General features: G+C 39.8%; 5 protein-coding genes across 8 annotated transcripts; 3 read left to right on the top strand and 2 right to left on the bottom strand.

Annotated features, from left to right (window-relative positions):
• Positions 1-398: 398 nt before the first annotated feature.
• Positions 399-39,541, top strand: LOC121950014 (serine/threonine-protein kinase WNK1-like). Of its 3 annotated transcripts, none has more exons than XM_042495912.1 (28): positions 399-601; positions 3,553-4,800; positions 16,787-16,959; positions 17,243-17,463; positions 19,078-19,235; positions 21,581-21,669; positions 21,762-21,981; positions 22,143-22,244; positions 22,348-22,708; positions 22,798-22,961; positions 23,441-23,524; positions 23,918-23,953; positions 24,469-24,603; positions 27,476-27,552; positions 27,646-27,808; positions 27,901-28,017; positions 28,629-28,742; positions 28,854-28,902; positions 28,995-29,132; positions 29,583-30,586; positions 30,683-30,757; positions 31,343-31,462; positions 32,091-32,430; positions 33,719-33,893; positions 34,022-34,215; positions 34,944-35,120; positions 35,212-35,441; positions 36,512-39,541. In XM_042495912.1, exons 2-28 carry the CDS (start codon positions 4,015-4,017, stop codon positions 36,890-36,892), a joined length of 5,883 nt encoding a protein of 1,960 aa, XP_042351846.1. In that variant the 5' UTR covers positions 399-601; positions 3,553-4,014; the 3' UTR covers positions 36,893-39,541. The 3 variants fall into 3 exon arrangements, with proteins under 3 accessions (XP_042351846.1, XP_042351845.1, XP_042351848.1); XM_042495911.1 differs by having other exon boundaries at positions 34,022-34,224; XM_042495914.1 differs by lacking the exon at positions 23,918-23,953 and having other exon boundaries at positions 34,022-34,224.
• A 1,423-nt stretch (positions 39,542-40,964) lies between these two features.
• Positions 40,965-46,763, bottom strand: rad52 (RAD52 homolog, DNA repair protein). The gene is given in 13 exon segments (XM_042495926.1): positions 40,965-41,199; positions 41,278-41,511; positions 41,607-41,687; positions 42,242-42,438; positions 42,536-42,762; positions 42,840-42,915; positions 43,761-43,879; positions 44,036-44,103; positions 45,258-45,351; positions 45,613-45,642; positions 45,644-45,715; positions 46,326-46,403; positions 46,667-46,763. Coding segments are annotated over 12 exon segments (1,314 nt in total). The 5' UTR covers positions 46,380-46,403; positions 46,667-46,763; the 3' UTR covers positions 40,965-41,137.
• Positions 46,764-58,303: 11,540 nt separating this feature from the next.
• Positions 58,304-73,000, top strand: LOC121950018 (proline-rich protein 5-like). Its single transcript, XM_042495918.1, is given in 12 exon segments — positions 58,304-58,465; positions 58,467-58,514; positions 60,939-61,069; positions 64,909-65,034; positions 65,121-65,201; positions 66,285-66,333; positions 67,152-67,209; positions 67,313-67,404; positions 67,538-67,678; positions 68,452-68,587; positions 69,400-69,678; positions 69,759-73,000. Coding segments are annotated over 12 exon segments (1,461 nt in total). The 5' UTR covers positions 58,304-58,435; the 3' UTR covers positions 70,049-73,000.
• Positions 73,001-74,401: 1,401 nt separating this feature from the next.
• tmem60 (transmembrane protein 60) lies at positions 74,402-75,508 on the top strand. Of its 2 annotated transcripts, none has more exons than XM_042495924.1 (2): positions 74,402-74,552; positions 74,782-75,508. In XM_042495924.1, exon 2 carries the CDS (start codon positions 74,828-74,830, stop codon positions 75,230-75,232), a length of 405 nt encoding a protein of 134 aa, XP_042351858.1. In that variant the 5' UTR covers positions 74,402-74,552; positions 74,782-74,827; the 3' UTR covers positions 75,233-75,508. The 2 variants fall into 2 exon arrangements, with proteins under 2 accessions (XP_042351858.1, XP_042351857.1); XM_042495923.1 differs by having other exon boundaries at positions 74,752-75,508.
• A 5,614-nt stretch (positions 75,509-81,122) lies between these two features.
• Positions 81,123-95,860, bottom strand: LOC121950175 (lysine-specific demethylase RSBN1L-like). Its single transcript, XM_042496096.1, is given in 9 exon segments — positions 81,123-81,496; positions 81,499-81,613; positions 82,743-82,854; positions 82,935-83,102; positions 83,308-83,450; positions 83,588-83,725; positions 93,081-93,751; positions 94,992-95,111; positions 95,371-95,860. Coding segments are annotated over 9 exon segments (2,331 nt in total).
• Between the last annotated feature and the right edge of the window lie 20,536 nt (positions 95,861-116,396).

The raw sequence follows: 116,396 nt of genomic DNA, 5'->3' as shown, positions 1-116,396 counted from the left end.
AATAATAATAATAATAATAATAAGTAATATCCTAGTCCCACAATGGGGAAAACTGCATGCAATAATAATAATAATAATAATAATAATAATAATAATAATAATAAAAAATGGCCAAGATTTACCCAAAAAAAATCTTACATGAACATACCCCAAAAGGATTATTGTGCTTATCATATGATCTAGAATCTATTAATTCTATTAATGGTTAATGATTTGATTCACATGACTTCTGATTGTAAGGATAAGCTGCATGAACCCATTGTCATAAGGAAATCATGCAAAATTGATAGCCTGAAGCTGCTTCAAAGTGATTTATGTACGTATGTATGTGTGTGTGTGTTGTGGTTATGAGGTCATTCTTCACTGGCGCAGGCGCTTTCGGAAAAACCCGTTTCTTCGTCAATATGTAGCAACTGCGCCGCTTGTTTGTAAGCGAGCCCTCAAATCGCAACATTGATATTCACTTACTGGGTAGCTTATCTGCCTGGCATTTAAGGGTAGTGTACATGTATTCCCGTTTACATATGCGAAGACGGATTAACGCTGTGAGGACAATTTCAACGCCGATGACCGTCAGTTGTGTTGTGGATACGATATTGAGGTAGGTCGCTCTCTGCCACCCGGCACCGCTCTGTGCTAGCTAGCGCATGAAGGGCTATGTTGCTACCTGTTAGCAAAGACGACGCTGAAGTCAGCTTCCGATTCATCACTACCGAGTCAGCAGTTAAGTGGAGAGTTAAGGGCGAAGAAACTAATTTTGCTTCAGCGACATATTCTGGGTTTTTTTTAACCTTTTTGTTTTGTGAAAGCAAGTTAGAGAAAGCCCCGATGATATCCGAAACACACTTTAACAATGTAAAGTAAGATTTCCCTGTTCTTCACTTGTAGATCACACATTAAACCAAATCAAGACTTTACACTTAAGATAAGTCAAATCTGAACCTAGAAATGCCTAAAACTATTTAAAACACAGTTTCAGACTTGTGAAACCTTTTTTTATGTGTGAAAACGAAATTAATGGATGATTTTGTTCAGTTTTTATATATTGACTACAAACCAGGTCCAGATCAAATAGTAGAAAGTTTTCACTAATCTGAAACTGTGTTTTAAATAATGTTTAGCCTCTTTGGAATAATCTAGTCCAGATTCGACCCTTCTAAGTAGGGGTTGATTGATGTTTTTTTTAGGGCCAATACTGATATTAGATGAGTGATTAGTAATTAATGAGACTGATAACTAATATTTGGAACCAATGTGCGTTTACAACGAAAATTAAGTTTTTTGTCAATATTTAGTATTTGAAATATAACAAACCCCAACACAAAATGTTAAAGTTCCCAGCAACTTTTTTGTAAAGTGAAAACTTAAATTAAAAAATAATAAATAAAAATTTCTCTCTGAGGTTTTACAAAATAAAAGTTCCTCCCATGCTGACACTTCATTCGCACTTTTTAACTAATTTGATCAACTTTAAAGTAAAGTGCAGATGCAGATAATCAGCAAAATGCCAAATATCAGCCCCGACAACTGACCAGGCCAATAATCTGTCCACACCTACTTCTACGTATAGTGGATTTCAAGAGACCAGTGGTCTAGATGTGAAAAAAGCATCTTTTTTTGCATTATAATAAATAGAATATAGATTTCACAAATCTCGAGTTTGTGTTTCAAATAATCTTAGGCCTTTCTTGGTCTAGGTTTGACCTGTCTAAGTATAGTGGTAATGGTTTTCACAAATTTAAGAGGTGCAAAAGCCTAGAGAGTCTGTCTCTAAACACCCTTAGCTCTCCCCTTAAATGCTGAATGGACGCTACGAATCGGAAACTAACTTCGGTGTCGTTGAGCAATGCTAGCCTCACCAAATTGCGGCTAGAAATTATAACAAATGTTATATAGATGCTGTATCACCCAGTCACAAATATTCGCCGTTAACAAACAATGTAAAATATAAATTCAAAGTGCGTAGAAACCGCAAACGAAAGCGCTAGCGTTGTGAGCGCGTAAGATAATACGAAATTGAATGGTGACAGCCGGGAGGTGGGTCTAGCTTCTTAGGCCGTGAAAATGACCAGCCTAGCTTAAATTAGCTAGCTAGGTAGCAGTGGCGCTATTTCTCGGTGCCTTGTAGGTTTCCAGCTGGCGTCATACCGGACCAACGTATCCGGTGTGTTAGCACAGCTCGTAGTGTTAATCATTCAAGAATGGAAACTGGCACTTGATGCGGTGAAGTTGTCAATAAAGAGTAACATAAACGCTAGTGTTAGTTGCTAACGGTTACAGATGCGTAAAAAATGGCGACAGCGGCTCTGTGAAATGACTGACGTTAAGCTGAAATGCTAAAACGCGGCGGAATATGATTTTAAAAGACGTGACGTGGAAATCATTCATCGCTGGTTAACGTCTCAGTGGTTAAACATTAGCTAACGCCGGCTAACTAGCTCCGAGCTAGCGATGCTCGTTAGCAAGCTAACAAAGAGCCGTTGCTCCTCCTTGCTTTGTATGCTCGATGTTGCCTTTTCAAATGGCTGTGTTTATCTCTTATGAGGCGGCGAAGACATAGGTACGTAAAACGATGCTTGCTTTAATAAATATGTTAATTAATTTATGTCCCGCAGTCGTTTCTCTCTGTTATCGGGATGTTATTGCTGCTAACATGACCAGGTTTAGTTCTGATATTGTGGTTTCCTACGCTGGTAATGGCTGCAACCATGGCAGGTTATAGATGATATGATACCATTTTAATGTCAAACTTGCACATTTAAAGGGCCATTATTGACACGTTGCAAAAATAGTCATGCTGCATGACATTGCTCTTTTGCATCTACAGTTTAGATGTTGGTGTATTTACATTTCTGCAGATTTAACGTTGCACTGAAGCGATTATAATAATGTACCATTACATTTATTACCATTATAGTTTATAGGCAACATTCACTGACCATATTAGTAGCGTTGTATGTGGTTTCCTGTTAATACTGGGGACTGAGGAAAATTCAGCATTCAACTGTGCTCAATTAGTTACTTGTGGTCCTTAATAAATGTGAGGCATTGAGAGGTTAGTGTGTCATTCTGAAAGGCTGCAGAACACATTTTGGATTTGTGCCACATTTTATACTTATCTATGCTTATCTGAATGATACATGTAATAAAAATAAGTGCTTAATGCTTACTTACATATAAGCAGAATGACATAACAATCTGGTGCAGCTGTAAAATACAGTAAAATTGTGTTTTAGGACCTTCACTGAAGCATGTGCCTTGCATGATATGTCCTTGGGACAGCAAATCTTATCGAGGGCGTGCATAAAGACCAATTTTTCACTTTTTTCACAATTGGGTGCAGAACTGTAGGCAGTACACTGCACTAGATAAGTATCCTTGTGTCTGTCAGCTGTGTTTCTGATAAAAGCAGTGTTATTAAACTTTATGTGTACTGTCAATTCTACTTGTGAACAATTTGGCTTGCCTCTTGCAGATCTTGTTGACATTTGACATAATGTTGGTTACTTTCAAAAACGTGAGACAGCTTTTTTTCTTTTTTTCCCCTTGCAGATAAACTGGACTGGACCACATTCCAAGTTTCTGGCCTTCCTGCCTTTGCCTACAGTAGGAAGTTTATTGCCTGTTGTGGGCTGTGCAAGTTTGTTCCTCACCAGTGATTCCTTATGCTTGATAGAAGCTGCACCCTGTGTCTGACAGGATGGATGGTGTGGACTTAAAGAGACTTGTGTGTCAACATCAGCACTCTGTGTTCTGCTGTGGTGTTCAATCTTATACCATTTACAAGAGAACACCTCCCATCCTACACCTTCAAACTCTGCACGATATATATAAAGACCGTCTTTGAGCAATAAAAAAGACAGCTGGAGATAGAAGTTGTAAGATTTTCTATCTTTTTTCTTTTTAAGGCACAGATCGATACTGCTTATATAAGCCTATATGGCAGACATGGGAGTATCCTTATTTTAATTTTTTCAGTTAGCGTACCCCCTTACTCCTTGTGTGGGTGGTGGGATGTCGGAAAAGCCAGACGACAAAATGGTGAAGTTCCTGGCTCCCCCTCAGAAGAGTGGAAATGGCCCCAGTTCTGGTTCAGATTCGATGGTAAGCGAGTGCAGGCCAACGGAAGTGAGACGCCGCCATCACACCATGGAGCGTGATCGATGTAACCCTGAACACCGTTTCCTGCGCCGCAGTGTCATCAGTGATTCCAATGCTACAGCATTGGCCCTCCCTTTGCCCAGCAAGATCCCCGTCCCTGCACCTCAACGGGTTCAACCACGAGAAGCCGTCCCCCAGCGGCAACAGACTACCGCTGCTCATTTGCCGCGGGCTGAACCGAGTTTAGCTCGTAAAAAGTCTGCTGAAAGTGGAAGAGGAGGACAAGAGAGACAAGAAGTAGCTAAGGTGGATGTTGTGCCTTCAGAGCAGGAACCTGCCAATGTACAAGATACCTGCGATGGCGAGGTGGTGGTAGCAGCTCGCGCCGCACCAGGCTTAGGAGCAGAATTGCCAAGTCAAACAGAACCTGAAGGCACTGCTGAGGTGAAGGCACATCATGAAGAAGAGGGGGAGGAAGAGGATAAGGATTCTGCCAAGGCACGAGCGGAGGCAGAGCAGAGAGAAGCGGAGAAAAAAGTGCAAGATGACATCGAGGAGGCAGAGACCAAAGCAGTGGGAACATCACCTGATGGGCGTTTCCTGAAGTTTGATATAGAAATTGGACGTGGCTCCTTCAAGACTGTCTACAAGGGCTTGGACACTGAGACCACAGTGGAGGTGGCTTGGTGTGAGCTGCAGGTATGAAATTGGGATAATCTTTGCTTTTATTAGTTTGATTCATTGCTGATTGCTATCAGTTTCTATCAGTTATGACTGCTCCTTAATTGAGTCACCCTGAGTGTTGCATTCCTGCTGCAGGTGTCATCAGGCTGCTTGCCTTTATTTGGCCTAAGCATGACGGAGTAGAGCCAAAGCAGTTTCCTTTCTCACTGTTACCTGACTACTGCCTATGTCATTTCCTTTTTTGAGAGACACGGCTAGTATTTCCTTTTTGATTGTTTCGTTTTGCATTCGTCAGCAAAGCATACCAAAAAAAAAACTTCCCATTTTTTGTTTTATTTAGGTCAGTTCAGTCCATACTGGTTGACATGACTGCCCTTAATACTGAATGTTGTCAATAAAGAGTGTCTATTTCACCATAAGAAATTGGCAAATTACCAGAACTTGTCAAGGCTTGTACAATTCATGTTAGGAAAACCATGACTAAGAGATACCAACACACAGGAAATTACCTTAGACTAAATTCAGGGAGGGTTCCCACAAATCCTTATAAAGTCTTAAAATGCATTAAATTCATGAATCCAAAATTAAGGCTTTAATTTGTATTTAAATGTCTTAAATCAATCTTTCAAAAGTCTTAAAAATGCTAATATAATGAGAGGAGGATAATATGAATACATTATTCTGAGTTTGCATTGTGAAATCTGAAAAAATATTCAGTAATGTCGTGCAAATCCAGAAAGAGGACAGACGACACTCATATACGTTAACCACATCCAATCAAATGAAAAATTAACACATTTTTTTCAAGACAAACCAGAAAGATACTTTAATAACAATTTTTTTCACCGTTTTCCACTTGTTCCATGCCAGAAAGTTTTTTTGTGTGTGTTTTTTTTTTAACAGCATTTGAAGTAGATAATCTAACTTCTTAACGTCACCAAAAAAATAATGTTTTATGTTGAAGTAGATATTTGGGAAAAATTGTCCCTAATAAGTAATTGATGTCAGTTTGTGGTTTTTATATTCTCAGCTTTGGTTATTGTAAAATTGATCTGAAATGTGACTTTGAGTGGTAATACAAAAACTTAAATCTAACCATCCCGAAGCTGTAGGAACCCTGTTCAGGTTAGACTTTGTTTCATGGCACTGGTAGTATATAGAGTTGATGTAGTCATGATAATGATTTTCCTTATTCTGTTTTCAGACTCAGGGAGGGCATGATATACCACTTAAAAAATCTAATAAATGTCCCCTAGATGTGTAGAATTAACTAAATAATTCTTTAGAAGTTATAATTGAACAAATTCTTATTGGAAAGAGGTGAGATTAAGTATTTAGATTATTTTAACAACTTTTGAAGATATGGCATTTCTAACACTCCATTAGAGCAAAAATGCCATTAGTGATTATTATTCCAAGGGCTAAATATGGCACCAGTTTAAATTAAAGTATTTATTTTGTCTTAAAATATACCAGTGAGCCTTATTATACATGAGTTAATTAATGAGCCTGTTTCATATATTTAAATGCAGTTTCCCTGTATTTAAGAATCCAGTTGCTTTTAATCTGCTCCTACCCAGTAGTTTGGGGATTTCTTTAAAAATACTGTTAAAATTTTTTTAGCTGCGCTGTCTGTCCAGTTCAAGCAGCAACACGGCCCAACGCAAAGTTGACCTCATTCACCACATGAATGTTTGCTTTTACCGTCACGCTTTCGCCCAGTCACGAGAGGCAGAGGCCTCACACGGCAGCACATACAGCCGTGGCTACACATGCACGCTGGTTTCAGAACAATGTGAAGATTACAGACACGTGCCCCTCCCCCCTCACACAGACCGAATCACGCGCATGCTCACTGCATTCCTGCTCTGAATGCTTGTGTGAATGTAAAGTGGGTCACATTCCTGACAGAGGAATCTCCTGTGTGAAGTGCAGCAGCCTGCCAAGGCCTGCTGGTAAACTATCAGTCCACCCTCCGCTCTTTAAACTTTCTCACATTTTCTCATATTTCTGCATATTTTAACCACATTTAAGCTAAAGTCACAAAATTTAGATAACCCTTCCGACCTCCTACCTTGGTGAAACTGTAAGTTAGCCTACTAAAACTTATTTTTGTTTGATCTTTATCGTACAGGATTTTTTCTGCTGAGCTTAAAGCATTTGCCAACTTTTGTACAAAAAGCTATGTGAGCTTCTATATTTTTTTTACCTTGCCACTGTGATTACTCTTAATTATTTAATAGTATACATTTGACTTCATCATTGGCAAGATGCTTTGTTGTGGTCATATACAAAGTAGATGTTAGATCAGTGCTGAACCTCTTTGCTAATGATTGTTAAGTATTAGGTCCGTAACTAATGATTAATGAACATCACAAGTTAACATAAAAAATACCCCAAAGAGATTTGTGATTTTCTGTTGATAGAGTGATTTATTGGACATTGGGTGACTAATCAGTATGTTATGGGACAGGGAAAGTTTCTTGCAGTCTTTTGTGAAACCAAAATTTAGCCATGTCTGATTTGAAGGATACCATTTCCACTTTAAGGACTTCCTAAACTTGGTATAGGATCAAATTGAACCTCTGTTCGATTCATTGCAAAGTGGTGAAAGTCTTACAGTTGAACGAGAAAACTTAAATTCGCAGCGTTCGGAAATATGACCATGTAACCTGATACTCTCATTCCCCTTTGTTCCTCTCTCAACTCCAGAGTTTCAGTGCTAGAAACTGTTGACACGAGAAGCTAAAATCCCCTCTCACATGGCTGTTAAAGCTGTGTCATGATCCCTCAAGAGCTAGTCTTGCAATCCCCATATGTCTCGAGGACATATTTAGAGGAATGCAATCTTAAAATACATTATTTTCTGTATTTAGTTTTAAAAGCTGTATGCTGTTTTTCAAAAAGTGACATAATTACAGCCAGTTTTTCTAAAATCTTTTGACAATAATTGAAGTATAATGACCATTTTTTAAAAGTTTTTTTTCTTTTGATTGTATGAAAAATGCAATTACTCTCCAAAAAGCAAATTGTCTCAAACAAATTTTAATATTGCACTGTTTAAGAAAGAAATAAGGGCTCATCTGGTTCATTTGCGTTTTGTTTCATTTCCTGTTGATGCAAGAATCTGTGATGCAGAAAGTAATTAGCTTTACCACTTGTTTGTTGACTGGGAATTTGGTGTTAAGTGAAAGCAACAGAACGTTTGCCTGTATGCTAATGAAACAAGTCCGACAGGTTTTTCCTCCATAAGATCCTTTAAATCTTCCTTAAACATGCAAATAATTCCAGAGCTGCACGCTGTCCTGGGAGTCTGTAATGATCATTACTATAATACATACGAGAAAACCACGGAAAATGGTTTGCTGTTCTAGGATCCCTACCAGTAGTGGGAATTTAAATGTAAAGTTTGACTCAAAGTGTGGCACAAACACATTTTAACATTGTTCTTTTATGCATTACATTTATTTGTCAGGGAACCTGTACAAAACTATCTATCTATCTTTGAATTTTTCATCTACGTACAGAGTAGGTCCTTTTCCATGAAGTCCACCATGTTGCTCTTAGGGTTGGGCGGTATGGATTTAAAATAATATTGCAATATTTTAAGGCTATATTGCAATACACAATGAATATCTTGATTCTTTTAAATGTACTTTAAACTAATGTGAACTACTAAAATACAAAATTATTGAATGAACTGCAATTACAAGAAAGTTAAATAAAGTAGCTGTTGTTTAATACACTGCTGTTATAATACCATTTAAAAAATATGATTATAAGGAAGTAAAAGTACTTTAATAATGAAATTTTAAAAAGTATTGTTATAATTAAATGACTCAGAGTAGGACTCATGATGTTTTTATTTTTAAAGGACTTGGCTCGTCTCAGAACGAGTGAACCAAAACGCTCGTTGCTTATAAAAACAACTTGACAATCTATACTTGATGTACGTGAGATAGTCTTTTTATTGCACGTGGAATAAGCTGCGATATGTCGAGTATATTCGATACATTTTGCCCGCCCCTAGTTGCTCTATAGTAGCCCAGAATGGACAAACCACACACTGGCTTCAGACAGAGCTATGTGTTTTGGGTTTTCATATCAGATACCATAGTTTTTTTTACGCTTGGCACACAGGAAAAGTGCTAGATGCCACTAAATTCAACACACTGGACCTGAAAGACCCTGGTTTATGAAGATGAAATGACTCTTTATCTCAAATTAATAGAAATTTGTTTCAGAGGAATGCTGTCATGACCTGAAGTCTTAACACTTGTGGAAATTTATGACCAAAAGTCATGACAAGTTCTTCAGTAGGTGGAGACCTTTCCCTCTGGTTCACAGTGATCCAGACAAACCAACGAGTCCACTTTGCCCTTCTTCAACCTATTCCCCAATCAAGGCTTGAAGCCTTAGTGTGTAAAGTTTGGATAAAATGTCCTGGGGTTATTCAGTCTGAGCGGCCATCTGTCCACAATCGTCTAAGAATTTCAGGCGTCCACCCTTCTCACCCACCCATGAACCCACACATTTGTTTCAGATCTCACATTGCAGGCATGTCTGAACGATAAGTAGGTCACCACATAGAGGAAGTCAAGGGAAAGAAAAGAAATAAATTTAAGAGCCTCCCCTTTCTTTCTCACTCGTCTATCCTCAACATGTCATCTTCCGCTCGCTTCCTCCCCACCTCCTTCCTCTCCAGCACTGACTGTAGCCAAACACTGATAGATGGGGAAGAAACTCCACACATCCTTTAGAAACTGTCCAAGCTGCCTGTCCAGCTGGCTCATGGCATCTGCTGGAAGTGACGCACCATGCACAAGTAGTTAAACACAGTCTGTAATTATTCTCCATGGTAGGTGGTCTTTAGGTTTAACGTAAGATTTTACTATTAATTATTTAAATTTGTAAGATACAACAAATCAGCGAAGAAACCTCAGATTTTGTAAAATTAAATTCCTATTGTGTTGTCAGCACATCCCTCTGAAACTAGTAAAGAGTTTAGCAAAAGCTAACCAGTTACTGTCCAGCAGCAATATTTAAACCATTTACTTGCAGTAATTTATTGAAAGACATTATTACGCTAGCTATGAGAGTGCTTAATATCTATTGCTTTTGTCCCACAACAGCTGTATTGCTGTATGTTTAAATGCATTAAAGGCTGTGCACTTTGTTACAAATAGTTTTATGTTTGTTTATTACGCTGACAGAACATAAATGCAATGAAATGCATTAGTAAGAATGGGTGCGTCAATTAAAAAAAAACAAAAACAGCAGGGTTGAATACCGGCTTTGTGCATCACAGCACTCAAAATAAATCAAAAAGCATGCGTGACATGGTGTCCTGGTTCCCTACTGACTAATTGTGGAGTGTTATGACCTTTCATGATGATGTTTGAAATTACTGACCCAGATTTTGAGAATGACTGTCAATTCTGACCTATATTTCATCACCTACAATTATTGGTTAAATGTGGGGTTTTTTTTGTAGGAGTGTGGATATGACCACTTTGCCCACATATTATCAGGCATGTTTTCATGGTTTTCTATACCAGATAAAGCTGTTTGTACTCGACATAGATCACCAGTACTTATCTGGTGTATAATTTACAAAAAGGAAATTAACAATTTTAAAAACTATTGGTCAGAATTATTGTGGTTATTTTCTCAAATTACGCAGCCCTATTTTTTTTATGCACGGGCTTTATTTATTTGAGCCAAAATATGCTTTGCCTGTAACTACCAAAGATCTTTCATGCTTGACCAAAGCATTCATTGGTCATTTGATGTTTTTTAATAGCTTTTATAAGTGGCACAAAATTACATGGACTACAGAAGGAATGAACTTAATGTGTTTTAAATTCTATGCGTGTAATCTGTGTATTAATGTGTGAATAGGCTTTTTCTAGATAAAGCCAGTTTCAGGTCATTTTATTTCATTTATAAGGACAACATATATTAATCAACATGTCTGTAAATGTGACAGTGTTAGCCATTAGGCTGATTTTCTACTGTAGTCCTTTGGCAAGATGTTTTGAAACGTGTAAAATGATCAAATTCACATAACAGTGGCAGCAGGACACCATATAGACAGCGACAGCAAACAGGAACTCACAAGACAACACACGCCATGCAAAGCACCCTGCTGCAAAAAGAAAAGTATACATGTTATTGGATACACAGACTATAAGACGAACATGTCGTGGTTGTCTTCCAAAAAAGCAGATTTTTAAGCAATGTGATTTTAATCATTCATTGTGGTTGTCTTAATGCCTTTTTTATCCCCTCTTTGCTCTATATGAAGGGGGAGCCTTGTTGTCTTTTCTAACACCATCAGATTAGATGACTAGTCACACTGACAGATGTGAAATGGCCTGGATGCATCATGCATTCTTATGCTGTGTGTTTGACTGACAGTCACATGGTGATCCTTGGCCTCACTGCCACGTCTCAAAGTGTCAGGGTAGCACATAAAAACGCTTGTCCACAGAGAAATACTGCACTTAATGCAATACCTAAGTAGCATTTAGGGTGTAACTGTTTAACGTGGCATCTTAGCTTGCTTTCAGGTCCATCAGTTACCGAGATCTCAGCCAACCGTAGGGGATCTTCTAGCAACTCAGTGTCAACCACAGAGCAGAGCTCAGAGCAGGGACCTGACAGAGCCAGCCCTAGGCATGATCACAGGCTTTTTTCACTGTCTATTTTTAGGATTGTTGAGTTATTTATGATGGCCTTTGCCTAGGAGCAGTATTTTCTGTTCTGCTCTGGTGATACTGTAGTTAACTTGCATTAGATGTGATTCACATTCGCTGAAAAACGGCTCAGCTCATGAAGTTGTTTAGACAGTGTTAGGGCTTGGCAATTATGGTTAAATAATAATCACCACAATTCTGTTAGCAGCATTTTTGAAAGTGTTATATAACATGGCATGGTCAAAATCACATAAAAAATGAAATAGATTTTCAGTGCAACGAACCATGTTCCACTGTGACGCACATTGAAAAAAAAGAAAAACTTCAGTAATTAATTGTTTGTTGTAATATATATAGTCACAGTTGTTCATTTGGATGATGTTAGTATCATCACAGCACAATTTGGATGAAAGATAACATATTACAGCAAACTATCACCCTGTCCTATGTAATTTCGTGTCCTATATTGTTGGACTATGACTAGGCCTGGGTAATAAATCAAAGTTGATTTATTGCTTTGCTGAAGCAATGGGATCATGGTTTCAGATAAGTTTTGTGCTGACTCTGCAAAGATGATTAAAAAAGTGCTGATAAGTCTGATTTGGAAGATATTAATAATAAGATTTTAAGTGTTAGTTAAAGTGTTGAAGTAATTCAGCGTTCCTCATGCACCCTTATGTAAATTAAATGTATGTATATATATATAATTTTACACACACATTGCACTACTGTATCTTCCCATGCACTCTTATCTCACTTTTATCGCTCTCAGAGGCTCCATAAGGGCAGTTTTCCACAGCTGAGAGTTATGATATCGCAGGCAGTGGTGGCAACACAGCTATTTAGTGAGCTGACTCATGCCCACTCTGTCAGATGCTGCTGTGATTCAGCTGCAGCTGCTGTTGCGTGCTTGCCAGGTTAGGTTTTTAATTTACAGACATTTAAAGCCTCTCCCTCAAAATAGTTTGAAGAATATGATGATACTGTCGACTGTAGGAAAATATGGACACATGATCTGTGAAAGCATTTAAACGGTTTTGATGGAACGTTTTGAAGTAATGCTTTAAGGCCTGATGTTGGGTTTTAACATGCTGCACATCAATAAATTATTTAAGCCAGATAATTAAATTCAAAGATGGGGTTATCCTGAGTGGAGTTGGGGTGAGATAAGCAAGCCACATCCACCTCACCTTAGGGCTGCTCGATTGTGGCAAAAATACTAATCATGATTGTTTTGATTGATATTGAAATCAGTTATTTAAAGATTATTTAATATATAAATATCAATATATGGTTTCTACATGTGAAAGGAGAGAAGGAATAATGGTGTGGCAAAGTTTTCTTAATTATACTCCTGACAGAAACAGAAGCTCTTTATAATTCTGGTGGATTAAATTCAACAGAAATATTCTCCAAAAACATTGGAGAGCGGTGAGGTAAAACTAGTGTTTCTGGCGACTGTGGATGGGAGAAGCAGCAAAATATATTTTAGCCACACAAAAACAGGACAACCTAAACTTCTTTACGCTAAATGTAGACTATTTTCACCGTGTTACCTTGCTGTCAGGCCCTTTACAACAGGAAACTGAAGCCATCACATTATGCTCTTAATAAATAAATAAATAAATCTGGTCTTCTGTTGCTGGATAGTTTGTGTTATTGTATAACTTTCACAAGCGAGTTGCATTGGTTTTCTTGTCTGCCTATCTAAACTGGGAGTGTCGATAACACAACTCTCAATGAAGGCTTAGTCATGACGTAATTAAATACAACATAATACTCTTGAATGAATTTCTTGCTTAACCTGATGGTCGTCAAGTATAACGGGAGGGGCCAAGCACATCCTTGATTTACAAAATACAAGACAAGCAGCATCGTTAGTCGTCATGTGGCACAAAATTGTTTTATCTCAATAATCAATAAAATGCGAATAATTGCCCAGCCCTACCTCACATCAGTCAAGCAAACATGTCAGAAACGTTATTATTTATTTTATTATTACTTACAAGGCAAACCACAGTAAACAAAGTGATGAAGCTAAACCATAGCAACCTAGGCTACAATCTAAATGAAAAACTGTTGACAAATATACTTTTCTTAAAATCTCAGTATCTTGGGATCCTTCAGGTGTAACAATAATTGTCAAATTTGCTCCCAAATGCACAGGAATGTGCATTAGATATTGTAGCACTTGCCGAAAATGACCGTCCTGCTTTTCTTGATCTCTTAAGCCATTACACTAATCTAAATCTAAATCTAAGTACAAGAAAGAGAAACATTTTATATGGCAATAGTCTGCCTTTGATTGGTAGTAATGAGATGAAGTAAGATTTCCTTCTATTGTTCAGTGAGTGGTGAATATTTGGCTTCTCTGATTGAGATTTGTGGATGTACCAGAGACTACCAGGCTGTGGTCCAAGTGACATTAACAGCAGGACATGAGACCGGGCAAATAACTCTTTCTAGTGACAGTCAAAAGAAGTGGGATGTGTATCTTAATTGCAGGATTGTAAATTCCTGGAGGGTTTTTACAGGCCGTGGGTCATGCATGCTTTTAAGCGGTAAGGAAGCTAAGTAATTAGTTTGTCCTGGCTTATGCTGAGTAAGTCATAGAAAAATGTTTGACGGGTAGGGTGTTTGAGTGTGAGTCAGATACTTTTCTGTATTTTCTTTGTAGAAGTTGAAGTGGACATCATTTAAGCAGCTGGATGTCTTATCTCTTACAGTGAATGTAGTTTTTCATCTGGTTTGTCTCATTGGGCCTCATGCAGCAACGTACTCTTAAATTTGTCTTAAATTTTCACTTAATTTTCTGGTAAGAGAATATATAGGAAAAGTCAGCCTAGATGCACCAAATGTTCTTAACCATCCAAATCTGCTCTTACCCAGATGTGCTTAATGCTGAATCTCCTTTCATATAATATATGGGAGAAGCTGGATTCATGAAATGTTTTTTGCATGAAAAATGTCTTACACTTCAAAATAACTGCCAGTTGATTTTCAAATTAATCAAGTAATTGTTTATTTCCCTCTAAATTGTAGGGGGATAGAAGTGTAAAGTGGGATTAGAGTACTGAATAAGTTCCTTAGATTTGTACTTTATTACAATACTTGAGTAAATATACTTAGTTATACACCAGCACTGGTCAGCAGAGGGATGCACAGTGACTGAAGTATAAGTATAGAAGTATTTCCTTTGCCCTAAAAAAAAAAAATAATCCATTCATTATAATAACTCTAAAACATAATCTAAATTTGATTAAATTCATGCATTTTAAAAAAAATGCTCCTCAAATATAAAATGCATTTTTCCTTGTGCTGGGCAACAATTTGCAGTCTGTAAAACTAAGATGTTTTCTCATATCTTGGTAAGAGTGCTCTCAACCACTCTATTATATACCCGTACTAAAAATAACAACAAATGGTAGATTCGAGCAAAGACAAGAAAATCTGTTTGTATATTGTTTCTTGCATGAGGCCCATTGTAAATTAATACAGATGGGTTTTTGTGGGGCTGGGGCTCTGCAGATTCTTGGCTTTGAGCTCTGAGGTTGTGAATGCCGCCATGGGTGTTTTGCATGACGCAGTTAGAGAGGGGAACCACTGCCCCAATAGATAATACTCTGAAAAGTAGGTCAGTCGTTCCAAGTGCATGGTTTGGCCTCCATTTATCGCCCATCTTTCCTTATCCTCTGTTTCCTGACATTGCTCCCTGATTCAGTGTCCTCCCCTGAGCCTAATTGTTTACATATGTTTCTCTTTAACAAGCTCATTTTCAGATGCTCTGTGTTACCCCCAGACATTGAAAACAATCAACCGCAAAACCACCAAAATACCCTCCACAAAGTCTGAGTTATGTTTTTCTTCTCGTGGTCTCAGTCAGTGGAAGGTTTTCTATCTCTGGATGACAAACAAAGTTAAACCCTCACTCTACACACTCACAAATGGGCTGAATTTCCTGGACAGCCTGGCCTATGGCCAGGTCCCTGGGGGTTTCAAGGGAGGTCTTTGGCTGCATGGTTTCACTGGGCTTGTCTAACTGGTATGGGCCTGCTGCTCTATAGTTATGCATACTGCAAATGTAGGTCATGCCAGAAATTACTTTTGAAACTTGAGAGGGGTGGTTTTACACATTCCAGATATTTTGTTAATATGCAAACCCTACCATAAGAGTTCATGCCAATCCATATTTATGCTTCAGTCACTTTATGCTATGTTAAATAGCATATACCGGTATCAGCTTTTCAAGCGTTGTGCTATGATTCATTAACAAACCCAGCAGCTGCCAGACATATGTTCACTCTTATCATCTATAGCTTTGTTCACCATGCAGTCCATGGTGAGCATCATTGCCCTCATACTAGATACACTTGGTATCCAAAGGGCAGGGCAGTATATCATTGATTATGTTATAGCTTATCATTATTGCTATAATAAATAAAGATAAAACGTTTTGTCTAATTAAAAGTACAAAACAATCCATAATTACTCTCATTATTAAAAAAAAAAAAAACATTTACATACATTATACTGTTCTGATTACCATTTTCTAAAAAACTAAAATAGTAGGATCTTAACACATAAAGTGATATGGTGTATGTAGATATTGTCTTCAGACTATGGTGATTATTTGTTATTTATTTTTGCCACAAATGTACTAAAACCTACTTCAGAGAGGCGTTTGCCTGTTGATATTAGCGTATCTTGTGTTTTAAAAAGGTTTGGAAAGAGGACAGAATTGTCTCGGTGTAACAAGCCTGATGTATCATGTTTTTGCTTGAGATTATAGTCTGCACTGTCCCGTTCTTCTCTAATTCTCAGCAATGCTGTGGCTCTTGTCTCATTTTGGTTTTCTTGGTATTTAGGACAAAGCTAGAAACATTTCATTTGGTTCACACTAGTCCACCAGAGAAAACTAGAGAAGAGCCACTCTCCTATTGCCTCAACTGTATATTTGTACTTTTATCAGAGTGTATGTGCAATTTTGTGCGTGAAGAAGGAAATGTAAACTGTACCACCTAAGGCATTTTCTTCAGTTTAAATCCCTTAGATTTGTTGTTTCTCCACTGTTTAAACCTGGAACATCAAGCTGATTGTAAAACTTTTTCTAGATATTAGATATAAATCTTCACTTGCCATTTGTATTGATCGTGTCCATCGTGTCATATATTTGCACATTACTGTTTTGTCATTAATGCATTGTTAAAAAGTCATCATTCCAAAATAATCTGTGTAGATCTAGAAATAGTGCTGCCCTTTGTGGTGTGTGAAATCTTAAAATATTTCTCTTTTGTCTCCCGCAGGATCGTAAGCTGTCAAAGACAGAGAGGCAACGCTTTAAGGAGGAAGCTGGGATGTTAAAGGGACTACAGCATCCCAACATTGTCCGCTTTTACGACTCCTGGGAGGGACCCTCCAAAGGCAGGAAGTGCATTGTACTGGTCACTGAACTCATGACCTCTGGCACACTCAAAACGTGAGTCTCAAACTTGCCAGAGCCAGCACACACATTAATACATAACTCATATATACCTTATACTGTACACTAGGGCTGTGCTTTTTGGATAAAAAAGGATCATGCTGACTATTGAGTATAAATATTCTGTCTGTTTGTCGTTAGAAAATTAAGTATTTGTTGAACTTTGCATGTAATTTATTAAAATTAAATAAAAGAATACAAGAAAATACGTCATTTTCTAGCATTATTAGTTCTGTGCTCCTCAGAGAATATGTGAAAATGATGATTTGTTCTCTTGTAGATATCTGAAGCGGTTCAAGGTGATGAAAATTAAAGTGCTGCGCAGCTGGTGTAGACAAATCCTCAAGGGGCTCCACTTCCTTCATACTCGGGCTCCCCCCATCATCCACAGGGACCTTAAGTGCGACAATATTTTCATCACAGGCCCAACAGGATCCGTCAAGATTGGAGACCTGGGACTGGCCACACTCAAGCGCGCATCATTCGCGAAGAGTGTTATAGGTACGACTCCAAAATCATTTCTACCTTCGGGTCCCTGTCCCGCTGTGGGGCAGTGCCTTTTCTGAGGTTATATTATGTTTGTATGGAAAATGATGGTGTTTAAAGAGGGTATTTTCCTTTGTCTTGTTTTTCTGACGATGTGGTTCAAAAACAGACCACAGCGTTTCAGCTGTCTCTCAAACCACAGCTCAAATGGAGGCCAAAAACTGTGGTAATCTCACAGATAACCACAAGGCTTTCTCTCTTTGCACTCGCACAGCGACTCTATCAAGTTTGGTCATTGCACAGAATATTTCTGTTCTATGTTTCTCCAAAAAAAAGAGAGGTTTTTTTTCCAGGCTCCTACTGAATGTAAGTAGCGCCTAACGTTTCTCATACTGTTAAATATTAATACCAGTATTATAATAGATGTCATGCCTTCTTGCAGGCTAACCTGGCCATGGCTTAAGGTATGGCCTTTGCTTCTGTCTTAGACTGGTCTTTGTTCTGTGGTTTGGAAATATGTGGTCTGTTTGCCCGTTATACCTATAATGTTTAACATCTCTTTCTATGGGTTTGCCTCAACAGGTTTTTTTTTTCTAGTGTTTGTCTCTTACTGTCTTTTAAAATATTACAGGGCCGCAGAATCTTTTTGATCCATCTTTGTGTCCAGGGAGCTCTCCCCACTTTCTCTCTGTCAGCCTTTTGCCTTTGTTTTTTCTTTGTTTTATTTTTATTTATTTATTTATTTTTTTACTTTCACATTCTTGGGTATGTTTTTAAAATGTAGGCTCTAGCCTCAGCTGTGCCCCATTCTGCTGTTTGGAATGAATAGGGTACTGCTGGTCATTAAGTAAGTATGAACTTTTATGGGCCTGGTAAGTGTGACAGTGTGCTGTAACACACATCAATATCAAAAACAATTACATTCAAATAACCAGTTTTTCTGTGTAAGACCCGAGATTGAATATAAAATGATTAATTAATCGAACAAGGCCGATGTGCAAAGACACACTGCTGAGTGCAGTAACTAGCTATGGGATCTGCTTCTCTGAGGCTTGACCATAACAGTTTCTCCCGGCAGGTGAAGAAGAGATGGTAAGTCAGACTCCAAAAGGTGAGTGTACTATAAAAGACAATGTGGTTTTAAGGTAATGTCTTGACAAAAGTTCCATAGCTAGTCAAATTTCTCTTGCAGGGATCACTGGCATCCCTTTAAACAAATTACACTGTATTTCGGCCTGCTCATTTATTCTTTTGAACTTTGCAAATAACATTTTGGCAACAAGTGTGTTCTGCACATTGACTACCTCAGTCACAGTCTTGAATCCCAACATGTTAAGGTCTTACACAGACAAACGCTTGCTTTCTTCTCTGCAGTCTAACTGAGCCCAGCTTCTCCTTCCTTTTTTGTTTTCTGTCTCTTTTTTGCTTTCCTCCCCCTTTTTCTTTTTTTCTCTCTCTATTCCAACTTTCACCTCACAGGTTCTACTCCAGGAGACGTCTTCAGGCTCCACTCATCCTCCTCTTCCTCAACCCCTCACGGGTTAGAGGAGCAGAGGGGCAGTGGGTTGTGAGAAGCCCACTCAATCAGTAAGGGAGTTCGAGAGTTCTGAATAGTTGTTTTGATTTAAGGTACCCCTGAGTTCATGGCGCCTGAGATGTATGAGGAGAAGTACGACGAGTCAGTGGATGTGTATGCCTTTGGAATGTGCATGCTGGAGATGGCCACCTCAGAGTACCCGTACTCAGAGTGCCAGAATGCTGCACAGATCTACCGCAGAGTTACCAGCGTAAGTTGTCTTTTCAGCCCTCCATGTCACCCCTCTGCCCTGCCTTCACTTCTTCCTATGTGCCAAGAAGGCTAGTGTCCCATTCTGGAATGATTCTATATTCCCGCTGACACCTCTTTATCAAGCTTACTTTGCATTTCTATCTTTTTTTCCACCTCCTAAGTTCAGTGTAACCCTGTATTAATCAGGTTATGTCCCATTGCGCTGTTGGTTGGTGAATGTTAGTTAAATCAGAGAAGATCAGGATTCCCACAAATCCTTAAAAAGTCTTAAAAGGCATTGATTTAATAAATCTGAAAATATGGCATATTTGGTATTGAAATTACTTAAACTAATCTTTCAAGTGTCTTAAAAATGCTCAGACATAGGAAAAAGGATTTTATGAATTATTTTTTTCTGAAGTTGCATAGTAAAATCTCAAAATCACTGGTAACATCTATTTTTTAGTTAAATAATTAAATATGTTTTGCTTCTTAAACTCATCATGATGGGAATCCAAGTAGTGGGATCTCAAATGCAGAGGGGCAAACACAAGATTGCCAAGAAAACTGGCTAGAAATGCCATATATTTCCTACTTCTGTTGGTAAACCAAATAGAAGTTTATAATAGTATGATATAGTCATTGTCCTCCAAAAAGAGGGGGTGTTTGTTTGTTTGTTTGTTTGTTTTTTTCCATCATTTGACGTAGATAAACTTAAGTTTCACCGGACAAACAATGTCATGTTTTATGTTCCAAAAAATAATTATTAATAAAATAAATATGACTTGCTTTAAGCGACAGGAACCATGGTAGATGTGAGGCGTGGATGATTGATAAGACGCTAAACAAGTGCAGTCCTGCTGTTTTCGTAACGGCTAATGGTTTAGTCTTGTGATGATGTCAGAAGGGCAGTAACTGTCATAGGAAAAAAAAACTTGGCCTTATTAGTGACTTAGTCACTGATATGATTCATACTTTTGCAATAACAACAGTCTCATTGATAAAGAGGTTGCTCCTAGAGTGTCTTTACCAATACCCTCCTTTTATCTTTAACTGATAAGCACAACTACTGACGTTATTACCACATGACTCAACAAAGGATTTTTCTATGTACACCGCTGCTAAGTATTGAGACCAATCCTTAATTTGCAACAAAGAGGTCACACTTGAGCACCAAGCACAGTTAATGCAATTGAGAAAGTGTTATTGTGGTGTTGAGTCCATGTTTGGGTAGTGTCACATGCTATGGTTTTACAGTACTACTCCTTAGGGAAATGGGCGGTTGTACTTCCTGTTCTGTTGTTCAGCTCAGCTGTTCAGCCAGTCCTCCATTTTCCTGTAGCACCATACAGTTTCCTGTTGCTTTTGGCTCAATTCATGTCCTTTCATCTCCTGTACTTTATCGCCTCTCATCTGCTCCACTGACATATGCCCCCCTTTATCATCACTTAACATTCAGCAGTTTTTATTTGCTACCTGGCAGAAAGCATGCCATCCTTTAGGCATGATTTAAAGGTGCTGTATGTTACCCTGGAAAAAGATTTGCCGACAAAGTGGCCGACAAATACTGGTTTTTCAGGTCGGATTCCGATGCCGATTAGTAGTAGTTAATGAGACCGATAACCGATATTTGGAACCAATATGCATTTACAATAAAAACGAAAATCATTCCGTCAGTATTTAGAGTTTGGAATATAACAAACTCCAACACAAAACTTTGTTTAAATGCCTTTAGTAAATGTTTAATCAAAATTGAAACTTTCAACATCATATACAGCAATTTTCTAGCAACTTTTTTTTTTAAGTCAAGTGAAAATTTAAATAAAAATAATAAATAAAATTAAAAAATAAAATGTATCTCCCAGAGGTTTTGCGAAGTAAAAGTTACTCTCATGCTGACACTTTCTTTACACTTTTAATTTATTATTTTATCAGTTATCATTAAAATAAAACGTTGAAAAGATAACTGGCAAAATGCCAAATATCAGCCCTAATAATCAGCCAGGCAGACAATCTGTTGACCCCTAATTTTGACAAATACAGACATTTTGGTTTGGTATTTGGACTGAACACCAACCTTAAGTGTGGAAACAGACTCACCAATCAGCCGTCTTTTCCAGAGTTTCATACAGAACTTTTACCATAGTTCCTTCAAAGCCACCTCTTCCACTTCACACCGTGGATTTTGAGATTCATTCTAAAACAAAATTGAAAGAGGAAGTTAGTGAGTTCCCTTTCATCTATGTGAAATGTTTCTGTGGTGCTAATTAAGGGCCTCTGAGCTGAAAAAAGACATCAAGGAACTGAGAAAATGTCAGATGATAAGAAGAAATATTCTCATTCAGGGTTCTGTGTTTCCTGTAGGGGGTGAAGCCGGGCAGCTTCGACAAGGTGGCCATTCCTGAAGTGAAGGAGATCATCGAGGGATGTATTCGCCAGAACAAGGACGAGAGGTCTCGAGCTTTGGAGCCCACGTTAACAGGTTTAGGGTAGTCGAGCTCTTAAGGAAAACATATTGGCTCACGGCTTGTCTCCCTCTGTTTAGGTACTCGATCAAGGACCTTTTGAACCATGCCTTCTTCCAGGAGGACACAGGGGTGCGAGTGGAGTTGGCAGAAGAAGACGATGGAGAGATGGAGGCTATTAAGCTGTGGCTGAGAATTGAGGATGTAAAGAAACTCAAGGGGAAGTACAAAGACAACGAAGCTATTGAGTTCTCTTTTGACCTCAACAAAGACGTCCCAGAGGATGTGGCTCAGGAAATGGTGACTTGAACTTTTAAAAGTCTAATCACTCTTTTTTTTCAAATGCAACACTTATTTAAGACTGCATGTGACGTGGAAAAAGAAAAAATAGTTTAAAGGGTTTTCATTGCAATCTCTCAAATGTTCATTGCTGAATTATACGTCATGTCTTTGTCCTGTAGGTTGAGTCTGGTTACGTGTATGAAGGTGACCACAAGACCATTGCGAAGGCCATAAAGGACAGGGTGTCTCTAATCAGTCGCAAGAGAGCACAGCGGCAGCAGGTGAGCAGGTTTTCGACATAGTGCATCTGACGTGATGTTTACTTGTTGTCAATCAGTGCTCTCTTGAGGGATTTTAATACATTTTCCGCTGACTGACTTAAAGGTCAGAGAAGATCAAGAGAAGAGAAGGATTGAAGAAGAACAGCAGAGTCAGTTACTGCCAGCTCAGCAACCAGGCCAACAGTCAAGCACGGAGGTGTCTCAGTCCCAGCCGGTGCCACAGCCTGCCCCTTATGTCCCTCCACAACCAAACCAACACAGCACACAGATGTCTGCCCAGCCTGCATCTCAGCAGAGCCTTCAGAGCTCTAACTACAGCACTCCTCAATCAACCCAGCTGACCGGCATGGCACAGGGGGTCCCTTATGTCCCCCAGTCAACTGGGCAAGTCCCAGTTCCAGTTCAGCCAGAGTCAGAGGCGCCTGAGACTGACCAACACCAACAACTCCAGCACACCGGAGGAGGTGTGCATCAAAGAGTATTTATGGTTCGTTAGAGTGAGTGCATTCTGGAGTATTTTCATTAATAAACCCTTTTTATCCCCCTCTTACAGTCAGTCACATGGGTGACCGAATACCTGGTTCCACCATCCCTCCTGAGGTCCAGCCTCCTCAGCCCGGAGTGTCCTACAGCTCTCCTCCCAGTCAGCACCTTCAGCCCCAGGTGTCGTGCCCACAGACACAAAATGACCAAACGCAACAGCAGCAGTTGTCAGTGGTGAGTTTTGTTGAAAATACGACATAATTGACATTGCCTTCCATCGTGCCGATGCCTAGAACCGGCCTCGTCGTCCGCTAATCAGAAGATCGGTGGTTCGATCCCCTCCTCCTCTACTTTGCATGTTGAAGTCCGTGGGTAAAACTCTGAACTCAAATTACTCCTGATGCCTGCGTCTTTGGTGTGTGAGTGCGTTTGATTCTTTAAACTGAGTAGCAGGTGGCGCCTTGTATTGAAGCTACAGCCACCGATGCACAAATGTGTCTGTGCATCATTGAATGTGACATGTAGTTAAAAAAGCACTTTAAGGGGTCGAAAGAAGACTAAAAATGCACTATACAAGTTGATTTACATTACTGATGATTTATCATACCTCTGCACTAAACACATGCCCCTTGAGCTGTATGTCTTTACTCTTGGGATTTTGTCTCTGTCTAATTTTCACCTCATGTTGTTGTTTTCTCTCTGTGGTGACTTAGGTTCAACCCCAGCTGCCCGGTGTCCAGCCTGAAGTTGTTCCTGTTGCACCGAGCAGCCAGACTGTTCCAGTAGCTCCTCCACAGGTAAATGTGTACTGCATGTCCTTAAATAGTAACTTCACGCCAATTGAAAACTTTTGTTTTACTGACGCCTGGTTAAACGTTTGAAATCTGTTGCACCTAACAACAAACCTAACAGTAATGTGAGATTGTATTGAACACACCCTGAGTACGCTTTTATATCACTGCAGCAAATGTGAACTTCAGCTGCTCAAGGTCAGCAAAAACACAATTTTCAGAGTGTGTCAAGTTGACCTTATGAAGCTTACAGGCTGTGCTTCAGGTGGCTGCACTGAAAGCAGCAACTCAGTTTTCCGAATCCCGAGTTTTCAAGCCTCCTCTGTTATATTTTCCTTAGTTTTATTTTCATTCTCAAGTTTCCTACTCTTACCCTGTGTTATGTTTTGTTTCTTATAGTACGGAGTTTACTACCAACCATCGCTTCCCCCTCAGGTAGATAAAATGTCCCATTTTCCTGTTAACGCTTGTAAATACACCCACAGCCTTTCTGGGAATCAAAATAAACATATTGTTTATATTTTCACAGATGTTTGGTAAGTTTTTACCTGGTTGTAGGAAACGCAGAAAAATGGAAATGATGTTATCCAGAAAAAAATATTCCATTCAGTAGTTTTTAAAATCTTGTACATGCAGTGTGGATTGACGTGCAATGTACATATCTATAAAATACAATGCAGAGTTGATAATAAAAGTTCACAGACGAATAGTTTAACATCCCACAATGTCAAATAGGTACATGATCTCAGTTGTGCAGCTATGTTGTCCAACAGGTAAGTGTGTGAGGGTTTGGAATAGAGCCAAAGTAAATCTTTGAAAGATTTAGATTAGAAAGATTTTCAGGTTTTTAAGAAGTCGGCAAGATGTTTCTAGGTGTTTGCTTGTATCCCAACTTCAGATCTTTGTGATTTTATTCTTGTTCCTCCCTCTTTATCCCTTCAATTCCACAGATTTCCTCTCAGCAAGTGATGATTCCCCCGTCCTCTCAGTCATCTCCGCCCCAACAGCAGCAGCAGCCAGAGAGCAGCATCTGTCTCCCAAGCTCGACTCTACCGCAGGCACAGACCGGAGTTCAGCAGCTACAGGTGACACGCACACGCACACGCACACGCACACACACACACACACACACCTGTCCTGCTCAGACTTAACATGCACATTTATTCGATCTTGCTTTGAGATTAGGGATGGGGATCATCAATTTTTTTTGATTATTGAGGCTCCTTGATGATCCGAGTGCTTATCAAATCCACAATCGATTCTTTTCTATTATTTGGTGGAAAGACGAGGCAAAAGTATGTTTCTAACAGAACTGGTTTTACAGTCATTTTTTAGTCGTGTGTTTAATGATTAGGAAATAAATGATTGTATTTTAATTTGCATAGTTACCCTGAAAAATCTTGGCATAAGCAGTTTTAGTTACGTGTTATAAGAAGGATAGGATGTTAAACTGGGTGTAATTCCATCTCTGCTATCTATTTTATATTGCTGGGAAAACTAATTCTCATCCAAACAACTGAATTATTCAAGTTTCTTGTCAAAAACTAAATGTTCTTTTATGTTAAATTTGAACACATTATAATGAAATTTTATTTATGTTTTCTTAATAGTCATTTTACTGAGCCAACCTTGAACACATCACATGAAACCTTATGGAACTTTGTTTATTTAGCTAACTAGCTCTTATCCTGACAATTTTAATATTGGATTACTATTTTTTGTTTTATTTTTTATTTTTTTACTATTTTACTTTTTTAAACTTTGCTGCAAAGTTTGGGTGTGTGGATGATGACGAACATTATGCCAGATGTGCTGCAACAGCTGATGGAGCTGAAGGAGTGTTTTTTTACCTTGAAGACAGTCGAAGTTTCTCCATTTAGGTTTAATTTGATGTACAATAGATGTATGCAGACCAGTGATCGGATTTAAATGACGTGACTCGACTCAAGATATAATGTTTAGTTATAGGACCCATGGGACTCGATAGCAGTATCGATAACCTTTAAATGGTATTGATTTTTAGGTTTTGAAAAAGCAGAACCTGGTCCTCAGTAGAACCAGGTTTTGATCCCCATCCCTATTTGAGACATACACTGACATATCACTTCACCATACCATAGTATGGATTTCATGCTGTCCATTTTCATGTTTGCATTTTTCTAAATATTTTTTTCTTTCTCTTGGCGCACCTTTCTCATTACCACGGCTGTCCCTTTTTTTTTCTTCCACTCTTCCCCCTTGCATGCTGCTCATTCCTGCATGACTCTAAGTCTTGGACCAGTGATCCAAGTCCTCCTATCCTGTCACCTCCACTCAACGCAGAGCACCTATTCTTCCTCTATCAGGCCTCGTGCCTCTCTGTACTGCAGGTACTCGACAGAGCACAAAACAAAGTTGTGTGGGTGGGTGTATGTGGGTCAGGTGTGAAGCATTTGGTCCACACCTCCTTACATGCTGCCTGTTCCTTGAAACGTGTAAATTCATTCCTCAAAAACATGTTTTTGGAGCACCAATTAACATATGATTAACATACGAAGGGCATTTCTTATCGAGTTTATCGGTTTTTTCACCCACATTTCTGCGACCGCAGACGAAAATATCCTCTGAAATGTGAAACCATAAAACAGTGCATTGAGTTGTAACCAAAAGGAAATGCAAACTAGTTACAAAAATCAAAGTACTGCAACTGCCTACAGGGCTGGAACTGGAAACTGATACTCTGAAAAACGTAACTAATATCCATATTAGCAGGGCAGAGAAAAATGCCCACATTCTGATGGAAATTAACATGAAAACTTGCACTCTGCGTGAGAGCTGAATAATGGCGTCTCTTGTACCCAGATACAAGTTTAACCAAGTTCAAGAGCTCCATCTGGTGGATGATCATGTGCAAATCATTCCTTTCTTGTAATTATTGGTCAACATAAAAGATCAAAATAAAATTGAATGAATGATTAGAGTACCCCTGGAATGAGTCCTAAAACCTGGAAATGAGTAAGCATTTCAGCGCTCTCAGTTACCCCGTCTTGAAGTCAATTGTTTTTTTTTAAATATTTTTTGTTTAGATGTCAGAAAGCTGTGTTTGAAACCATTCCCTATTACGGAAATACTGCACCATGTTCGAATTCTCAGTGGTTAATTTCATCCGTTATACACTGCAATAGAAAATATTCACAATGCACAGCAAATCTGAGTGTACATATGATGTACCCTACATTTAACTTGGGTGTACCACAATGCAATGCGGTCCTGTATTTCAGGAGGAAGAAAAATCAAGCATAGTGTCTGAACTCTTACTTGGTTATTCCCTATATAGTTCAGTATATATTTCACAATACAGAGAGAATAGTGAGTGAGTGAGTTAATGGCTGATCGGGTTTGAACACAGCTAAGGTCTGTGGTTAACACTAGCTTGAAAGACTTTAATGTTTAGTTTTATGACATTAAATACACCATTTAATACCCCACACATGATGGTTGAAGCTTTTATTTGTCCTGTTAAATCAGTTGCTAACAAGTGGCTAAATGAAATTACAGAGCGTCATCACACCAAACACGGCTCTACAGTCTCACTGTGGAGGCGATGTAGTGTAGTCTGTTTATTGCCTAATATTATCTTTTTAATTCTGGCAATTGCATCTAGGCTTCAAGAATCCTAAAAGTGGCGTGTAAGCATCATAAATATTTGTTTGCGACAGAGATTATTTTCTGCTATAATTTAAATTTAAATGAAGAAATCCCATAGACGTTTTGACGGGGGAATCAGGGTGACGCTAACTTCTATGCCCGCCCACAGAAAGGAATTAATCCGGAGGCACTCTGTGGAAAAGACTTCGATAAATATCAGTTTACTGTGTAAATCCCTAAACCATGATTCAAATGAGTAAAGCACAAACAATAGGACTCTCCATTTTGAGGTTTGGTTTTGACATCAGGTGCTTGATTTCTGTGTTTTAGGCCCCTGTGAGTGTTCCTCAGTCAACACCAGTGGAGCAGCAAGGATCCTCCGCTCTGGTTCCACCAACTGTAGAAAGGTAAGAAGAAAGTTATTTTAAAAAAAGAATCAGGTTTCACCAGCACTGCACTATATGTCCAATCTGTCTCTCATGGGTCCTTGTCTCTTTCAGCTGCCTGTCAGATGCAGCCTCAGGTCTTAGTGACGGTAATGATGGAAGTTCTACATCAGGAGGTCGCCATGAGGGGCGCTCACTGAAACGTCACCAGCGGCGATCTGTGCGCAGCCGCTCCCGCCACGAGAAAATCGGAAAGGCCAAGCTAAATGTTCTGAGTGTACGTTTTTTGAGCTGATGAGTTCATTCATGTTCGTCCTGTCTTACACCCTCTAACTTGAAACTGTTTTAACCTGAATGAATGTTTTGCAGATCTCTAATGTGGGCGACAGAGTAGCAGAGTGCCAGCTGGAAACACACAACAGGAAGATGGTGACCTTCAGATTTGACCTTGATGGTGATAATCCGGAGGAGATTGCACAGATCATGGTAGTGGTGGTGTAATTGCTTTTTCCTCTTAACATATAGGAAGTATCGACTGTCTGATGGTTATTTCTTATGCAATTTTTTATTGTCTATATATGTACAATGTTTACTATTTATTTATTTATAGAGTCTATACTTCTGTGTAGTTATCATCCCCAAAATCTCATTGAATTGTAAGCTGACAATGATAAGCCACTGTAATTGAAGAGAAAACAAGAAGTACAAACAAACTACTTTGGCTTTTTTTTATGTCTTAAAGTTTATTGAATTTCAAGTTTTCAACAACACAAGCCGCTTTACAGATAACACAATGCCCAAAGAACACCAGACAAAATATTGAGAAAAAATTAATACCTTTTTTTTTTTAAAAAAAGAAAAAGAAATAAGGATTGAAAAACAACAAAAGACAACAAAAACAAACAGACAACAGCACTAGTGAACGATAAACTAAGTTAAATCAGGAGTGAAGTATTGACATGATCTGAAAAAAAAAGAAATTATCAGATTGCACCGCTGCCAAATGCCTTAAGTGACTTTTTTATATCTGCTGCACTTACCAACAACAATATGCCGTCTCTGTTACCATCGTGAACTTCTTTTGCCTTCTGTTTCAGGTTGAGAGTGAGTTCATCTTGGAGAGTGAGCGGGAGTCCTTCATCGAGCAAATCCGTGAAGTCATTGAAATGGCTGATGAGAAGGGAGAGGGCATGAAGGAAGGCTTTCCTCAGGTATTTCTGTGCCACACATCACCTTATTAGCCTTATTAACAATGTCAAACGGTTCAAATCTTCACCTACTGAACCTGAGGACGTAACCGCGGGTGTTTTATGTCTTTGCAGATGAGTGATCACCAGCAACAGCCGGAGCTGTCTGTTCCCATGCTGCCAGGTTAACAAAAACACGTTGCTCCATTCCACTTTGTTTTTATGAGGTCCAACTCCTGCCTCGCATCTTATCTTTCTTTTTGCCTTTTCTCCCAGGCATTTCCCCGAGCACTACGGCACAGGTTGTGCATTCGGCAGGACGAAGGTTCATAGTCAGCCCCGTGCCAGAGTCTCGTCTGAAGGAACAGTTCTTTGGCGCTTCTTCTGCTAATACCTCCTTTGGAGATGAACCAGGTGAGAAAATAGTTTGTTTTATTCTCTGTTGAATTGAACTGTTCCCGCTGTTTGTTTTCTTAAAGTAGTACAGTTGACACTGCATGAAAATAACCACAATATTTTATTTAAAACAAATTCAAAAGGGGCGCCCAGTAGTTCAGTTTGTATGTACAGATGCTTTGTCCTCACTGCAGTGGTCGCGGGTTTGAATTAATCTAAAATTAGTCATAACAGAAAAATGATAAACCTGACTGAAAAGCTGAAAACAAAATTAGGTTTAACCTTGGCAGATAATATTTTCTAAAACAAGTCACAAAGTAATGTGTAATGAAAAATGAAAACTCAAGTTGTTTCCTTTTTATGTTGTGTCACACAACTTTTTACATAAGCTGTTACTGATGCTCAAAATAACCATATTAACATTTTTATTCATTTTAGAATTCATTTTTCGTTCTCTCCTTTTTCTAGCTCCCTCCACACCTTTGGGTCTTTCTTTGTCTGCTCCATCTGGGACTCTCCAGCAGGCGTTCAGTAAAATGAAGCAGGCTCGCATGGAGAGAGGCAGCACTCTGGATCCCTCTACTGCTGAGCAAGAGCCGCGCCCTGTCCCGGCAGCTGAGGCTGGACTTGGACAGAGCTCCAACAATGTCCTGGCTCCTCCAGAAACTTCCACTGCTAGCACGACTTTCCCTGGTGTGCCTCTCACATCTACTGCAACATCCTCACCTCCTCCCTCAACTGGAAGGGTTTCCCCTCAACCTGTATCCACTCAGTCCCAAACTCCAGCTCCTGTCACCACTGATCCCAGTCCACCTTCTCAGTCGACACATGAAACAGCCCCCTCGCAGCTCCCACCTGCTGCCAACATCCCACCCACATCTTCCAACATTTCTCCCCCATCAGTGCAGACCTCCGTCCCTGCAGCACCCGGGCCTCAGCTGAGCAGCAGCTCCGTCTCTTCTGTCGCTGCTGTTACACCCAGTAGTACTGGCACTGTCCCTGCTCCAGAGCAGCAGCCCTTTACTGGTGCTGTTACGTCCTCTCAGCCTGTGAATTCGTCCATCCATGCACCACAGCACACACCCTCCCAGTCTCAGCCTGTCCCCATTTCTGCTCAGCCTCCTCCTCCCGCCTCGTTACCCAGTCAGAGCCAGGTCCAACCTCAGCCGGTGGAGTCAGAGGGAGCTGAGCCCCAGAACAAGACGGCTGGCAGAGATGATATCCAGGCTCTAGATAAGAAGCTACGGTCCCTCTTTAAAGATCAGAGCTCCTCCTCTGCATCAGTGGATCAGAGCACAGGCACCTCCTCTCCTCCCACTGGGACTTCTTCTCCTCCACCTGGAGCTGCCATGGTGCCTCCATCCAACCTCCCCCTCACCTCTGGGGTGCAGGGTGTCCTGGGCCCCACAACTACCCCAGGACAGGGAATTACCCCGGCAGGACAGACGCCTCCCACTAAGCCCAGGGCACAGGTTAGTGAAAACTGCAGCATCCAAGAATAGCAACAAGCTGTTTGTTGTTGTAATGATATTTTTAATTGGACTTCCCGCTCTGTTACGTTTTTTTAGACTTTGCCTACTGGTTTTGATCAAGCTGCTACACCTCCCTCTGAACTTGTACCCCCATTTCCAGGACCAAATCAGGTGAGATCTGCTATGTTTCTGTAGTATTACCTAGGACGCAGGGTTTGAAATTAGCACCGGCCACCAGCCAAATGCTGGTAAAATATCCAAATGGCTGCTAGATTTGCTTCACTGACCAGCCAAAATAACAATGGTAATCTATTGAGTGGCTGATGGTCCCCAGATTTTGCTGCAGAGTGAGTGCTCTTGGCTTTCAAACTCTTTGGAGCTGTGACATGCAGGCAGCACATAGACAGCAGCTCAGAGGAGGAGAGACCTTCTGCTTGAAAGTGTTGAGTTTACAGCTCACAACAACTTGAAAAGAGACAGTCTGTTTTTTGTTTGATACCTAGTATTGGCAAAAAATGTTAGTGAACAAGCTAATGATGGGTCGTAAATGTGTAATTTCTGATGTGAAGGCTGCTCGCTGTCACACTGAACACGAAAATCGTAAAATATTTGTATTGAACAGCCAGATCTAATTTTACTGGCATAATTCAGGTTTGTGTACAGCCCTGGTATGTCCTACTCGACTATTTTTGTTGGTTTGTAACAAATATTTACCATATAAACTGTTTCTTATATCCTGTTTGTGTGACTCCTCAGTCACAGCAACCGCTGGGTAATTTGGACGCCCAGTTGAGGAGGGCTCTGAGCCCAGAGACCGTTCAGGGAGGAAACAGAGTCCAGCCTCCAGCAGCAGGTTTCACTCTGGGACGATTCCAAGTGAGTTTAAGTCACAGTTTAAAATGTACAGCACTATGCAAAAGTCCATCGTCAGTATAGATCTGTTGTGACACCAAAGTAAGAAGGATTTATTTGTTTGTTTATTTATTAATTTATTTATTAGTCTCCTTATTAATACAAACAAAGAGTACAGAGAACATGTGGAATGCATTAAAACCCAAAAAAAGTCGAAGCAAAATGGCTTCATCAGACTGAAGTCAATATTCAATGTGAAACATGGAATTGTAAAACTATAACAAAAGGTGGCTAATACAATCAATATTGAGCTTTTCTTGAATGTAACCTGGTGTAAATACACACACAGAGATTTCAAGACTGAAGTGGAAAGGGAGGTCTCACTAAATACTTGCAATGTTAGCCTGTTGAAGTCGTTTTTTTCTCAAATATTTGCTTTTTTAATATTGTATACATATTTTTTGTATGTTTTGGCTGTATTTTCATAGAAAGACTACTCAGAAATAAATACATAATCATTATAACCGTGCTAAAATAACAAAGATAAAGTGGCCTGAGACTTTTGCACAGAACCATATCTGATTTTTTCAGTCTAGAACACCTAAACCTCGTGCTAAGTTCACTAACATTTTCTCCCTCCTCTCTTTCCCAGGTGTCTGTTGCCACTGATGGCACGTCCAGCAGCGTCCCAGATCCCTCAAGTATTGTTTCCTCATCTTCCCTTACGCCATCCTCTACCTCCTCCTCCTCTTCTTCTTCCTCCTCCTCCTCCTCCTCCTCCTCCTCCCCCTCAAGTCCAGAAAATACCCTCCACCGGTCATCCGCTCTGTCCAAAGGAGTCTGTGAAACTGACGCTGTGAATGGAGCCTCCTCTCTCTCTGCTGCTCCTGCCAGTCAGCCCACCACCATTGGGCGCTTCCAAGTGTCCACGAGCACTAATGCCACGTCTGAGCCAACAACTGGCTCTAAAGTGGGACGTTTCTCCGTCACAGGTACTTAAACTACCTCCCAAAATCTAGTGTAAAGCCTGCCTTGCAGGGGACTAATATTACACAGCGTCCTTCCATAGCATACTACACTGAGTACCGTACAAAACTGATGCCATTGACAAGACTGTAACTGAGCAGACTAAGTGAACCAGTGTTTGAATGGATCATCACATTATCACAGCTATCCTTGTTTTTGCCTTTGATAAATGGTCATGATGTAAGCAGTGTAACGCTCTCTGGAGATGCTTATATAGAAAGCCGTGGACTCTGGAGGCATTTCCACCTCTGCGCCAACCAGTCCTTTTATGTGTTTATCGAATTAATAGAGGCTGAAATGGGAATAACTACACAGAGCAGTGATACTCAACTAATGCAGAGACCCACGGATCCTTAAAAAGTCTTAAAAGGCATTGAATTCATTAATGTAACAATAAGGCCTCAAATGGCATTAAAATGGCTTAAGTCAACCCTTCATAAGTCTTAAAAATGCTAAGAAGTTGGAGGTAAGATTTTTATGACTCATTTGTTTTTGACATTGCGCTGGAAAAACTCAAAATAATGGGGTAACTTAAAATGACAATAATTTATCAAATGTCTCTTGCATTAACATCACCAAAGAATCACGTTTTGTGTGTATGGCCTGCGGGCCAAATCTGGCACATAATAGGGTGCTTAGTAGTCCCCCAAACATTTTCTAATTCACACAAAAAATAGTACCATGCTGGAAATTATTTTTGTACTTTTAGTATACATAAGGTGTCAGAGTGCATTAAACGGCATAAAAATAGAGCTTGTTTATCTAAAAAAGTGACAGTGGATGATCTCCCACACCCCTGAGAGATCTTAGCTAAGCCCCTAATGTTCTGAAAAACTAGAAATGTCCTAAAAATCCTAGAAATATGCTGAAATCCAAGAAATGCTCAGAAAATCTAGAAATGTCCTAAAATCCAAGAAATGTCCCAATACCCCAGAAAGGAGCTAAAATTATAGAAATGTCCTAAAATCAGAATAATGTCCTAAAATCAGAAAAATGTGTTAAAATCCTAGAAACCTGTATGGGGCTGCTGTGACTGGCCCCTGGCCTCCTGTCATTTGAGTATCTATGATTTAGAGCTTTGCAAAATCTGCAGACTTACGTAGCTACTAAGCTTGAAACTCCATTATGTTTTTATTATATCAGGATCATTCTTGAATGTTTTCAGTAAATTTAAATGGATTTTCTTCTTCTTGTGACAGATTACAGGTCCTCAGGTAAACTTACTTTATCTCTCAACACCTTCATTTCCCTCAGTGACCCCGGCTCCAGCAGCAGGCTCCAGTCCAACACATGGTTCCAGTATGCAGAACGGGCCCTCGTCCTCATCTGAGCCTCATAAAGCTCACACCCACTACAGCAGTGACAACGATGACGACTCTGAGACTGAGGACGAAGCTTTGCAGAAAGAAATTAGCCGCCTCAGAGAGAAGTACGTCCAGTCTTCACAGCGCTTCTTCACACTACATTCAATTCCTCTTTTGAGTGTTACTTCACAGCTCAGCAGGAGTATTTTTTACATGAATTAATGTTTTTCTGCCCGTCTTCTTCCGCTCACAGACACATGATGGAGATCCAGCTTCTGCAGAGTCGTCAGAAAGAGGAGATAGAGGCCCTGTTCATGAAGATGGGAAAACCTCCTCCTCCCTCTGTCTTGTCCCCTGCTGTGGCGATGGCCGGAGGTCGACGAAGGCTCAAAAGCAAAAACCACAAATCTGCTCGCAGTAGTGGACAGCCCAGCCCCGTACACTCGGGTAAGGAGGGTGAGCTGACTTGTTTTGGGACAAATTTAATACACACATGTCGACACAGTGTGTCCCTTTGGATTTTTTTTCCAGCAGCAGTGCTGAGGCGTGTGACTTTTATTTAGCACTGCCAGACGATATTAAGCACATCCGCTGATATAAGAGCGGTTTTAGAGACACAACTGTACAGTTGCAGATGTTGAATTAGTTTGAATAAAATGCTTCCTATGTTCTGTATGCTGTTAGAATCGCTCCTGCACGTGGCAGCAGATGTAACATTTGACATCTAGTGTTTCGGTCAGTGCGTTTACAAGGACGTGATTGGGTTGTTGGATTAACCTTTTTTATATGTTTGAGCACGTAAACGCTATATTCCGGCTATGAGAAACCCGTATTTGCTAACAGGAGTACTCTGAAAGAAACTGGGATGTATACGTGGAAGGTGAATAACGTGATTTCTTTGTGCTCATGTAAACACAGAGTCCCAAATATTATCATAACAGGGATGAGCCTCATAAACAGGTTATTCCTGTACAACAAACAAGTGATTGACTGTAACCAAGTAGAACACGGATGCCAACAAAAAATTGCATCCAAATAGAGGAATTCTTTTTTGTAATTCTCTTTTTATTGACGTTTGTAATCATACAAAAACAAAATACACAACCAAATCAACATGAAGATCCAAACATTGGCATGACGTGTTGACGTGGTTTGTCTTGTGCTTGTCTGTTCAGGATCTCCAGCCTCAGCTCTGGGTCTTCACAGCTCACAGTCCCCTCCAAAGCAAAGTTCACCCTCCGCAACAGAGGCCTCAGAAACGGCAACAAAAGCATCACACGCAGCTGACATGTTGTCCATAAAGCAGCTTAGATCCTCTCCATCCATGCCCAGCCTCGGCAGCTGCTCCGCGGGTGTGTGGAACCACCTCATTTCATCACAGTCACCTACTTTCATTGATTCCCTGAGTTTAATTTTTAGTTTACGTCTGTTCTTGTTCACCAGGATCAAGTGGGACCGGCTCCACAAATGGTTCCGGCCTCTGCCAGAACCACTCTGCGTCCCTGATGCAGGCGACTGGACCCTCTCCTCCTTCCTCTCACACGCAGAAGGGCAAGGGCACCTTCACTGATGACCTGCACCAACTGGTGGATAACTGGGCCAGGGACGCCATCAACCTCTCCCAGTGCAAGAGAGGTCCTAAAACTGGAGCGCCAGCACCACTGGGACATGATGTAGGCATTCAGTACCTTCTTTGAATTTCTTTGGGGCATTTTATGGCCTCGTATGTTTAGGGATCGGCACCGAAACCATACGATTGGTACCTACTGGACCAAATCACAACACAGATTTCGGTGCTTCATTTCAGTGCCAGATTGTGTGAATAGCGAGACAGGAATGAGAAAGATAGAGCGGCGAGCAAGCGTGTGTGTGCCAGTGACAGTGAGGCTGCAGAGAGTCTGAAGTTACGTGGCAGTGCAGTGTGTGCACAGTTTAGGCTGTTGACCAGTAAATAAATGCTACAACTCGTCAAGACCCGAGCCAAGATCTTTTGTCAAACAAGAGGAGCACGTGGCTCGAAACATCACCTCGGTGGTAATTATATTAAATATTGGCGGAATAATTTAGTGTGCAGACTTTGTTTTTTCTTCCTTTGTAAGTAAAAAAAGGCTGTTCTTTAGTGTCATTAACGATTTTGTGCTTCTTTTTTTTTAAGTATTAATTCAGGAACAATTTAGGCGCTGCTACTGTTTCATAAGGATTGATTGATTGATTGAAATTTTCATTTTGAACATGTACTTTTTTTTTTTTTTTTAAAGATCATAAACACAGAAACCAACCAATGAACAGTGCGTAAGAAAGCAGTCAATTGTAATTACATTTTTGAAAAGAAGTGGGAAGAAGTGTGAATTTATCTATTTATCTGATCCCACCCCTCTTCATTATTCATTAGCTAATAATTCTGCATGTGCTTCCTTATTTAAACGTTACCTACGAATACATAAATATACTGATTTGAAATATATATACATACAAAAACATACAAATATATATATCATTTGTAAGCAAATATGTCCTGCAAAATAGAAGGTAATTTATAAATTATTTATCTTATGTATTATAAGTTATATATTGATTTCTTTTGTCTTCTATAAACATGTACTACGCCCGTACTGTAGTATTTTTTAGCACTGGTATAAAAACAACACAACAGACACACAACCCTACATATGATGCTTGTTTTTGCTGCTGTCATGTGATAATCCTGCATATTCAGTAATTATTATTTTCTTCACGTTAACAGATTGCCCCTCCAGCCAACATGGGCCGTAAATTCTCAGCTCCAGCCTACCTCTGCCCAACACTTCCCACACCATCCACCACCACGTCCACCACGTCCACTCACCTCCCCAACCCAGCCAATCCCTCCGTCCCTTTGGGGCCTCGGAAAGGCTCTCTGGGACCAGTTGCGCCAGGGTTTGGATACGCCTCAGCCCCGTACAGTGCTCCTCAGTGGGCAGGACCCACAGGCGCATGCCAGGTCAGCATGCTTAACCCCACACAGCCACTAACACAGTACCAGACCCCCACGACAGCCTCAGTGTCCCTGCACCAAGGCTACCACATGGGAACCACATCAGCCCCCCAGAACAGTGCCGGAGGGTCCAACCTGAGGCCTACGTAGCCCCGCGGAGCCCTGGTCCCGTCTGAGACAGAGGGCCACAACAGGCAGTCGGTCGTTGAACGAAAACCACTAGCTCTCTTTGCTGGTTAGCTGGCTGGGTATTGTGCTTTTTATTTCAACTTTTATTATTACATTTTTCTTTTCTTGTGATAAAGTTGACCTGTGTGGTTCAAGTCCAGCTGGGCAGAACGAAATCTGCCCAGCATTATGGAGGGAGAGTGCAATACATATCCACAGCACAAAAGTCTCACACTTAGCCGCCCATCTGCTGTGGAACCGAGCTGTGACGGTCGGTCGGTTGGTCGCGTCTGGTGACGTAACGATCCAGAGGCGAAACCAACAGCAGCCAAAGATGTCTATTGAGAGCAGACGTAATGTTGTCATTCCTTTGAGGAGGAGGAGGTCGGAGGGAGTCTGGTTCACATCCTTACTGGTCATGACTTTAAACTGGGATTGAAGACATAAAACACCATAAACACACATTAATCTGGTTGGGATGTTTGGTTAAGTTGTCTCAGAGAGCGAGGGGGGAGTGTACAGAAAGTTGGAGACAGGATTTGGACAGTTTGTCGCAGATGGAATAGCAAAGTGGTTGTGTTGGGAGAAGAAAGACATAGTAAGTTAGGCAGGAGTGTGACGGATACCATATTAAAACATCCCAGTGGCTACCTATTGAGTAAATGCAATAACGGCAAAGAATAGAAAAACTGTCCCTTGTAACTGTGGCCTTAATCCCCGAACACGTTTAAACATCGACATTGTACATAGATATTTCTCCACTGGGTTACGATTCCATGTCTATCATATTTATGTCCCTGTAGGAGTCTGGTGACGTCGTGTTTTGAGTTTTCCATCCACACAGATTTATTATACTGATTTATTCTTCACGTCTGATTTGTAAGTCAGTGGATCTGCCACGATAAAAAGCATTGTCCTGGTGTTGACCACCATTCGCAGTGTGAAACTTATGAGGTGATGCTGCTGTAAATCACAGTCTGTTTGAGGGTGTTAGCAGGGTTGTTGGGTTTTTTTCTATTATTTTTTTAACGTAAGGATGAAAAAAGTACTTCACTTGCTATGATGTGAGCAGTTCAGAACGCACTTATCATATGGAAGAAATAATTTGGTTTAGTATTCGTGGAAGGTTTTCTCTAAATTGTCAACACACAGATGAACAGGCTGTCGGTGATTAAAATCTCTCTGCTCGTAACATTTAGCCGTCACCTCTCAAAAAAAATCACAAGTGTCTGGGGTTCTCTCTTCCTGTGGTCTGTTTTTGTATGCGTATATTTAATAAAAACAAATGTTCTTTATGGACCTGTATTCAGCCATCAGATTTTGATGTTGTTTCACTGTAATTATTATTAAAAGGTTGTTAAACAACATGTAGTTAAAGGAATATAAAAAAGTGCAATTGCAGGGTTGTTGTTGTTGGTATCACCACGCTGGAGTGATCCTGTGGTTTATTAAGCTCTTCTCTCTATGACTGCCCTGCCCACCCCCCTTTTTTCTATTTTATTGTACATATGTTAATGTGAGTTAAATGCGTGATGCTCAGTCACTAGAGCATGCTTGCGGTGACCCACTCTACATGCACATGCACTCTGACCCGTAAACACGAGGAACACTTTAGTGCCTTGCATCCTCACTAATGACAAGTTCCAGATTCATCTAGTCCTGTAGCTGTGACTGTGCTGCAGAAAACCAGTAAACTCAACCTGTACATGACGTAAACACACGGCAGGTGACTGTCACACACACACACACGCACGCACACAGGATGTAACTGAAACATCAGACGAGACGCCGCACAGGGCTGCAGAACAAAGAGCACACTGAGTAATGTGGAAACGTTTCAGTTCTCTCTACAGTTCCATTTGTGTTTGTTGTGTAATCAGCTGTTTTTATATTTGGCTCATGCGTACATGGATTTGGCTGTTTTTGTGGATTTATCATTTTCATAGACGCACTTGTTCAGGCAGCAAGCGAGCTGTATAAAAGGTTTAAAAGTTGTCACGCTGGCTCAACTTTTGTCTCACCACCTCACACGAGTGCCATGCCGTCATCGTGACTCTTTCGCCTGCTCGTAGATTGGATGAATAGTTAAACTTCTCTAGAGAAAAAATAAGTTACTGCAATGCAGAATATGCAATGTTAAAAGTTTTAAAGGGACTGAGGGGTAATGGAAACATTTGCATGCTGATGAGGGTTGTTACTGACTTCAATGTTTTTGATATTGGAATATTAGAGATCTTTTTTATTATTATTATTGTTATTCTTTGCCTTCCTGAGTGATCACAAAGTGTTGATCTGTCGCCATTCACCAATATCACAGGCACAACTTCAATATCAAACTATCAGCGTATGATTTCTGCATGCCGGCTTCACTGGTGTTTAATCTTACAACCAATTCACAACTGGCTACTGTACAGCACAAGCTCACAGCAAAGCTTTTAAAGTCCATGTGCTACCATCAGTAATTATCACAGACCTCCGCAGATCTGTTTGAGGCTACTGACACGCAGTTAATATCTGTTGAGCTCTTATTTCTGATCCTCCTTACTGACCTCCTGTGATTCAGTGTCTGTTTTGTGTATGTTTTTCACATTGTACAAAATGTAAAAACAAATAAAAATAATATCAATTAAAGCGCTTGTCATGCTTGTTGGAATCTTTGAATGGTTATTATTAGTTTTTAGACTTTACTATTTTATTTTACCAACTTGTCTGCAATGTTCCTCTGGGATGTCTTTTTTTCATCTTTGTATATAATTAAAGGTGTAGTTTGCAGGATTTAGGGGGATGAATTAACAGATATTGAATTTAATATAAGTATGTGCAATAATCGCCTGAAAATCAGAATTGTGTTTTTGTTACCTTAGTGGTGAGCCATAAATTAAAAGATTATTTATTATTTTGTTGTGACTTAAAATTATGTCATTTAGGTAGTAAAAGATGGCAGCGCGAGATGATTATTTCACACAAATGCACACACGCACAACATTTATTACAATTGAAATTGAAAATTTCATGTTTTGTGTGTTTTTTTTTATAATTTAATATTAATTTTTATATTTTTATAGAAGTTTTTGAAAGTGGGCATTTTTGTCCTTAATAGCTCTAAAAGCTGCTAAATTTTAAATGACGCTGTTGTCTTTAACACGTGGAAAAACATGAAAGTGATATCAGAGGGTTAACAGGCGAAGTGACTCAGACTCCCGGTGATGCAGGTAGAGACAGAGAGGCTGGCGCGCGCTAATGTAATCAGTGTCACCTGTGCAGGTGCGCTTCTTTTGTTTGTCTCGTGCGGAGAGAAACAGGCCTGGGAAAAGTTTGCATCAACGCTCAGACGACCACAGAGACGCTGTTGGTATGAAAATGTTTTTATGTTTGTTTAAAAGTGAAATTATTAACGATGCGACCGACCGCAAGTTAATTATTTGTGTAGTGCGCGCGCCGTGGTGTTACGCGAGCGATAGTAAATTGATTCATTGATGTTGTTAACGATTGTGAGCCGTAAATACTGATTTTTGTCTGCAATTAAAAGATAGAATACAAATAATTCAACAGTTATGACAAATATAACGTAAAAACAGCATAAATATTATTTAAAATAAAACCTAATTAAAAAAAACCGCAATAAACACATTCAGTAAATATTTAGCACAGCAAGAGACTGATTAACCCTTTGAAACCTGAAGCGTCATCAATTCTCTTGTGCTGTTTTCAGACGCCTTTCACGAGTAGTTAACCCTTTAAGCCCCAAATTTGGACAATATCTCTGAAAAACATGGGCGGAAAAGGAAATTGAGCAACTTGGCAGGAAATGTGCTGCAAATTACTAATTAAATAAATAAATAATTTAAAAAGCAAGGGGAAATTTCCAGACACTATATAGTTGTAATTATCATATTTTATATATTTTAAATTATTTTACAGAATTATATACTTCCCAAGTAAAAACAACTACAGATACTTAAGTAAATGTACTTCGTAACTGTTATTATTAAGGTTTTTTTGTTTGTTTTATCTATAAATGTCAATGAAACACTAGCTAACTGATTTTTGTGGTTATGTTTTATTTTATACAAATCCAGACATAATGGTTCTGTAATAATCAGAAATAGCAGCAATTAACTTCAAAATAAACTTAATCAATGTAAACACCAAAATAAATATAAAAACTAAAGTAAAAAATCGGTTCCATAAAGCACTGAAGAAGTTGTGGAACAGCAACACGAAATCTCAGGTGTCCAGTCGACGTTTCTTCAGGTACTGTCCTTGTCTGTACGGACTGCAGGCTTCACCTGTAAGGTTGGAAAAGTAGATTGAAGAGCTCAAAGTTCAGCCGACAGCTCACTGACATCTCTCTGACCAAACCTCACCTGGTCTGGTCTGATGCTGCTTCTGATGTTGAGGTCTGTCCTGAGCCCGGTCGTGTCCTCCGCTGTATGAAGGAGCCTCATCTGGGGGTCTGCCCGGGACTCTCTGAGGGGTCCTACTGCGCGTCTGCATCTGGTGATTCCTGGGCGTGTTGGGCCGCCTCAAGGGTGGACCACCTGCGGGGACATCCAGCACCTCAGTCCCATCCAGAGTGAAATCCCAGAGCTCGAGATCATCTGCAGGATGGACAAACTGCTCTGAGCGAGGCTGCTGGGTAAAAGGTTGAAGGTTGTCACAGAGTATTGAGCCCTCTGGTGGCGGCTTACAGCACCTGCTAAATGCTCGTCCCTGCTGTCGGGGTCCCTGTGTCCAGCTGAGGCGCCGTCTTTAAACGCAGGTAAACCTTCATGACCTGCAGGAATGTAAACGTCATTACAAAAAAAAACACATTGATACTCCTTAAAGTTAAGAATAAAGAGACATTTGGAGCGTGGAAAAAGGAGCTGATGGGAGAGGCTGAAGGTAAACAGAAGGAGTTTGTTTTTGTCTTGAGACTCATTTATGTCTTTTTTGGCCAACAGGGCACGTATCGATAACATAAGAGTATTGCTGTACTTTTGACAAATTGATTTAAGACATTTTAAGGGCAATTAAGGCCTTATTTTCAGATGGATAAATTCAATGCCTTTTGAGACTTTTTAAGGATCCACGGGAACCCAGTATGACCAACAAAATCTAATCAGTTCATCATTGAGTCCATGTGGACTTTTGTGCCAAATGTGGGAAAACAATCCCTAAAGATTTGCTTCACAATTTTTTTTTAATGAATTAATGAAATCACTCGTGACACTGAAACCTGAGGTGTATTATGCTCCGTTTCTTATGGTTCTTATTTCGGTCAGGCAAGGAGGCCTTGAGGTCAGAGGTCTAGGGACGTTTGGACCTGCTACTTAAGAAACAACAAACCCGTACTCCCGCTGGACCCTCGTCTGAGAGCAGTCTCCGTGTCCTCAGACTTGGCTTGATCCGATTTCTGCTGCAGCTTCTTAGCCTCCATCTCTCTCCTGAACTTCTGCTGAAGCTGCTGCTGTCGGAGCTTTCTCAGCTGTTTTGGGTCCGTGTGCACTTCAGACCCACCAGCATCCACTGAGTCCATGACAGGTCTTAAAGGAGGAGCGAAGGAAACAGGTGATTCACGTTTGGATGCAGAAAAGAGAAGAAGAGCCATTAAAAACAGAAGCTGGACCCGCTGCTGCTCACCTGGAGTGGATGTTCTCGCTCCTGTCAGCGGGGACAGCAGCATTCGGGGTATGAACTTCTGAACAGTTCTGGTCCTGGTTGAGGACTCTGGGCTCCAGCGGCGTCCTACCAGGACCCACCACAGACACGAGCTTTTCCTGCTGGACCAGACCGGAGATCCGAGCCTTCTCTACTGACGGCTCCCCTTCAGAGCGCTTCGTCTGGGCCGGGTTCAGAGGAGCCGGAGTCTTTGTGTAGAGGACAAAATTCAGGATTCAGAGTTTTTAAAATAAAAAAACACAAAATTCTAAGGTGAATGTCAGACCTGTTTGGGGATCTTGTTAATGGCGAGGAGGTATTCTTTATCCATGATGCAGTTTCCAAGAGCGTTACCGAAGCACCTAAACGAGAAAAACCAAAATAAACTGGGTGTCAGAACAGCGTTCGTACAGACAGGGACAGGTCAAAATCAAGGACTTTCAAGTACTTCTTCCAGCAGTTGTTTTTATTTTCAAAGATGACCATTTTCATCATCGATTGCAAGAGATTTGTGCAAATTCTAGGAGGAGAGCAACGAGCAATTTAACGAAAAATTAGCAATAAATTATTAAAACCTACAAGCAAGTTACACGAGAGTAAGAACACAAAAAAGTAAAAAACAAAGAAAATGCCAAGATATATATATATATAAACATAATCTTAATTATATAAGAGAATAATATATAAGAGAATAATACAGTTTTTTTTTAATCACATCCATCTAATAATCCCCCAACCAATTTTTGGATCTTTTCTTTGTCTTTTTTTTTTTTAACTTTTTTTACATTTTTTTTTTTTGTGTGTGTCTTGCCAAGATGCTCATTACGTTTTTTCTGCATGTTTTGAAGAGAAATCAAACCAATTTTCTCAAGTTTGACAGGTTTGAAATACTTGTGAAAGGCGTCTTAACACAGCACAAGAAAACTGACGATCCAGGTGTTAAAGGGTTAATAACTGGCTAAATGATTCAGGCTTGTGACTGACAAAGAACAAAAAAGTTTAAAACATTTGTCTGATATGTTTCATTGAATAATGATTCTGTTCTCTCAATTATATTCAAGAATTTTGTAAGGACCAAGTTTTTTGTTTTTTTTATTTTCAAGGTTTTCAAATGCAAGTACTTCAAGCCCCTTGTACGAACCATTAGATTGTTTTATTTTTCTTCGAGTTTCAGACTCAGAACACACAGAAATATAGATTCAAGTACTTTAGTGCTCTCTTCATGCCGTCCGTGACGGCCTCCTTTCTCGCCTTTTCAAGCGACAGAGCTTTAGACTTCAGTCCTTCACTGACTCCATAACCAACGTCCTCATGATACGACCCGTCCTGGAGGAAAAGCACACAAAAACTCATGTGAACACGCAGGAGAGAACATGTCATGTGAAATACAACACTAATAATCTTGTTCTGATGAACTATCAGGCGAAAAAATGCCAAAAATTTAAATCAATACAGTTAAATAAGTACGTTTCGTTATCTAACCTTCAGCTGCACTTTGACAAACGCACTCACTCCGACATAAAACTTCCCGTTCATGAGGTCCACAAAGTCTGTAAAATATGAGTGTTGCGTTAGTCGGATTGTGTGGATATGACTTTAACAGCATCTTTTGATGACAAGAAGCTCTTATCGGTTTGTTCCAGTGCTCACACTACCACCGAAGATTCAGTATGTCCCAGTACGTAGTCAGAGCCATTTCTAGCAAACCTTTATCAGGGTTCCTACAGCTTACAGGACGTAGAATTTAAGACTTTTTAAGGCTTTTCAAACTTATTTAGAGGCCGCAATAAATAGCATGTCAAATGCAGCATGCCAAAAACTCCAGGATGTCCTGCTGCGGCAGATCGCATTTTGCCGTATGCAAACCAGCATGCTTTTCTGGCCATTCTGACCCACAATCCTCTGCACAGCGGCAGATTCGTCACATCAGCTGAACTGCAGACGGATGGCAGTTCACCGACAACTGACAGAGGCCGCATCGACAGACAACAGTGCATTCAAACGACAGACAACTAATCGAATAGTACTAATGAGAATTTTTTTTAAGTAAACACAATAATGACCAAAAATATCATTTAAGTGATCATCAAATAACCTTGAAAATAATGACAGAAATGTGATTTCACTGTCATGAATATCATTTGTTAGAATCTACAGTGTACGCAGTTATAACTTTAAAAAGTTAAATCCACATACATAGTAAAGTATTAAAGCAACAACATTAAAGCTGCTCTCCCAGTTAAACTCTGTATTTGGCAACCCAGCGAAGGTGTTTTCTTTCATCTCCAAGGTAACGTTGAGCAAGAGGGTCAAAGTTCAAAGCGCAATGTAAAGATGAAGCAGTACGTCCCAATTGTATTCGTACTCCATGAAACAGTGTGTAATTTGTAAGGGCAGCTTTTTCGTCCCTCTGCATTTGCGCATCAGCAACAAATCAGTGGAACAGTGATGTGAGGAGATGCAGCTTTTCCAGTACTTTCAAAACCACATTAAAAAAGGTTAAAAGCTGCTCAGCTCTGTACTCACTGACTGTGAAATCTTGATTTAAACTGGTTTTTCATTTGACAGGCATTCGGTTGTGATGTGATATTGCGTGCAGCTTTATATTGTTTTGTGTGTGATGTGCTTTTTGTGAATAAGCTGCAGAACATACTGATAGAAATAAGAAAAAGTATGCAATTTTAAAACAGCTCACGAGACGTACCGACATTCTGCTGAGAGATGGAGTGAGACCATCCGTTGTAACCAAACATCTCATTGGCCAGGCTGATTACACGATGCCCTTCAATATAGCACACCTGGAAGAGTCGGTTCAGGTGAAATGAGAGAGAGAGGTGGAAGCTGAGTGATCTTATGATTAACTGATTTATTAAAACTGGAAAATAGGTTACATTTCCGAAATATGGCGACAAAATTGGATTGTTTCCACTTAAAGAAATATTACTTTGGTAGAAAATATAAATGACTTATCAATGAAAATTTAAGCCTTATACAGTTTATTTAAAACTGGCTCCTCCAGTGTATAGAAAAAAAACGCAGAGAGATAAACAAAGACTTGCCCTCTGTCCTCCTCCGGCCATTCTGGTACTGGATGAACTCTGGTCCCAGCTTCTGTCGCAGAGCTTTGTGCACCGCCTGGTGCTCCTCGGCTGTGTACGTGTACTGACAACACAGTGCATTCAGGAAAGCAAAAGCATGGAAAGCAGATTGATGGATTAGCCCAATACTAGGGCCGATATTTGGCATTTTGCTAATTATCTGAATCACCATTTTATTTTAATGATTGCCAATAAAATGAATTTATTAGAAAGCAAAGAAAATGTCTGCAAAAGAGGAACTTTTGCTATTTTTATTTAATCTTTTTTTTTTTCACTGCAGGAACTTTCTGCATATGATGTTGAAAGTTTTAGTTTTGATTAAACATTTGCTAAAGGCATTTAAACAAAGTTTTGCATTGGATTTTGTTATATCCCAAATTCTAAATTTCAACAAATATTTCCATTGTTTTTGCTAATGCATGTCAGTTCCAAATTTTGTTTATCAGTGCCTTTAAGTACTAATGATCAGTATTGGCCCTGAAAAAACTAATATTGGTCGACTCCTTCTATTTTCTCCTGTTTTTGACATAAATAGCACTAATTTGCTGCAGATCCAAGATTTAAATAGTTGTGAAAAGCGTCTGAAAGCAACACACGGAAAGTTATGTTGTTGCAGGTTTCACAGGGTTCAGGGAGCTGATGTTTCTCTGCTTTTCTGTGATGCAGTTACCTACCTGTCCGAAGCACCTGGCTGCAGAGCTGCTCCTCTCCTCAGTGTTAGTGGACATGGCTGCAGAGCTCTGCTAAAGTCACTAAAATAAACAAAAAGACGGTATTTAATGTCGCCAAACAGCAAATGCTGTCAGCTCCTCTACCGCCCTCGTCGTCCACACAGGTGACTTCGTTATGAAAAGCTTTACTGAACTCAGAGCAGAGTCAGAGGTGATCTTTGAATGTTTGTTTATCAGAAGTCAAACAGCTAACGTTAGCTCAATGCTGCAGTAAGCTTGCCAACATTAGCCGCGACTGAACGTTTTAACTGTGTTATAGCCCGTTTATATCAACGCAAACTCACCGTTTGAATCTCCTCATAAATGATTTGTGTGTGCGTTGTACGAGTTAGTCCTTGCACCGGAATAATTGACTACATTTCAGCTAAACACGATGAATATCTGAACTTCCCGCTCGGACAAACGGAGGAGGAGTTTGTGCTGCCTTCAGGTGCTGTAGGAAAGTATAAAACTAAGGCTGGGCATCTAAGATTAGCTCTAATCAAATTTTCGTAAAATGAAGTTTAAAATTAGTAAATCCAGATTTAAAATCAAGCAGAGCTCTCTTACACCTTTCAAAATTAACCTTTGTTAAGTAAAGCCAATTTTATTATAGGGATACCTCGTCTGTATCGGCTGTAAATTGGCTTTAAAATGAAACACTGGAATCAGTCAACATGCTGATTTCTGCAGATATCTCAAACCAATGTGTTTTTTAATTGTTAAAGTGAACATGTACAAATCATCAAACCTAAGTCTTAGTGTTTTTTCCTATTTTGCACACAAATCTTTGACCCTGAGCAAATTAGTTTGATTTCTTTCAAAAACATGTGACAAAAGGCAATGAGCAGCTTGGTAAGAAATGTTCCACAAATTGCAAGAAATAATGAGATGTAGAAATTTATTTTATTCCATTTTATTTTAAAAAGCTAGGTAAAATGCTTAGGGCAAAAATGTATACATAATTATCATGACTATTTAAAGTTATGTTACAGAGTTCAATCAGTCACAGTCTTGTTTGTCTTGGATGTTTTTGATTAATCAGAAAACACATTTTATTAATACAGGTTTTCTTTGATGAATATAGATATTTTTAATATAATATAATATTTATATATAGATAAATACAGAAATTAAAGGGCTTGTTAGTTGTGTTTGATATATAAATATCTAAAGTTATACAAAGGAAAATTATTTCATAATCAGTTCTTTTCTGTGATTGCTGTTACAGTTTGATTTTTTTAAAAAAGATCTAAATTCTTTCTAATTTCACAGATTTCATGATACAGTGTACTTAATAAAGTGATTGTGAAATATTTATATATTTATATTTATCATGCTGTTTTTGTTTTGCTTTGCCTTTTTTTTTTTCATTTTCAGTTGATTTTCCTTACGTTTTTTGCTGATTTCTGCCAATATAAACAAACTTTTTGGTTTCAAAGTTAACATTTACAAAACATGAAGCTTAAGTTAAAGTATTTTATGTACCTAGACTCTTTCAAAAAAGGTTACCTTCCAACTACACTAAATTTAGCAAATATTTCCCTAATCCTAAAAAAAAAAAACAAACCACCAGACCAGTGTGGCTCATACAGACCTATAAGCCTTATAAATGTAGATAGCAAATTGCTCTCTAAGATTCTAGCTAGGAGACTGGAAGATTATCTACCCTTACTTATAAACGCTGACCAGACAGGGTTCATTAGAAATAGGCTCTCATATTCTAATGTTCAGAGGCTTGTTGATATCATACAATATTCCTCACAAACAAAACAAAAAATGCTTGCCATTTCATTAGATGCCGAAAAGGCGTTTGACAGGGTGGAATGGGGGTTCATGTGGGATGTTCTTGATAAATTTGGATTGGGGGGGAATTTTTAAACTGGATTAAAATATTTATCATTCTCCTGAGGCCTGCGTCCTGACCAATGGTGTCCGCTCTTCTCCTTTCCCACTTCACAGAGGGACGCGACAGGGCTGCCCCCTTTCCCCCCTCCTTTTTGCCCTTACACTAGAGCCTCTTGCAGAACGTATTAGAAACCACAAAGATATACATGGTGTTACTTTGGGCAGGACTGTACACAAGATGGCTTTATATGCGGACGACATTATACTTTTTGTCACAAGTCCTGAGATTTCAGTTCCGGCTATTCTATCAGTTATAAATGCATTTAGTTTAATATCAGGTTACAAAGTAAATTACACTAAATCTGAAGCTATGCCTTTAGGAAACTTTGGAAGTATTAATTCGATGCCTAATTTCCCGTTTAGATGGGCCACATCTGGCTTTGTCTATCTTGGAATTAAAGTGTCACCCAATGTTGAGGAGCTGTGGAAACTTATTTTTCACATCTACAATTAGAGCTATTAAAAAAGACCTGGAGAGATGGCATGACCTCCCTCTCTCTTGGATAGGCAGAATTAGTTTGATAAAAATGAGCATACTCCCCAGACTACTCTACCCCTTACAGATGCTTCCGTTATGGATACCCAAGAAAGTACTTTTGGACCTGGAGAGAACATTTTCAAGATTCATCTGGCACAATAAAAAACCTAGGATTAGGATGAAAACTTTACAGCTGCCAGGAGGACGAGGAGGCTTAGCCCTACCCAATTTGAGATTTTATAATTGGGCATGCCAAACCCGCATAATTTGGGGATGGCTGCAGTCACACTGAAACTCAGTGACCAGCATAGATGAATGGTTTACTACTCCCTTCTCTCTATTAAGTAAGCTAACGAGTGCTGCTAGAACTACCCCCGAAATCAAGGACAACCCTATCATTCACAATACTATTAAAGCCTGGCAAAATATGATTAAATTTATAGGGAAGAACATGCCAGCATATGGTCTAATACCATTGACTAAAAATTTAGGGTTTGCCCCTGGAATTAGAAATAGTGTATTCGATATATGGCATACAAAAGGGATCAGGCTTCTTGGAGATTTGTATCAGGAAAACATACTGATGTCTTTTCAGCAACTGCAAGAAAAATACAGCATCCCCTCAGCACATTTTTTTGGGTACCTACAGGTCCGGCATTTTATCCAGTCGAAAAATGGAAAATTTCCCTCCAGACACGCCTCCTTTTAGCAACATAGATTTATTTATATTGAAATGAAGAGATATAAAACATTTTCTGTCGCACTCCTATTCATTAGTCTGCTCTATAGATCCCTCAGACATACGTAAGGTTTTACAGAAATGGGAGGGTGATCTCGGTGGTGAATATATTGAGGATGACTGGGAAGAAGTAATCTCTTCTGTTAAGTCTGCTTTTATCTGCAACCTAAGGAAGCCCTAAGCGGATGTGTGTTTTTTTTTTTTTTACAAGCCGTTTTCTCGATATAACGAGATATTATCTCGTTATAACAAGATATTATCTCGTTATCTTGAGAAAACGAACTTTGTTTTCCCGAGATATTAAGTCGTTATCTCGAGAAAACGAACTTTGTTTTTTGGTTTGTTTTTTTAAACTTTATTGAATGAACGTCAGAAGAAGTGGCGGGTGGATGATGTGACAGCAGGTGCCGTGCGGTGTTCAGCGCGGACAAATGCGTGCAGGTTCTCGCCCCTGCACGTACCAAAAAGCACCGGAGCAACAGTATAATAATCTAGTTATGATTACTGATGAATTTGGGTGATGTGTTCCTGTAATAATCATCTTACCTTGCGCATTTGTCTTTTTTATTATCATGTGGTTGATCATGTTAATATTCTCCATCATTAGAATGGACATAAAAAATGACACATATTAAAGTATTGTAATAAAACAAGCCATTTTGCCAATGATTTACACTACTACAGTATTTAGAGCAGAAATCCATAATCACTATATTTTTGGTGTTTGGAACATGACTTGGTTCTCTTTTTTAAGATTAATTGTAAGCAGGAGAGAGAAGGGATGACATGCAGCAAAGGGCAGTGAGCTGGATTCAAACCCACGGCTGCTGCAAAGACACTGCCTTCCTATATGGGGGGCCTGCTTTATCCACTGAGCCACTGTACACCCCACGTGACTGGGTTGTTAAGTGGTCAATGATAACAACAGATAATATTTTAAAATACACATATACAGTATATTTGAGGGTTAATGCTTACCTCAAGACCTCTATATTATCACAAATAGATTGCAATTCATTTGTTTCAAATATTAAGATATTTACAGGGAAAAAAGCAGCAAATTATCATATTTGAGAAATTGGAACCATGAAAAGTTTTTACCTAATCGACATTATTGTCAATATACTTGTCAATTTTAATTTTTTATTTCTATTTTACTTCCTGAGGAAGTGTCTGTCTGTTCCTAAAAGCTTTTGCTCAATAGGCTTGTACAGTTCAGGGAGCAAGCCGCAGCTGCCGTTGACATCAGTTGTAGAAGAGTACAAGATGGAAAAAGCCTGGTTGACTATGATGCCGGTGGAAAGTGTGGATGAGGCAGTCCAAAAGGGAAGACATTAGCATCCAGGGGAGAAGGCAGGAACAGAGCCTGGGGACAGAGATTCGCGCAACGGTACTTGACTGTGATATTAAGGTAGACCTCGGAAAGCAAGTCAGATTTCCGCCTCACACAAAAGGAGCAGGGGAAAACTCATACCAGACACGGCAGCTACAATATTAGAGTGTTAATTTTTTTTTATTTGGTGTGCAACTACATATATTTTAGCTTGCATGTCTTTGGATGTGGGAGGAAACCAGAGCACCTGGAGAAAACCCACGCAGACATGGGGAGAACATGCAAACTCCACACAGAGAGGCCTACCTCCTGTGAGGCGACAGTGCTCACCACTGCACCACCATGTCCCCCCCCCCCCCCCCCCCCCCCCACCCCCAACCCAAACCCAACCCCCACCCCACCCCCACCCTAACGTGTTGTGGGCCTGTCAATGAAACAACAGTGACAGGCATGCCCACATGAAGACCCTGTGAAGTCTCTTGTCTGAATAACAAGGCTCTGCCTTAGAATGACCAATGAAGAGGACAGTTTCTTGTATGCCATCCGCTTCACACAAATGGAGCAGGAGAAAGCTCCTGCCAGTTGCTGCAGTTGCAGTCTTACATCGTGTTAATTTTTTTTTATATGTTTGGTGTGCAAACTACTTTAAGTTTAACCCTGCATGTCTTTGGATGTGGGAGGAAACCAGAGCACCTGGAGAAAACCCACGCAGACATGGGGGGCAAACCTCCCCACACAGCAAACTCTCCTGTGAGGCGACAGTGATGCCCACCTCCAAACATTGTGAGGTCACCCACTCCACTCCATGTCGCCCATGCATTTTTTAATGTAAATTATGAATAGTATTATATTTATTGCTGAGGTTTCCTACTGTCTTGTTTGTGTGGTTAAAACTACTATTCAGAATGGAGAGGCGGTGACATGTGTAGGAATTTGCAGTAGTGTTCCAGCACGCTGCAGGCACAATTTTCTGAACTGTAAGTAGCAGTTGCAACCGATGGCTAGGATACCCACGGGTATAAGCATACCCACAGCCAAAGTGACAGTGATCACCACTGCACCACCCCATGCCCCCCCCCCCACAACCCACAACCCACAACCCAACCCCACACCCCCCACCCCACCCCCACCCTAAGGTGTTGTGGGCCTGTCAATGAAACAACAGTGACAGGCATGCCCACATGAAGACCCTGTGAAGTCTCTTGTCTGAATAACAAGGCTCTGCCTTAGAATGACCAATGAAGAGGACAGTTTCTTGTATGCCATCCGCTTCACACAAATGGAGCAGGAGAAAGCTCCTGCCAGTTGCTGCAGTTGCAGTCTTACATCGTGTTAATTTTTTTTTATGTTTGGTGCGCAACTACCTAAGTTTAACCCTGCATGTCTTTGGATGTGGGAGGAAACCAGAGCACCTGGAGAAAACCCACGCAGACATGGGGAAAGAACATGCAAACTCCACACAGAGAGGCCTACCTCCTGTGAGGCGACAGTGATCACCACTGCACCACCATGTCGCCCATGCATTTTTAAATGTAAATTTAAGAATATGTATTATATTTATTGCTGAGGTTTCTCTACTGTCTTGTTTGTGTGGTTAAAACTACTATTCAGAATGGAGGCGGTGACATGTGTAGGAATTTGCAGTAGTGTTCCAGCACGCTGCAGGCACAATTTTCTGAACTGTAGTAGCAGTTGCAACCGATGGCTAGGATACCCACGGGTATAAGCATACCCACAGCAATAGGGCAAATAAACCTAAATGATTTCTCAAGACCTTTAGCAAAGCAACGCACCACCAACTTCTGTTCTGAGCTCCAGCAGCTACCTCAGCAACTAGGGCCTCAACAGCTAGGGCCTCAACATCTGAGGCCTCAATAGCTGGGGCCTCAACAGCTGGAGCCTCAACAGCTGAGAGCTCATCAGCTGAAGCCTCAACAGCTGAGAGCTCAACAGCTGAAGCCTCAACAGCTGGGGCCTCAGATGCAGGTGCCTCAAAAGCAGGAGACTCATCAACTGGGGCCTCAACAGCTGGAGCCTCAACAGCTGAGAGCTCAACAGCTGAAGCCTCATCAACTGGGGCCTCAACAGCTGGAGCCTCAACAGCTGAAAGCTCAACAGCTGAAGCCTCAACAGCTGGGGCCTCAGATGCAGGTGCCTCAAAAGTAGGAGACTCATCAACTGGGGCCTCAACAGCTGGAGCCTCAACAGCTGAAGCCTCAACAGCTGGGGCCTCAAACGCAAGTGTCTCAACAGCTGAGAGCTCAACAGCTGAAGCCTCATCAACTGGGCCTCAACAGCTGAGAGCTCAACAGCTGAAGCCTCAACAGCTGGGGCCTCAAACGCAAGTGTCTCAACTGCCAGAGACTCAACAACTGCAGCCTCAACAGCTGGAGCCTCTGGGAGGCTCTCACCTGTGTCTGCTCCTCAGGTGAGTCTCGTTGGTGTGTATTTTCAGTCAAAATCCTGTATTCTTCTCTAAAATTCTCAGTGCCAGCTAGTATCTCCTCTTCTTGTCTCATTTCTAGCTGAATTTTAAGATCACGGACTGATTGTTTTAGATCACTTATATGGATGTAAAGTTCCTCTGTCTCCTCTTTTCTATAAGTAATTTCCCGGGTTTGTTTTGCTATGAGCTCGTCCTTATACCAGATTTGCTTCTCAGCCTCCAGATTTTGACACTCAGCGTCTTGTACAGCTTTCTTTAAGTTTTTGATTCTTTTCGTTTTGCTCCGCTGCCTGAGACTCAAGTCGAGCTACTTCTTCTGCAAGGCTGTTATTCTGCTCTTTCAGAAAGGCTCCATTTTCCTGATGATTATGCAGCGATAGCCTCAACTCTTTGATCTCTCCCTCTGTTTTCTCCATCCGAGATTCCAAATTTGTCTTGTCCTGCAGTTCCCTATCTTTATCTAGAATGACCTCCCGAGCGTCTCTTAGCTGACACTGGAGATCACGCATTTCTGCCCATAAATGTTGGATTTCACTTTGTTTCTCTTCTCTCAGAGATTCAAGACTAGCAATCACTCTTTGTTTCTCCTCAGTCAGAAGTTTCTCATTTTCCTGTCGACTATGTACTTCTGCCAACAGATCTTCAATCTCTGCATGTTGTTTTTCTGATTCCCAGTTTCTGTTTGCTATAACCTCTTGCTTCACACAGATTTGCGACAGTGCATTCGACAGTTTGTCCTGCAAAGACAAACTCTTCTCTTTTAGATCTCGTATGTAAGTCTCATTTTTCACCTGCTCTTCACTTATTTGCATTTGAAATGCCTGAAGCCTCATCTCTACCCTGGCAGTCTCATCCCTGGCTCTCTCCAGTTGTTTCTGGAGATCTTCTACCTCTGTCACCTGGTACTTAATCTGTGTATTTAAATATACTTCATTTCTCTTAAGATCATGCTGTGCTTGCTTCAACTCTTCGATCTCTATCAGATTCTGAGTTTTAGCATTGGTAAGATCTTGCACCACTGTCTCCAGGGCCATAATCTGCGTATCCAGAAGTGGGTCCTGTCTTTGACGGTCATACAATTCTTGCTTTAACTCTTCAATCTCTGATAAATTCTGAGTTTTAGCCTGGGTCAGCTTCTGAATTACGTCATCTCTATCTCTGATGGCTTCCTGAGCCTCTGTCAACTGCTGCTTCAAATCCGACATGTCTTCTGCCTCTCTTGTAACTGTTTCCATTACTCCACTTAAACTGAACTGCAAGTAAGTTATGGTAGTTGTTTGCTACGATAATGCAACAAGGTATGCTCGTTATTTGCTACGATAATGCAATAAGGTATGCTGGTTGTTTGCTATGATAATGCAGTTGAAATGGACTAATGGTGTGTTCTGGCTCCTTATTCCTGCCTTTTTTTTGTGTTTTGATCTGCTGTGACGTCACTGCCTGTGACGCATCAAAGTGATGCGTCACAGGCAGTGTCTTTAAAGATTAGAGATCGTCATGACATTACGTCACAAACGTTCTATTCTTCGTCACATTCTATGCACATGCGCCCTGGAGATGTCGAATCGCCACGACGTCACGCTAACGAGCAACGAAAACAAACAACAATTAGCCTACTTCCGGGAAGACGACTGGCAAGTGTCGCGATACCTGAAATCGGGAAAACTTATTTATATCCGCTGTCTGTATGACATGTATCAGGCGGTATCAAGTATGCTCTCGCTGATGTCAGTGAACTTTTATTTGTAGGTATCAATGAAGTTTATTGTATTGTACGAAGTTGTGAGTCTTCGCCAAGATGCGCATGCACGAAAACTACCATACGTATGTAAATTATGGAGGAAATTATGGACACAGACCTGACAGCTTCAGTTACAGGTAGGAGACAGCACTTTTTTCCTCTCTTATTTCGAAACGTTATGAACTAAAGGCTACTTTGGTGCTCACGGTCAAAATAAACTAGAGGAATTAGTTATGGAGAAACCAGCCGAGCTACGGTTTTGGAGCATGTCAATACAGACAAGAGTAGGCTAACATTATAACATCGTAAATGTTTTAATGCGCGATGCGAAAACGCATTGGGTCAGTATTAACGTTAGCATCAGCCGGTGTCTGGTGGGCCCCGTTGGGTTCAAAACTCTGAAAGCCAAGACTTGAAATTAAATATGACAATACCCACCGCTGAATAGTGCTTTCCATCTGTTAATGCAAGCGCCTCCGTCGGTAATTACAGTGTTCGTAGGGACGGTTCGTTATTGTGACCAATCACACCGGAAGCACTTTTTGCACTTACTAAGGGTTTTTTCCTTAAGTCTAAATTCTTGCTTGTGTTGTACGTCGCTTTGGATAAAAGCGTCTGCTAAATGAAATTGTAGAATTTATGAGATTGTGCAAAACGGGTAAGGCATTTTGAAAGACAAAAATTACTGGAGAGGGACTTTTCTTGTTATTATTTTGGCTTAGGTGATGGACATGAAATTATATGGTAAATTTATATGGTAGTCTTTTGTATTTATTTATATGACCCCTGAAAGCCAGATCCCTGAAGAAGGTTTTAAAGGCATGTTTTCTTTTAAAAAATATGCAAGTCACACCATTTATCATAGCCAGAACTGTAAAAAATAGTAAAACAACATTTCTTATGGTCCTTCAACACATTGTGTTTTAAGGAGCATTGCATTTTGGTGATAGCTACTTACTGTGCTGTTATGCTTATGACTGCATATAGTGTGAATACAAAAAATGTTATTTATGGTGGGAGGAGGGTGATTGATTAGAAAAAAAAACATTGCTTCAGGGAGGGTCAAGATGGAAAACAAGTCACACCCCAGCCACAACCAGTTTATATTAAATACTTTATACAGCCTACTCCTGGGAAGTTTAAGCTTTGATATCATATCATAGTATATTAGTTTATATATATTTTGTATTCATGAATCTGCAAAGTAATTGGTAAGTTGTTACGTGAATGTAGTGGAGTAAAAAGTAGAAGGTGTCCCTCTACGATGTAGTGGAGTTGAAGAACAAAGTAGCAGAAAACAGAAATACTAAGGTGAAATACAAGTACCTTAAAAATGTGCTTTAGTAGGCTACAATACTTAGGTAAATGTACTTAATTCTTTCCCACCACTGTTGGGATAAACATTTTTAACTGTTTTGCCAACTCTAGTAAAAAAAATGTTTAATGATAGCAATAAGGAATTCTGTTTCTACATGATAATAATTACTAAAAACTACAAATATATTTAATATCAGAATCCACCAGTAATTTGGAAAGAGGGCTAAAGGATCCTTTTTTGAAGTACACATTTCAGTTTTTACAATAATTGAGTCGTGTAGTTTGATTGTATCAGAGTGCATAAAAAAAGCATCGAAAGAGAGGTTGTTCATCAAAATTTTTCATTTTATTTAAAGATATTCACAATGATGCTGTCACTCTCTATATTGCAGTCCAGACTCTTACTTGGGTGTGGCTGACTGTAAAGTTATGATACTGTCCTTTTCATTTCATTAATTTTATTTTATAATTGTAAACAAATGGCTGACTCTTGACTTAAATTGAAGTCTAAGCAGGCCTCCCTTGTCTTTTTGCATTTTCGCTGTAAATAAATAAGGACTGAATCTGTGGTAAAAGACTCTTCCTCTTGATGTCTTTTTGGATTACACAGTGTGTTAATATGCACCTCTTTGATCCAGTATTGCACAAACAGATTAACACTCACAACATGCACACTAATATCATGATTTGTTTTGCATAGCTGTTTTGCCATGCACCCTGCAAAGATACTCATATACTGCGGAGGCATTTGAAATGTGCTCAATGCCTCAGTGCTTCTTGCGTGATTTTTATACCAGTGATGTTTCTCACGAGACCCCTTATTTACATCACGACCCACAGAAATAGGGGATTATCTGCCAATACCCACGCCTGTTTTGACAGATGGCAAGACACCCACTGTGTTAAACTGCATAGATTGGGGTCAGTGTGGGATACTATGAGTTCACTACCTTCCCCTCTGTTTATACAGCCTTGTGCATACAGAAATACCATTGTAATCAATGTTAGATGGATGCATATGTAAATCAATAAATACATATGACCAGGAAATAAATATTGCAACTGGAAATAAAAAAGAGCTGGAGATAAATATGTCACTACAAAATAAATGTGCCCTGAAATAAATAGTATTTTAATAGCATGTTTTCAATTAAATATTTCTGCATAAAAAAACTCCATGTTGACAGGGTAAAGCAATTCTTATCAGATTGTCTTTATTGGGAATCAAATGACAGATAACTAGCATAAAGTGGGCATGTTTGGAAAGTGGAGACTCATGGGTACCCATATAACCTATTTCCATTCAGATATGTTGAGGTCAGGGGTCAAGGAACCCCTGTGAAATAACCATGCTGTTCTTCCATTGCCAAATTTAACTTAACTTTGGTGCATTTTTGGCCCCCTAGCATGAATGTTTTAAATCTCAGCCTAGCACAGCCTTTTAAAATTAGGAATATCGGGCAGCTATTAACGCAGTTTAAAAAAACTTGTTATGTACAGACACATTAACCTTGATAGTCATATGTGTGTGTAATATTTTAGAATTTATATTTTTTATTTTTTTCTCACCCATTTATTGACCCAATTATTTATGGATTTATTTAATGGTTATATTTATTTATTTCCTGCTTGGATTGTTTATTTATTTATTTAATATTGACTAAAATTGTGAGTTTTTCCAATGCCTGCACACCTGAGTGTTGTGCTATGGTTCATATAGGGCCTACATCACGGAGTGTCTTTATGGAGGATTATGTATTGGGAGTAAATGGTCTGCGTTTTAACACTGGATAAATAACGTGAACATTTTTATCCAGGGCTTGACACACTCGTGCTTTTCTCTTGAATCCCAGTGATTCCCCTGTTTTGCATGTGCTTTTTACCACAATGCGCGTCCACGTGGCGCTCGCGGCCGCGTCCACGCGCCCCAGGTTCATTTTGCATCTCGTCAAAACAAAGCGGGGGCGAGCCAGTGAGCGAGCGAGCGGCGGCGCATGCCTCATGAATGAGTCCCCCTCCACCGCACAGCAGGTCAGACCCCTCATCCGCCTGCACCCCGATGCCCGTGTGGGTGCGCAGACCGGCGGGGAACAGTAGAGGAGCCAGCCGCCGATGAGCCCGGACAGTAAACACTTTGGCACGAGTGCTACATGACCGTTTCATCCCACCAGGAAAAACACGACAGGATAAGGTACGGGGAGTGCGGGCAAACAGTGGGCGGGCAGAGTCGCATGACATACGACAACTTTGTGGCCGTTATCATACAGTTTTTACCCATGGGTGGACCTAATGATACATCTGTGCCAGCCCGCGTGTGTCCGTGAGACAGTCACGCTGTTTACTTTGCCTAATTCTCTCGTGCACACAGGTAGAAAAAATAGAAAACCCTCCACGTACGCACGACGGGCTGTACATTCCTCCCTGTAGGATAAACGTGGACTGTTGATTGCGTGTCTGCGCGATTGATTGGCTATCTTGTATCGAATAAACAAAACATTGGGATGATGGAGGTATAGCAGAAAAGCAATAGAGACTAGAACAAATTAAAAGTGTTATCGATCTGACTGTTAGTCGCTCCTGAAAGGCAAGGAGGAGGGGTGAACAAAAGCATAAATGCCCAGACTGGCGTGGCATGGCATGTCGGGTGCACAGTGTGTAGTCTGTTTTTGAGCCTCTGGCTGAGATGTGATCTCACTGTAATAAAACTGCAGACCGGTTCCTCTGAAAACACAACACGCACCCATTTTATCACTTGCATGCAGGGTGGCAGAGAAGGAGGCTCGTGTTGTGTCTTTTGTCTGTGGAGTGACAGCCCAGACTGTTGTTCTCCCCTCTGACCAGGCGATGGTGCTTTACTATGCCCAGTGTGTTTCTATGGGGAGACACCCAAATACACCATCATACTGTACTGTCATACTGTCTTTGTGGCTTGAACAGGGTTAATTCTCTCTTTCTCTCTCTCTCTCTCACACACACCCCTGCACTGTACATGCACACACATGCATTTCCCTGTTTTCCTCTGATGTAATGTGTGTGTGTGATTGGGGCGTAGCTTGAGCTCTGATTGCAAAACAATCTCCCATGGTGTTGAAATAACAGAAAAAAAAAGAAACGGAAAGTAAACGGCTGATTTTACAAGGGAGATCACAAATGTGTGGCGTGATTTTCTCCCGTGACCCTGTCACCGTGAGTTTTACTTTAATTTGTTTTGTCTGTGTATTTTAGTTCTTCAGTATTCAGTATCTAATTCACTGTCTCATGGTAGCAGCAGGAGTATCAACTGTGTCAGGGCCCCAGACATTAGTCATTGATGCCTCACGCAGCTGTCTGATCCACTTGTGATCACTGCTGTACAATTTTTGTGCCTTTGATAATACGTTTACCTTCAGTCAAACCCTAAAGGAGCAGTGTTAAGGATTTGGTGGCATCTACTAGTGAGGATTGTAACCAGCTGAAACTTCTCCTAGTGCCTAGCCTGAGATTTTTACAGGGAGCCAAATTATGAGTAGAGATATCTCCCTCGCCACAACAAAGAACCAGGTGATTTAAATCGATGAAAACATAGAATAAAGCAGTTTCATGTTAAAAATCTGGGGTTTTCCTACACTGTTCAGGTCATTGCGTACTGGTCGCTTGCCCAGCACCTGCTAATGTGTGTCGACCTTTTTTTTCTGTGACAACTTAAGATCCAAATGTTCGGGAGGTTTTTACCAGGAGAAGAATTATCTGCTGAGGTCTCTTCCTCTCCAAACTAAACTGCCCATTGATTTAAACTGATAAAAACACTGAATGAAGCCGTTTCATGTTAAAAATCAGTGTTTTTCCAATGCTGTTCAGCTTGTCACAGAGGGGCTGTTAACTAGGGCTGTACATGACTCAGAAGTATGCCTGTCAAATCCGATTTGGCTGTTCAACATGAATATTTGATGATTCGTTTTGTTTTCTGTACAAAGTTTTAAAGTTTAAACTGACTCTGTGTGGTTTTCACTGTTACTGTGGCAGTAACATCAGATAGTAAACAACCTAACAGCGCTAATGATGGCTTGCAAATGTGCAACATTTTTTCTTTTGCCGACACTAGATATCAAACAAAAACAAGAGACTGAATCATATAATAATCTACTTTCAAGCAGCTCCAAAGAGTAGCGTGAAAGTCAAGAGCACTTATGCTGAAGCAAAATATGGGAACCAAAATGTCCCCGGAAGTACACTACACAGCATGCTGGCTATCCCTAAATAAATAAAACAAAACAAAAAATACGACTGCTCAACTTGAAGCTATCTCATCTACTGAGGGATCTCTGACTTATAATTCGAATCGCACTTTCAAGCCTTACGGTTAACTACAGCGGCTGTGCGAAAACATAAATATCCAGAGCCAGAGTTTGGTTTGTCCACTCTGGGCAGCTGTAGAACAAAATGGCGGACTCTGTGGAAGAGGACCTGCTCCCTATGTAAATTTAAATGGTTAATTTTAAGGTCACAAAAACATGACAATTTTTTGCAAAAAATACTTACTATATTACATTGAATTTCTTCTAATATATATACCCCTAAATCCCACACACTGTCTCGTTAATAACCATTTCTCCATCATCTTCCCTTTCACGTTCAGATGCTCGATGGACTCAGGCGGAGGCACGCCTCCCGGCCCTCCTCCAGACCCCTGTCACTCAACTTCAGCACCTTCTCTGCTCCTCCCCCGAGCCCAGACATGGACAGCAGCAGTGAGCATCCAATCAGGAGGTGAGGCTCAGTTCCTGGGATTAAAATTTCACAACGCCCAACATCCTGGAAAATGCATGAAATATTAATAAGCATTCATGAAAATCCCAACATCTCTCCTCCCAGAAGATTTCATTAAGCGGCTGAGCTTTGCCTGCAACACATGTTGCCCTAATGATAATGATCTCCTGGTGGGTTGTTTGATTGACTTGTTTCCTTATGTGTGTACATCTCATCAGTTGTACACTTGCTTTCCATGTTTTCCGTTTCCGTGTGTACGTGGGCGTGGAAGGGGGGGTCTGTTGTTTAGTGCCGTGCCGTCATCAGAGAGTTTCTGGACTGCGTGGGATACAGCTTATCATTTCTTCTTCTCCAGAGTGCTAGATTTGACCATTCGCTCCTGAAAATATGCAAACAGTGTCCGGAAGTGACAAAGCCAGTATGTCGACGATGTTGGCTTATTGCAGATGTATTGTGTCATACATATGTATGATAAGTAATAAGAAAGGTCTGTACAGAAAATACATGTTTACATAGTTCCTCCACCAGAGAGCACTTGCAAGTTTATTTTTTAGATGGCCTGCTCGGTACCTTTTGTGTTCAACAAAATTTAAACCGATTCTTAAACTTTAAATATTAATTAAAGGGATCCATATTGAATTTCTTCATGTTATTTGTAAATTACTATCGGCTGATACTTTGTTATCAGTGAGAGTTGAACATTTTGGGAAATACTTAATTTTGCTGTTTTGCAGAGATCTGGGACCCTGACTCACGATGGTCGACCGTTGGTCAGTCTTTAGCTGTCAGTGAGCGTCTGTCACCCTAGTTTTTGCGTTGTGTCCCACACTTTGGCACTAGTCGGCCCATGTCGGCTTTTCTCAGCTGATTCGGCATGTTAAATCGGCACTGGAGAATGAAATCCATCTGATTGGCAGTTCAACTCAGCTTATGAAAAGAGAAATGGAAATGAGAAAAACAAATAGACTGATAAAGTCAAAAGGAAGCGAGATCGAAAACAAACTTGTTACATTGGGTGATATTATGTTTTTAGCTCTTTAGCAGAATCGGTTTGTAATTGTGATATTGTTGGCTAACGTACACTACATATCCTTTGTTCTTTTAACATTGGGGTGTTTTGAAAGTGCGCTAACTGGCTTACTTTCTTGAGTCCTTCCTGTTGGTCTTCCAGTTTCCCTTTTTGAATGATGAATACAGACAAGCACGGCCTGCTGGTATGGAGAGTTATTTCCTCTCACGCAGGCGCAGAGCATACGTGCTAGTTGGCAATTGGCTGTAGCTTGTGATGTGTTTGAGTGCAACTTTTTGACCAAGACAAGATTTTGGTTTGGTGTGTCTGGGCATTTAGATGAGCAGGTTGATGCCCCTCTCAGGTCTGTGTGTTAAATATGAAGCTACAGCCAGCGGTTGATTAGCTTAGCTTAGCATAAAGACTGCAAACAGATGGAAACAGTTAGCATGGCTCTGTGTACAGATAACAAAGTCAGCCTTCCAGCAACTTTGAAGTTCACTTATTAACACGTTATATACGGTTTGTTGAATCCATGCAAAAACAAAAGTGTAATAGCCATAAACAGCGTTATGTGCTGGACTATTTCTTTTTCAGTTGCAATGACTCTTTGGAGCCTCCGCTAGTTGACTGGGATTTTCACGGTGACATGACCTCCAGAATTGACACAAAATAGTCCAACTGTTTCCCTTGTCAGCTAATCAACTGCTGGCTGCAGCTTCATACTTAGTGTACAGATATGAGAGTGGTATCAACCTTCTCATGTAACCATCGGCAAAGAAAGAGAATTAGTGTTTCCCAAAATGTCAAAAATATTCCTTTAACCCCTTTACAATTAGGGGCCTGTCAGCGTTGGGTCATACGATGCAAACTTTGCAGTTAAACATTGTTAAAACTCATATAATCAAAAAAAAAAACGTCTAATGCAGTGGTTCCCAACTGGTTCAGCCTCGGGGTCCAGATTTCTCCTTAGTTATTAGTACAAGGTCCACACTTAGATAAATTACCACATGCTCAATGTGATTTCACAAAATGTAAACAACATGTTGGCGTAAAACACAAAAGAAATAAAACATATGGCAAGAATAGACAGAAATGGTGCTTCAAAATAAAAGCTCTGTGCTGGAAAATTAAAAGAAAGTGCATTTTTTTTTTTTTTTTTTTACAATCCTGGCATGTTCAAAATTACTTGCAGTCCATTCAGAATAGACCTGTGACCCACTTTTGGGCCATGACCCACCAGTTGGGAACCACTGGTCTAATAGAGATACCAAATTTCTAAAGATACCAAACATGTGTGGTTGGATTTTGGGAAAATGTGTCTAAATAGGTGCACAAGCCATCTTTTTGATGGATTGGTGCAGTCCTGAAAAGTTCTGGGTGTGAATATATAAACATTATAGTGGACAGTTCAAACAAACTAATACAAACTATGCGTGATACTGTCAGACAGGGTGGAAAAAGATGATTTTTCAAACCTTAAGCTATAGAGAGATATAAAAGAGCAACTAAAGTGAACTAAAGTTACAATAAAGTATCTACTGCCATAAAATGAAGTTACATAAACTAGTGCTATAATAAAATTTTCTAAAATACTGTTATAATGTTGAACAAAGCAGGGTCTAAACTTAAAGTGCTGTTATAGTAGAGTTAAAGTATTGTTATAATTAAATAAATCTAATCTGTTTTGAGAAGGTTAATTGGTGTCGGTGTCTTTTGCTGAATCCCACGTTCAGTATCGCTTTCTAGCTCCTCAGTGCTTGTTTGTTTTGGTGCCGTGCATTGTGTAGGTGCCCGCTCAGCCTCGCGGCCAGACACAAAGCATTACCTTCATTGTCTGACCATATATTTTGTAGTACCGCACAGCCCTATTTAATCATATATTTCCCTTTTTTATTTATTTATTTTTGCTGTTTAATTTGTTTAAGTCTGTAACCAGCAGGAAGGATTTAGAATAAGGGTTGGTCGGATATTCAGGAGATTAGGGAACGAGTTAACAGAATTAGTTCTTTTCATGTTCTTGTTTTACGTCAATCAGAGATTAGTTTATTCTGCCATCTCAGACATGCCTTCGCTCAGTGTCCACAATACTGGTGCAAAATCAATAAAAAAGATTTGAGAAAGAAAGAAATACCACCATCATTATCACCCTCAGAGATCTATAATCGGTCAGGCTCTAGTCTCACACATTGTGTTGAGTTTTGACTTTTGTTGTCCTGCACCAGCTGTGCTGAAAATGGCAGAGCAGGAAAACCTTCTTCATTGTCCCGCATTGTGTCACTGCTTCCTATCCCTGTTGTTGTTGTTAATAAGCCGGACGACTTCCTCCTCCGCCTCCTCGCTGTACAGTGACAAGCACAACAAAGTCCCAACTGCTTCAGTCTGCTTAAACCGCAGTTCCTCTGGCATCTGTGCTCTGCATAAATATTTGTTTGCATCAATGGTTGTATTGTACTGAAAGAGCAGCAGAGAGGGAGGAAGAGTTTGCCTCCCCCATCAGTGCATGTGCTATTGTTTCCTCCTCTTCTGGGACCTCGGGCAGAGCGCTGGCCCACCTCTCGGCTTGGCTCCACCCATGCTGCTCTTAACGTGCTGCCTCTCTCTCACCACGCATCATTCTGTCCTACTTCTCTCCTCCTCTGTCACCGGCCGCTCTTTCTATTGTCATTGTGCTTCTTCCCTCTCTCAGACTCACGCCGCTTATGTTCTCCCCTCCAGCTATCTCCTTGTGTTTCTTCTCTGTATGTCAGCTCGAAGCTCGACCTTCTTTCTTTCCTGGCCACTACTTAGTGCTTGTTTCTCTCCGTTTCTTCTGTATCTCCCTCATGAGGACTCTGCACCGGCTGAAGTTGATGAGCTCCCCCAGCCTCAGCGAGCTGGGAAAGAGTGAGAAAAGTTCGCCAGAGGACAGGGGGGAGAAGCAGAAAAGGGCAGGAGCCAATGCCACCTGGAACAGGTACGCCAAATGCAATTACCAAAAACAATTTAGTGTCTGAATTGCATTTTGAGCAATTATGTGGACAACTTTGTCTTGTGTTGCAGCATCCACAACGCTGTCATCGCTGTCTTCCAAAAGAAAGGTCTGGCAGATAACGAACTCTACACCCTCAACGAAGGTGTTCGGTAAGTTTAGACAGAAACAGCCACGCACACTCACACGGTGCAGAGAGGACCTCTATTCTCGACCGCTGATGTCATTTTGTGCTATGATAAGTATAATTACTGTCTGTCCTACGTTTGCTGACTGGATGTTTTCCTGTGAATGAGTTTGTTTGTGAGTGTAAGTGTACTGTATGTGGCCCGGGAAGTCATGTGGTTACCCCAGATATCTCATTATCTTTCTAAACCAGACCCTCTATCACATCAGCCTCCATTACAGTCCAGTTAACATATTTACATGTACAGAAAAGCCATGAGGAGGTTGACACACATTTCTTAAACAACACAGGGAAAAAGGGCGCCTCTTCGTTGATTGCCTAACATCCAGTGGTTGTATTTCATATAATAAAGTAAATTACAATAACTTCTGGGTAGAAAGCCACCCTGTCCAGTACAGAAAATGAAATGGCACTGCCTCAGTTTAAGTGTACGCTATATTTAGAATATTTTCGCCACTTTACCTTTAGGTCAGACAGCGATTTCTGATGGGAACTGAAGCTGTTATGGCAAAGTCATCAGACTCCATTGATAAAATTATTTTACTTCACACAACATGGGAGTTGCGGGTCTACCATTGTTTTAGTGTGTATTAATGTGAAAGGTAAAATAGTAAAAAAAATAGTAAAAAAAAGTATGTTGTGGCTCCATCCACAGTACACTGCTCAGCTTCTTTGCCTGTAGATTTGATTATCAAACACATTAGCAAAGTAACACAGCACGTAACATCAGCTCAGCAGAAACATCAGATAGTCCTGTAGGACTATCGTGTGTAATTATAGCTTTAGACACATTTACGCCCGAAAATGACACCGGAAATAAACCATTTTCGGCAGTTAAAATGAAATGCCAGTTAGAAGTGATTGTTAGTTTGATGTCTCAGTAATTTGATCGACTGAGCGGTCACATGTAATGCAGCAGTTAACTGCAGGTTGTAAACACCTGATTCAAACAGACATGAAAAAATAATGGCTGTCGTCTGATTATTGTTGATTGATTGATTGATTATTGTTTGAGTCATAAAATGAAAAGCCACACATTTTTCCTCAGGCATCTGTTGAAGACTGAGCTGGGGTTTTTCTTCACAGAATACCTTCAGGTAATACACTTTCGATATTGGAGTGTAACTAAGTACATATACTCAAGTACTATACTTAAATACAGATTAGAGGTTCTTGTGTTTGTCACTTCACTACATTTTATAGGGAAATATTTTACTTTTTACTTTATAACATTTATCTGAACACTTTTTGAATTAAAACATAACAAGAGTTTAAATTCTATTTTGTAAATAAATAAAATTACCAAACAGTTTATACAAGTACAGCTGCAATATTTAGTTAATAAGCCAACTACCTGTTTTGATTTACATTTTTTAAAAAATAGAAATTTAATAATTTTGAGGTTTTTGGGGGTGTTTTTTCCCCTATCTTTTTAAAATAATTTTCCATTTCTTTTCTTATTTGAAAATATAAAGTTTTTTTCCCTATTTTTTTGTTTGTTTTTGAGTGTGTTCTTTTTAAATACTTTTGTGGGAGAGGGTAGTTTTTTAAGGATTTAGAGGGGTTTTTCTAGTGTTTTTTTTTTAAATTATTTTAAATGTTTTTTTATGTTTCTTTTGGGGTCAAATTATATTTTGAAATAATAAAGGTTTTGGCATGTTTTGTTTGTTTTTTAGAGATTTTTCTGCACAGTTTTTACTTCTAATACACTAAGTACAAGGTTTCGTTTTCGAAGGATGCTATTGCTGCTTTTACTTACGTAAACGATCTGAATACTTTGTCTACTGCTGTACGCTTTTAATACAGAATGAGTTAGGATTTGGATAAAATATGCCTGTAAAACAACATTCGGATAAATGAAGGCATTGATGTCCCATATTTATATTTAAACGCATCTTTTCACTGTATTTCACAGAACCAGTTGCTGACAAAAGGCATGGTCATCCTTCGGGACAAAATACGGTTCTATGAAGGTATGACGGGCTGCACAGATGGTCTGAATACATTGTGTAGTGGTCTGTGCCTGTGAATTAAAAGCTCAAATCAACTGTTTTTGCACCTGTGTGATCGATGCAGGTCAGAAGTTGCTGGACTCTCTGGCAGAGACCTGGGACTTCTTCTTCTGTGATGTCCTCTCGATGCTGCAGGCCATCTTCCATCCAGTTCAGGTATGCAAACATCTTCAGAGAAGTCAGCTGGCTTTTGTCGTTGCTTCTTAATGGACCGACAGCCTCAACGAATATACCACTGGTATTCATTGTTGCTCAGTTCTGCTTTTTTCTGTGTCTGTGATGTGTGCAGGGTAAGGAGCCCTCTGTCCGACAGCTAGCTCTGCTTCACTTCAGGAACACCATAGTCCTGAGTGTGAAGTTAGAGGACGCCCTGTCTCGCCCTCGGGCCCGTGTGCCCCCCTCTGTTACACAGATGCTGCTTATTCTACAGGTACGCCTGCATGCCAGACTTAACAGCCTGTTTCTACACTCACTGTTCTTTCTTTAAAAAATGGCAAAATGGCAACAAATGGTGTTTTTGAGCTTTGCACATGGTCGTTGTGACCAAGCACAGAAGAGTGAACCACCATCACAGATAATTTACACCTACATCTTTAGTCCTGCAGTGTAATATCTAGAGATTAATATATACACATCAGACATAATAACATAAAAGTATGTATTTGTTTGATATAATCTCAAAGGAGTCCATAATTAAACAGTAAAGTGAGTAAAGTGAACACTTATGTTTATACATAACGGCTGTTTTCATTATGATATTTATCTTTTGCGCGTTTTTTTATTATTCACATTCAGTCAATCCCATAATAACCCCGGCTGTGTATATTGTTTGTGATATTGCTAGAATACATGCTGAAGAAGTGCGTCTTGCCCAAAACGGCCACGTGGGAATATGAAAAGTGAAATTGGAGTGCTGTTTTAGCATTTACTTTTTAGCATTTTATCAACAACATTTAAAAAAAAATCCCTGTGCACGGGTTTCCGAATCTGATTCAGTGCCCACAGTGACATTTTAAGTGTTTATTCCCATTTATATTTTTGTTTCATTGCATTTTTCTTTTATTGTTTCGTTGTGTGTGTCTATTATTAAATTTACCCCATACATTAACACTGATATGTGACAGAGAAACGCACCACATGCCACATTTGAGAAGCTGCAAAAAGAAAATGTTCATTATGCTGTTACACTCTGTCTGTGTTTAGGGGGTCCATGAGTCACGTGGTGTGAATGAGGAGTACTTGAGGCTCGAGTCCTTGATTCAGAAGGTGGTCTCACCTTACCTGGGCACGCACGGGCTTTACTCTGGAGACGGTACTGAGGCCCATTGCTGTGTTCTAGGTGAGACAAAAGCAGAGTATTAATGTGTCTAACGTGTGACTTTTTTGTCATTTAAGTTTTTATTGAAGTTTTTTGGATTAATCAAACATCATATGAAGAAGGAAAAACAGATAATTAAATATAAACAAAACAACCCTCTTAAAAAAATACACAAAGAAAACAAAACAGCAGCACCAACATCTCATCACATCATTATAACATAACAAAGCATGTCATCATTAGTTACATACTAGATATAGCGTCCCTTGGAGTGATGTAAATTAAAGAAAGTAAAATAAAATAAATATACAAGTCTTCCTACCCTAACATGTTATAACCACCTATATCCACCATTTATATATTTTAAAAAATGTCCCCAAATCTGATAAAATGTCCCTTTGTAAGCATTATCCGTCATCAACTTCACCCGGTCAGTAATTTCTGGTCGAGTCTGACTCTTCCAGTGATGAAGCCTGTAAGTGCTAAACCAAGTTCTGGTTTAGATAATCCTGGTGGCAAGTCTGACCTATCCTCTAAAAGACAAAGTCAGGGTGATTCTGGAAAGGATTTTTCAAGCAAATGCACCAAATTTTCCAGCAACCTTTTTCCAGAAAGGACATCTCCACAATGAATGTAAGAAGGTGCCTGCCTCGACCTTACATTTCCAGCACTGTTTTTTAAATGATTAAAAAACTGGTGTATAGTCGTGCCTATGAATGATCTTATAATGCGTGAATTTGCATCCTGAAAAAAACACCCTGTATTTATTACTATGTCTCTCCATGCATGTATCTTGATGTTGCAACTTAGATCTTTTTCTTCTCGTTTTTCAGAGAAGCGTTTACCGTGGGGCTGGTCCAAGTCTACAGACCAACCGTCTAAAAACCCTGTGGTACGATCGAAAAGCTACAATATCCCTCTGCTGCTGACCCCGGTGGCTGAGTATGACCCAGATGCCAGCTCTGTTGGCAGCGGAGGAATTCGGCGGCACTCGGCTTGTGAGATTATAACATGCCTGGAGGAGCAAGGACTGGCCTACGCTGACTTGGCCTCAGGACCTGAACTGTCTGGCTCCTCCTCCAACAGGCTGTGTGTGGGCTCTCACTTCAATGGTATGACACAGATTAAGATGTTTGAATATTTAAATCATAATGTAATAATCCCTAATAATCCAGCACCCTCTCGTTCACAGGTATGGTACAAGCGGGAGCAAGCGCCATGGCCCTGCCTCTGTCGTCTCCCTCTATCCTTCCGCTCATTTCCTCAGGAGCTCTGCACGGCACTGAGGCCACAACAACAGTGACTGATCTCAGTAAGGGCGCATCCTCCACGCCGCCCAGTGAATCATCCAGCCCTGAAACCATAATTGGACAAGTGCTAGAGTCTGCAGACTCGGACTCAGATGGGATATTTATTGATTTCCCACCTCATTCCTCAGAGGCGATGGGCTACAGCCGCGAGAGCAGGCAGAGCACTGTGTAGCTGTGGTTGCCTGAAACGCCCTGCCCTCATCATTCCAGTGTGTGTACGGTAATAATCTGTGAGACAGATTTAAGATATTTTACAACTACATTTCATTACATTGGTACCATCTTCCTTTCTTACCAGTCCATTCCAAGTGCTTTCACTGGTGATTGAAAACCTCGCAACTCTTACTTATCAACTTTTCAGAAACTACGAGAAAAAAAACCACACAAATCCAAGTGAAATGATTTAAAAGGACTGGAATGTTTTACAAGGTTTTCAACTTAAGGACGCCATAGTTGTGATTTACATCCTGAGATTTCAACTGTTTTCATAAACCCAAATAAATCAGATTATGTTCTTAAAGCTCTAGTGTGTAGGATTTTGGGCCATCTATTGGCAGAAATTGAACATAATATTCAAAACTATGTTTTCATTAGTTTATTATAACTAGAAAATAATAATAGTTGTGTTTTCGCTACCTTAGAGAGAGAGCTTTTGAAATCTTCATACGGTGCAAGTCCTGCTCCTACCGCCATGTTGTTCTACAGTAGCCCTGAATGGACAAACTAAACACCGGCTCTGGATCACAGTCGATGCTCGAGATCAGTGGTTCCCAATTTATCCAGATTTCTCCTTAGTGATTAGTTCAAGGTCCACACATCAGATAAATTACCTCATTGCCTATTCAATTTGATTTCACAAAATGTAAACAACACATTGGCTTAGAGCACAAATAAACAGCACATATCACAAGAATAATGCAGTAGAAGGTAACCATAAATGGCACTTCAAAATAAAAGCTCTATGCCAGAAATGTACCGTACTTCAAAATAAAGTGTGTTTTTTACACACTTGACACGCTCACAGGACACTGGCGGTCCATTCAGAGTGGACTCTGCTAGCCACCAGTTGGGAAACACCGCTCTAGATGGGGCCGTTTGCGTTTTTGCGTTGGCCACCGTAGTTCTACGCGCTTGGAGGTCGTGCGTGATTAGTTGACTAGTCGATTAAATGTTGCTACCATCGCTAGTCGGCACCAGAAATACTTATGGATTAAACTTATAATGGAGAATATTATTTTATTGATGTATACATCTAAAGTACATATTGACATTGCACTGAAATGTCTTATCTTACTGGTTAAATGTTGCTTCATAAAAAATCAGGATCTCTTAGCTACGAATGTTAACAACGCAGAATAACAAAAAAAAGAAAAAATGGAAAAAAAAAACAAAAAAAAAAATAACCACACATTAGATTGCACCGTCCCATAAGTACCGATGTGGAAAGAGGGACAAAAATGTATTGTAAAACTACAGCGGTTTATCAGTATTTTGATTTAACTGAGTGAGTCATGTTTTGTAGAATAAAGTGCAGTGCTCATAATGCACAGTGCAAAGTGCCACACATTTCAGCAGCAATTACAATAAGATTTTGCAAATTAAAAAAATGTGATAAATGATTTCAAATGGCTCTCATAATACACACAATAATTTTAAAAATAATTCATAAATATATAGATTATGCTCAGTGTAATCTATAAATATAAATGAATGTTTTCTTATTTTAATGTCAGGGAAATTAGTCATCAGGAACCTCCCCACTCACCGCTAGATGCCAGTAAATCCTACACCTTTGAGGGATAAATCAATCATAAATAAAAGTGATATTCTATTTTTTTCTTAGTGACAACAAATCCCACGAAAAGACCAAAATCCATCATGAATTGATCCCTCAAATATTGTCTTTTTTTCAATCTATTTATTTATTTTTCTCCCAAAACTACTAGAAACACAGTTCAGTGAGCCAAACAGTTTCACTGACAGGTTTATTTATTATTATTTGGATGAAAACAAACACTGTAGTTCATTTTGACTCAATCCAACATTCACATCACTGGTACTTTAAATACAAATGTGTCTTAATCTGTGGCTGAAAGTAGTCCCCCAAAAAATGCACTAACTTTTGCTAAAGTAACTTTAGGAGAATAATTCAGCTTTCTTTAAATTGAAACTTTTTATTTTTGACCCATTTTTAAATATCTTTGTCTTTAGTGGAAATGAATGGGTGTGGGGCCGACTGTCACAGACACGCTAGGAAAGTTGATGTACTGAGAGATGGACATTATCTAACCACTAACACATTAGTGGTTTTGGCTTTTTCACGAGAATTGTTGACAATATCAAAACTTTACAATACACTCAATATCATTTAACCCATAGAGCAGCATGCAATCCCTTAAATGAATTTGAAAATACCAAATTTGGAGTTATGAGGTTTTTAAACAGCATCAGTTTCTTACCTCTGCTGAGGAGGTGGCTGTTACAGCCACCAGTTACATGGAAAAATGAAAAAACTTTGCTTATTTATCATTGATTTGTTTTGTATATGTGTACATTTTGAACCTCACAACAGTTTTATATTTTCTGTTTACACTCTGTCTTCTGCCTCTTGGCAGTAACACAGTAATGAGGTCTTCTGCTCTCTCTTTTGTACGGCATCTTACGAAAATGTGGACTGTTGAATTGTTTTATTGTCAGCTGCGGTCATAGAGGTCTAATGCAAACTTTTCTTAGAGCAAACATCAGTGTGACAGCTTTTCTGTATTCGCTCTGTACAGCAGGAGTTTGAGGACTGATGATGTTTATTGTTTACATTTGATAAAGACATAAACATTTTGACTGAATGTCGTCTCACACACTGTATTTTGCACCACCACTACCCTGTAAATAAAAATGCATTGTTGGTTTTTAGGACAGCTAGATCGTGTAAAGTGAGCTTTTACCTTTAAATGAATTTCAGATTTTAATAAGGGCTTTTCAACAGAATCTTTTTCAAACGATGTTTTACCTCAAGCGTTTTGTACTTTACTTTTTTGACAATCTATGATGTCTACGGAGTTGTACTTTGTATTAATTTGTTATACTAGCCCAGTAAAATTAAATAAATTTTAATAGTATTGAAAAACATGAGTTATTGCCTTCTATTTCAAACAATTGTTTTATTATTAATAGAATATTTGCCCTGATTAATGTCGTGTACAAGAAGCTATGCAGACTTTTGATGTAGTCGGTCATTAAGAATAGGCAATATACAGCTAGATTTAGTTTTACAATGAGGTCAAGCCACGATTTTAGAAATACTGAGGTAATGAGTGCATGTATATGGGTCTCAGTGTACCGTGGTGTTTAAATTGATGGAGAATGTCACCTTTATTAAATTTATCTTCAAAAGAGAGACTTTGCACACATACTTCCCCTCTGTATTCAGTTCTTCAAGGTTCATTGTAATAGAAAAATAAATGAATGAATAATAATAATTACATTATTACTACTACTACAACTGCCACTAATAATAATAATGATAATTTGTGGGGAAGAAATCTGTTTATTTATATTTATTTTATTTTATTTGCACAGACATAAAACAGCATAAAATCCAGACAGACAAAAAGATAAATGTGTAGTGAAAAACTAAATAAACAAATAAATAACTTCGCAAAAAACAATTAAACTAACATTATAGAGAAAAATACAACCAAAGATGAATGACCACAAAAAAGCAAACTAAGCAGAACAACAACCAGTCAGTGAACAATAATCAAATAAATCCAGAAAATTGACCTCCTGTGCATAGCCTACCTGCAGTTATCTATCAAAATAAAACTACATTGCTCAAGTGGAAGTCTCCAATACCAAATAAAATACCAATAAAATTCTGATGTGACAGGTAGGTGTCCAGTCGACAACCATTATATTATGTTTTTTAAGTAAAAGGTATATATTGTGCACATTTATTTTTTATCTATTTTGTATTTTGGAATATTTATCCTTCTTTGCCTTTTTTTCTCTCTGTTTCTGACTCTATAGCTTGCTGTAATGTGTGAATTTGTGTGGGAAAAATAATAATCTCACCTTTAATATTTTATGTTAGCCCACTTTTACCATTATACAAATATATACACATTTTTAATTCTTATTTTATTACATTTTTTGTCTTAGTCTGGGTACTGATATGATTTGTTGTATTTGTCTTGTCTTAGTCCTTTCTTGTTTTTTTTTTTTGTTTGTTTTGTTTTGTCTCTATTTTATTTACTACCATGTTTACTACTTACTCTTTTGTTTCATGTCTATATGAATGACTGAACGTGACTTATCTTTTCTATATTGTAGTGAGCTTGGGTATATGGTCTTTTTGAAAAAAACAGTAAACAGATTGTGTAAAATAAAATATAATAATGGTTTTGTTTTGAATCAGGGTACCGGAAGCCTTTTACTTATCTATCAAAATAAAATAACACCAACTAATAAAATCGTGCTTTTGCTTTGTAAGGACTGGCCGGAAACTCCACCGGCGGAGCTGGAAGAAGCTAAATGCTAACAGCTAACTACACTGCACTGCTCGCTGTTTTTCAGCTGCTTTGAGGTTAAAAACTAAGTCGTGTGTTTGTAAGTGCTGACATTTGCCTCGCTTGTGAAGACTCGGTCTCTCAAACAGGTTGAGTCTCCCGGTTAATTTGGTAAGACGTGTTTATTTTTGAACAATGTTGACATTTAGGATTCACTGGTTAGCCTCAGTTAGCCAACACACAGCAGCTTCGGCTCTGAAGTTACAGCAACAAAGAGACATCTGTGAAAACAGTGTTGACGTGTGCTCACACTTAACTCTTATTTTGAGTCGTTACATCCATCACAGAGTGATCCTGCTCTGTTTTTCAGATCCTCTGTGTTTTGTCACCTTGGCTGTAGTCCCTGTGGGTGTGGGTGATACTGGATCCGTGCCAGTCCTCCATAGATGAAGATGTCCCTGGCCCAGCGAGTGCTCCTCTCCTGGATCTTCGCCCTCATCTTCCTTATCATGCTGGTCCTCAAGCTGGACTCTAAAATCCACTGGAACTGGTTTCTCATCTTCCTCCCTGTCTGGACTTTTGACACCATCCTCATCCTCATGCTGATAGTGAAGATGGCAGGGCGCTGCAAGCCGGACTTTGACCCCAGGGACGGGGAGCAGAGCCTGAAGAGGAGGCTGTGGTACCTGACGGCCCTGCTGCTGAAGCTGGCCTTCTGTCTGACACTGTGCTCCCGCCTGGAGAGGCTCACCGAAATGTGGGTCAGTGTGGTGTGTGTTCCTCTGTGGGTGCTGCTGGGAGGGGCGCTGGTGGAGCTGGGACACAGTGTTTTCCACTACAGGAGGGACTGAACCAGAGGACTCAAAGGGGACAAAAAGTTTTTATGCTCAAGCATCTCTCGCTTGTTACGCACCAGCCTGATCCACTGGATTGGTACCAGGGCAGATCCAGACCTAATAAAGTGGGTCAGATGTGAGGCAAACATGACAGATCTACATATAAGATTATTTGTCAGTTTCATAAAATGCACTGTGTCCGCCATAAGTTTAACCCCTTGGACCCTGAGCAAATTGGTTTGATTTATTTCAGAAACACTGTAAGAAGGCAATGAGCAACAAAAGAAGGACTCAAAAATTTGCAAAAAAAAAAAAAGGAAAAAGTGCAAGAAAATTACCTGACAATCAGTAAAAACAAAGATTAAAAAATACATATATTAAAAACAACAAGAAAATAACCTAGAAAAAGTGCTTAAAATGCAGTAATTTTGTAACATAATTTTATATGTAATTATGATTATTGTAAATATACTTTGCCCTAGCTTTTTAAAATTTTTTCCATGTATATTTTAAAATCATTTTCTAATTCTACTAATTTCTTGCAATTCGTGGAACATTTCCTCGTCGCCTTTTTTTCCACGTTTTTGGAAGAATTCGCACCAGTGTGCTCAGGGTCCAAAGGTTTTAAATATGTGCGAAAGCCGTCTGAAAGCAGCACAAGAAAAGTGATGTCGCTGCAAGTTTCAAAGGTTTAAATCACAGCAGCGTGAAGACTCAGTGACGTGAGGCAGGGCTGTGCACGGTGTGATTCACAGGTTTATAGGGCAGAAAAGGGCACAATTATCGAATCCTGAGTTGTTATTGGAATTTTTCCGAATGACAAAGCTGTGAATCAGGCCTTACTGTTATTGTGTGTCATTCTGTGACACCATCAGATCTTTGTTTAAAATGAAGATTGTAGGTGCACAAATTTGGCATTTTTAGAATAAATTTTGGCGTTCACGTTAATGCCTCCCGGCTCATCTTTAGGCTGCAGGATTTAAAGATCTATTGTGTAAAAACACTGAGTTTTAACTTGAAATTGCTTTATTCAGCTTGTTTGCTGGTTTAAATCTGTTTGTTTTGGAGAGGAAGAAACCTGTGCAGAGAATTCGGCTCCTGGTAAAAATCTCCTAAACGGTGAATACTGCAGGAAGTCTAATCAGGAGAACACAGAGTACTGAGATTTCTGTTTTATTTTATTTTATTTAGACCTTTTCTGCCAGGTGAGACTGGGTTTAAAAAACTGAGCTAAACAAACAGAGACACTCAATCTGCTGCTGTGATCCAAAATCAGTTACTCGCTGGACTAAATTTTGGTCTTCAGTTTGCTTTTTAGGGAGAGATCACATAAATCACTTATAATTAATTATAATTAGGGCTGTCAGCATTAATGCGTTAATCACGACGGGCGATTCTGGCCACGTGCCTGTCTTTAAGAGGCTTATCTCAAGATATCTGAATAAAAATGAGCTCCCCTTTACAAACATGCCCACTTAAATGCTAGTCTCATGCAGTTCTGAACAAAAAACATGCAATTTTTTGCATGCAGTTTAATATGTCGTTTTCGCCTGTTGTATTTGAATATTTCTACTTATTGGGGTCCCTTAACAGTCTTGAAATTGCTACCACCTGAGCATACAGGTGCAGCTAATTAGACTGATGTCAGCAGGCAACTGCATCACCAAAGCTGGCAAAGCACTATTTTGGAGTGTGTAAATCGCCACAGACGTGTGCATGAAACTAAATCAAAGAAGTTAACAACAGCGTTTGCCAAATGAGTCGCAACTGACTGCAGATCAGCCATCATCAGTCAATAAATGCATCATTTGATTCCCAATCAAGACACTCTGGTAAGAAATACTTTTCTTGTCAACATGAACTTCAAAATTGTTTTATAATAAAAAATAATGAAAATGTAAACATGCCATTAAAAAAGAAAATTGATGAATTGCGATTAACTACTGAAATTCAGTGATTAACCCTTAGGGTCCGCTTTAATATAACACACGCATCGCTCTGCACACAAAATGCACTTTTCAAAATCAAGCTTTAAAAAATGTTATACATTAATATGACTTTGTATTTTAATTGAGTTATTTTTCTAACCAACATCAGTCCTAATCATAAATATCAAATATTCATTAATTTTCAGAATTTTAACCCTTTAGATGCCAGGTTTTTGTCATGATGCCACTCTGTTTCTAGATGAAAAAATAATTATTTTCAATACACTAAATGCAAAGTCAAATTTTGTTTTGATAAACACAGCCTTGGATATGTCAATGATTAGCAGCAGTATTGATTGTCACAGTGCACCTAATGGAGCTTGTATTTTCTCCATATGCCAAAAAAGGTAAAGTGATGTCATCAGGTGGAAAATAGTAAAAATGACAAATTCCAAGACAAAAACTCAGAATGACACCCAAAAATAATTCAATGCTTTGATGGCCATGGGATCAAAAATGCACTTTTTGCACTTAACAGTATGCATGCAACAATTTTGTGCACGCAGTGTAATTTAGACTTCTCATATGAGCTGAGCTGGAAATTCTAATATTAAACAAAAATACATAATCTTGCCAAAATGTATGCCATATGCATGAACACAGACAAAATTATCAAAAACAAAAAAAAAGAAAAGAATGAAAAGCGGGTAAAATGCACCAGTCTGATAGGGTTACTTGCACAATTTTTTTTTAAATTGTTTGACAGCCCTAATTATAATTCATCCAAAATTGCATCTCCTCCATTTGGAGAGTGAACTTGGCCATATTGTAATTTCTATATTAAGGTGATGAATTGTGCAGCGCTAATTTGTGTGTGAGTGAGCCATATTAGACCTGTTTGTGAAATTACTGTTGAAACATGTATCAGTATCTTATCGTGTTTGTAAAACATTAAGAAACCTCACAGCTTCTCCCAGATCTCTGCTGACACAGTCTGAATGTAAATCCATGACTTTTCACTTTACACATGCTGTGAGGAACCAAAGTTCTTGGCAATCGATCCAGTGTTTTTTTTTTGTGTGTGTTTCATCATCATCATCTGCAGAGCTAAGCTGGATTGAATGCTTCACCTGCAAAATGACCATTTGACAGGTCAAAAAGTCTCGTGCATGGCCGAGCAGCCGTGCCTGGGCACGCTCAGGGCGCGCTCCTCGCAGGCGGAAGTGTCTAATATCGTAACGTTTTTAGGGAGGACACACATGTGTTTGGGAAGTACGACTGGATCAATGAGACTTGGATTAAATTGCACGTGTTGCATGAGTTTGTAAACGCGTGTTTTGATGTCGTTTTTCTGCTGTTGAAGTTCGCCCTTTTTTGGATTCTGAAGTTAACGTGGAGGCATGCCAGAAAAACTGTTTACTTCCCGGTGAGTGATTGACACTTTTTTTCGGGTGAGACATTATTTAAAGACAAATGCTGAAGCCTTAACCATTTGAAACCTGAGTAAACTGACTTGATTTCCTTTAAAAAAAAAAAAAAATCAGTGAAGAAGGCAATAAACAGTTTAAAAGGCAATGGCTGAAAAAAATGGGAAAAAAAAAATACTAAAAAGATACAAGAAAACTACCTGAAAATAAGCACCAAAAAAGGAAAGAAAAAAACAAACATGACTTGAAAACATTTAATTAAATATATATTTTTGTATTTTCTTCTGTAGTGATGTAATTATATAGTTTTGTGGATATTTCATGTAATCTTTGTTATTGTACAATTTTCTAGTAATCCCACCATTTTTAATCTAGTTGTCAGGTTAATTTTTTCATCACCTTGTCTTAATTTATTGCAGTTTGCTCTGAATTTCTTATTAAATTACCCCTTTCCCCATTTTTTTGGAATAAATCAAATCCATTTGCTGGAGTTTAAAATGGTTAAATGCTTGTTAAGGCACTAAGGTTTCAATGATACACAATGCAGTGGAGACATTAACACCAAGACCGTGTTTTTGAACCATTTATTGAGAGGTTCTGATCAGAGTATAAATCACACTACCAAGTCTTATCTTAGGAAATAAAATGTATTTACAACAAAATTTTCACATACATCAGTTTCAAATAAAAACAGACAGTAAATGATATAAATAAGTTCTATGGAAAATAAAACTTGTCTTACAAAAAATATATGCAATTTCTGTATACATTTTCTCACATTGGTGCTAATAACATCTATACTGTACAGTTTTGGTACATACAGTATCATTTACAGCCCTGTGTGAGTCAAACAACGTCCAGTCTGAAAACAACTACTTGCTCTGATTTTTTTGGAGTGTTATAAACAACAAACCCCATAAAGCGACATGGCAAAGAGGATTTCAGCAGGAGCTTGGTGACTTGCTGCAATGTCCCAAACAGTGAACGTAGTTAATTCCTATAGCAGGGAGTAAGGATGGTTGTTTTCAGATTGGCTAGTCCAGTACCTAAAATAGGTGCTTTAAGAGCGAAGCTAAGTAGTGCACAGGCACCGACACATGGGTCACATAACATTTTTTATATAGAGCCTACATACATTCGCTAACAAACGTGAAGTGAGCTACTTAGCTTACATTCTTAGGCACTGATAAAATACTTGGAGAGTGCATCCTTTTTTCACTGCGTCACTGGAGTAATGTGTCTGCAAAGAAATGGAATGCACCCCGCTCGTCGATTTAAAAATTATAAAGACCAGTTGATGTCTGGGAAAAAAAGGATGCATTTTCAAATACTTTAACAAAGCCTCGGCGTAAGTTGTACAGTAAAAAAAAAAAAAAAAAGAAAAAAGAAGACATCGAGACATTCATATGAAGAAGTTTTCTGTGTTTGGGGCGTGTGCGTTTTTAGGGGCTGTTTTAACGAGTGCTGCTGTGGCCGAGTGTCCTGTAGGTGTGTGGCAGGTTTTCCCTGCGCCGAGTCCTTTACTTTTGGACTTTTAGAGGGAACAACTGTCCGACTGTCAGATCCAGGCTTAGAGGAAGAGCCTCGAGAGTCACTGTGATGGTGCGTCTTAGGCCGGCTGTCTGTGAAGGACAGAGCCAGAGTCTGGTGAGCCTCCATCGGCTTAAAGAGGTCAAAGGTGATGAGCGTCCGTGGTGGTTTGTGTTCTGGTGGCGCAGGACCAGATGACTTCTTCCTCTCCTCTTTGCTGATGACGTCTTTTTCCTTCTTTGCGTCTTTCTTAACCTGAATGTTTGCAGGTTTAACCGTCTTCCCCTCGTCTCTCGCCGGCTTCGCCTGCGCCCCCTGCGACGTGTTGCCCTCCCTGTGCCCGCTTTTCTCCTTCTTCCCGTGTGAAGACTTGTGTTTATGCAAACAGGCGTCCCGAGCGTCCTCTCTGTGAGACGGTCCCCTGTCTTTATCCTGCTCTTTCTCTCTCTTGACGTGGGGTTGTGTCTTTGAGTCCCACTCCTTGGCCCACTTCTCGTCTCTCTGTGCAGGCAGGGGCGTCTGAGAGGCTTTTGCTGCCCTCTTTCGTCCGTTCCTCATCCTCTTTTTTCCTCAGCGGTTGCGTCGGTACACCGCTCTCTCTTCCTCCCTCCGCCTTAACTTTCTCCTGCTCTCTCTGCCTGTCCTTCTCTCTGTCCCTGTCCTTCCCCCGATCCTTTTTATCTCTTTCCTTCTCCTTACTCCGATCCTTGTCCTTCTTCTCTTTGACCCTCTCCTTTTCGTCTTTCTCTCTTTTTCCTTTCTCTTTTTCCTTTTTTGATTTGCGGTGTGTTGTAAAACTGCTCGTTATGCTATCTTTTAGTTTTCTCTTTTAGACCCGTTACGGTCGTCTTTTGCTGCTCCTCCACATCATTCTCCTTCCTAATCTGCGGTAGTGATTTTAAGGACACATTGTCCACTCCTCCCTCCTCGTGGCCCTTCTGCGGTGTCTGGCATGTGTCTGCTCCTCTTCTCCCTCTTCCTTACCATCCTCTTTCTCATCTTCCTCACTTTTAGGCTCCATTAGTGAGTGAGCGAGCACACTTTCGTCTCTGTCCTTTCTTGGCGAAAAGGTGGAGACTCCGTGGTTGACAACCCCTTCATCTCGGCCCTGTCCTCCTGCTCCTCCTCCTCGAAAATCTGTGTCGGAGTGTGTGAGGGCGGCCCCTCCCCTTCCTCTGCGTCCTCGTCCTCCAGCTTCGTCACCGTCTGTGCAGCGGGCTCACACTCCTTCCCCTCAACCTCTTCTTCTTTGATATGAAGTGTTGCTTCTCCAAGTGTGCACTTCTCCTCTTCCTTCACCTCCTCCTCTTCCTCCTCCTTCTCTTCGTGTTGGTGGTACTGTTTGAGCCGGATGTGCCAGGCCAGGCTGCAGACAGCCGACACGGTTTTGAACTGTGGACAACTCCTCTGGGGATGAAGTAGATGTCATTGTGGTAGAGCTGGATTCGGGCGTATCGGATCCCTCCCCTCCTCAGCTGGTTCAGCTTGGCGTCATCGATCCACTGGACGCACTGTGGAGGCAAAGACGGAAACATGAGACGCCGCAATCCGTCAAAAATGAGCGAATATTTTAATGCCTGTGTGGAGGAAAGACAAGAACTGAGTCTGATCATGTCTGGCACAGGCTAACAGTGTTACAGTGTGAAATTCCTCTACTCCAAATTGATTACGAAGAGAAAACATGGCATGCACTTGAAGGGACAGTTCACAGAAAAAAACATATTTTTCCTCTTGCTTGCAGTGCTATTTATTCTAGATTGTTTAGGTTGAGTTTTCGAGTGTTGGAGAATCAGTCAGAGATGTCTGCCTCCCCAATATAATAGAACGAGATGGCACTCGGCTCGTGGAGCTCAAAGCCCCAAAAAATTACATTTAAAGAACTCATGACCCGGTTACTCGAAATAATCCACAGACCTTGTTGTGAGCAGTTTCATGCAGGAACTATTCTGTACATGTTTTTTTTTTTTTAAATCGCAGGCTATTCTGGACGACTTTTCTGTCTATAAGAGGCTGTACGAGGCTGAATTTGCGTTGTGTAAAACAAAACAAAACAAAAAAACACAATTCATTGTAATTTACTTCTGAAATTCAACAATTAATCACGGCCTACTTTTTGCACTTTGAACATCTAAGGCTCTTCCTGCAAATTTATTTAGGATAAGCGCTTTGACATCACCATCTTGTTTTGAAGGGGGTCCAACTCAGTGCCATCTACTTCCATTATACTGGAGAGAAGGCAGACATCTCTACGGCTGAAATTTTAAAAACTCTGCAACTCACACCAACACAATCTAGATCCATAAATACAAGGTACAAAGTAGCTTTATTAGTCATACTTTAAATATAGTTTAAAAAAAGAAATTATAATAGCGCTAAGGAAAAGAGGAAAACCTTTTTTTTATTTGAGGGTGAACTGTCCCTTTATAGCTGCATTAGTTGACTTAAAAGTGTGAGGCGATATATATATATATATATCCAATATTCACCCTCGTAGCTCTATTTTTAGTCTCTCGAGGGGAGTATCTGTCTCTTTAGTGAATAAATGCTCTTCTATGTTTAATACATTTTATCACGCAAGCAGAAAAAAATTCCATTCACACCGCTGCATCATACGAGGCACGAATATTAGCTCTGACCCACCTGAGACAGCGGAGGTTCGTGGAGGTCCAGCTGCAGCCTCATGACCACATCTGGGAAATCTCCCGCGTGGAAACACACAACGTCTTTGGTGATCCGGGCGGGAGCATCACTGCTGTAGGGCCAAACGTTCTGTTTACAGATCTGAGGTTGTATTCTATGTAAAAGTGTGAAAAGACGTCACTGCGTACTTACTCCTCTCCACAGCGCACAGCCTTCAGCACACCAACAGCAGCAGTAGTTTGTCTCTCGAACCCCTGACCGATGTGGTCCGCGTGGGCTCTCGTCCGATCCTCAAACAGCATCTCCCTGGGCTCGCTGGCTCTAGGTAGATACTGCAGGTTCTTTATCTCATTAGTGGACCTGAAAAACATTTACACACAGCAGTTAGGACACATTCAAAGAAAGCATGATTACGTACTTGTACGTGGCATGTGGAGACGGGAAAAAAGCGGACAGTTTGCATTTGGCTACGTCAGCTTTTCTTCACACAAGAAACTGAGGATGCTGGTGAGACTGTGACAGCTGTGCACTGGCAAACATTTACACACTCAAAATGTCAACCCACCTTTTCCTTTTGAAGGGTGATTTTGGCATGTCTGCCATAGGGATCATCTGTTCTCCCGGTCTGACCCACATAATGGGACCGTCGTCGCTCTCAGTGGGGCTCTGCAGCCGCAGACTGGAGAACGTTCCCCAGGGCAGAGTCCGCTGCATAAACACAGGGGGAGAAACTTCCGAGTTACATAATGAGTTGTAGCCATACACGGGCGAAATGAGAGACAGGTGTTCGCGCTTCCGCTGTCTGTAGGAGTGTGTACACACGCAGACACAACAAACACACTAACCTCCAGAAAGGGAGATTCCTCTAACATGCTGATGAACTCGGGGAAGTAGTCTCCGACTTCTTCGTCCACAGCACCGACCAGACTGACCTGCCGCATGGCCCCGGCACGGTACGTTCCCTGGGAATAGGTCCGCTTCACCTGCAGGGTGGGGACATGACATTTACTTTACTGCTGAGACATTTTCCAGTACCATAAGTCACACAATGACACAAACTAACCAACTGATCAGAGGCAGCTGAACACAAATACTTTTATTCTGCAAAATAAAATGACTGTTTCTGTCAAAGGAGTCTGGTGGCTGTGGAAACAGTAAAATATATTTTAGCCAACTAAAACCCAGTACCACCTAAAAAAAAAGAATAAATTAAACAAAAAAAATGAAAGTTTAGGTGCACACTTAACCTCGTAGTCAGACAGCCTTTCGGTGGGGAAGTGAGGCCGTTTTATCACCCTTGTCACAGCCATCCGACTATATTGACAACAGTAATTTTACCTCACAGCACATGGGAGTTGCTGGTCTACCGCTGATTTGATCGGTTGGTTTGTTTGTGTTATGTGACTTTCTAAACTGAACTAATGCAACGTCCTCAGCAGTACGTGAGGTTATACGTGGGTACGTTTATGGGGAGAGAACAGCTTGGGAAAATAGCATTTTGATGCTAAAACACACATATTTCAACCCAGATTGGAATGATAGTATATGAATAAACAACACCACTGGAAGAATTATAGAAAAACTTTTTTTAATGGAGCTGCAATTTACCATAAATAGTGTGACCTTTCCAGTGCACCTGCCTTTAATAAAGCACACAATACTACTACAATCAGCATCTATTTACTCTTAAACACAAAGATTTAGGTCTTTAGTGAACTTCCAAGACACTCAGCAGTCATCAAGAGAGGCAAATGTCAACGCACAACAAATAAAAGGTGAATGAAAAACCATCTTACTGAGAAATTGTTGACAGACCAGCTTAATTTTCAAGCAATGTAGATACCACTATCAAATCTTGGCAACCAGACTAAAAACAAAATCTAGGCTGTGCTGAATAAAGGTCAACATTAAAGTGACCACTCCAACAGTGTGAGAGAGCTTTCATGAAGCAGGACTGATGCCCCAGAACAGCTCATAAACCTTTATTATGTGTCAAAATAAAAGAAATTCAACTCTGATCATTTTGAAGCTTTAGTTTGTGGTTGTCTCACTGCAAGGTGTGTCATATTTATTATGTGTATATGTTGATCCTCACCACACATGATGGTAAATGTGTCCTCTTTCTCCATACCCCAGTTACATTGCATTAAATCTGTTTATTTACCCAGATGTAACTTATAGTGCAAAAATGCTTAGCTTGCATAGGAAATAAAATATACCCAATACATATATATGCCATATATACAATAAACTACTGTATATGTAAGTATTACAAATAAAGCGCTCAGGTCATCTTATTGGACTCCCATTTTACCCAAGTTTAATGTACTTTCATCAGGACGAGGATTTTACCTCCCAAGATACAACTCTAAAGAGAATATGAGATCTTTATTTATTTTTGCACTTTTTCTGCTAAATGTAATTTGGTCTGTTAATAGCTCAATATGCGTCAGGGTTTCTGGCATCTTCTTCACTGGTTTTATACTTGTGTTTCTTTTTTATACTTGCTGTTTTTCTGATTTATTGCTGTGCTTTTCTTATGTTATTATTATTGACTGCTGTCTGTAGGCCAAGTTGACCCTCTGGGACATTAAAGCTTCCATTTACACACACAGCAATATAGTAAAATACCGTACATGTAGAGAAAAGAGAGGTGCAATTACAGATGATGGTGCAACCCACGAGTGAAGTGTGTGGTACTGTTACACAGTGTAGCAGAGAGGGGCTCCTGATGTGCTCTCAAGGCTTCCCCCTGATGTCAGATGCTGCCTGTGCTCCATTAAAATGGATGGAAATATTCCTGTTTCTCTTGAAAGAATTTGGGACGAGCAACATTAAGATCCTAATGCGGAGAAAATGAGCAGAAGGAGCCAAAAAAACTGGAACAGGATTGTGCTACACTGAAAGGCAAAGTATATCACAAAAACTTAAATCCCAATACAGGATCTACATCCCTCAGTCTGGTCCATGAGATACTCCAGGAATATCGTGACAAACCTTCGAGGGGACATGCCGGTATCTTTAATACCAAAAGGCTTAATAAAGTAGCCTACTGGTCGTGAATGTGGACTGATGTGAAAAACTTCACTAAGCACTGTGTTGTTTGTCAAAGTCAGGAATCAGACGATCAGAAACCTGCCGGAAAAAATCCAACGCACCAGACCAATCAGAGGCCCTAATGAAATGCTAGGTATTGACTTTATGGGTCCCCTGCCGAGAGGTCCAGAAAGACAAGAATAGCTGTTGGTGATGGACAGCGAGCTGTGATGGCACAAACAGTTGCTCGATTCCTGAGGAGGGAAATCTTCAGGATGGGGTGTACGGGTTAAATCTGGTCTGACAGAGGACCCCAGTTTGTGACGGTGATTCCCAAGCTAACCACGGCCCATCGCCCTCAGACTAATGTGACCGAGAGACTGAGTCGTACTTTAAAATGTACGATTGCCTCATATGTGAATGACAATCATGGCAAATGGGATCAACACCTTCCAGCATTCAGATGTGCTATAATCTCTGCTGTTGGAGAAACCGCAGGGGTAACCGCTGCACAACTGCAAACTGGCAGGAAGCTGAGCAGTCCAATCGACTCAGTTCTGCACGGAAAATGTTTTCCCCCGATGCACCTGCTTATGATGCTGCTCAGCATCTTAACCATCTCCAAGCAGATGTTGAAGAAAATATGAGAAAATCAAGACAAAGAAAAATCAGGAATTACAACAAAAACTGCCATAATGTTGTTTTTTAAACCCAAACAGATATTATGGGTTTGAGATTTCTCTCAGTCAAGTGCAAAGGAAAAGCCCACAACTAAGTTGCACCACCAACAACACAACACCAAAAAGTGGAAAGGTCCCTACCGTATAGTTTCACAGCTTGGACCTCTAAACTACCAAGATGTTTTGGAGGATACCATTCAGCACACAAGATGCATGTTTGCAACCTTAAACTCTTCTACTGTAGCGCTGAGGATTTGGAGCATCTGGAGACGAAAAATACTAAATATCCAACAGGAAAGTTTAGAGGAGGAAGATTTCTTAGAGCTCCTGCACGGATAGTCTACAGAAGATATGCAAGTCACTCAGTGCATTTCCATGCACAGATTGAGTCGAGCTACGGTTATAGCTCGATTAGACCATTTAATTAGACCTCTGTCCTTGTCCCAGTATACAAGCAGCGGGGGAGAATCGATTTATTGACAGAAGTATGTCGACTCCACCACAGATGGTGGCAATATGCTCCCTTTCGGCCAGTGGCTTTACACCAAATCACAATGTTAATTTTACAATAACTTTGAGGTAGAAAACTGCCGCACTGGTACATATAATTAAACTGCACTGAGCAAAATCTGTCTTCATTAATTAGTTTTAAGCCACCTAAAACAATCTAGCAGTTCAAGTATATGTCATATTTATCATATTTTCTCCACTTTACCTTGCTGTAAGACAGCCTTTACCGGTGGGGATTTGAAGCTGTATTATCAGAAACACCATCATTTTCCTCCACTGAACTGAAGTTGCTGATCTGCTGCTGCCTCCATCGGCTGTTGTGTAACATAAAGAGCAGCAAAATACAGTTTACGCTTAAACTGACACTGATTTTTTAGGATATATTTTGCTGTGGCCCCGTCCAATACTACATTGAAGGAGAGGAGAGGGGGGGCTGGGGTGTGACTTTTAATTTAAAATAAATATAAAATACTACCATTTAAAGTTGATGGCCCTCACATAAACCAATTTTTTTTTAAAAATCCCTCCTTGGTGCTTTTTTAAAAAAAAAACAAAAAAACCCCCAAACAAAACACTGACACATTTTGCACCACCCCTCCCCCCCTCATAAATAATGAACAGTCCCTATCCCTAACCACTGAGAGAGGCTGGAGCACCAGGAACACGTGCAGAACACCTGGGCCGGTTAAAGTACGACCCAGGTGTTTACAGGACAGAGCAGCTCGACTTCCAGCTGACTTATTTAGGTAAATTTAATTCAGCTCGATAAACTCGATAAATTTAATTCAGAACAATTTCAGTCAAACTACCACGTTTAGATGTATTTCAAAACACATGATTTGACTTTTTCTAACATCGTGTAAAAGTACGGACTGAGCCACCGCTGAGCAGAAAGGGGAACCGGACAGAGAAGTGCAGAGCAGTCCTTCACAGACGCGGCAGGAGAGGAAGGCGGGGAGAGAGAGGAGATAATGAGGCACACCTGTGAGCCGGGGGAGGGAAAATCAACCAACACAGGCTGCAGGAGGACAGAGAGGAGTGAGAGCGGCACAAGGAGAAGAAATTCAAAAAGTAAAGTGAGCGGTAGTTAAAACAAGGATCGACTCGATGTAAGCTTTTTGGACACCGAAGCTTCTGAAGGTGTGCTGATGTGTGGAGCAGGTGCGATGGATCGACTCTTCATCTGTGGCCATCAGATAAGTCTCCTCGATACACTCACTGAACTGAACTGAGAGGAGCCGAGCAGCATCTATAACTACACACACACACTCACACACACACACACACACACACACACACACACACACACACACACACACTCACACTCACAGAGTCTTCCTTTAACCCATTTATTGAAAAGTTATAATTTTCAGTTTGGACTCAGAATTTGAACGTTATCTTTTTGAATTAACAGACATTTGATGTGGGATGTGTTGTCTTTGACTATTAACTTTTATCATTTGACTGGAGTGAATACATAAGTTTAACTGATGCATGAGATGATAATTTGCGTTTTTACTTTCCCGTCACGTTTTGTAGCTGCGGCTGCTAGTCACCAGGGCAAACTCCTTAATGAGTTTTAAATTAACACTTTTCTTAAAAAGTGTTTATTCTCCTGTCTGGTGAGTAATTCTTTGAACATTTGGGGATAAAACTATGTTACAAAACAACTGCAAACAAAAGAAGAAAGGTTCACCTACATTATAGTATGACTGTGTTACTATAAACTAAACTATATATAAATTCGTTGTGAAATTCTTCTTTAAAAATTGTATGATGTGATGACAACAACAGGTGTAACAGTTAAATGTTGGCCTTTTAAAAATGACAGATAATAACACCAGATGCTGACTAAATTGATATGGCCCTTAAAATGTTTATTTAACTACTGCCAATGAGGTGACATTGCCAAAAACAGTTCATAAAATTTGGATCTTTAGAAAAACTACACCCAACTGAGGCAGAGCAGAGTAAAATTTTATAAGACTTCCAAGTCTAAATGTTACCACGGGTCAAACAACTTTATGAAGTGTGAAAGTAAGTCTTAACAGCTAAATAAAAGTTTTGAAATCAAATATTTCCTCTACTCTTGCGTTCTAGTCCGTCTCAGGTGACCACCGCTGCTGTCTGCTCTCTGCAGAGGCACGCCATCCGTTAAAAGCTGCATGATGAGAAAATATGCGACAAAGTTGCTGAATATCGCAAAAATAACATAACTTGGGATAAATAGATATTCCAGTGTAATCAGTTGTACCTTTCTGCTGCTTTCACTATACTGTTTGTTACTGTGATTGTAATTTAGTACAATCTCAGTCTGACTTATGTGTTTACATGTCCACTTTTAGTCGCACTAACTCAATAATTTGACTTTTCTGAACATCATGTAAATGTAGTGATTGTGAGCTTGCATCACACAGCTATTTACCTAACAAGTCGAGCCATTTCGGCGTCGGTGTGAGTTTTTGGGGATTGTTTAACGGCTTGGTGTCTGATGTTTGCTGCTGCTGTGTTAACTCGTGCTAGCAAAGCAGACGTTTTTTGCGTAATGGAAGCGAGGGAAAGTTTGCTGATCCTTTCCAGCAGTGAAGAGGATTAACGTTAGTATGGAGTGAGGGGGGGTGCCTCCATGTAGGTTGTCTCCTCTTCCTCTGAGTCATTAGCTTGCTGAGGGATGCTGTAACGTTAGTTGTCTTCCAGTATCAACATCATGGCATTGCCCTGGCAATGTCACACGACTCCGCTGTCTCATCTCTCCTCCCGTAGCGCCACGGCACTGTATTTAAAACATATTTTTAACTTTTTATTGAAAGCATTAAAATGCTTATCAGTGTTAATTAGATTTTTAAACTGCACCAATGTTCTGTTTTTCACCTTTTCTAAAATACTAATTTTTGTTGAGCTCAGTGAGTGTACTTGACTTAGTTTACCACGAACACTACGATTAAAAATTGTTTAAAGTCACACCAAAAGAGATCTTTGTGAAGCTCTAAAGCAGAGATTCTCAAAGTTTGAAATGAAAACCCCCGGGGTCTGTGTCACACAGCCCGCAGGAACAAAACACTGTGAGAAAACTGTGCTGTGTTATTAAAAAAATCCACATTTAAGGCCTTTGAGCCAAGCTACGCAATAAAATACATGTAATCATGTACCCATCGCTTCCACATGTAAGCTTAGCGCCAGCAGAAAAACGCTCTTCATTCTGACACTTCACGTCAGTCTAACAGCAAACAGTCATGAATCGCTCACAACTGGAGGGGCAGTGAACGCTGCTGCTGCTTAACCGTCTCTGTGACGTTAAGCCCAAACTGTCTAAATTAAGAAAATATGCAAACAGTTATATTGAGTTTGGTTTTATTGAGAACAGCAACAGGAAGAAAGGCACCATCTGCCTTATGTTGGTTGCAGAGAAAGTCATGATGCAAGACAAGCTCAAGTAATATCTGATTACAAAGCATTTGTCGTATCAGTGCCATCAAAACGGAGACCTTTGAAACATTTTCTTCCCAGAGATGGGTCCTTGGCCTGAATAATTTTAGGTTTTCCTGACCTAAATTGATTGTCTCAATTTCTAAAAATACATTTGCAAATGATGCTAGGATACAATCTGATTGCGGTGCAGGGTGGACGTTATTCTGGGTTTTTTTTTTATTTGGAAGAAATATAATTCAGCTGACTGCTGTCTCAGATGGATCAGACTTCTTTATTCTTTATTGTGGTAGATTAAATATATTTTTTACTAATCATTAGAGTGGAAACAGCAATGCAATGGTGGACGCACTTCCTTTTGTGCTGTAAATTGAGCCTTAATTTTCCCGGGCTCGTACTCGGTGGCAGACAGATTTGCACAGTAAAGGCAAAGCTCATCTTAATCCAGATGGCGTTTTATCCTGTAGCCATTACATTGCGCAATCTGCATTTACTTAATAATTATAAATTAAAGCCAAAACAAACAAACCTACAAAAAAACTGTCTTTGTCCACTTTGATAATTCACTAGAAAAGCAAGTACTTGGTACTTCTTCAGACATTTGCACCTTATTATAAGAGTTGAGATTTATATATTTCTAAGGGCCCTGAAACACCAAGCTGACGGTCATGCATGGCCATGAGCTTCAGTCACCCGAAATCTGTGGTGAGTCCGGCACCGTTGGCACTAGTTGGCCGTTGTTGGTCGTTATGACCGAAGTGAGAAAAGCAAACAGCTAAAGTCAAGAAAGTGTGAGACCGAAACTAGTTATATTACATTACTTTTTTATCCATTGAGCTTTTTGGCAGAAATGCTTTGTAATTATGTGTTATTGTTCACTTGTGCACAGTAAATATTTGTGCAACATCAGGTCGTGTTGTTAATGTGCTAACTAGCTAACTAGCACGGTGAATCCATCCTGTTGGTCTTCCGGTTTCCCATTTTAATTATTAAACAACCGCCGCTTGCTGATATGGAGAGTTATTTCCCCTCATGCAGGCACAGAACCAGTCGGCTGTTGGCTGTAGTCTTTGTGGTGTGTTCAAGCGCAACTTTTTAGCAGAGACAGAGGCGATGCATGGCGACACAACTGTCACTTTGACGCCACTAGTTCTTGGTTTGGTGTGTCTTAGCACATGTGCAGAGGGGAAACGCTGTAAGTCCAAAAAAAATAAGACTGCAGGTTTCTGATTATAAAAGGTACTGTTTTATTTTAAACAAATGCTTCATAAAAACATTTGTCTCCGATTGAGCAGCCTGCACCGGCATTCAGATTTTATTTTCTGATCCATGCCTGGCAAAGTCCTATTTTTATCCTGTCAAATTAACTCATATCGCAGGTTTTTACGTTAGATTTAGAATTTTAGATTAGTTTGACCTCTGTTTGACTTTCTGTTTGAAATGAAAAAGTCAAAGAGAATTATTTCTTAACAATTCAGTACAAAAGGAAAGTGATCAGAGACTCAAAGATCAAAACGCAGCCAAGTAAAAGCGACGCTGGAGATCGTCTCCCATGAAGCAAAGGGATAAAAACAACACAGACCAAACCGAGACCACTATGACGGGTTTCTGCAGCTTAAGGCAAGGCAGATTTAAGACTTTTTAATGCCACTCAGAATTAAGTTCAAGATCGGTTTTCTACTAACCAAATTTGAAAAAGGACAATTTTGTTTTGCCCAAATGTCTAACATAAAACGTGACTTTTTTTTGTCCAGTGAAAAAGTTAGATTATCTACGTCAAATGTGTCCTTTTTAGAGTGAAACACATGGACGACAATGGACATATTATCTTGTCATAAAGTTATCTATTTGGTTAACTAACAAAGTGGGAAATATCTGGTATTTCAGGCTGTTTTTCTGGATGATTTTGTGTTTCTCAATCTGCACGTGAGAGTCCACAGCTTCGATTCACATCATGACGAGTTTAAGAAAAAGACTCTATTAAATTGTTTAGCAAAAAGAAATAAAGTTACCAATTATTTTTGAGATTTCACAATACAACATGAGAAAAAAATCATCAAATCCTGCTTCCCATGTCGAAGACTTTTAAAAGATTGTCAGTCTAACACCAATTGAGGCCTTATTTCTAGATTAATAAATTTAACGCCTTTTAAGACTTTCTAAGGATCAGTGGGAACCTTGTCTGAAACGGTCGTCCCGGATGGTTGCCGTCGCCTTTACGAAGCCTTCAATAACCTTTTGACGCCAAAGACAATTTAACTCTCCTCAGTAGTATATTTAAAGGCCGACATGAAAGCGCAACTTCATCTGAGGGGGCCGTTATCACTAACAAGCGCTCTAACAGAGAAGATCTCCAAAAAACCTCTATGATAAGTGACAAACAACGAGACAAACAGCATTACTGCTCCACCAAACAACCCCGACGCTGGAAGACTTTGAGCACAGGATTGAAGACGGAGGAGTAAAGAGCTCTATGCACCAACAGCCTGGACAAAGACTGACACGCCGATAACGTGAAAACACCAAACAACTGTTGATGTGTTGTTTCAGCGTGTGGCAGTCGAGTCTGAGCTGCTCACACCTCCAGACTGCAAACTGACACTTCACAGTGTCCAAGTGGACAGTTCTGCATCCTCTTACGAGCAGAGCCTTCAATCCATGTTGTCTACAACAAAAACAGTCTCACCTGAGAGTGGAAGTTGGCCATGGTTGTCGTCTCTATGTCCTTCTTCCCGAGCACCTCCATCTTTACTGGCGCGTTGGGGAACTTGTAGGAGAAGTAGTCCAGGAAGTCTGGGAGGTAGGATGCCGCTCCGTGGATGATTCCCATCACAAAACACGCAGCCTGGGCCTCGTCCTCGCTGAACGACAGGGTCACAAACTCCTGGGCGAAACGCTGCAGCTCAGCCGGAGACAGGCAGGAGAGATGCTCCATGTAGGCGTGCGCCACAGACGCCCCTCCGTTGGCCTGCTGCTCGATGTGGATCAGACGGCCAAACTCCAGACCTGACAGGCCCGGCGCTGGGGTGCAGTGGAGCGGGGAGCTGTAGCCGAGCCTGTCCCTGACCGCGGAGGAGATGGAGGTAGCGGCAGTGATGGGGGGATCCTGGTGGTGTTGTGATGCAGCGGTGGCGTGGAGTAGACTGCTGCTGTTGTTCCCGTTAATTCGACCGAGGAACTCGGGTAGACCCAGAGACACTCCTGAACACACCGTCTGGCACGAGCGATGGTACATTTTGGGTCGGCTGTGTCTCTCCTTCACCCGCTCGCCGTCTTTGTGCTTCTTTTTCTTCTTCTTCTTGAGTTTCTTCAGCAGGAGGTCTTCCTCAGATCCAGCTTTGGGCTTCTCCTTAGACTCTGTAATGGAAGATAACAAATTTAACACTAATGTTGTACATCATGTAAGGCCCATACAAGGTTCATGTTTTTCTGGACCAAATTTCAAAACTTTTCAATGACTTTTCAAGGACCTATAATAACTTTTTTTTTCTTCCCCCACATGCCTGGCATTTTTCAGTCATAGCAGATCTAAACTCTTCAAACGTAGTTTCAGTAAACTGGAGGAAGAGACGGAGCAATGAGGAAACTTATGTGATGTTACAGAAACGTCACACATCGACAAATATTAGCGCTACGTTACCTCGGCAGCTGTAGAGAATGAATTTGCCGTTACATTAAATAGTGATAATGGTTATCCTCATAAGTTCACTGTAACAATGTCATTACACAAAAAAATCCAGGACTTTTATTAAACTTTCAACGACTTCTAGTTATTTCAAGACTAATTCTATAAGTAAACTTTGACAACTTTATGTACAAGTAAGGACACTTCGAACTAAGTAGTTTTAATGTTACTGTTCATTGGTGCATGGCACGTGTTTGTAATTTGCATTAACTATAAATTTATGGGACCTTCTCCCCTCTTATAAATGTATATTTCATCACATTTCTTACACATGGTCATTTTTGGACTAATTTTCTACAATTAGAGGTGAATTCAGCAAAGGCCCTCAGCTACACCTTTAATACTTGTCCTAGCTAAGTCCCAAATGTCTTAAAATCCTAGAAATGTCCTTAAATACTAAAAATGTCCTAAAATCCTAAAAACATCCTTAAGTGTTAAAAATGCCCTAAAATCCTATAAATGTCCTCAAATACAACATACCTCCTAAAATCCTTGAAATGTCCTAAGATCCTAACAAGTACAAATACTAATACAAATACTAAAAACATCCTTAAGTATTAAAAATGTCCTAAAATCCTAGAAATGGCTTACAATCTCAAAAACATCATAACGCCCTAAAAACATCCTAAAATCATAGAACTGTCCTAAGATCCTACAAATGACCTAAAATCTGATTAACATCCTAAAATACAAGAAATTTCTTAAGTCTAGAAATGTCCTTAAATCCTAAAAACATGTATGGGGCTGTTGCAACTGGCCCCTGGCCACTTGTCATTTTGCAAAAGTGGCCCTCAAGCAAAGCAAGTTTATTATCCGCGTTGTAACGTTTTTAAGAGCCTACGATAATTCAAAGTTATCCCAGAATAATTAAAAATCACTGTTCATCCTAATTTATTGACGTGTCACCCCTACCTTTCTGTGGAGAAATCACGTCCCCGTTTTCCCTTGCAATTTCATGCACAGGTGGCAATTTGTGATTTTTCCACTCTTTGCTCTTCTTCTTCTCTCTGTCTTTCTCCTTCACACGGTGATCTGAGAGGAGCACAGGAGGAGGCAGAGTGAGGTGAAACGCTGCTACATCCATGCAGAGCAACACAACTGACGAACAAACATTTCCACGTGTATATAACACCATCTGGGCCTAATAAATACTGGGGCCTGTGGTGGAGAATATTATGTAATAATGTAATAAATCATTTTATTGCAGTATTGCTTCGCACACGGTGTTAAATTTGACGGTAAAGCGTTTGAGCTGAGAGCTGCGGAGGGCAGGCTGGCTGTGTTGTCCTACCTCTCTGTAGCATTTTCACGTCGCCGTTCTCGGTCTTTGTATGGCAGCTAGCTGGGCTCACTCTCTCCACACCAGCCGCGAAGCTCCGCTGCGCTTCACTGCCTTTCTCCTTCTCCTTGTGTCGTTTCTCTTTCGCCTTTTTCACTTTGTGAGGTGAGGCGAGGAAGTTGCTGATTTTGAAGATTTTCCGAGCGGGAGTCGCTGGCACCGCGGCGGCGGTGGAGTGGCTCGCCTTGGCCGGGCCGAAACTCCATTTCGCTGGGCTCCCACAACTCTGCTTCCCGTTGTGTTTTTCCCCTGCGCACACCTCTCCGTTCAGTTTCCTGTGCTTCAGGCCCTTCTCCTCCACCCGGACCTTCTTAATGGGCGGTGGGTAAATGTCGCTGGAAGACTGCGGTCGGCTCTCCGGCGGCCGTTTAGCGATCAGGGGTTTAGGGGAATTTGTTTTGCTGTTTGCTGCGAAATGCATGGAGTCCACGGCCTCGGCCATCTTGGAAGTTTCTATTTTTTACGGTTAGACGTAACTGGTGCGCGAGAGCCAGGCCGGGGGCGGGGCTTACCGAGTTACGTAGCGACGCACGGGGGAGGGAGAGCAGACTGTTTACAGCCTGCAGGATCAGAGGCAGCACTGTACTGCTCACTGTGCAGCTGCACTGACTGCAACATTAGTGTAAGGGACTGTTCATTATTTATGAGCAGCGTTGGGGAGGTTACTTTTATAATGTAATAGATTACAGATTACTAATTACCCTGTTAAAAATGTAATGAGCCACATAACTATTTTACAAGATATAAGGTCGGGTTGACCGATATTGGTTTTTCAGGACTTATTAGTAGTTATTGAAACCAATATTTGGAATCGATATGCATTTCTAATAAAAATGAAAATCTTTCTGTCTTTATGCTGTCTAATATTTTCTGTCAATAATATTAACTCCAACACAAAACTTTGTTTTAATGCCTTTGGCAAATGTTGAATCAAAACTGAAACACATGCAGCAAATTCCCAGCAACTTTTTTTTATTAAGTTAAGTTTAAAGTTTAAATAAAAAATGAACATCTGAAAATAGATCCCTGAGGTTTTTCAAAACAAAAATTCTAAGTTTAAGTAAAATCTGCAGTGGTCTGGGTACGAGTCCAGCCTGTGGCCCTTTACTGCATGTCATTCCCCCTTCTCTCTCCCACCTTTCCTGTCAATTTCTGACTGTAGTGCCAATAAAGGGAAAATGCGCCAAAAAATAATCTTAAAAAAAAAAAAAAAACGTAGACATAGATAACGGCCAAAATACCAAATATTGGCCCAGATAATCCGCCAGGATTTTTATCTGTCAACCTCTAGCACAAGGTACAAAGTACTTGTTAGATTTATTTGGGCTTTTTAAAACAGTGGCATCTAGTGGTGAGGTTGCAGATTGCATCCAAACTAAACATGCGTGTAAGAGGACTATGTTTGCTGGCCTGAAAATGCAAGTAACCCTGTTGAAAGCACAGATGTATTAAGAGACCGTATTTGAGGTGAGACACTGTTCATTCCCATTTAAGTTGCTCACACAAGTTCACACATGAAACCAAAAAAGCTCTACTTCCGCAGTGTGAAATTACCGAGAGCCCATAGAGCAAAAGCACTAGAGGCTTAGATTGGCTAGTTGCAGCCAAATAGCTAACTTCCGGATTTGCGCTCTGCTAACTTGAATGGGGATGAATTGATTTAATCTTGCGGCTCTTCCAAATGTTATCAGACCAAATTGATCAAGTATTAAAACAGGTCATTTGTAGGAGCTTGACACTCAAAAACACTATCCACTGATTTACAGACGTCTATCTTTTTCTTTTTTGGTTCAATGGCATCACATGACAGTGTAATTACACTTTTGGCCACTATGTGAAATTGGCTTCAAATCCTGGCATTGTTCCTGGGGCCTGATCTAGAGCCAGTCATTATGTTTACATGAACAGTTAAGTCAGTTATAGCTCGATTAGGCCATTTAATCTGACCACTGACCTTGTGCCAGTATACAAGCACCCGGTAGAATCGATTTGTTGATGGCAGTATGTCTGACTCCGCCATGGTAGGTGGTGATACGCCTCCTTTCAGCTAGTTGCTATTTGACAGTTGACCTGTTACATCACATACCATAAAAGTTAATAAGTCGCAAATGGGTTGCTTGTCGAACTGTGAAAACATGAATAACTTTTCGGCGCTGTACACTCCGTACATACTTTACGCTTGTTTCATTTTCTTCCCTTCGTCTTCGTCTTTTGTTTTTCCCGGCTTTCTTCTTTGAATTTATGCTGTTTGACTTCCAGGTCAAAGCCCAGTGTGGCGACTATGGAGTATGTGCAGAACACCTAGGTCAGTTCAGGTTCGACTGTGGCGCACACACGAAAGAGTAAATCGACCCCCAACAGCATCATCGAGGTGTGTTAGTTCAACTTCGAGAAATTCAACTTATATGACTTCTATACAGTTGGACTAACATGTTTACATGGATATTAGAAATCCAGTTTTAGTCAGACTTCACTATAATTCATCTTTTTCTAACATCATGTAAACATGCTGAGTGTTTGGTTTGTCTGTTTTTGGCTACCGTAGAAACATGGCAGTGCAACATGACAATCTTTATGGAAGAGGACCCGGTAACTATGTATATATAAACAGTTCATTTTAAGATAACGAAAACACAACAATTCTTATTTTCAGATGATTTTAAACAAAAGAAAAAATAATTATATTAATTCAGTTTCTGCTAATATAATCCCCTAAATCCTGCAAACTAGACCTTTAAATAATAATTACATTGTTTTATTTATTTGTACTGTTGTTTCTGGGTGCTTTTTTAAATACCAGACAAGATAGGGGGGTTAAAATCTGTACAACAACTGTATGACAACAACAAAAATATCCACAGAAATCAAAAGTAAAATATGGATCATAGAGAAAGAAGACTTTTTCAGGTGTTGCAACATTTTGTGAAATGGTGTGGTGGTTACACTGTTAAACCCAATGAAGGGTTATATTGAACAATAAACAATAAAGTTCTCAAACAGAGACCTTATGTTTTCATCAGTCAATACTGAGATATTGATAAACTGAACAATGTTAAAATATTAGTATAAAGTGTAATGCTTTAACAACAAATGCACCACCAAAGTTTTTTTTTTTTTAAACTCAACATGTTCCATGACTTACTAAATGTGGTAAGTCTTATTAAAGGTAACTGGTACTTTACGAAAATGTTTGAATATATTTAGAAGTTTGTGATAGGCTTGTTAAAATGTCTGGAAATCAGCTTTAAGTTACTCATACAAATTTGTGTGTTGGTGAGATAATGTTGTCAAATATCCAACAATATTAGCTCACAAACACACAAATTTGATAAATAACTAAAGTAGTTTAATGGGTGCTTTTAAACAAGGTTTCTATCACTCTAGAGCACTGTAAAACAAAAAATCTGTTGTTTTTATGAAAAAAGAACACAAAAAGCTGTAAACAACTTTATGGGACAACCTGCAAATTTAACAATATAAAACTGTTGTAATTGCAATGTTTTTACACTGTCTATCTGGAAGACAAAAATAAAATTCCATCATCAGTCACATTATGTGTAAAAACCCTCAAATTAAATTAATAATTAAAAATCTACACATCAGAAAATCCTGATCGTTTTCCTTTCAATTTCAAATAGCTGTTGTTGGCAGGTAAATAACTTTTTCTTTATCAATGTCCTAATATTTATGTGAAAAAAATGTAATTCATTTTCTAGAAAGAACATCAATAGAAAAGTTTAGGTTTTAAGGCACATTCAAAAATCCATTCTCAGCCTGCATATTTTTCTAAATTCTACAAAGAAATAATAACGTCTTCTTACTTTACTTTATTGTCTTACTTTAAAATGTACAGTTTTGTTTGGTTCAGCGCTTTGGTTCAGGCCACTGTTTAATTGTTTTTTTAATTTAGTTTTATGATGTCATGATTTCACAGCACTTTCCTGCTAATTCGACATTATTTTACAGTCACAAATAGAGAGAATGGAGAGATTAATGTATTGTATTTTTTCAAATGCTCACTAGATGGCAGTATATTTATGAAAATACACAAACAGGCTTTTTGTCCTGTGTGAAAATGATCTCATCTGTTGACCCTCAAAGCTGTGTTATCAGGGATCCTGCAAAAAAAGCAAAAATGTCATAAATGTTTGAAGGTGTCAGTTGAAAACAAATTCATTTCTGTTGCACAATAAGATGTGGTTAGTCACCAGTTTTACTACATCCAAGATCTAAGTACTGTTATAAACATTAAGTGATTAACATTTCAATACATTACCTAAAGGCTGTCTCTCATAATATACTAATATTGGATGAAAGTTATCTTTTTGTTATGACAGACAACAGAAACAAATCCTGCAAAGATGGAAAATTAAACTTCTCCCAAACGTTCAGTCAAACGGTCCTGTCTCTCAGTGCACATCCATTTAAATGCTCTTTCGTCCATATCTGCATCCACTAAAGTAGAAGTTTTAATTTGCCAGAGAGATTGGAAAGGTAGTGTACACAGTGTTCATCAGCGCTGACACTGGCTTACTCTAAAATGAGGTATGTTTATTTCTTTTGACCCAAATTGTTCGCTGGGTGAATGTTATACTCAGCACTGACACTTAAACAGTCGCCATAGAGAAGACAACGCAGTTTGCAGAATAATAAAGTAAAGTTTATTTTTGGTTCTTCATAAAAGGAGGCAGTGCAAACAGAATAATCCTTTAGAGCACCTTCAGCAGTGATGGAAAGTGCATTAACAAGTCTGAGCCATTTTATACCACTTCATACTTGAACTCCTACAATAAAGATATTGTGCTTTTTAGTTACTTTGCAGATAAGAATTTTACATACAAAACTTACAAAAGAGTTTATCAAATATGAGAATGAGCTGAGTAATTAACTTTTTGGCAGAGGTGTGGACTCGAGTCAGACTCGTGTCACAAATTTGATGACTTTAGACTTGATTTGGCAAAATAAAAAAAAGACTTGCAACACGACTTGGACTCCAATGACTTGTGACTTCACCTGAACTTTAGTCTTTTGACTTGAAAATACTTGATACCTTCCCCAAAGCCCAGATATTAAAAGATATGTTCCTTAAAATGTGTGCCATGAATCAATTATATTTTCCTTAACTTCCTGAATCAGCTAACGTTAACTCTAACATTAACGTTATTCATTCCCAGCAAGTCAATACTTAATTCCTCAGATCTGCTTTGAATCAACCTGACAACATTCAGTCAAGGTTCAGGATAGAGCCATGACAAAGTCTCATTAGCTCACTTTACTGAGCGCCCGTTACAAAAAAAAAAAAACAAATACCAAAGATAATTTAGTTTGTTTGTAAAAACTATTCATTGGTCTACAAAAACAAATTGCAGTATGCAAAATGTGCAAGTCAAAAATTACAAACTGAGACTGAACAACTTCCAAAAAAACTTGTTTTAACAAATAAATACACATTTTATGCATTAATTACTTAAATGTAAAATATTAGTATTCTGTTGTTAAAAAATATGTGACATTTGGTGAAAAGCCTTTTTTTAGGACTCCAAACTCAAAGTTTGGGATTTGACTTAGGACTTGTCAGTCTTCATTCTGGACTTGAGACTTACTTGGTCCCACCTCTGCTTTTTGATAAGTACATTTTGTTCATAATACTTGTGTAGTCAAGTGAAATTTTCAGTGCAGGGCTTTTACTTTTAATGTGATTTTTTCAGTAAAGATAAAGTAAAGCTCTCAGTATGTCCCTTCACCACTGACATTCAGCATTTTAAGTTTTAGTTTTTAGTTTAGTTTTATCAACCTGAAGTCTCCTCTGAATATTAATTTGGAATAGGTCAAGGGGACATGTGCACATTTGTGTTCATTCAGTGTGTTTTATGCTCAGTAGTGGACAGTAACAAAGGGCATTTACTCAAGTACTGTACTTAAGTATGAATTTGAGGTACTTCTTTTTATGCCAATTCATTCTTGTTCTTCACAAAATTTCAGTCAGTCTTAAAGCTTTAGTTACTTTACAAATTAAGATTTTAACATAAAAAACATAAGAGTTTATAGCACAAAAAGTTTTGTTATAATTAAACTACCAAACACTATATCACAGTTGAAAGTCAATATTAGAATTAGAATTATTTAGAATTAAAATTAGTCAATTAATAAATTAGTCAACTGACAGAAAGTTAACTGGCAGCGATATCTGATAAACATTTAAATATTTTTTAATTTGACTTTTTTTATGTTTTAGCTTTTTTTCTTTAGATTTTTCAGCAAATACCTTTCACAGATTATACTTACTTTCTTGTAATCAAGAAATATTTCCAATGCAGGAATTTTACTTGTAACAGAGTATTTTTACTGTGTGGTGTTAGCACTGTTAATTAAGAAAAGCATCTGAATACTTCTTCCATCACTGTATATTATGCTATGCATGGTTTCTATTTACCACAGCTTGAAAATACACAGAATGCAGCACACATTTAGAAAGTTCACCTCTGTAAAACTTTAGAAATGTAAAAAAAAAAATGTTATCTGCCATGGAAAAATGCCTATCTGTTTCTTGTGCATACCAGTTAAGTTCACTTTCACCTCCCAGTGGGCAGAAGGTGACAGCAGCAGCGAACCTGTTCCCACGTTACGCCCGTTTTCCAAATCCTTCACCGGGAAAAAGACTCTTTAATATAATTTCTGACACCGTGTTAATAGAGTCCAGGCTTTTGGATTAGACACAAATTGACCTGACGTTATCTGGTGTTGGCTAGCAGCAGGAAATCCAGCCCAGATGTGAGAGACACACACGGTTGTTTCATTTTTATGAATCTCTATCAGTCAATTGACAGATGAGAAACACTCTCACACATGGCAAAGGAATGTATCGGTTACTGAAGAATTAAGATATTGGCAATGGACGATTCATGCGAGTGTGTGTTTGTGAGACAGAGAAAGAGGACATTTACTTAAGTACTGATCTTAAAAACAAATTTGAGGTACTTGTACTTGAGGATTTTCTTTCCATGCCCCTTTATAATTTTCCTCTTCTACATTTCAGAGGGAAATATTGTACTTTTACTTCATTACATTTATCTGAGAGCTTTCGTTACATTACAAATCAAGATTTTTGCATAAAAAAACATTGGAAGAGTTTATAAAATATGATGTTTTGTTCTTCATTAAATCATTTTCATTTTCAATGATCACAGTTGTGATGATTAGTAGTTTAATCACTCAGTTAGCTCACAGAAAATTCATTGCCAACTGTTTTCATCAACATTAACATGACTTTATAAAAGACTTAATTTTCATAAGTCTTTTTCTATTTTTTGAATCATTTTAGTTTTGTCGGGTTTTTGTTTTTTATGATTTTGAGGTTTTATATATGTGTGTGTGTATATATATATAATATAATATAATATATATAATATAAATATATATATATATATATATATATATATATATATTATATATCTATCTATCTCTCTCTCTCTCTCTCTCTATATATATATATATATATATATATATATATATAAATATATATATATATATATATATATATATATAAATACTTTTTAAAAAGGTTTTCCTATTTTCTTTTTAAATAATTTTGAATTTTGTTTGTTTTGTTTTTTGTTGTTTTTAAATTAAAATAAGGAGATTTTGGGATACTTTTCTAAAGAGTTGTTTGCATTTGGGTACTTTTACTTTTAATATTTTAAGTACATTTTACTTATTATATTACTTTTACTTAAGTAACATTTTCATGGATGCAGGACTTCCACTTGTAACAGAGTATTTTCACAGGGTGGTATTAGTACTTTTACTTAAGTAAAAAGTCTAAATACTTCTTCCACCGCTGATACTGATCCAAAGGATTAAGGCAAGTGTGGTGTCCTATAACTGTTTTGCTAATGAATATATGTTTATTTGCTCTTGGCATGCTAACTGAGTCAGTAGAATAATATTGTCCAGGTAGGTTTATACCTTCAGGCAGGCAGAGAGAGTGTGGTATTACGAGAGGCTGGCGCTGCACTACGACAGTCGTTGGGTTCACTCCAGTTCAGTTGGAAATGGGACACTTATGCACATAACAGACATGACCGACGACACTGGCTCCTCTGCCCAAAGTAGAGGGAGATGAAGTGGTCTGCCAGGAAGCCCAGGCAGTGAAGCTGGACTGATGGTCAGATGTTTGTTCTAGTCTGCATGGAAAAAACCACAGTGTTTACACAATCCAGGACAGAGAGTGGGCCAAGCCTGCTCACTGGGGGAATTCAAAACACTTTATCCCAAGAGGGCACACCGACGAGAAAAAAAACTGCTGTCCATAAATGGGTAAAGCCAGTAGTGAGGGTATTATTGGGAATATAAGAGCTCCTGCAGTGCTCCACTGAACAGAACAGGATTCATTTAGATCGGCAACTGTCAAATAAATTGACCCTGTTAATCAACAGCGTTAATAATTGTAGTTCTCAGTGCAGGCTGTGCATCAGGTTAGTTTGTTGTGGCTGTGCAGCGACTGTCTGAGATTTATGCTTGGCTGTGCTATAAAAGATGTGGCTTTGTGATAATTAATCAATACAGCCTAGTGTTCAGACAGAAGTCTCTCGAGAGTATAAACATTTCTCTCACACTATTTCCCAGTGTAAGTGTTGAAGTACTGCAGTGACTGTGGAAGGTGAAAGGACACTTACTCCTGGCTTTTATCCTGCCAAGAGTTGTAAAATGTCAAATGAGCTCATAGCTGCATTAAGAACTTACAATGTAAAGTCATATAGAGGATGTTTGAATACCATCTTTACATGCACGGATTACAAGACCCCTGTATTGTCTAGTTGAAATGTGGCTAACACTATTTTTGGATAGTCCATCTAGAGATAGTTTATAGTATTTGTAACCATGGGAGGATTATGAGACAATGGGCCCCTGAGCACAGATATGCAAAGGGCCCCACCACATCTCTTACATCGGAAAGACACAGACTTTGTGGTTGTTTTGCATCTCTTTATAGTCATTTTGTGCCTCCTTGTTGTTTCGTATCTTTTTGAGGAGACATTTTTGTGTATTTTTTGTCATTTTGTATCTTTCTGCGGTCATTTTGAGCCTGTTAAGACCTGGTCTTAACATGCCTTTTGGTGATTCAAACCCAAGTGGACAGCCAAAACACATTGCTGTTCACACCTGAGCCTATCATGTGTCTCCAGAGCAGGGCCGGCTCTAGCCTTTTTGGTTACCTAGGCGAGATTGGGATAGAAAAAACTGAAAACTGAAATGTAAACATACAGTTTATAGCCTATAACCTGCCTGTGTTGACATACAGTTTGTCAGTGAGGCTAATCTCTCTCTCTCTCTCTGACCTGAGATGCGCATCACTAACCACCTTGGCAAGTGGTTTGAGTGACTGGATCACAACACATCTTCGTGGTGGTTTATACTTGTATTTAGCGCTGTCCACATGCAATCAGATCACCTGAAGCACATGTGAATACCAGGGTTAAACAGGCTCTTTGAGTCTCTTCTTGGTCAGTATTTGGTCATTTGACATTTGAAATTTTGCAAGTGACGTCCAGGGTGGCTCCTGGGCCTGTTCCCGGGAGGCCCCTCAGTAATCCATCAACAACTTATTTGTTGAGATTCAACAATTCAATTGTTCTGCTTTATTCTGTAGCTGTTTAATAGATTATCTATAAAATATATATGACAATTCATGGACATACCTACATAGTCTCACAATCATACAATAACAACAATAATAATAATAATAATTTAGGTTAGTTTAGCACATGTAGTGACTTTAGTGATTTGTCACATATACTTTATAATCATCTACAGACTGAGCAATAGATACATAGATAGATAGACAGAAACTTTATTCATCCCAAATGGAAATTCAGGTTTCCAGTATCTTGTTGTACAGTCAGGAGAGAAAAAACATAACAAACAATACAAAATGAATAAAAAATATAAAAAGAATATAAACTAATATGTGTAAAAACCTCAGAAATAAAAGATACATTTATTAAAGTGCAGAATAAAAACCATATAGTGTTTGTGATAAAATAAATAAATATACTCCTTTTTAAAATGCAGTGTTTGTAACCTTAATTAACAGATCAAATCTGTTGAAATGTTACAAATACTCTATAAACTATCAGTACGTGGACTATCCAAATAATGTGTTACCCAACCATGTTACACCCTTTTTTCCAAAGTAAAAAATTGATTTACTTGAATTCTTTTCTTTAACGCATCTTCTCAGACTGCAGCATTTTCACTTGTTATGCTCGCACAAGGTGCCGTTTCTCCAGATGTAACTATGAATTTGGAGGCCAGAGCTCTTCTACACTGAGACGCTTTCTTCCACCTTAACGCATTTTTCATCTCTAACCTGATGCTTCCCACAGTCCTCTCGCTAAACAAATGGTTTCCTTTGTCATTATCAACGGACAGCTGAGAAATCTCAACAGCTTTGTGCAGTCAGAGCAGGCGGCCAATGAAAGAGACAGAGAACAAAAATGCACAAGGGTCAAGTTTCATTGCAGTCTAAAAATAAGACAATTTAAGTGGCCTAACAAGCATTAAATACAGACAAATTTCTAGAACATCAAACGCTGGCACTTCATGCTATCACTCATATCTCCAATCCTGTGGTGTGTCTGACATTTACACCTCTAAAGCCTCATTATCTTAACTCCCCGCCAAGCAGATGCCTCATTTAGTTCATGTGACTATGTTTTCTCTCTGTCTTTTTTCTGACTATATGTAGACACAACGAATTAGCAAAGAACCGAAATCTTGGATGAACAGACAGTCTGCACACAGCGAGCTCGGCCTCCCCACCCAGAGATTGTCTCACCAGTTCTTGACACTTGTTGAGGATTAGCACTGTCCGAATAAAGTCAATAGCACATGAGATATCTCTCTTCCCTGGCACTGTATTTGAATCAAGCGGCCCTCTTGGATAAATCTGACATTCCTGACTTTCATTACTCAGGAGCTCCACTAACCCACGCAGCTTAAAGGAAAATGAAATATGTCCACATAAATCTGAGTAACAAACCCTTGGCTTCGGCCCAGCAGCCGGTATTTTGCTTCAGAGGCATATTTTGACCTGTTGCATCTGTCACTCACATGTTTGTGGATCCGACAGGAAGCTTGGGAATCGCCTGCCAAAGCAACTGCGACACACATGCATATTCAATACACTTATCAGTACATCATGCAGTGAGAATGCATTACAAGTGGTCTTCATTAGGTGATGTGATTACAGTGAGGATACACTGGAATGTAATAATAAGATGACAATAAGACACATGCTTTCCAAAGCTCTCACAGTTTGCTTTTCGTGACTGATATAGAACTGTTAGGGCTAATTCTGCTTATGTTATAAGCTAGAAATATTTTAACATTTCGTCACGCTTCATGCTTATTATCCACTATCTCATTGAGACCATCTACTGAAAAGCACATCCACACAGTCCCCCTCTCAAGTCAACTCAACTCAATTCAGTTTAATTAATTTTAATTCAAATAGTTTTATTAGCATGAACAAAAATGGTATTGCCAAAGCAGTTCATAAAAAAAAAGACATTTTACACATATTTCATACATTCATTCATTGCATATACATATCAAATTTACAGGTCCATATATCTATCTATCTATCTATCTATCTACCAACAAAGAAACAATTAACAACATTGTATTAATTCAAAATCAGTACTACAGTAATAGTAAAGTTTGAGTGATAAATAAAAAGGCGGAGTGTGAGCTGTCAGGAGATGAACTCCAGCTGTTATGTGTTGTTATGCTGGTTGTTTCATGCACTGATATACAATATCTTGCGGCTTCTTTTCTCTTGATGTTGCATTTTAGTCTCAGAGAGTGAATCAAAACCTTGGAGTTGTCATTGAAAAACATATAATTTTTGCAAAGAACTTTGTTCTAATATTTTCATAAGTGCTACATTGTGGTAGGAAATGTTGTTTTGTCTCCACCTCTCACTCTGTTTTTTTTTTCACCTGTTTGCCTCTCAAAGCTCCTCGCTCCTCATTTCTCTCGCAGACTCACTTTCCACTAAACAGCTCCATCAGTTCCCCCTCCCTCCTCTTCTCCCTCCCACCTTGCCTCCTCCTCTCACTGTCGCTGTCTCAAACTGAGGTGGGTCTTTTTTACACTCTCTCCCTCCTCTCCTTTTACTCTTTACTCCCAGGACGCAATGAGGTTAACAGCGCTTTGCGTATGTGGGACTCTGCTGGCCTTCTTGACCCTTTCTTGGACCACAGCAGACTCTGATGAGGGAGACATCCTGGGGGATCATGGATTTGGGCCCTGCGCCGCAACTCTGAGACCTGAGGGGCCGTGCAGACAGGGGCAGGATGAGAACATGTGCCCGTACCAGTTCAGTCTGCCACCGCTGACTCTCCATTTGCCAAACCAGCTTAGAGAGCTGGAGCAGATCGTGAAAGATTTGCAGAAGCTGAAGGACAACGTGGACCAACTGAGGAAGATGTGTGCAGATTGTACAGTAAGCCAAACTGAGAGAGAGTGTGGACGGCAGAGTGAAGGAGAGCATGGAAAGCTGAATGAGAGTACAGATATACATAAGGAGGACAGGAACTGGCTGAATGAGAGAAATCTTGAGAGGCCAACAGAGTGTGGGACAGACAGGGTTACAGCGGAAAAGACTATGGAAGGAGATGGTGACACTGACTCAGAAAAAAGAGCTATTTTGGAAGAGAAAGGGAGAAAGAAATGGGAAGCAGAGAGAGTGAGCGATAAAGGGGTCGTAAAAGAAAACGAGAGGGAAGTAAAAGAAGCGGCAGAAAAAGATGGAAAAACTAAAACAGAGGGGGCAAAAGGAAAGGACAAACCGGGGCAGGCAAAGGTGCCAACGGCTGGTGAAAATGAGAAAAAAGTGGATGTTGTCAGAAAGGTTACTGAAAAAAATAACAGGGAGACAGACATAAATCAAGATAAAGATGGAAAGCAGGACTCAAAGGGAGATCAAGAGGATCAGTCGGAGAATGGAAAAAAGAGGAAGATTACAAGTAATGTAAAAAATAAGGAGAAAACAGAAGAGAGTGACCATCACGTGTGGCGAGATGAAACAGAGGAAACAGAAAAAAGGACCCAAACTGAAGCAGACAGGCGCAGTGATGGAATAAAGATGTCTGAGGACCATGATGAGCATACAAATAAGGAGCGAGAGGAGCATGGGGAGGAGAGGAAAAAGGAAATGGAAAAGGGAATAAAAGTGGAGCGAAATAATGAGAAACCAAAACAGGCTGAAAGCATCGGGCGTGCAGAAAAAGAGAGGACTATAAAAAAGGGGGAGGTGGAGGACGGGGAGACGGGGACAGAGATCAAAACAGACGGAGAAAAAACGGTCCAGAGTGTGCAGAGGGACAGTGATGGAGAATTAGCATCCAGCAAGGCAACCGAGAGGACAGACTTTGTTTCAATCAGCCCGACTCCTCACCCCATCATTAGTTTAGCTCCGAGGCAGGACTCCATGGACTCAAACCAAGCAGTAACATTTACATCATTTCTTCCATCTCCTCCTTTGTCCAGCTCAGCTTCATATTTGATCACAGATGCCAATCAACGGATGATAACAGTTGTTGACCGACTAACAATCCAAAGCTCAGGGCCTGGAGCAGATGGCATTTTTGAGCACTCAACTCCTGATGCAGAGGAGGGCTTAAAGACCACAAGTAGGTCGACAACAACTGCCTCAATAAACACATTGGGTGGTCCTAGACAACAGATAACCAGACCAACTTCAAGGTTCACCTCTACAACCAGTGCAAGACCTGGAGCAGGCTTCCATGGTCGGGTTAGCTTAACTACAGCAAGTACAACTACCACAACCCACCGGCAGAATTTATTCACAACTACATTCCCAGGAGCTGCAGACCGCAGCCGCTGGACGGCTAAAAAGAACATCAGCTCAAACACTAAGACTGGCGTAAAACCTCCACCAGGCCGAGGACTAAAGCCCAGTGAAAAGCAAAAACCTGCAATTAAAACTGAAGCAGACCAGAAGCATAAAAATCCTAGAATTGACCGTAAACCTGACCGACCTTCTTTGTCGGACAAAAAAACAAAATATGACCAAAAGCAGAAGCCTTCGCACCAAAAACCCACAACTGAGCAAAAATCTAAACCTGCCAAAAGCCCACCACGATTCCAGATCCCAAAACCTGACCAAAGACCTCCACCTGATCATTTACCACCTGATCACCAGATTCCAAAACCTGACCGAAGACCTCCACCTGATCATTTTCCACCTGATCACCAAATCCCAAAAACTGACCGAGGACCTCCACCTGATCACTTACCAACTGATCACAAGATCCCAAAACCTGACCAAAGACCTCCACCTGATCATTTACCACCTGATCACCAGATCCCAAAAATTGACCAAAGACCTCCACCTGATCATCTACCGACTGATCACAGGATCCCAAAACCTGACCAAAGACCTCCACCTCAACATTTACCACCTGATCACATAATCCCAAAACCTGACCAAAGACCTCCACCTGATCATTTACCACCTGATCACCAGATCCCAAAAATTGACCAAAGACCTCCACCAGATCATCTACCGACTGATCACAGGATCCCAAAACCTGACCAAGACCTCTACCTGATCATTTACCAACTGATCACCAGATCCCAAAATTGACCAAAGACCTCCACCTGATCATCTACCAACTGATCACAGGATCCCAAAACCTGTCCAAAGACCTCCACCTGATCATTTACCACCTGATCACAAGATCCCAAAACCTGACCAAAGACCTCCACCTGATCATTTACCACCTGATCACCAGATCCCAAAAACTGACCAAAGACCTCCACCTGATCATCTACCGACTGATCACAGGATCCCAAAACCTGACCAAAGACCTCTACCTGATCGTTTACCAACTGATCACCAGATCCCAAAAATTGACCGAAGACCTCCACCTGATCATTTACCACCTGATCACCAGATCCCAAAAATTGACCAAAGACCTCCACCTGATCATCTACCGACTGATCACAGGATCCCAAAACCTGACCAAAGACCTCTACCTGATCATTTACCAACTGATCACCAGAGATCCCAAAAATGACCAAAGACCTCCACCTGATCATCTACCAACTGATCACAGGATCCCAAAACCTGACCAAAGACCTCCACCTGATCATTTACCACCTGATCACAAGATCCCAAAACCTGACCAAAGACCTCCACCTGATCATTTACCACCTGATCACCAGATTCCAAAAAATGACCAAAGACCTCCACCTGATCATCTACCGACTGATCACAGGATCCCAAAACCTGACCAAAGACCTCTACCTGATCATTTACCAACTGATCACCAGATCCCAAAAATTGACCAAAGACCTCCACCTGGTCATCTACCGACTGATCACAGGATCCCAAAACCTGACCAAAGACCTCCACCTGATCATTTACCACCTGATAACCAGATCCCAAAAAATGACCAAAGACCCCCACCTGATCATCTACCGACTGATCACAGGACCCAAAACCTGACCAAAGACCTCCACCTGATCATTTACCACCTGATCACAAGATCCCAAAACCTGACCAAAGACCTCCACCTGATCATTTACCACCTGATCACCAGATCCCAAAAATTGACCAAAGACCTCCACCTGATCATCTACCGACTGATCACAGGATCCCAAAACCTGACCAAAGACCTCCCTACTGATCATTTACCAACTGATCACCAGATCCCAAAACCTGACCAAAGACCTCCACCTGATCATTTACCACCTGATCACCAGATCCCAAAAATGACCAAAGACCTCCATCTGATCATCTACCACTGATCACCAGATTCCAAAAACCTGACCAAGACCTCCACCTGATCATTTTACCAACTGATCAGGGGATCCAAAACCTGACCAAAGACCTCCACCTGATCATTTACCACCTGATCACCAGAACCAAAACCTGACCGAAGACCTCCCTCTGATCATTTAGCACCTGATCACCAGATCCCAAAAACTGACCAAAGACCTCACCTGATCATTTTCCAACTGATCACCAGATTCCAAAACCTGACAGAAAACCTCCACCTGATCATTTACTGACTGGTCACCAGAACCCAAATTCTGACAGAAGACCTCCCCCTGATCATTTAGCACCTGATCACCATCCCAAAAACTGACCGAAGACCTCCATCTGATAATCTACAGACTGACCACAGGATCCCAAAACCTGACCGAAGACCTCCACCTGATCATTTACCACCTGATCACCAGATCCCAAAATCTGACCAAAGACCTCAACCTGATCATTTACCACCTGATAACCAGATCCCAAAAACTGACCGAAAACCTACACCTGATCATCTACTGACTGATCACAGGATCCCAAAACCTGATGGAAGACCTCCAACTGATTATTTACCGACTGATCACAGGTTCCCAAAACCTGACCAAAGACCTCCACCTGATCATTTACCAGTTGATCACAGGATCCCAAAACCTGATGGAAGACCTCCAACTGATTATTTACCAACTGATCAAGGTTTCCAATACCTAACCGAAGACCTACAGCTGATCATTTACCAACTGATCACAAGATCACAACACATGTCGAAAGCCCCCCACCTGATCATTTACTGACGGATCACCAGATCCCAAACCCTGACCAAAGACCTCCACCTGATTACAAGATCCCAAAACCTGGCCAAAGACCTCCCCCTGACAATTTACTGACTGATTACCAGATCCCAAACCCTGACCAAAGACCTCCACCTGATCAGAAGATCCCAAAACCTGATCCAACACCTCCACCTGTTCATTTACCGACTGATCACCAGATCCCAAAACCTGACCAAAGACCTCCACCTGATAATTTACCGACTGATCACCACATCCAAATACCTGACCGAAGACCTCCACCTGATCACCAGATTCCAAAACCTGGCCAAAAACCTCCACCTGATCATTTACCGACTGATCAAAATCTGAAAAACAATCAACTATCTAAACATGACCAAGAACATACAACCGATCAAAGCCAGTTACTTACTTACTCGAAAGCCACAATCTCATCAAAAGTCTATACGTCCTGTTTATAGACCTACATCTTATCAAAGACCCCAAACTGTAAACTCAAATGGTTTTGACAAAGACACTGATCAAGAGCTTGAATCTACTGAAATCCCAATCATTGCTGAAAACTCAAAACCTGTGAAAAAGCAAGATCATCCTCTGAAAACAGACAAGCCTGACCAAATGCAAAAACTTCACACAGAGGCGAAAAGTGAAGAAAAAACTAAATCTGATCAATGGTCTACCATAAACCCATATGTCACACCCTGATCAAGAACCTAAAATAAATGTAACAACTAGTCTCTCACTCCAAAATCTGACCAAAAGCCTATAACAGAATTTATGGAAAACTCAGATGAAAATCCTAAATCTGTTCTAACACCTGGACAAAAGCTTACACCTGATCATACCCTGATCAAACCCCCGCATCAAAAGCCTAAAACCAGCCAGAAAATCCCTAAAATAAACCAAAAACCTACCAGAAAACACCCAGAGCTTGTACCAGGCCAAAAGACTAAACCAAATTTGAAGCCTAGACATCCACAAACCAACCAAGGGCTTAACCTTAACCCCAAATCTGTGCCTGCCCAAATTCCTGAAGCAGAATCCAACAAAACACCCGAACTGAAGCCTCCACACAGACGTAGGCCACCAACAAGACCTTCACTCAGGCCTGGAGCAACACCCGTTCAAAGGCCAAAACCAGCAGTGCAACTAAAGCCAAGTCCAAAGACCAAAACAGACTTAGATCTCCTTCAGATCAGAAGGACTAATTCAGACGACATCCAAAACTCTCAAACTGACATGCCACCTGCACCTGGCCCTGCAACACAGACTGGTGACGTTATTGGTTCCCCAGGGGTCACAGAGTTCAGTACCAGCACAATGAAAACCATCACTGCGGGTCCAAAGACGTCCAACAGCCTGGAAACTGGACCCTTCCCTCATCTTCGCATTCCCTCTGAAGGCGTCACGATGAGCCCAAACAGCAGGATTACGTCTGATCTGAAGCCACACACAACCAGTCGACCGCCATCAATCCCAATGACAACAATACAAAACAAAATTGTCCGTGGAATCCCCCCGGGTGTTATCCCTAGCACCAGTCCAGTATCCACAAAGCCACATCCAGCTTCTAACACTGACTCCAGTTTACAAGCTAAGATACTTCACAATGTGGAGGAAACAGCACCCACACAAACTCCAAAACCAGACAAAATGATGATTCCAGTCCTGACCCCGGGTGCCAGAACTACCTCCACAATCAGCCCTGACCTCAGGTCAACGACCTCTGGCCCCGAGCCCCTGGCTGCCGAGTCCTCCACTCCCAGTGCTCGAGAGCTGCGTGTGAAAATCAACCAGGTGGCTGCTTTCCTCAATAACAGCCTGACTCCAAATGGAAGACCACCGGACAGGCGTCCAAAGGAGCACCCAGAGGACAGCCAGCAAGGCAGCAGGCCTGACAAACAACTACCAACACTGAAACCATCTAAAGGCAAGACATATTATTTTTAAACACTTTCGTAGTGCTTGAACAAGTTTTGTTTTTGTTATGCATGCATGAATTTGCACACTAACCCTTTGAAATGTATCAGTTTTCCTATTCTGCATTCAGATGTCTTTCACAAGCTATTTCCATCTTTAAAACCTGAGCAAATTGTTTTTTATTCATTCTGAAAAAACACGGGGGGAAAGCTATAATCAGCTTGGCAAGAAATGTCCCACAAATTGCAAGAAATTAGTAAAAAGTGATGAAAAAAAGGGAAGGATTATTAAAAAATGATTAAAAAATAGGGGAAAATACCTAGAAAACTATATTTATAATTATAATAAATTTTAAATTTTTGTTACAGAAAAAAATATGATAAAATATATAACATATTATATATATATATATATATATATATATATATGTTTCATTTTCAGCACTATTTAAAGGTCATTTTCTTGTTTATCTTTTTACTTTTTCCTACTTATTTTCAAGTATTATTTTACGAATATTTACTTACTTTTTGGCCATGTCTTGTTAAGTTGCTCATTGCTTTCTCCCCATGTGTGGGGGGGTTTCATAGGGTTAAGTACTTACTGCAGGGATTGTGGCTGTTATTGACAGAGCCGATATGTAATTATATTTGGCATGCATAATAGCACACAGCATTGATTTGCGTGGCTGTGTATCATAAGGTTGCATTGTTTGAGCAGTCAGCTCAAAGAAATAAAATAATATTCACTGTTCACGGAGGAATTAAAAATTAAGAGGGAGAGGAGAGGAGGCAACTTCGTAATGAAATTCTTCTTTCTTCTTTTTACAACCAACCTCATAAATATCTATTGTCTCTTATTGACATTACATCACAGTTGTATTTATTTAACCTTTATTTAACCACTTAAGATTAAAAATCCTCAATATAATAATGGGAGAAAGCTGTTGTGCATTAGTATTTGAGAGCTTATATTTGTATTACTCACTCAGAAAATTGTTATGACCTGAGCTAAAAAGAATCTAAGTGAGAGGACCACATCGTAAGCACTAATGATCCTCACATTAATCAATGATAATATAATCAAGGGCGTAGGTTTTGTTCCACATATGAAACGGGGTGTTTGGGGATCCTTTGCCAGAACGTTTAGAAAAAACAAACACTCAATTTCCTGCATTCTTGTGAGTTTTTATGCACCAATTTTTGCCTTTTCTGCATGAAGTCATAGCTGTGTCTTTAGTTTTGTCAAAATAAAATTATTCTAATTATAATAATTACCACTCTCATGTGGTGGGGGACAAATGCATGTTCTAAATATTGAGGGAGACGTGTCCCCGTTGACCCCCTCTGAGATGCACACCTTTGATGATAGTTAATTATGTGGTCTGAGATCATCTTTGTACCACACATACTGTCTAAATGAGGAATTTGCATATGAGTGCAAAATGTGTGTGTCTGCATGAGCGTGGTGGTTAAGATTAAAACCACAGCAATGTGTAGGCTAACAGCTTTAAAACATCCTTCAGTGGAGCATGGTTTACAGTGAATAATCTGGCATCAGATCAGTCTCATGGATTATTCAGTTTAAACACTAGAGTTCAAATGCTGCATTTGAATTAATAAATACCACCTTCTTATCATGCTCAGGTGGAGGTCTTATTTACAGACTACATCATTTTTTATATCATAAAAACAATCCATTGAAAAGGGCTGCTGCTATGTCATTGTTACACACTTTAAAATCTGCAATTTTATCTCTCACAATTCATGATTTTACCTACTGTAGGCCTGTGTACTGTGGGGGTTCACCTTAAAATTCTTCAAAAACACTAAACATTTTATGATGGAAAAATAGCTTTGTCATGACCTGTTGCTCTTGTGACCTCACCAAACACATTTACATCACAGCTGCAAGATTATATTTTCACCTGCAAGATACGAGCACCAGCAGGACTTACTACTTAGATCACTCCCAAAATGAAGAAGGCGAGTCTTCTTTTATGATGAGATAAAATGCAAAAAAAGTGACTGAAAGCTTAAAAAAAGGACAAAATACTACAAAAATACAAATGACATTTTTACACTTTTACAGATACTGTGTATCTATGATTGATAGTTGCAAAGGGTAATCGCAATAGACACAGTGGGGAGTATATTTACTTTAATATATAGAAATATGGCTATAAATATTATTTCACCGTAAGTGGTAAAATAATGCACAATAGAGAGTTGCATGACATGTTTTATACACTGTATAAAATATAAAAATAATTGGATATGTACATAATTTATGGGAATATTTACAGTAATTATGGAAAAATGTGTTTGTGTATATATGTACATTTACTCTTTTTTAATTAGTTGTTCATTTTGAGGGCTTTTGTTTTTTTTCCTGAATTCCTGTTTTTTTCTTTTAATAATTTT

This window comes from Plectropomus leopardus, chromosome 11, assembly GCF_008729295.1.
Source record: "Plectropomus leopardus isolate mb chromosome 11, YSFRI_Pleo_2.0, whole genome shotgun sequence".
In the NCBI taxonomy this organism is placed as follows: Eukaryota; Metazoa; Chordata; class Actinopteri; order Perciformes; family Serranidae; genus Plectropomus; species Plectropomus leopardus.
Note: the sequence above shows the minus strand (reverse complement) of the source record. Positions and strands in the feature narration are given on the sequence as shown.

Bases quoted from the DNA above. Each gene is read 5' to 3' on its own strand.
- LOC121950014 (XM_042495911.1), top strand. From the start codon at position 4,015: ATGTCGGAAAAGCCAGACGACAAAATGGTGAAGTTCCTGGCTCCCCCT. The intron at 19,236-21,580 runs GTAAGTTGTCTT...TGTTTCCTGTAG, and splicing joins TCTACCGCAGAGTTACCAGC to GGGGTGAAGCCGGGCAGCTT. The intron at 23,954-24,468 runs GTAGATAAAATG...TCAATTCCACAG, and splicing joins AACCATCGCTTCCCCCTCAG to ATTTCCTCTCAGCAAGTGAT.
- tmem60 (XM_042495924.1), top strand. From the start codon at position 74,828: ATGAAGATGTCCCTGGCCCAGCGAGTGCTCCTCTCCTGGATCTTCGCC.